Raw genomic sequence first — 144,179 nt, forward strand, 5'->3', positions numbered from 1 at the left:
GCGGAATGATATAGACTTCACATAATCGTGTTCATTGTAGTATGATGTTGTACACCAATTTATTTTCACAGTGGATACGCCGGAGCAAACCACTATAAGAGTCACGAACACGAGTACCGCGTTGTTGCATATCTAGTTATGATGAGTATGTCAGATATTGTATAACATACGAGTAAACAAGGATGATCGCACCGACCACCGCCACGGGCTATTGTCAGTGGATCGGTAGTAACCCCGAGCGATATATAGCGACTAAAACCACGTTGATATGACTCCCATTTTAATATAGATTATGGGGAAAACGTATAATGTTATTTTTGAAAACATCAAAACGGTAAACGGCGTCAGAATCGTTAAGTTTATTTTATTAAACTTCAGTCTAAACCTAATTATAAGTGCAATAAATACAAAACTACGAACAAATATGTAGCTGGACTTTTTTTTAAAATTACTTAAAGTTCTAAAAATTATCACTATTATCATTGCTGAACAATTCATTAAAAAGAGACAGGGCTGTGAGAGTGAAGTTGGAATTTTTAAATTGACACGAAAGTTTTGAATTCATTGAATTGTGTTTATCTTGGGAATCGCTCACGTGTGGGTATCTTCTATACATGTCTCCGTTATACGGGGAATGGAGAAGACTGTTGTCACTGTCAATGGTGAAATTTAACGATTTTCTAGCAGAATGGTGATCCGATCAAAACAAAACGAAACAATACCGTTTATTTAAGTGAAATAATGAAGTTCATTTGGTGGATATGTGGCCATTCCCACACTAGAACATCATGATGCAGCAACTTTCGATCCCACGTATCCCACGAATCCGGTCGCAGTGCGTGACAAGAATTTTGCGATGTAAGCGATGTCCACATTAGTGTCACTTGGTTATGTCTGTTGTGCACGGCAGTCAGAGGAACCATTCAAACGTTCAGGAAACATCCTTCTCGAGTGGGATAGCGTGCTTATTTAATGAATTGATATATAGAGGAGTTGCTGTCAAAGATATTGATAAAGATCGTACGCACGGTACATATGTCATGCTAATTGAGACACTTCTAGGGAGAATCGAACCGATTTACTAACAAAACAGAAGTTATTTTTTAGTTGTTGAAAGATTTTTCCGCTGAATTATGGTAACCATGTGAAAGCGACTTGACTAAATCGTTGGGGCGTGCTGCGAAATGATGTGTATATGACGTTTCTTGACAATATGGATCGGGAACATAGGCTTCCTGCAGCAATCATCGAAAGCGCCAGAGAGAGCCACTAGCAAAAATCGTTAGAGACCCGGAAAATGTCAAAAATTATGTCAGGATATAAAAAATCGTTTCACGTGGGGCTCACTTTCGATGCTAATGTGGACGTTAGATTATGACTGAAAATGGCCGAGTGCTCTGTTGCGTGTGTTTGAATCTGATGGATGCTGATATTACTGCTAAGTCCGCTGCCCCCCCCCCCCCCCGTGTAGGATAGCGAAGTAATGTTTTCTTGGGCTGTTTACCATTACTCGCGTAATTTACCATGGATGTAAAAAACTACTATATCGATCAAACTGCGTTCTATACTCACTCAAGCATCTGTTATTTCTCATGATCCATGCGCATGCGCTATAACGGCTCCCGATGCTAAGACTTTCTTTAGCCAATGCCGAGGTTGCTTGGCAGTTGTTTCTTCCAATCAAAAGCGAACATCAGTAAGCAGACCTGCCTCGATTGAAATAGTTTGAGTAAGTCGAAAAGTTATATAAGAAACCAATGAGAACAAATCACCCAAAAACATCGTAGTAGTACAGATCCCGAGCATCATAAAAATCGGTATCGAGACACTCTTAAGACAAATTGACAGCATCTATCTTCTGGGGTTTTATTACTGACTCGTTCTCACTTGAATCAACCCAACTCACCATGGCACATAAAGGTAAGTACAATTTGTTGAAATTGGCGGTGAGTTTATGCTTGTGTGTAAGAACTGCCTTTGCGAATCCGTATACTAATATCATCCACATGATCTAATCCAGAGTGCCTTCCGGCATGGATCACATTGAGTAATAAAGTCAATACGCAAACCAATCTGTGTAACACAGTAGCATTGCCGGTACTTGAGTTGAACCAGCCATCCAGACGCGTGCTCAGCGCGTGTTTCACAGTTGTTTTTTTTTCACTTTTATACAATCTACCTGAGCCACGCGTTTTTATTTCGCTAATATGACAAGGTGATTGTCGTCATAAAACTGCATTGTTTTTTTTTAACATCTTCAATATGTTTAGCACGCATATTATATATTCATTCACCCCCGCCGTTCATCGCTTTGTTTTATAATCACCGCTCTTTAATTGCAAGACTTCTCGCCGACAATTGTACAATACCACAAACACTGCATTATTGCCCTCTCTTAATGAATTATATAAATATTCTTATTTCGTTTGTTTAAATGCCTTCGGCGCATTACGGTGTCATCATTTTTATCGAAAATAAAAAGTAAAAAGTACTAATAGCACAGATGTAGAGCATGCTCGACAGATTTATTTATTAAATTATTTATGTGAAAGCAACGGTGTGCGTACGAGGCAAAGAGACTATAAACACGGTATCATTTGAACTCAAAATTGTACAGATTCTTCTTTTTGTTTCTATCCGTGTTTCAAGCATTGCATGTGAAAAGAAAATGAAATTTATCTTCACTTCTTTTGGAGACGTAACTGGCAGATGCAATTTTCTTTTGGAATTATATCTCTATTTCTAATAGACCATTGGGTTGCATGTAGATCGTAGCCTAGCAACTTACCTGATCTCAGTTCTATAACTGGAACAGATTTTCATGTTACAAGTCAAAGGAATTCTAATTATTGAACTCAATGATCAGTCAATTTTTTTGTCAGGGCGAAATATCTATTTTCTATAGTCAGACATTTTTTCTCGATAATAACATTGCGGCGAAGACGCGGCAAGATGATGCAATATTAAAAACTGTCGATATTATTTAATGGTACCAACTCTAACTCGGATTGAACACGGATCGAATTGTATTTGCGGGTTGCGTTTAATGACCCGTATTTCAGGTTTTGTTAGTGTTTGTTGTTGGGTAGGGTTACTAAAAATGAAAGGTATTGAATGCGGCAAACCTTGAAGCGCCGTAGTCGTCGTGTGGCGCGTTCGAATATCGCGTAAAAAGCGACGTATTTTACACGCGTTGTATACGTCGCGTGGGACGCACGTCGAACACGACGCGGTGCAACACTGTTGCTCTTTAAGTTCTTGTAAAACTTTTACTGGTAACTGCTGCCTACCAAAAATCGTAATATACTGTAGAAAAGAGCGGTAATTCCTTCGGCATACATGTAAGGTTGACATACTACGGAAAGCAATCAGTCATCTTGTTTTTTCATTTCATTAAAACAACATTTATCGGCATATTTAAGTTAAATATTTTCTATTTCACATATCGATGTTTTTAATGTTAGAGTCGATAATTGTAAGTGGCATACATTACACGACATGATGCCTCGAATCGACAGACAACCAGGACGCCGCGAACACACATTTGGCGGTCATGATGTGTGACAAAGTGCGCTATTAACCAACTGATGATTTCATACTCTATAATCTGTAATGTATTCATCAGTCTACTTACATATAATTTGTCTATTCTAGTTTGTAAGTTTGGCACTATAATATATTGAGTTAATAGTTACCACGATTGTTTCAATTTTATACAGAAATTCGTCTATTTTCTATGGTAGTTCGTCTTCTACGGCAGAAAGTGTAGTTTCTTCAGCAAATCGAACGGTATATTTTTTGATGAAAGCTGTGTATGTTCAAATGCAATTTCCCACCGTAATAATTCACCTATCGCAATTCAACCGATTTCTACTGCAGTTCGTATTTTACCTACTGCGAATTGTACATGTTCTATCGCAATTCCAACAGTATATTATCTACTGTTAGGTGTCATATCGAGTGGGTCGATTTATTATTTATTTTGGATAAGAATTTAATTAGCAAAAATACTTAAAACATATTTTCAATGTAATGTCTCCTGTGCCAGATCACTGTGGTACCTGCGTTAGTTCACATTCCCGTAGTGGACACCGCACCAGACCACGTTCCTGTTGTTGACCCTGCGCCAGATCACTCACTGTGGACCTCTGTACCAGATCACAATTTATAATGTGGACCCCTGCGCCAGATCGCCCACTGAATGCCCGCGTGAACGTTTGCGTCAGATAAATAACACAAACTCCAGGCAAAAGTATTGTGAATTTTTATTTATTTAGAAATACTGTGTGTTTTTTTTGTAATATAGATGTTCATTAATTATTTCATTACTTTGAAACATTTTGTGCAAGTAAAAATACACAGCTTGTTAACATGCAAATGAGGTTATTCAAGTTGGTGTAAAGAAACTAAATTTGACTTCAGAATTTGGAGATATTGATGTACCAAAGTCAGACAGAATTCAAGTATGATTCAATTAGACGGGCAATAAAAATGTTAATTAAGTATGAAGGAAAATGGTCTTAATCGAATGAATGATTTGGAGATGTCGATGATATAGAATATTTCCACTGACTCAAATGATGCCGACAGGGAAACAGAGCAGACAGATAGACAGATTTTCAGACAGTCATGGCTATACAGCGAAAACAACTCAAAGTGCTGTGCTCCGAGAGAGTGGCCGGGGTGATATAAATGGGTGATAGGATGTATTCGATAATTGACAGTATTGCTAATCATTAAAGAAAATATAGAAATGAAGAGAAAAACTTGTCAAACTGATTCACTATATTTCTTGTTTGATAGGACAAGGCGGTATCAACCAGCTAGGAGGAATTTTCGCCAATGGTCGACCATTGCCATTTCATACCAGACATCGTATCCTCGAGCTAGCTCACCTCGGCCTTCGTCCCTGTGACATATCGCGTCAACTTCTCGTCTCCCATGGCTGTGTGAGCAAAATACTCAGCCGATATTCTGAGACAGGGTCCATCTTACCAGGGGCCATCGGTGGAAGCAAACCACGCGTTTCCACGCCAGAAGTCATTGAGAGAATATCCGACTACAAGCACGAGAACTCTTCTATGTTTGCATGGGAGATACGTGAACGACTTCTGATCGAAGGTGTCTGCACCAAAGAGAATTTGCCGAGCGTGAGCTCTATTAATCGCATCCTCCGCAACACCACGATGCAGGTCGGAGATGCGAGCCAGGAAGATTCAGGAGACATCGAGAAAAACACCGACCATCAAGGCGAGAGGTCACACGATAAACCCGCATCGTTTACAATAGAGACCATACTTGGTAATGACATTGGCAAAAGAAAGAGGAAATTGTCGGAATCGGAGGTGAGCAGTAACAAACAAGAGAGAGGTGAGTCTGACTATTACTGGTCTGTTACACCATATACGTTAGAAAACATATAAATACTGTCCGTATGCCATCACCCCGACCCCACTTTGTAAGTGCAGGTTTGTTGTGTCATTGCAAAGTTAGAGTGACAAATAACGTCGTGTAACATTGACGTTGTGGAATGAAATAGGAGGTAGGACTGATTCCTATACAGTGAGGCCTCTAACAAGACTATTTTTGTAGAAATTCTGCGTGAGTCAAAGTGGAATCCCGAAATCAAGATGAGTCAGCTTGTTGACTGCTCGAGAGATCGGTATCAAGAATGATTGTACAGGTGACTTAAGGCACAAACAAAAATTGTGAAGCTCCTGATTTCCTTCGTATTTACTTATTTTTCGACTTCATTTTACCAAATCACAAATTGCATAACTAAGATGGTTTTTTTTTAAGATCAATATATCAGTGTATTATTTTCTGTTGCGTTAATGATGCGCCAGCGAATTAACCTGGCATCTAGTTGCATCACAACATGTTTTTGTGCGTCATTCTCTAATGTATGATGTACAGAGTTCTTGTTCGTAGCCAGAATATAGTAACCTTTGAGCAACAATTCCTAGTTTAAAGAAATCTGCACGGGTTTTTTAGATATAAAGTGGATAAACTTGAATAATCTTCATATATATAAATCAATATTGTGAGGATGATGATGATGAAGATGATGATGATGATGAAGATGATGAAGATGATGATGTCCCATTGATTACTGGGAAAAACTACTGACGACGTGTATCATATCACCCAGAAATTGGAGTAGGGTTAATACTTTGCCAGTAACTTGTAATAATTGAGTTATACACGCCGAGTTTAATTGCCCAGTAACGTGTTTACTTTACAACGCGTTGGCTGCATTCATTGCCGGTTTAATTGACGTGCTCCTTTTCATGATGCCTCTACACTATCGCTGCTTCAATCACTCACAATGGAAACAAAACAAAGGTGCTCACTGTAGCTGTCAAGTTGCATGCCAAGCTTTTCTTCTCTATTGAACTTGGTTCTTCTCCGTTGAAATACTTAACAAAAACCACACACACATGTCTCTGCGGAAAGACTGCTATCGGATTGGATGCATTACATTAGTGTTTGAAAACATAATTACATTGTTCGCTCATTGTGCTATATTGACATAAAGAATTGTAAAACGTTGACACGTGTGCAAGCTCACAGGACACATTGATCTACCTTCGCGTTCCTTATTTGTTTTTGTAATCAATATTATGATATTTATTATTATCAATGATTAGTGCCTTGCACTGTAGGTTATAGATATTATTGGAAATACATCTCTCGTGTACGGTCCACTTCGATTTTCCACATTATTCTAAAGAATCGCCTGTGTTAACCAACCCATGTGCTCTACATGAAAACTGTTGCTGACTTTTGTTGTCAAAGTTTAACTCAGATCACAAATAAATAACATCGATGTGTTTGATTGTTTCTTTATCAGTTCAAATGCAATGTTTATCAGCACACAGCTTTCAGTCTATGTTTTTTTATTTTACAGGGGACAAGAAAATGTGTAGAATGCACGTAGACAAAATAAATGACGTGAACATTGACACCAGTGCCCCGTTGCCAAAGGTGAGTCAATCCACAGTGCCTGTAATTGAATGTTCCACTGTATAAACTGTATTCTCTCCAATATCTTACATGAACTAGAGAATGAATTATACACGTGCAATGCATATTATACCGGATATGCATACCGAAGCGTTATAACCCTACTCATAATAACTGACAAAGTTGGTTATACATCGCATGACAATGTTCATTGGTGTATTATGTACACTCATGGCATGAAATAGTATTCTCCTGTGTGTCACAGTAACGTATTTTGGGAATTGATCAACTATTATAGCATCGTGTTTTAAATCCAGTATAGGAAAAGGTGACGCACCAGTCACGTGGCCATCAAACAATTTGAGATGTGGTGTATCTCTACCATAGCAATTAATAATTAAAATGTTCCAATACTGACTAAAAGATGTGACCATAGGCTGGCAACTATGTTACCATCGACATCTTTATAATGACTAATGGGTGTAAAATTCATTGAAAAGTTGATAAATTAGAGTTTCATTAACGTCGCATCGGGTGTCACGTTTGAAGGTTGAAATTTAGGATCCTAAACTAGTCACTGAGCTGACACAGAATATATCATAAATTGTATGGACCTCACACAATTAGTCAGATATTAGTACCCAGAGAATCTTTTTGAGTAATTTCAAGTCGCATGCACGAACCGAAGCAAAAGCAGGTCTTCATTCCAACGAACAACGTATACAACGTGAATAGTAATAAAATCACACCCCAAAACCAAAGCTGTTCATAGGTTGACCAACGATCTCGCTGTCAACAACTTACAGAATCAGTCACATCTTTCAGCACCCCGATCATTTAGAGAGACCCGCACCTGCCTCCCTTCTTCAAACCGTCAGTAATCTGCGAAATTGACGTAATGATATAATAGAAGAAAAATGCCATGAACAATATTCGCCTTTCTGTTGGCTTCATGGCGCTTACTTGTTAGGTGGGGTGTTAAGTGGATCTAGTGACCCGGGACAGCAGGGCGCACGCATTCGACGCCGTTCAAAAGTCAGGAAAATCGATAGTTGTTTGAAAAAAAAAGTGTCGATTAGCTTGGCCATTCCATGAAATGTTATACCTATGCTTGATTGGACATCGAATGTGACTACAACTTAAGTGTCTATGCGTTATTATGCACGGTCATATCAGCGTAAACTTAATAATGATTATGAAGCAGTTGTGTGATACCGAAGGTTACAACGCAGTTATAGGGATTGAAAACGTGTAGTCACAGACAGGGAGTGACAAGCTGCGATGACTCCCAATGGAAAGTCTTTATAGTGTATTCTAATTTAACATATATTGAGGAGTTAATTCAGCAATCGAGCACACGTCCCCTCCACTTCTGCAAATTTACACAGAGGCGTGCGTTAAAAGTTAAAGTCTACTTAGACACGCGCCTGAATCATTTATCTAGTCTTGTAATGCGTAGGTGGGTTATGATGACGTAATGCACTATGGGTAGTTACAGCCCTCTTGTTGTTCAATACAAACTCTATACCACCGAAAAAATCGATAGATCCATCTTTATTGTCACCTAATGATAGCAGAAAACACAAATACGGGTCTTGCGGACTTGTTGATTGGCAGGCAGCTCACGAGTTCTGTCCCTCCCCACCTGTTAGAGCGAGAGTCGTCCTGAATAAAAAAAAAACACGAATAAGAATATTATTGATTTGTTGGTCCATTCAAGAACATTTTCCTTTCAAGCAGATCTGCAGTGTATTATTGTGAGGGTCCCACCTTTGACGGTCGATTCGACGGATGATCACGTGAAAGGTTCACACATCGCCAACGTCCAGTCACGTGGTCATGGCAGGTTCTGCATAGAGTTTCTAGCATGTTGTCAACTGCTTTGTCGTCCATTGAGAAATATTGACATTAGACATTGCATTCTGCACCCCATGTCGTAACCTCATCTGTTTGTTCTGTCAATGACAAATTAGAAAATCCATAATGTCGTGTGAGCGAGTCCGCTTTGCACAGAAGTCAGGGCTTTGTGTTATCTCGTTAAGAACGGTTTAATGTAGTAACACTATTGTCGCTGGCGTTCGCTTTTTTCACATCGCTGATTGTATAATGAATGGGTATCTGGGATAAGAATGTTCAGACGTGTGATTGAAGCCATACTCTACACGGTTTATTAGGTTAATAGTGTGTACAATCAAGAATAAACTCGCATCACAGCCAGTGATATTTTGAAATTTGGTTAAATTATTCCAAGTATTTGAAAGTCAGAAGAAAAAAAACATAACACGTGACCCCGGAGAACTAGTAAATTATGAACCTTAATTTTATGTATATTGACTATTTGTTGATTTAAAAAGGAAAACACGTTCGTACTTATTTTAGGAAAAGCGTTGTCCATGCGTCATCGATTGAGGTTCCTTAGTTTAATGCCAAGACTTTGAAAAGTGGTTTATGGCTTATATATAAATAACATTACTGATTCTGTGAACGGTTACCACATCCAAATGAATGAATCGTACTTTCAAACTGACTAATGAATGAATCGTACTTTAAAACTGACAAATGAACGAATCGTAATTTCACACTGACTAATGAATGAATCGTACTTTAAAACTGACCAATGAACGAATCGTAATTTCACACTGACTAATGAATGAATCGTACTTTAAAACTGACAAATGAACGAATCGTAATTTCACACTGACTAATGAATGAATCGTACTTTCAAACTGACCAATGAACGAATCGTACTTTCAAACTGACTAATGAATGAATCGTACTTTAAAACTGACCAATAAACGATTCGTACTTTCAAACTGACAAATGAACGAATCGTACTTTTAAACTGACCAATGAACGAATCGTACTTTCAAAATGACCAATGAACGAATCGTACTTTTAAACTGACCAATGAACGAATCGTACGTTTCAACTGACCAATGAACGAATCGTACTTTCAAAATGACCAATGAACGAATCGTACTTTTAAACTGACAAATGAACGAATCGTAATATCAAACTGACAAATGAACGAATCGTACTTTCAAACTGACTAACGAATGAGTCGTACATTAAAACTGACCAATGAACGAATCATAATTTCAAACTGACCAATGAACAAATCGTACTTTTAAAATGACCAATGAACGAATCGTAATTTCAAACTGACCAATGAAGGAATCGTACTTTTAAGCTGAGAAATGAACGAATCGCACTTTCAAACTGACCAATGAACGAATCGTACTTTTAAAATGACCAATGAACAAATCGTAATTTCAAACTGACCAATGAACGAATCGTACTTTTAAAATGACCAACGAACGAATCGTAATTTCAAACTGACCAATGAACGAATCGTACTTTTAAAATGACCAACGAACGAATCGTAATTTCAAACTGACCAATGAACGAATCGTAATTTCAAACTGACAAATGAACAAATCGCACTTTCAAACTGACCAATGAACGAATCGCACTTTCAAATTGACCAATGAACGAATCGTACTTTCAAACTGACCAATGAACGAATCGTACTTTTAAACTGACAATGAACAAATCGTACTTTTAAACTGACCAATGAACGAATCGTACTTTCAAAGTGACCAATGAACGAATCGTACTTTTAAACTGACAATGAACGAATAGTACTTTTAAACTGACAATGAACGAATCGTACTTTTAAACTGACCAATGAATGAATCATACTTTCAAACTGAACAATGAACGAATCGTATTTTCAAACTGACCAATGAACGATTCGTACTTTCAAACTGACCAATGAACGAATCGTACTTTTAAACTGACCAATGAACAAATCGTACCTTTAAACTGACCAATGAACGAATCGTACTTTTAAACTGACCAATGAATGAATCGTACTTTCAAACTGACCAATGAACGAATCGTACTGTTAAAATGACCAACGAACGAATCGTAATTTCAAACTGACCAATGAACGAATCGTAATTTCAAACTGACAAATGAACAAATCGCACTTTCAAACTGACCAATGAACGAATCGCACTTTCAAATTGACCAATGAACGAATCGTACTTTCAAACTGACCAATGAACGAATCATACTTTTAAACTGACAATGAACAAATCGTACTTTTAAACTGACCAATGAACGAATCGTACTTTCAAACTGACCAATGAACGAATCGTACTTTTAAACTGACAATGAACGAATCGTACTTTTAAACTGACAATGAACGAATCGTACTTTTAAACTGACCAATGAATGAATCATACTTTCAAACTGAACAATGAACGAATCGTATTTTCAAACTGACCAATGGACGATTCGTACTTTCAAACTGACCAATAAACGAATCGTACTTTTAAACTGACCAATGAATGAATCGTACTTTCAAACTGACCAATGAACGAATCGTACTTTTAAACTGACAAATGAACGAATCTTAATTTCAAACTGACCAATGAACGAATCGCACTTTCAAACTGACCAATGAACGAATCGTACTTTTAAAATGACCAATGAACAAATCGTAATTTCAAACTGACCAATGAACGAATCGTACTTTTAAAATGACCAACGAACGAATCGTAATTTCAAACTGACCAATGAACGAATCGTACTTTTAAAATGACCAACGAACGAATCGTAATTTCAAACTGACCAATGAACGAATCGTAATTTCAAACTGACAAATGAACAAATCGCACTTTCAAACTGACCAATGAACGAATCGCACTTTCAAATTGACCAATGAACGAATCGTACTTTCAAACTGACCAATGAACGAATCGTACTTTTAAACTGACAATGAACAAATCGTACTTTTAAACTGACCAATGAACGAATCGTACTTTCAAAGTGACCAATGAACGAATCGTACTTTTAAACTGACAATGAACGAATAGTACTTTTAAACTGACAATGAACGAATCGTACTTTTAAACTGACCAATGAATGAATCATACTTTCAAACTGAACAATGAACGAATCGTATTTTCAAACTGACCAATGAACGATTCGTACTTTCAAACTGACCAATGAACGAATCGTACTTTTAAACTGACCAATGAACAAATCGTACCTTTAAACTGACCAATGAACGAATCGTACTTTTAAACTGACCAATGAATGAATCGTACTTTCAAACTGACCAATGAACGAATCGTACTGTTAAAATGACCAACGAACGAATCGTAATTTCAAACTGACCAATGAACGAATCGTAATTTCAAACTGACAAATGAACAAATCGCACTTTCAAACTGACCAATGAACGAATCGCACTTTCAAATTGACCAATGAACGAATCGTACTTTCAAACTGACCAATGAACGAATCATACTTTTAAACTGACAATGAACAAATCGTACTTTTAAACTGACCAATGAACGAATCGTACTTTCAAACTGACCAATGAACGAATCGTACTTTTAAACTGACAATGAACGAATCGTACTTTTAAACTGACAATGAACGAATCGTACTTTTAAACTGACCAATGAATGAATCATACTTTCAAACTGAACAATGAACGAATCGTATTTTCAAACTGACCAATGGACGATTCGTACTTTCAAACTGACCAATAAACGAATCGTACTTTTAAACTGACCAATGAATGAATCGTACTTTCAAACTGACCAATGAACGAATCGTACTTTTAAACTGACAAATGAACGAATCTTAATTTCAAACTGACCAATGAATGAATTGTACTTTCAAATTGACCAATGAACGAATTGTATTATATTTTCACAATGTAGCATCCTAAAATGTTGATTTTGCATATATATATATGAATGCCTGATAATATTACGTGTACTAGTATCCAACCTAGGCGTCAGTGGAGTGCGGGTATTGTCCGTCTGTGACGGTGCACAATAAATGGAACAAGGGAGTACCAGTAGTACCCCTAGATGGATTAACAATGAAAACACACACTGTATATTATTTAGAAGTAATCGACGCAGGAAATTCCCATAATCACGCGATCTCAAATGACGAGTTTACGGCCAATCGGTGGTCGCATTTAATAATTACTAACATCGCTTCTAGGCGTTGGCGGAGTTGAGTATAATGAGTGGACCGTCGTATTTTACTAGTAGCCAAACACTACGTGTTTTGTCACTTATTACATGGTTTTATCTTCCAGATACCGATTTCGATCATCAATCTCCCGACGACAAAGCCGAGGCAAGAGGATGTATACTCAAGACAGAAGACCAGTTTTTTCCCTTACTTTACTAGTGAAACACGTCACAGCACTTATTTACACGAGCGTGCCGCCATCAGTCAAGCGCATCTTCGAGTTCTTGCCCAAGCTTTTCCACAGCCCGCTTACCTTTACTCACATCCGCATTTTGGGCTGTCTGTTCTGCCGCAACATTTCGATGCCAGAGTCGCTGCCTTCATAGTACATCGCCCGCCCAGCATCGCCACGTTACCCATAATGCCCAGTCCCAACATGCAGAAAAGTACATGATGTAGAATTGATGGTGTAATCCGGCGATGTACTTGTAAAAATACACACTCTCTAGATAGCCTCGTCCCCGGTTCCGTTCCTGGCGTCATATCCATAGTACTAGTACTACTTTGTAAAAATTGCATCTTTCGAAACTTTTATATCTGTCATAGGTACGTTATGTGGCTAATTCATGTCTGTGGGACGAGATTGTCAGTGCCGTAAGGAAACCAACATCATATCGCAGTTCGTAACTGTGCGATATTTTGACATGATAGGTGTCACGTGTATATTTTTATTGTGGCTAGTTGTTTTAGTATAGTATGTTTTCCTAAATATTTTCCAATAAATGAGTACAACAAATATTATACATTTTTTTATTTATTACTATATGCGCATTATATTCCATCAGAGATACATTACTTGGGGTTTGCAACTCGCATAGTACTGTATGGTGACATCATGTCAAGATCCCATTCAAGTCTCTTCTCGTAGATAGCGAGACTGAGGCTACGACCTTCTGACATGACATATATCAATGTTCAAGGTTTGTAATAAAAAATATAACTTTTCTTGTCACTATCATAGTGAAAAATGTAATACATCGAAAATGTACAGAAAATATAGTTCTCGTAATCCGTCATATCGTGGGCAGCTATTTTGATCCACCTGGACATCCCAGTATCCTAGTTACCTCGGGCATGCGCATTTGCATTTTTCTGAGTTGGAACGCTTATGCGAGAGCGAGATTGTGATGGGATTTTAGTATCATGTCACTGTTGTTGCAAACCCCAAGTAAGTACCCCTGATTCCATATATGGCAAACCCTTGAAAAGTGTTTATGTTGTTATATTTAAATGTCATTCTTCAATATTTACTTAATGTTGAACTCTCGCGTTATAAACCAGATCACGCGGGAGTTCAATACGCCAACCACAGTGACAATCGACACATCGTAGTATATTAATTAGATTACTAAAAATTATACCTAATATATGCATCTAGCCTACGTCTACGATTCCTCGCGTGCAGCATTTAATCTGGCCAATGAACGGATAGTATTTTACTTTGCGTGGTTCTGATTCGACAGGTATGCTTCTTTTAGAATTAATGAAAACCCCACTGTCGATATAACGTTGTGTGGTACGTGTGAAGTTATTCTGCAAATAACTATATGTATTATATTTATATTACAGTAACCATGAATTTATGATTTCTTATAAATCGAATTGCGGTCGAATTTCTCGCAAACAAACAAACAAACAATTAATTGTTAGACGTTCCAAAACCAAGGGAGCATCATGTAGAAGTATATATAATATCGCTTTATTTGTAAAACTATGAACCGAAGGCGAAATAAACCCGAAACGTTCAAATCGGGAAATTGATTTTTTTCTTAGTAGTAACATTTTATCTTATTTTTGTCTGGCACAATCAGACAAGTCTAAGAAACACCGTGGATGCACAGTAATCTAAAATGTCAAATCATTACCATTGTCGCGTGGGACCTCTATCGAACACGACGACGGTTGGGATTCACCATGTAAACATATATGACAGTGATCCACGTTTCATACATTCCGTATAAAGTATATGTAATCAGCACAACGCACCCACTCATCAACAGCCACGCATGCAGAATCTTACCTTGTCCCATGAGCCTTTGTGTCAGGAAGTTGGTCAAAGTGAGATTTATTTTGGACGATGCTCCAGGTTGTGCACCAACATTTCGCTTTGCATTGTGGGATGTTGACTGACAGTTATGTCAGTTTATTTATTCCGTAATTGTATTTTTTGTAGATTAGTCACATATTTTATTCAATTATCACAATAAATATACTATTGTATATCCGAATCGATTTCTGTTATTCTGTGTCATTATTCTAACACAAATGTTACACGACCTCTCAATAGCAACAACGATTGTCATGACAACGCAGTTCAACGAAACAAATCTCAACAAGCTTGGGCCAATAAATGTTATATACATCCTCAAACCCGTAAACAAATAATCCATTGTATAGGAACTTTCTGTGTCAATTATCTTGGATATGCCGATCTTACTGTCCTAGTAAAGTCATTTTATAAACAAAATACGTGATTTGTCCTTTAATCCCACTTCTAAAAATCAGTATATCGCTTTATTTTGAAAAGAAAAACGATTTAAAAACACTAATAGTCCAGTCTATTATTACCGACCACTCACTCTCGAATTAAATATGAATATTCTTTTAAATATGCGTCAACTGCCTACAAAGTGGTGATAATACCCGAAGAATGGTCGGGATATCATCACAATTGTATTACTAGTATATCATTAATAACTCCATTCTAAATTGCTACTCTATCGGTAATACAGATATGATCGATACATCCATCGTCTGGTCTCTGTTCAGATAGAGGGCGCTGTAAGCGGGTGGTACTGTTCCTCGTTGAGTTGGTTGGCCGAGCTCGATTGCTGGCTGGAGGGATAGATCGGAGTGCGCATGCGTGGTGTTACCAGATTTCTTTCGGTTCTTGTCACGTACAAAAAAGACGACTACTGTAATGATCACCATGCCAATAAACCCACCACAAATAATTGCGACAATCTCAGCAGTGGCAAGATTATACTCTTTAACGGCAATATTAGTATTATCACAATCGTTATCATCATCATCATCATCATCATCATCATTATCATGGTTATCATCATAATCATAATCTTCACCTGCAATTAAAATATCAATCAAAGTATATTTCTCATGACAGTTCATGGAGGGCACAATAACTACTGTATATTTTGATTTAGTGTGATTATTGGGGATCTAATATTATTATTTGATTGTTTCGACAATCGCATCACTTTTTATAAGAAAATTCTTTTCTTTATCAGTAGTATCGGCATTACATGTCTTCGTCGATTCAACCAAATTCCAGTATTGGTTATTTGTTTACTGGTATTTAAGGTCAACTAAATAACACTCAGTGATTGTGGACCGTGCATAATCTACTAGTATTTTATCTGTCGAGGTACCAGACAAACCTACCTGAACAATTGAATTCGTCGTTGTTATTCCCGCAATTATTATCTCCATTGCACTGCAGACTCGGTGGTATACAGCGTCCATTCATGCAGTTGTACGCATGCGTAACATTGCAAGAATCTGTGAGAGGAAAATGGAACCATGGTGACGTAAAGTAACATTTAAATGTACATAACGGAAATGTATATACTTAAAGCGTCACAGACGTCGCGCCGCGTCACGTTCGACACGGGTCCTACGCGAAATAAAAAACAACGCGTGTATAATACATTTCACATTTTCACACTTGCTTCTATGCTATCGATAAAGAGCCATTGCTCGAAACGTCTAGCTATTTTAATAGTTATTTAGGACTACGATTACCAAATATTATCTTCAATATATAATACATTGTTCGTTTACCGGGAATACGAACGCACGCTGCGTGACGGCTATGACGCTTTGGAATTACTGAAACATTGTTCAATAATTTGAAAACTTAGTGAGCAACACTACTAGACAACTGTTGTTCTTGACACTTGTTTTGATTGACGTTACAATATACGCATCGATCACCGTAACGTGAGTAAATTGTTACTATATATCAAACTTTTCTTCAAAATACATTATACCTCACCCCCTAGACAGCTACACACACGTGTTCACATTCTATAAACATAAATAACTCGGCATATACGTACACGTTGTTCCATTGCTGAATGTTGTAAACACTGCAGAGAACCCCACATTCACCCGATTGCTATTGGTAACTAAACGCAACGTCAGAATGTTATCGCTGCTTTCGTAGTCCAGCCTTTCGAAATTGCGTCCGCATATTTGCTGCATAAGTTGCCCGTTGATAGAACCACCATCGTATACGTTGATGAAGTCAACACATTTGCCACGGTCATCGTATTCGAAATTCACGTCGTCGAACTAAATGGGGAAAATAAACCAGTATATCAATAAACTTCTTATCTATACAATCTGCTATGACAGTAGTGTGACAGATTATTTTGATGGTTATAAACAATCTCTGTGTTAGCGCATATACCTTCTCTAAGGTCTATGGTTAGCGTGATTTGATGATACTGTTTGGCATATTAGTATTTGCTGTCAGGTCAACAGATTTTATCTGAACGACAGTTTCAAATGAGTAATTTACCACGTGCAAAATTATTTGTACAACTTTCCACCATTACTTGACATCATATATAATTCGGAAAGTAATCCCCGAGGTCACAGTTGATAGATACGAACCAATCCCAGAAGTGACATCATGTGTCATGAATCATGAATAATGTTAACGGAAGTGACTCTGATTGGCTAAATGTTCGAATAAGATGAGTCATTGTCATGTGATTGGCTAGTGTAACTTTAGAGGGCGGGGTTTATATGTTAGAATCTTCAAGAACTGATGTATTATATGCGTTTTCAAAGAGTTGAATAAAGTTTGAGCGTGCGGCCATCGTTCCTATAGCCCAGATCAAGAACCCCATTTAGAAAAGAAGGAGAATATAGACCAATATAACAGTAACAATAGTATGTGGAAAAACGTCATGCTTTAACAAATTTTGAATGAAAAGAGCTAAGTTTTGTTAATTTTAGACATTGTTACTTTTTTAGTAACCTGTTTTAGGACACTTTTTTCTTTAAATATTTGTTGTGCCAAGTTTTATGCATCCATAAAACGGCGTCACTAAAACAACAGTATACCCTTGATTTTAAAAATAATTCGAGAGAACAGTTAGTATCATGTCAGTTGTGATACAAACATGTCATGGAAAGACACAGTGATAAACAGGTTTTAAAACTAGCAAGGCTGCCATATTTCCACCATCTTCGGAAAAAATAGGTTGGTCACCCCAATATCGAAGTATTTTGAATAGGATTTATTTATCACCCACCGAAGACGATGGATGTCGACAGAATATGTAGTGATTTGTAAGTTACGCTGTTATCATTAGATCAATAGAGAAACTCAAGTGAAAAATCTCCGCTTATCTGATTGTGAACAAACAAGTGTGTATTAGGAAAATTGGGATTCAACGTCCAACACATCCAACTCGTGTGTGTTAATTTAAAACTTACTTCTATTGAGATTCGTTGCCATGGTTCCGGGGACCACAGTGTCAAAATGCAATCAACATTATTGGTATACTTGCTGGACAACTGAGAATAAATCCTGCCACCTACTGATGACGTCACGACTTTGTCGCATTCTTGGAGCATGTACACTGCCAAAGAGACGATAAAATAATACATATTGATATCTGTATACACACATGTTATACACACATGTATCGTCACGTGACATGATTGCATCATACCGGGACTATTACGACAAACGGAAGAAATTGAACGCGACTGGTTTAACATTTCATGGGGATATTTAAAAAAAAATATTTGCCACAGGAAACGAGAAACAATACGAACAAGGTTTATGTTTGACGTGCGTGTTGTCGCTTAGTGCCATGCAAACAAGATTTAAACTTCAAGTCAACACGTAGACTGAACACCGTTGCCACGGGAAACATAAAGTTCTCGTGTAATTCATTAAAAACAAAAAAATCAGTTCGTTTATACAGCGATTAATATATCTAAGAGTTAAAGTAGAATACTTGTATGGTGTACTCCAAGAAGTATAATTATGCTTAACTGTTGTTTAATTCATTTTAGTGTATGAGGAGTTCACCGACATTTGTATTTCACCGAGGCTGAAACCAGGCACACACTTTTGACACGTAAATGTATCATTTCTAATGGAGCATTAGTATCTTGTATTCCTTATCCACGTGTCGAAATCGCCCATTGCTATCGATAGTGCTCATCTAGTAAAAGTGACCAGTGATGTCTCATAATTACGTTGTTTTGTAATTCTCTGAATACGAACAAAAACGAGATATACATATATATAACCGCTAAATGTAATCATTCATAATTATATCCGTTCGTGCATTGATTCCATCTTTTCCACTCACCAGTCACGTTTCCATTGTTATCATCAACTGTAACTACATATATTTTGGAAACATACAATTTTGTTAACTTGGAATTGACGACTATGAAAAGATGTTTGACAAAATTTACTCGTCTACGAAATAGTTATAATAAATGTACAGACATTGCTCGTAGCGATGGCATGACCGTGACACTTAGTAGCACGGTCATATGCAGCAGCGTCTGTCTGGGGTGACATGACTGTACCAGTTTGCAACACGGTCATCCCACATAGTCAAGTGACCACCGTGACATTCATAGAGAAACCTATTATTCCGCACATTTTCAAACCAAATCTTAACTTATACTGTACTTACGTGTCGCAGATGAGAACGACGATGACAGGGCTAGCAGTACTGTTCTAAACAACGCCAAATTTGATAGTGACATGACCAGCGTTACTCGCGTGTCAGAATGTGTATACCTGGGTTTTATGACGGTGTACTTGTACGGTCTCGGTTTTATAAATATAAAACAAACATTGCATTGTCCAATATATGTGCTAGTCGGTTTATTAATTGACACATACTCGAGAAATAACAACTTTCGACTTAAGTTAATTTCTTTTAAAACTTGCTTACAATCTTATTGTGTTTTTTTAAATAAAACAAAATGAAATGGCTACAAGAAACAGTGCAGTGATTGTGAAATTTAAGTGTAATCGCGAAAAAACAAACGACTTACGAAATTTTAGTTTTCATTAATATTCATGATAACTTTGCATATCATGTGACCAGGTGGATGGAACACGGTATGCACGCGATCAAACCTTTCCTGGGCAGTGAGTGGCCGTGATGTAGTATTCAGCTGTATGGACTCGTTGGACCCAGCGAACCGGACAACATACCCATCACCTATAGTAGTGGAGGCTTACTCAATGATACATCCATCTTACGACATCGCTAACAATTCAACAATAATTCCGATGAAAGGCAATTTATAGAAGTGATAAAATGATGTGAATCTGTGTGGATTTTAATTTTAGACATAACTACTCGCCCTCAACACCCAGCAGCGTATACGCATATTTGTTTGTTTCATCAACCACAACCATTGCGATTAAAATGGCTTTTACAGTGACAGCGTTAAACCGAATATCGTTTTGTAAATAGTTATAAATTATTTAATATTTATGTTGAGCCTTATAAATCTTGCTAAGCATTCCAAAGAGAGGATGTTTGTGTCTGTTTTCCTGATAGTTATACTACCCCTACGAGTAGATTAACGGGAGCCGCTATTTCCCGTTAATCTACAAGGAGGGGTAGTATAACTAAGTTATACCGCGAATTTGACGAGTTTTGCACGGCTTATTTTAAATCCTGTGGTCATGGCGGATGTTTACAGCGCTATTGTGTAAATCGCAATTCTAAACCAGGTGTAGTCAACCGCAATTATTAGCCGTGCTCATTGGCTATAACAGATGTGTTGAAAAACTCTAGCCAATCGGCATTTACTCAGCAGAGTTTGTTTTGTTTAACAATAGAACCCACCAACAGTGGACTTTATTGTACTACCATAACCAACACTGATTGGACCACGTAGAATTGCATAAAAAACATTCGATCACGTGAATTTGGTGCTCATTTGTGAAAACAGTGTAGCACGTTGTTGGGTGATTTGGAAAACTGGTTGTCCCAAATTGATGTTGACGACGCCGAGGACTTTAAACTGAGCGATATTCAGAAAGAATTCCGTTTTTTGCCTCCAGTTGACAGCAAACAAGTCACCGAATATCAGCAGTCACGCAGACAACCAGACAACTCACAGCGCTACAAAATGGGGCGTCAAAACATGGAATGAGTGGAAAGAGCAACGCAATGTTAAAGTTGAGTATGATAAATCTGATGAAGAAGTGTATCATTTGGTTCCGTCTCTGGATGAAAATTTAGTCCCGAAGGAATTTGATTTCTGGCTATGTAAATTTGCCATTGAAAATCGGAGACAAGATGGCCAACAGTATCCGCCAGACTCATTAAGACGAATGTTATGTGCCATTTACCGCGCTATCTGCGCGATGATTGTAACCGCCCTGACCTAAATTTCATGGACCAGGGCAACCACGACTTCCTAGGTTTCAGAAATGCGTTGGATGGTATCCGAAAAAAAACAAGCCGAGCCATTTTCGCTAAATGATGAAGAAAAGCTATGGGCACACGCGTTTGGTACAAATACCGCGTTAGGCACGAGTTATGCAACCTACTTTTACATGTGTAAAATATTTGGACTGCGTGCCGCTGATGAACATTCATCACTAACGGTAGACCAACTCGCCATGCACAGCGACGATATGGGGGAGTACATGGTATTCCAGGGAAAACCATCTAAAACTGACCAGGGAGGATTCTACCGCAAACCAAGGCAAACATTTTAAAAACTACGCGCAACCAGAAAACTCGCGCTGTATTGTAAACTTGTTTCGGACATATCTGTCATATATCCCAAACAGCGGGCCATTCTATAGAAGACCACTGAAGTCAAAGAATGGCGAATAAAGTTCTCTGCACAAAAGCTTGGTGTTCATACATTGCAGGGATACAGTAAGCAAATGACTGATCTCGCTGGGATAAAAGGTTATCATACTGGGCATTCAGGAAAGGTACATATTAGAATTTGCACTTTAGTAATGCAATGTTCGATTTCCCCGCTGACGAGAAAGTCGTAACTTTATGTCGAAAATAATCACTACTCGTTAAATACATGTTTTCATGCAAACTGTTTGGTGGAATACCATTTAAATATTATCTTCACTGGCACGATATGTCGGATTCATTTCGCGCGATAAAGATTTAATGCAAACTGCTTTGACGTGTTTTAAAAAAGCTGAACGATTGAACGTACTATAACAATATATTGATATTTTAAATTGCTATGAGGTGGACTGTTACAAGCTATTGTACTTTCATATTAATACATTGTATTTTTTTTAATTAAACAGGTTACACAGGCAACCACGCTGTTCCGGCAAAATTTCGACGAGCAGCTAATAGCAGAAAGAACGGGTCACTCCAGTCTTGCAATTAGAAGCTACGAGCTGACGAAAGCGGTGTCAGACGCATTGCAGCCACCCAAACCTAAAGAAGCGAAAACGTATGACATATCCACCACCCCAACAGACGAGGACAAATCTAATACCACTGTCATAATCGATTCTTCCCAAGTGTCCATGAATTTTGTAAAAGGAAATATGAAACTTGAAATACGTTTTTAAAATGTATCGTACAATTGTCAGTGCGTATTTAAATAATTAAATGAAAATTCCACCTTGTTCTTTGTTTTCATTCAGTGGCCACCTGTTATATTAATCAGCTTTCCACTCCTGTTGTGTTCATGAATATTTAAATTAGCACATTCATTATTAACAGTCCCGGCTTGTTAATCCATTGATAAAACAGTACCGTTAACAGAAATGCATAATTAATTAGGTTGAAACTGTCCGCTAACGAAAGTAAGAAACATAGAACAATGGGGACGAGACAAATAGTACAACATATTTTAAAAATCGTTTTTTGAGAATGTAGCGCTCCAAATTGTAAGTCTTTAGTCTGAGAAACAAAATCAAGTGCCTACGGACTTGCATCTATACCTTAATATATAAGAATTATATGGCATGGTTGTAAACTAAGTTCGTTTTATTGTTTACAAAAAAAAACACTCTAGCAAAACATCAAACTGTATGTTTTCAGAATGCATGAAACATCCAGATGGATGTTCACTGTGACATCAAACTTTTACCAACAGATATCTGTTAGTACAAACCACATAGTATTGTCGGTAATCACAGGTACTATATAACAATTATTCAACAATTATACTGACGCTAATATTGAAAATATATATAAAATATATTTTTAATATAAGTTTTATAAATAATAAAAAAAAAGTTACATAAAAACGTCACGAAGCACAATTTGCGTCTCGTGTATGAAAACACAAATCAAAAAGAGTAAACATTTTAAGGAAAAGCACTGTGGATGAAGCGCACTCCTCAACCAATACCCGATCTCGCTAAGTCAATGCAATGTATATACGTATGTTCTTTTTGGCACATGAGAGTGAGGGAAGTAGACAAATATTTGGAGCAGTTATAGCCTAAGCAAAACTGATTAAATAAAGTCAATCACGGCGGAAAACGGATGGGAATGATCACAGGATAATAACCTCTAGAAAGCCAACAGACAATAATATTGGTTCTTAGATGACAGTGATGATGATATTCAAAGTTGTAATTTAGGAACTTGGTGAAATTAGAGAGACACTTAGCAAATGGGCTGTGTCAAGGTTTAATGCATTCAACAAATACAACTAGGTCATAGTTCGAATATATTACGAAATATAATATAATGTTGTTTGTTTGGGGTTTGTTGGAGGGGGGTCACTCAAAATAATCTTTTGTAAAGGGGATGCCTAATTTTCATAGTAAAGTTTTATGGGTCACTAATTTTCCATCATTACGCAGTCATTCCTGCGACCCACTCCAGGCGATATATAATGGCAGGTCTCTGCGAAGAGCGAACGGGAATCAGGTTAGTTTTCTTCTGTCTTCTGCATATTATGCAAATATGGTAGTTTCTGATTGGTTTAATCTGGTTTTTATTCCAGAAATAGATTCGAGTTACGTGAGGGCACTTGCTGGAGATACAAGTTCCTGATTCATTCCATCATATAATTAATCGCAATTGGGCTATTTTCTATAATTTCTTTTTAATTTCCTATTTTTCTTCATTCTCGAAAAAAAAAAGTAAGAGTCAAACGTCTGCTGGAAATTATCTAGAAACAATACAGTGGTAAAGGCCATGTAATGGTCCCGAGTTACGCCCTTCGCGGTGCTTCTAACCCAACAGTGGTCTCTAACTGTGAGGTCTGATACCGTTCGGTCGGCGAGGGCGCCACTCACGTCTACATGTGATTTTTCTCTTGCAAATCTTACAAACTCTCTTCTAAAACTCTAAAGCGTGGCAGAGTAAACATGCGACCAGCCAACCGATGCACGATCACGTGATTATCAGGGATGTGTCTCACATTTCGAAATTGCCACTACTAAATACAATTAATATACAAACTACTCATAGAAGTCCTGTAATATACGTTTGTAATGTCTACCCTAAACATGCAAGATGTTGATTCTAAACAATACTGCAATCTTGTGTGAATCTAATATGCGTACGTGATGTCATTAATAACATATGACTCTCTAACAAATTTTGAGCTGACCCCTAGCTCAAGTGGAAAGATCTATAATTACCTGAATTACAATTGTCTTCCTTCAGTTATGTGCCCTTGGTCACGTCGATCTTAGAACCAGATATACCTCTGTTAGCTTCCTTAAATCAATTAACTAAAATTGATTGTAACTATGGTAAATGAAAAGTCCTCGCCATACATTGAAATGGCTCAATGGTTATAGCGGCGATAAATTAATTGAATATTGGCTTAATTTCGTATCATAGCTTTTATTTACCTGACAGTCATAAGTTGGCCAAAAGTGGGAGAAATAATTGAGACTTATTTCTGCTGGTTTCTGCTTTTGAGTGGGTTATTAACTTTTTCAAATCCTGGTGTCGAAATGATTTTTCATCACAAAATGTTATAAATAGATGTTTATTTCAGGATAAACACGTATTTTGTTGAATTCAAAGCATTTTTAGCATATTCGCGACGCTTGAATTTGTGGCTGAACAATTATTATAAGTTCAAAATTTCTTAAATTTTATCTCCTAAGTTTTTGATTTATACAGAAATAATTGAATTCTATGCACGTGTCACGTGGTACTGTAAAACATGTCTTTTTCGCGAATTTAGCGAGAGAACTGATTCGCTAATTCAAGATGTCACTAATGACTTTATTATCAATTCAAAGAAATCAATAATGACAAGAGAGATTTGCTAAATCAACATTTCGCTATTACGTCATTTTACCACAATTCGCTAAAATTGCATGCCGCTTTTTCAACATGTTTTACAGTATATTAGGGCAAACCACTGCTCATTGATTGGTTTAGACGGACTGTGGCACAACACAACACAATATGTATTGGTATACGTACAATATAGGCACATGAATATTTTGTTTTACGTAATTCTGGAACGAGTAATATTTCAAAACCCGAGTTTTGTGAAGAACGTTTTTTAATTTATGGAGTCATACTCTGTTCAGCATGTCTAGCGCCCCCAACTTGCCATCGCCGATCATTGGGGTCACGGGTTACAGCTGATAGCTCCGGGTTCCGTATTTTTTTAGTTTGTTATGAAATGACTGTGTTGTGACCATTGAACAGCTGCTTGGAAACATTATAACTGAACATCAACGATGTATTATTTTCTATGAATACGTTCATATTTACGATATACGAATGCGTCTGATTAACGGTATCCAGGTGAGTGTCGTGGTTTCATGGTTTCCGCTAGAACCATAAAATTCATTGCGGTTCAGTTTTTGAGCTAAGCTGCTTTAGATTTTTGAGAATTTAGAGAATAATTCGTGATTAAATAGTAATGTGTCGGGTTTTCTTAAATGCTGAAACATGGAGGATTACATTATGTGCCACCATAGTCGCAGTAATGCTCCAGTCAATGTCAACCCCACCCTCCCCACCTCGGGGTTTAGTGGGGGATTTGGAAATTATTGTTGTAAAATTTGACAAATGCCCCACCTCCTGGGGCAAGAAGGATAGGCAAATCCCCACCCAAAACAAACCTCCTACATTTCCCCCACCGATTGTCACTGTCCGCCATGCATGCATGCTATCAGCAGAGTACTCAATGAACGTATACGCATGCGCAGCTGGCGATGACGGGACACGAAACACAGCTATTACCCCACCTCTACAGGCACAGTTTGGTAGTAGACCCCGTCTAATGCCCCACATTTGTCCTGTATCGCCCGTGGTAGGAGGGGTCCGGGTTGACATTCACTGGAGTATAACCACAGAGAAAAGATGGTGATGGTAGATTGTACACTATGTCTCTATTAAAAAAAATAGTACAGTATAAAAACCTGTACATACTAACTTGTTGACAGTGGAAGCTTAGTCGGAATGCTATAATGGTATTCAACTTCAGATTAAAATCAACCGGCATGAAGATTAATTGAAATCCGAACTTGATTGTCTGTTACATCTACAACTTATTCCCTGATTTTGTGATTCAAAATTTAACTGGGCTATTCTTATATCAATTAGGTATTATAATTTGTGGACCGAAAAAATTAAGAAAAATGATTTAATAATTATAAAAGTTTTAGATGCATTTAATGAACCACAGTCCCATGCAACAGTTTATAACACATTAAATACATTGCTTTTCATGCAAAATTTGAACACAAGCTTTGTGACAACACTCTGAAAGCTTGCTTTATGAAAACTGTACTGAGACAATGAATGATGACAACAAGTGGATACCACAAAAATAATCTGTATGCATATAATAATCTTTGCTCTGGAACAAAACAAAATCCTTGGTTGTCAAGAAAAGAAAATGTATTGATTTTTTAATCACAACTTACATTAGGGACAACATCAAAAGTTCAATGTAGGATAAAAAACTTGATTCCTTTAGCCCCCCCCCCCCAACTGAAACTTAATTGATAAATATTGATCATGGCGTCAGACTACATTCACCATTAAATACAAATTGATAATCGAGCAGTAGTATGGCAGCAGTTGGTTGTCGGGTAGGTGTAAAAAGACAAATGCGCATGCTCTAATTCCATGCCCTGAAATGGACCTCATTTGACGCACATATTTACACTCGGACCAAACCATTTTCTCGTCTTGGATGTTTTTTTTTCATTTTCTGTTATTTTTGTCCATGATTGGATAGAAAAAAAACGAACTACAAATACTCCAAGATTTTTTTGACTTCATTAAAAATTAAAATCATTTTTGTAGGATGGAAACTTTTTGAAGTCAAACCCCCCACCCCCAAACTAAAGCAAATAAGTTTTTTATCCGACATCTATCTTTTGACGTCATCCCTTATTATAGTGACTACCATCCAAGTAACCAAGGTAAACAAGTCCTTTACTCATTACAGCTTTTCATCCACATAATCGTTATCTCCGCTGACAAGAAATGCTCCAGATACGAGTCAAGAATTGCACGGGGGATCATTTCAGAGGTAACATTTTACTCATAAAAATGCATGTAATTGTATGATGAACTCAATACTAATTCATCTTATTAAAGAAACTCATGCGTAAATGACTTTCATAGCTAATGAAAGAATTTTCTTTGTATTTAAATGTAGTGTCTTCTCAGGAAAACACTTTATAAATTTTTATAAAAAATGTTTCTCTTTTGATATGAGCCTTTGGGATGTATGCCGTTTATAAAATGGATTTGAGATTTACAATTAAAAAATACAAAATAGAGAATAATTATTATCAAGTTTAATGGAATTTAAGGAAACATTTTCAATTTAATGTGATTGGTCAGATTATTTTTAAATTGCCATTTAAAATTCATGAAATATTTATATATTTTCATATATATTTCATGATGGCATGAATTTATTTATATGAAAATATATAAATATTTCATGAATTTTAAATGGCAATTTAAAAATAATCTGACCAATCACACCCGTCCATATAGAATTCCACTGTGGCCATGCAGTTACAAATGTAATCTCTTCTTTTAAACTTGCCTGCTTTCCCAAACATAGATCTGTTTTGCAATTTAATGTTTTGTGCCAAATGATAATGGTATAATTTGTATTTGTATTCTTATAACTTTATTTCAGGAAATGAATCACTGTCATTTCAAATTTGATGTAATCTTGTCTTTTGCATTCCTCGAAGTAACTCAACCAATAATTTTTAAGGGTCCGCACAAAAAATGAGTAATGGGCACCACCAAATGATTTCTACTGCCAGTAGAAAGATCTTTTTTTTTTAGATTTAAATGTGTCAGGACAAGTTCAATATAAATATTTATTTATGTTCATAAAACAAGTTCTTGCCATCATGAAACCAAGTGTAGTATCCCTGAATTTGTTTTATTTGTATGATTTGTGTTTTTTACTGAAAATTGTCAAAATGTTTGTTTTGATCTAATCATATCTGAATCTAATTTAATCTACTTGAAATGTAATTTGATTCGATTTAAATTATTTCAATCTAATTTCTAATCATTCAATTGCCCTTAACAATAAAATAGGAATGTACTTATTAAATAAGTACATGCAATAAAAGGAGTCTTTCTTGTATAATTTCAATTCTATAGTCACATCATATTATAATATAATCTAATTAGATCCAATTTGTGGTGCTGCTTCTGTTTTTATTTCCATCTAAATCTAGTTTTTATCTTTCAGCACTTTTTACAGCACTATACTGATAGCCATATAGCTGTCCCTGTATCATGTCCATTTGAACCAGCCAGGGATATGTATTTAGAGAGTGAGAGACACAAAACACATGAAAGTCACAGTAAATGGGCGTGTCAGTACTGTGGTAAAGCATTTATATCTGAGACTACATTGGATCAACATTTTGATAACAGACATGACGATAAAACATATATGGTGAGCATAATTACATAAGCCCCTGTCACAGCTAATGGCTGACTGAATTGTATACCTACACAACAGACACTCCCAACAGACACTGCCAACTATATTTTGTAAATGTTTTTTTTTTTTTAAATTAAAATATTATTACTGTTTATCAGTCACTTTGTAGCAAAGTGATCCAATGAAATAAATCATATTAATGCATAATTTGCTTAATTACTATATTTATTGTTTGATCAAAGTTCTTCCGAATACTGTATAAAAGGGGTTAATTATTCACTGGGTTTTAATTTTGTTTATTTCGCTGACTGGAAAATCCGCTAAATTAAAATCCAGTGAATATGCAAAATTAGCATAGAACACATTATCTAAATGTTTATTTGTGAACTTAAAACCCACTGAATATGCCTGAAATGGCAAATCAGCGAAATTTAAACCCAGTGAAAATTCGTTATTTTACAGTAAGTGGCTTTGTTGAATCTGAACTTGTGTCTACCAAGACTGATATAACTACTGCTATGCTAATTGGTGATTGATATAATTTAATTGTTATAAATAAATATGTTCTTTCATATGTAACATTATCATTATGTGGCACTTGTATCTGCTTATACTGTAGGGTAATAATGCTGTATGTTTGTCAGATTATTGCGACTTCTTGAGATGTGACGTCGTGTCTGGATCAAAGCAGTCAAGTTACTGGGATCAGGCTCTCTGCAAAGAATCTGAAATGAAAATATTAAAAGATAAATGTGAGGTAAGACAATTTTTCAAAGCTAGTGATATATCTCTCCATGTACCGGTATTACATACCACAGTATTGATTTAATTGTTAAACACTATCTATTTACAAGAATTATTAGCTGCATTTAAGACTCCAGTATGTTGTGTACTGTATTTGATTCACGTATGGATTAATCAAAGCACTCAATTCATCCCCAAAGTTTACTTGGACAATAAGAATTATGATCTGAATTTGTGCAAACATTTTCAGCACAATTTCTCATTTGATTGTTTGTTCAAATTTTTTTTGCTAATGTATTAGTGTTCCATGAGTGTGGATTAGTGCAGCTGACAGAAATACGAAACACTGGCGATTCCAGCGAATTCTCAAATATTTCCTGCAATTTATGCATATTCATAGCATGTCACATGACATCTCTCAAACATGTCATCATGTTTTGAATTACAATATTACAATGTTTTGTTTTTATCTATTTCAGAATATGGTAAAAACCTGTGGGCCAATGACACTAATTGGAACAGCCAGGTATGATTTCCAAAGTAAGTATAGCTCTTCTGTCTAATCTACATAATGCTGTGTTGTTAATTAACTATAATAAAAGACAGATCAAAATTGCATATCACATAGTTGCTACCAGTAGGTTGTCAGAAATGCCAGGTTTCTATGCAGCTGATAGCTGTGAGCCCAGTGAGTTAGAGGAGTTAGCTTAAACATAGATGCAATATTAATAATGCAATTCAGCAAAGCATATTGTCTCTTGATATTAACCTGGTATTTATAACATGTCAAGAATCACACCTAATGAAAAGTTTTTTGGAAAATGTATACTAGAATTGTTCTATTTAGTACATAAATGACAGAGGTATGTCTATTTTAATGATACAATAAGTGCAATTATTGGTTTGACAAATAAAGTGTATTACATACATGATATTGAGGAGTGTTCATTAAATCTGTGAAATATGTTAAAGTGGGGGAGTCATCATCTGCGCATGCGTCAGATGGTCATAGCGTGTCATTGTTTATAAACAAGCGTCAACCCATGACCCTTTGCGTTTTTAGCGTGTGTTGTTATCGTAGCTTGGGACTCAATTCCCGCGCGTGCGCAGATGACGACTCTCCTGCTTTAACTGTATTTATAATTCACAACAGGGACAGTAAAAGAATCACTATGTTCATTTCTCACATGTGACAAATATTGGGAAGTACCACTAAAAGAGGTAAGTAAACAAAACTAAGTAAATAAGTGTATAATTTAGAATTTTAAATATATATCCTTAGATATTTATATAAATTTATACTTATAGTGAGAATCACAGAAATTGTTCCCTGGAACTAGTCTAGTGAGTGATAGTGTCTTTCACTATTGGTCTTGAATACATTGCTTATTAACTTGCAAATTTAAATGTTTTTTTTTCTTTCATCAGGGTTCAGCATTTGGTATGACAGCTTATATCATAGCTGTTGTAATTTTATTTATGGGTCTTATTATCTATTATTACATTGTATACTCACATTTCTAGTAAGTATTCAGCTTTTTCCCCTGTACTTGTCTTATAAATAATCAGTTTTCTTGTTTCCTGTTTTGTTTTTGTATCACATTACCACATAAACAATGTTGCTATAAAAAATCTTTTCCGATTGACTATTTGGTAATTTTTTTGTTTTAAATCCACTCCCCCTTCCCCTCCCCTAAGATTTTGAATGGCAAGTTCCTTTAAAATGTGGTTGTCGTAAAAGAGATAATTATGAATGATGGTATACAGAGGTCAAATTATCACAATACTATAAATTCTTCCAGTATCCAATAACGCCCTCTATAGTTCAAAGAGAGAGACTTTTCCTTCACAAAATATTTTTGGTGTACAAAAATTACAACTAAAATTGATAGTAAATGTATTTGACCTAGGCTGCTTTCAAAGCTGCCTTAACCATTTTCAAGATGTACTAGATATACTATTATTATTTTCATACTTTGTTACTGAACATTTGGTTCCATAGTAAATAAAAAGCATTAATGATCCTCTTTCACATTCACTATTATCATATTATAATTCATTATTATCATATTATAATCAGTGAAGTCTATGATAAGTCTATATTGAAGATACAGTACAGACAGAACATGAGTTCTTTAATATTGTTGTTCAAGTATGAAATTCACCTTTTTATACACTATTGTAAAAAAATGGATGAAATTTGAACACTAAAAATTAATTAATTTATATTCATTTTTAAGACTTTATTTATAAAATAAGTGTTTAAAAAAGTATCCCTGTGTACACAACTTTTGACTAGACATCGAAAAAATTAATTTAATATGTGTTTTAGGGATGTTTTAAAAACAGTACCGTACATGGCAACTCTGGTATAGAGAGGGTGACTCTGCAAATTAGCAAATATCTATTTCTGGGCACAATAGAAATGAACTTGAAATATATGTGATTTATGCAAATATTATGTTTGGATTGATACATCCAGAAAACAAACTTATCCTGACACTGTTTTCACTTTTAAGAAACATGTTTTGAACAACAAAAATTAGCAGAAAATGTTCACCCAAATCTATTTTTCTTGATTTTGACCTAAAATGCTTTATGTAGACAAAATTCAAGTCCATTCCATAATCAAAAAATTACCCACATAATAAGCATGGTTAATAAGCATTTCATCTTTGGTTTTGTATGCAGATGACCATGTTGTAACCCTGCACAATATAATCTGTGACATCACTGCATTGGGTCATATAATCTGTGACATCACTGCATGGGGTCATATAACATGTGGCATCATTGCATGGGGTCATATAATCTGTGACATCAATGCATGAGGTCATATAATCTGTGACATCACTGCATGGGATCATATAATCTGTGACATCACTGCATATGGTACGTCATATAACCTGTGACTTCAGTGCATGGTGTCATATAAATCTTTGACATCACTGCATGGGGTCATATAACATGTGGCATCATTGCATGGGGTCATATAATCTGTGACATCAGTGCATGGGGTCATATAAATCTTTGACATCACTGCATGGGGTCATATAACATGTGGCATCATTGCATGGGGTCATATAATCTGTGACATCAGTGCATGGGGTCATATAACCTTTGACATCATTGCATGGGATCATATAATCTGTGACATCACTGCATATGGTATGTCATATAACCTGTGACTTCAGTGCATGGTGTCATATAAATCTTTGACATCACTGCATGGGGTCATATAACATGTGGCATCATTGCATGGGGTCATATAATCTGTGACATCAGTGCATGGGGTCATATAACCTGTGACATCATTGCATAGGGTCATATAACCTGTGACATCACTGCATAAGGTCATATAACCTGTGACATCATTGCATGGTGTCATATAAATCTGTGACATCACTGCATGGGGTCATATAACATGTGACATCATTGCATGGGGTCATATAATCTGTGACATCAGTGCATGGTGTCATATAAATCTGTGACATCATTGGATGAGGTCATATAACTAAACTGTGACATCAGTGCATGGTGTCATATAAATCAGTGACATTACTGCATGGTGTCATATAAATCAGTGACATTACTGCATGGTGTCATATAAATCAGTGACATTACTGCATGGGGTCATATAAATCAGTGACATTACTGCATGGTGTCATATAAATCAGTGACATTACTGCATGGGGTCATATAACCTTTGACATCATTGCATATGGTACATCATATAATCTGTGACATCAGTGCATAGGGTATGTCATATAATCTGTGACATCAGTGCATAGGGTATGTCATATAATCTGTGACATCACTGCATAGGGTACGTCATATAATCTGTGACATCATTGGATGAGGTCATATAACTAAACTGTGACATCAGTGCATAGGGTATGTCATATAATCTGTGACATCACTGCATAGGGTATGTCATATAATCTGTGACATCAGTGCATGGTGTCATATAAATCTGTGACATCATTGGATGAGGTCATATTTTCTGTGATGTCAGTGCATAAGGCCATACAGTCTGTTGTCTATCAGCCTGGATATATTTGTGACTTATTACTCTAAATTTATGGGTAGATGATTATGAGTTTTGGACATCACGCAGTCATCAAATTTCAAAATGGCTTCTCCTGACAACACAATGCATAATTTATTCATGAATGTAGTTCTGGAAAAACTTGACATTTATTTTCAATGTTTGAAATGGACATTAATTTTAGATAAATAAATTAATATTTCCTTTCTAGTATATCATGTGTGACCTAATTTCACAGTGTCATAGACCAGTTTGATTGACATATGGCAAACATATTAGCCATAAGGCATTTATAGGTATCTTTCTGAGAAATAATATGTTGCTGGATTGTTATTTTTTAAGGAACTTTTTTACAATTCATTTTATGTTATTCTATAAGAGACATTGAGATTGATACAGTACATGTAGTATTATTTGGGGAACATTTATATTATTTGATTTGTTTATGTAATTATGATGACTTTTTTAGCCTGCGAAATACTTTGATATATCAGTGCATTGTTTCAGGACTTTTGTACTCACTTCTGCAGAGCAAAGAATATATATTGCATCCTTAGTTTGTATTCATCCATTCATTTGTTATTTAATCTAGGTTTCAATGGGCAAGACTTTAATAGTTACACTATGTTTTATTATTTATTTCCAGTAGTGACCATTCCTTTTTAGATGACAGCGATGGTCTATTGAAGTTACGACAATCCAATTACTACCACGAACCATACAATCAACAAATACGCAAAAGACAATTTGAAAGGTAGCAGTAAGGCCCTGGTTGGTTAATGCAGTATGTAAAGTATTGTCGATCATAAGCAATGAACAGTTCAGGAAATACAATGTAATAATCAAGTGTTTTTTAAAAATAAATAATCAGCTGACTTAATGATTGGGAAATTTTGATAAAATATTCTGTCCAGTTCTTATATCTTTGTGTACTGTGTTAATATTCAAAGATCGACATGGTATATAAACAGGCGTGGGCAGAGTCTATTATTCAAATGAAGTCGTCCTCACCACAGCAACAACGGTGTCTAAATTAAATACACTTATACCATACATGTAAGTGAATCCCTACCATAATAGTGAAGTAAGAAGGGTTCACTTAGTGCTTATTGTACTAGTATTGTATTTTATGCCATAATACTTATGCTAACCCTGAAGCCAAAACGTGTATTTCTATTATATATTTATTTGTAATTCTATAGGCCATCATACTGTGATATCATTTGTTTACATTTTTGCCAACCAACCAGCAAGCAAATGTCTGATAGCAAATGTTGGTCACTGATCAGCCTACGCTGATGATCTGCTGTGACAATGTAACTCATAATTCTTTTATGAACAGAAAGATGTTTATTTAATAACAGGAACAGTAGACAATGCCATTATTTTATATCGTGTATGAATGACAGGATCTTGCCAACCAGTCACCGTTCATACGCACGAAGCGTAAACAAGTGCAATGGCTTGTATAAAGTTCATGGTTTTATAAAAATGATGATCAGGAAGCTGAATAAAAAAACTAGGAAGTTAAATTGTATTCTTTCAAATAATTATTTAGAAAAGTAAATGGCTAATGAGTTGTTATAAACAATAGTAGATGCGTGTGTGCATGCATTGGCTTGCAATAATTAATGAGGTGAGGGCAAAAATACAGATATATACCAACTTCCGTGGACTTACAGACCTTTCAAGGATGTTTTTCATAGTCCTCGGAAAATATAATTTATATTACCGATAACTCAACTCAATCTGTTTTGTGTACCTTAGGGTTAGTAAAGGCGTAAAGTTTGGTGCACTTTATATTAATATAACTCTACCATACCTACCCCCATAACTAAACCTAAGCTGTGCAGTCATTTCTATGTTAAGTCACAGGATGTATGATGTTATTTCTATTTCACATTTTTACTTAATTAAACTTAAATTAAAATGCAATTCTATATAGAATTGCACTGTAATTGAGCTCAATTAAACTCCAATTAAATCGCAACCTTATAGAGAGTCGCGCTTTAATCTAAATATAACTATATCCAACTAATTCAACTACCGGTATATTGAAAAGTTAATCGAATGAAGTCCTTGGAACATATAGCAATACAAGTAAGTGTGTGTGTATGCCTCTGTATGGGGCAAGCTTGTCCCTTTGTGTGTGTGTGAATGTGTGTACTTGGATTGCTATATGTTGCAAGGAAAAAAATACAGATATATAGCTACTTCCGAGGACATACACACCTTCCGAGGACCTTTTTCATAGTCCTCGGAAAACATAATTTATATTAATAGTTAATTCGATTATTAATACGTTTTGCGTAGCTTAGGTTTAGTATCGGGGGGAAGGTATGGTTCACGTTATATTAATATTAATATAATTATACCATACCTTACCCCGATACTAAACCTAAGCTTCGCAAACATTTCTATGTTCAGTCACGGGATATTCAACTCTTGTTTAATTAACCTTAATTAAAATGCAATTCTCCATTGTATTGCATTGTAATTGAGTTTAATTAAACTCCAATTAAAACGCAACCCTATATAGGAACGTGTTTTAATCGAGTTCATATCGCAACTATATTAAAAGTTAATTCAACTATATTAAAAGTTAATCCAATGAAGTCCTCGGAACATATAGCAATACAAGTATGTGTGTGTATCACTGTGTGCAAGGAGGAGGTGTAGGTGCCTGCATTTATTCAGTTGTTATTTGTCTTTTCATATCATCATATATTATTAACACAAATTGCGAGAATCTTTGATTCAACTACATTTGCTCTTTTTTAAAATTACTTTATGAAGATTATTGAGTACCAAAAACTGTACCTAGTTCCTGATATGATGTCATGAATAGAAATAATAAATTGCAACTCTTAGAACTTAAATTCAAATATTTTTAGTTTTCCTGTGTTGCATACTAATTTGTTCAGATTTGTTTGGGCTAAATACAAGATCTCATGAATAGGACCTACCAGTACTTACGACAATGAAAGCCCTTTAAACTTAGAGTAACTGAAAGTTGTGATATTCACAATTTATTCCAATCAAAAGTTAACATATTTCACCATTTGTCCGGTTAGTTATCTTTACTCCACTGAATCCTGTCATGCATTGTTAGAATTCTTTTTTGAATGCTCACAACTAACCTAAGAAGTATAATAATAACCTTTGATATTTGAAGTTCACTACAATTCAATGGCAATATGAGTTAAAGACAAATGCTATAAACAAATCAAGAGTCTTGTGTGCATCGCAGACCAAACCTAATGGGAAATGCTTCACATTCAATTTAGGTTTCATGATAAAATCATCATTGAATAGTTGATTAGAAAATCTTGTGTGAGATTTGCTGACTTGATGAAAACTCAATCAAAGAAATACAAGAGGTTTTGAACCAAATATCTGGTTGCATTTATTATTATATGATGCATACTGATTGTTTATTTCTGCAAAAAAGAAAATGCAATTTGATTAGTTTTGTTTACATGTGATTGAAGCACTTCAGTTAATGCACACATCATGTTTGGTGTGGGGCCCATGCAATGTATACAACATAAGTATAGTACATTATTTATTTATGTGAAATTTGAACAGACACTGTGCAAAGACACTCTAATAATATGTAAAACAATGTGAAAAACTGTCAGTGCTATATGAAAAATATAAATAAAACATTGACAAATGAATACACAACATTCAGACTTTATGACTTTGAAATAAAGAAAATGAAATTGAGTTTCTGGTTAATTATTTTTTTTGTTTTCTACCAAAATAGAGCTGTGATGCTCACTTTTTCAATACATGTGATGACCAGAAACATGAAATGTTGCAACAAAACTGGGTTTGAAGGGCGGTGGTCGTCGTGCAGCACATGTTCATATTTCATTGAAACAAACCATGTATTTTCCATGCGTTGTGTCGATGTAAGGTAGAACCCTACCCATAATTTTTGGAAAAGTTGGTCATAAATCGCATGACAATGTTCATTGGTTTATTATGTAAAATCATTGAGCTATTGTCCCATGGCACCATGAAATAGCATTGTTTTGTATGTTACAGTTACGTTTTTTAAGAATCTTGTCAAACTATTTTTTAACAGTTCCATAGGACACAATGGTGAAGAAAAATTTTTGACATTTTTAAAACTCAGATTTTAAAAATAATTTAGGACAACAAAAGTATCCCCCTTCATTAACAATATATATTTTTATCCTCCTATGTCACCACCATATCCTTGTCATGGAAACCTAAAAGCGTTATGATAGTGCCAATGGCCAATATACACAAAAATACAACCATCATTTTTTTAAAAATTAGGCTGGTGATCCCCAATATCCTTATATTGCCTAAAAGTTCAATTAATTGTAAAATGAATAAATTCTTGGTATTTTCATTTATGAGTTGGCTTCTACCGTAAGGACAGATAAAGTAAATAGAATTGTCTCAGTTTTGATTTTGGTTGTCATGATATCGTTCTATGGTGATTTCTCAATCGCCCTCTATTGAAATGCATGTTTAAACTTTTGTTTAAGTGTGTCTTCTGAAAAAGGTAACCGCCGAATATCCTTTCAGTCGGACATTTATATAAAACATTTTATGTGTTTGACAAGTGTTAGTACATACTAAATTTTACGAATATTTACTTGTATTTTTTTGACAAATTGTGTTTAGTATTTTTTATACATGATGGCCCAAAACAGAACCTCTCCTTATACTCTGGTATGATAACTTGTGCAAAAATATTTAATTTTCGAATAAACAAAGACAATGGTATGTACCAGTGATGTGTATATGTGAAATGACCAAAAGCGACATGCCTGCACGTGCCGCAATGGATACTTAACGACATTTACATGTTGTTTAGTGATTATCGCCCATGTTGCTATGCTATTTACTGGACCTCTTTAATATTCATTTTGGACGTTCTTAATAATTGTTGAGGGTGTATAGATAATAACTTTCGGTATTTCGTGTGTATGGTGTTTATGAATTTATTACTATGGAAACCTTATTATTGAGCTGTTCTCTCAGTTGCGGCGAAGTGTATAATATTTGTAAGATGTGAATCGATGCTATTTGGGTGATATCAAAAGCCCCTTTCAAAAAGTGTAAAGGCCCCGTGTTGAAATGAAAGCGTCCATACCCTATTGTTTACCGTTGATGTCAATATACGCCATTGCGGCACAGAGTGACTGCTTTGAATTTGTGACCAGTACGGTAGTTCCGCGTTTCCGTGCCCAGTTTTCCCGTCTTTATAACCGTGGTGATTGAGTTGGTACATTTACTCCAATCGGATACTTTTCAAGTATGTCCATGTTAAGCTCGTGACCGTCTTCTGAACTGTATAAAATGAGCTCGAATCAAGTGTTTCCAAATGATCAATGATCAACCGAGCCCGGAACGCCGGATTCTTGTTTTGTGTGCGCGATGTAGTGTGCGCCGACTGTGACCTCAACCAACGGTGTTACGATAAGAATGGAAACAGGGCGTTGGTGAGTTAGTGGAACTTATTTTTGACGTCGATATCGACACTGTTATTTGGACAAAATAATGTGTTTTCGTAAAAATTTCAAAATGTAATATGTGTGCGATCGTGAGCTGAAGATTCGGAGAGACCCGAGACGAAGATGGCGTTCAAAATCAGTGCTAAAGATAAAAACGGTAGAACCGAAGGAAAGACTCCCGACGAACGAGACGAGCGTTCGTGTATTGAGGCTCTGTTGGACTGCAGTGATAGAACGGAGTCATTTTTTGAAACTGTGAGCTGCGATGACTGGGCGGAGGCGGCTGTTGGCTGGAAACCTACAGTCCCCAATCCAAAATTCATTCATACACGTGACCCGCCTTCGAAAAAACGAAAAGACGATGACCATCATCGGTCGCCTTATGAGGACACTCCGTTTAAGAACCGACCAGATACACATTACAGGTACACAACGAAAACCAAAATACAACCCAAATCTTTAAAACAAATTAGTGAAATATCCGTTCCTAAAAAACCTGCCGATGTAGGACTGCAAGATCACATCAACAGAGTTAAGGAACATTTGGAGATTGCTCTTCGCACCAAAGAACAGTATGATGACACCGGCATGAAAAAACAACTCAACGATAAATTTGTACATGAATTTTTAGAAAATTTGACTGAGCAGCTTCACACAGATACAAACGGTGCTGATGGCGGAGACCAGTTTACTGGACCTTACAGAATAAAACTGGATGCTACTGCAACAAGTGACAGTGATGATAAACTCAATCAGCAAGCTGGAGCACAACAAAAACCTGATTACAAAGGTGAAACAAAAATGCAAGGTAACAAGAAAGGAATGGAACCACCTAAAAATGGTTTGGAATTAATTGTGGAAAACACACGAACAGAGTCTATCCATCAACTTTGTAACAAGCATAAAGGTGGAAAGTCTGAAAAAGAAATGAATCTGTTGGATAGGATCAATAAAAAATTAGATGAGACTTTAGCTGAACAAGATCAATACACTGTTAGTCTGAAAAAGAAATCTAGTTTTCATTCTCATGCAGCTGAAAGATTGACTTCTCGGAGTTACGAGAAGTTTCCCGCATTTACTATCCTTCCTGTTGAACAAACAGATCTGCGTCCACTGAGAAAACTTACGCCATCCCAACGGAGAGCATTGGATGATCATGTTATTGCAGCAAAAATGGCACAAGAGCATGAGTTAGAAGGAAGGGCGCAAATAACCAGTGCACCTCTCTTAACTCATTCATCTTCTGTGTCATCTTTCACAAGTGAACGATCACAGTCTGATTCGCCAAACAAGAACTTTATGACAAAGGGAATTAATGGAAAATCGCTCAAAGTACCACCAGTTATAAAATCAAGTCCATATGCTCAGCAATCAAAAGATAGTAAAAAGAAAGTTAATGTTCGACCAAGGAAAGTAGCTAGTATTGCTTCTCCATACAACTCTGAAGGCTTGACTCCAAGATCACTAGGAGAGCATGCATTATTTCAAAGCACTGATAATGATCTTAATAAAGCAACTGCACCTATTGCTGCTGAGCTTTTACCTGGCGTTGATGGGAGAAAGATGACTTTACCGTTAGTAACACAAAGACTACTATGACAATCTATATCATTTTATACCAGTACAGATAGACAGTACACAGATAGAAAATATCATACACAGATGATGACATCTTCTATGCTAATGTACCGGTAACTATTGTTTTCATTGCAGTCGGTAGAAATAATTTGGGGTTGGGGGCTGAAGAATTTCATTAAGTAAATATTATAGTTTTTTAATACAGGTATGTCATATAATGACAATTTTCTAAAATTCTGTCATGTAACATGTGAGAAAATTTTGTTTTGTTTTTATCGGACAAACTGTTTTAATACAATTTTAATAATGATGATCTGATAATCGGAAAATGACCACATCTCTAATATCCAGGCAAAAATTTTAATATTTTTCAATTGATAGAAGCTGCTAGAATTATTCTGTTCAAGTTGACACGCTTATCTTGCCAATGATGTTTTTTCACTCTCTACTTTTACATTTATAAGTACAGTAAAACATACTGGGTTTGATGTTGGATGGATATTTACCAACTTTAAAATTCATAGGTTTGTGAAGCAAACAATACATAAAACTTTGCATCAGACTCGGCACATAAGTCTTGTATCTTATTCGTAATAATGTGAAATAATTTTTTAATATTGATTGGTTTCCAGACTAGCCTTTCATTGCAAACTCGGATATATTCAACTCAGTATAGAGGTTAAACCACATGGTAATTGATCAATACAATCTCATGAAAGCGTTCTAAATTTTCCGTATGTTCCCGGTAGTTGTGAAAAGAAAAATGTGAGGATAATTCAGTTCTCACTTTAGTTATATATTAACTAAATCATGGGAAATTGGTGAGCGTTACTTTTGAATTTTTGTAGTGTACCGTACATATACATCTATTTAAATTATATAATTTATAAATCATAATTTATTATATTCATGAATATTTCATGTTTTTTTATTTCTCTATACTGTATACTTCACATGGTGTAGCATAGCGGCATGAAAGAAATTTGTATTGATTAATCTTGAATGAAACAAACTCTCGATATTGTCATTGTGCTTTCACCCTAATCTATACCATTTCTGCATGCTATGATTTAAATAGGTTTCTAAGGGACAGAATTTCAATTAATAATTGACTGAATTAATCTGGAATTATGATCATTTTACTATTTTTTTCTCTATTTTCTGATGTAAACCAAAATCTTGTTTCTGAAACATAATTTTATATACATTAACATGTTATTTTTTTGGTCCAAAAATTTGACATGAAACCGTATGAGCAAAAAGTTAGTTTCTTAAAATAAAATATGGTGACCCCCCCCCCCCCTTGGCGACGTTATAAATTGTATATCACTGGACCAAATAATTTTTACTGTCATCGCCATATTGTTCTGAACAGCAACATTGTGAGCTAAGTTGCTAGAGAATATGAAAAAGTAGCGTTTTGTGTGAATTGAAGTTGGCGATGTAATGGCTAGCTAGTAAGTTTGGGTAATATTATAGACTACTAGTAAATCAGTACACCTCTTCAGAAACTTAATGTGCTGAACATTAGGAACTATTTATTAATAATAGAGTTTCTTTATTTTATGCCAATTTACTCTTCAATGAAGAGAATAAAGTAAAAGAGAAAATGTTTTTTTTTTATTTCTCAGCTCACAATAACATGTTTCTCTGATTGAAACGTTTGAAGTTGTATGGTCTTGTATAATTTGTTGAAATATAATTTGATTTTGTATCTAAAGTGGATAACTGGTTTCTTCTTTTCACCAAACATTATTCTAAAAATCTAGAGAAATAGTTATTTTTCAGACTACATTTACATTTGCTATATAATACCATATTTGAATGCCTATCCATAAATGTTAGTGTGTGTATGGTCAAATAACATCTGTTATAAGTAACTTAAGTTTACGGCATATGGGTGTTAATTTGTATTCGGAGTCCAACAAAATATAGATAACAATACACTAGTACAGTGCTAGTGACCCTAAAAACCTTGTAATATGTTGATTGTTGGCGGCAATGCATGGTCCATAAAGCCTTGGAATACATGTACACCTCAGTGATGGCCAGCCAATACTGAAAACCAAGCTGTTGATATTGCATGACTAATGAGCCGAGATTTGAATACAAATCAGCTGTGACTATTTCATAATAGATTTGGAAAATAACACTAAACAGAGACTTTGTATGGGGAGGATTACTTTACCTGTATTAAAACTCAGTCCTGCATACAATCAATTGTAAAGATACCAATTTGGAAACTGCTTCAGTCTCTCCTTCTAAAGAACATGTTTATTTTCATTTTGATTTACAGCCAAACCTCCAAAGTTCAGCCAAACCTTCATGTATACAACTTTTTTTTAAATTCACCCTTTTAAACAAATTGTCACAGGCAGTTTATTATTGTACAAGTTTGACCATTGACAACTTGGGAGTGGGTTGGGTACATTGCATATTGTTAAAGCAGAGCAGCTGTGCAAAATGACTGTTTTCCCACTTGAAAATTTAAAGATATATAATTTTGTTTTGTCTGTCAATTTGTGTTTAACTGTTTTTTGAGATTGTTTTTTTGTTTTTTAAACAAAGAAACTAACAGATAAACTTTACACCCCTACCAGATTTTTAATTTTTGGTCAAAAAACTATTTTCAATTGTTTTTATATATATGTACCCTGATGGACCTCTATTAGATTTGAACATTTAGTGATTTTGAAAACTACTGCTCCAATTCTTTTGATACTTGGTATGTGTGTACCTTGGGTGAACCTCTATTACCGATATTTTTAATTCTTTAGTTATTTTTAGCAAATATTTTTGTCATATTTTGGTCAAAAATGCAATTTGACTTCTACTTGATTATTGCTAGTTTGATTGAATTGATATTTGGTACATGTTTATATGTACAAGTATCTATTAAATTGGTTGATTTTTGCTGGAATGCTCACTCTGCTGAAACAGCAATTTTGACCCTAAGGTAGTTTGTTGTATCCAGGGTGTAAAAGGATGCATGTACTGTTTATCAAATTGCTTTCACTAAGGGTAAAATAGTTTTAGCCATGTCTTTACATTGTTCTTAACAAATTATCAATTCTTTCACCTGGCAAATGGAGAGAATGTAAGATAATGTTTTGTGTGTTTTGGAATTATTGGAATTAATCCAGGCCAACATTTGTCTGATTTAAGTACCAAATTGAAATTCATCCTACTATAAAACCAGTTTTTAATTTATCTTTTTGAAGGTTATATGTTTGGAAAGAGTTCCTAATTGGGGTGGGGTGAGGGCTTAAAGACAATTTTTTAAAATGATGAAAGAACAATTCAGAGTTTGTATATCGTCTTAGCCATTAGTGGTGAAAGTGACCAATCTAAATGTACTTGATTTGAAACAGGCAAAGAGTTAGCAGATAGATGCTCAGTCTCATTTCAATTAAACTCATTTCACTGTCACCTCCAAGTCAAGTGTTTTGGGTGAAGTTCATTGTATTTGATTTTCTGTTGAGGTATTTATTTAATTATTATCTGGAGATGGCCTCTATACAGTTCAATAGCATGAAAATACATCATTGACCATTGCATACTTTACTATGAATGCATGGAGTTTGGATAAAAGCCTATTGATAAGCGTCTGGAGTCAGGTTAATCGCTATTGTGCACAACATCACATTCAATTTTTTGGCAATGCCAAATTAACCAGGGAGTTGAATTAAATAACCAGCAACAACACAAGAAACACTGGAAAACCAAGTGCATTTTGTTATATACCTACAACCTGTCGCTTGTTCATTGTTGGCACAGTTTCAATACAGTTATGTAGGACGACTGTTTTGTATACACATCTGTACCTCTGTTGAGTGTTGCTATTATAAGGGATCCTATAAGATTTCCACCTGTACATAGTACACAGACAGACAATGCTTGCTGTGACTATTGCTGCAAAGTACATGCATGAAGCACTCAAATCGCTTCGTTTCCATGGCAGCAAAGTGACTGTAAACAAAGTCTACAGTTCTCACTATATTAGATTATGAGATTTAAAAATAAAATCCTTGTATCTGGTTTTCAGTATTGTTTGCAGATATAGTGTTTACAGTGCTTCATACAAAACTACAGGGTATACATGCTTTCTGTTCTGCCAAAGTTTGAGGCAATGTTAATTGTATTGTTCAATTTTTTTTTTTTCAACTATGCACTACCGTATTTTGTTGGCTGTATGCAACTTTGCCTGTAATCTATGTACTTTCTCCAAGGTTTCAAGATCAGCTGGCAGACCTCAGAAAGTGAAATAGGGTACACATTACGTATCCACAGGATAATATTTTGCTATTCAGAGCATTGCACAGCATGAGCTGGTGTCACATCAAATAAACATAAAATTTGATGTTGCACCATACATGTATCTAACCTTATCTCACATTGTCAAGTGAGAAAGCTCATAAACACATTATACCCCTGTGTTATTAACAAGAAAGGTATTGTGTACTTTTTCATATTGAAAAGAACTACTAAAAGTTTAGTTTAACAGTCTCTTTGCTACTGAGTTTTTTTTATGCTGTAAATCGTTGTTAGGTCTTAAAACATAACAGCCTTGTCGCAATTGCCACCTATCCATCTTGACTCGAGAGTCAGGAAGCTTGGTAACTACTTTTGTCGGCTTCCTGCGGAAGCAAAGAAATGGAGGCCATTTGTTCAGTAGAAAAGAATTTGTAATGAGGTTCTTCATGCAAGTTGTAAAATATATCAAAAATACATAACTTGGTGCTTACAGGACTATTCTCACAAATTATTGGAGTGTAGCCTTGTGATTGCCTTATTATCCATCATGGAAACGCAACCTGCTATGCTACATTGATATTTCAAGGTTATACCATTATAAACGCAGTCAGCCATACTGTTGTATAATGTCTTTTATGTGTATCTACAAATGTAAGCAACTTACACCTATGTGTCAGACACTGTTCATTTTACTTCATTTGTGTACATTTTATTAATGTATACATTGATTATAGAATGGCAGGCAAAACTGTCTGTATACATGTATATAGACATGCACATAGACTCAGTCTTGTTTATTTGTTGGTGTTATTTAAATAAAATATCATGCAAAGTAAACAATGCCATGGTAGTAACCTGACTTTCACCATTCATACTCACATATTTTATTTTATTAAAAAACACCAAAAAATAAACAAGTGACTATGCAATAGGTATATTGCTACACTTCATAACCGCGTTGTTTCTAGTGACAATCACACTTATGGTCAGCTTCTTGTATATGTCACATGTCAAGATGCTGATAATAGATGTGGCTGTTGAAAAATCATGGCTATGATATTTATATTATGTCAATCCGGCCAAATGTGAAATGAATACACATACTCCTTTCCCCATATTGTTGTCAGTGGTAGGGTTTGCATAAACATAAAAGACTCTATTCAGTACATTGACGTGCATATTACATGACAATGAATTTATTCTTCTAACGTTTTCATCTGTATAGCCATCCCAACCAAATCCCTCATAGAGCAGGGATTATAGGTAATGACTTATACCATTACGATAGTCATGGTCAACTTTTTCAATAGTTGAGAAAGAACTCTCTTTCACCCTAAAATTCCTAACCTTGACAACTGGCCAAGCTCTGAGTTCAGAAATACCTAACAATGAAAATTAGCAATCTACATGTGCACAAACTGAAAATGGCAATTACTAAATCAGCTTGTAACAAAAGCTGTGGCTGATTACAAATCTCTGTAAACACAGGGCCAGAACATTGAGTGGTATGGGTAAGATAAATGAATGTGCTCCTTAGCACAGGGTAAACGTTCTAAAACGTTGGCCTGTGCTAAGAAAACATGCATGAACTCTCAGCATTGGCTAAAAACTAGCTAAGTCTGACCCGGTTCAGGCACTCAGCACAGGCTATTGTAAACAACGTGTGTGTGAACGCTTAGCTTGGGCTAAGCACCTGTAACATCATTGTATACAATTTTTACTGGAAAGATTTAATATTATATTCATAACTATACATGAGTAATCATAGTTAAAATGACTGAAGATTTGTCCACTCCATGTGAACGCAATTAGATCTAGTCGATATGCAAACATATGAGATATGCTTAAAGGGGCACTTCCAGTTAAGCCTAATCTCGCAACAAATTTACGTTCTGTTTTTTAAATTACAATGGATAACAAAAGATAGATTAACTTTGTAAATAACATAAACAATAGTGTCCCACGATTCTTTGGTGCAATTCCCGGGCTTGGATGATTCCCCTTTAAATGTTGCCCATACTTGGTGTAACATGACTATTATCACCTGGCCCAATTGGTTACAAGTCACTATACATTAAGTATTTAAGCGTAGAGTACTAATGAAAAGAATAATGCAAATTACATAAAAATACATTTAATTATCAAGAAACACAATACATCCATAATAATAACTATACCGATACTTTCATTTTGTTGCATCTTGTATAAAATGCACCAACAATGAATTTAGATGTAGCCCAAAGGTATTGAATATGATTAAATTTCTGAATATATTGTTGAAATTATGAAAGCCAGAACCGAGCTTAATGACAGTACATCATAAAAAGTACAATGGAACAAAAAAGGACACTCATCCTCATTAATTTGACTATCACAGAATATACATATTTGAAAATTAAACACTTCATATTTGGAAACGACTTGTTGCAATTCACAAAGGTAGTACACCAAACCTAAACAGTGCCAGGAGTGACCTTTCTGACCCAGAGAGATTCAAATAAATGTATTTTTCTTTATAAATCTAAGGTAAGTACCAAACTTTGGTTTATTTATTACACCAGCTTTCAATACAATGTATATGTTATCATAGTAATATTGTGGCAATCATTGGAATGATCACGTGCATGGTTTAACAGGGATTATGGTATCCTGGCATTTACAATTATTCTCAATAAATATGTCAACATATCTTTCTTGATCAGATAATATGGTTAGTTGAATACTGGAGGTTGGAGATGAAGCATTGACTGGTTGCCATGGCTACCAAGAACATCCAGTCAGAATGAATTACTGCTTTATCCATTTAGTTTACTAATTTGCTGCAACACTTATACATAAGGTTTTAAATTGACCATGTGTCTTGTGTTCACCTACCCGGTAATCTGCAATAATTCCAAGATCTATAATTATAGACATTTGTTGTCAAAATCCATATACACTGATGAAATTAACACAAGTAAACACTGGTATGTAATGTCTTATTAGACACCCCATACATGTAGATATAGAAATTAATATCTGAGTAACATGTACATTTTGTTATCATTAAAAAAAATATGAAAAAGTGACAAAAAAAATTCAGCTCATATGACCCTTTAATTCTTTATCATGTAAAACGATTTAAAATTGGGCCTTAATTTGTATACAAATAAATTAATTGTGGTACATTAATGTAATTTATTTTAATTTATTTCAATTAAAATGAATGTGATTACAAACCACTATACAAACTCTTTCCAACACTTTGGTGTTAGCTCTGGTTGTGACCCTTGAACTGTTCAAAGGTTGACATACTTTGTGTTAATAGGGTGTGTAACCAGAGAGATGCACAAGTGAACATGGCTAGCCTTCTTTGGCTGAATGTCTGTTGCCGTGTCACACAGAGGACCTTTATCTTTAAAATATTTCTATTAACATACAAGACTGTCAAATGTATGCATTTGATAAATATAAAATATGTAACAACAAATTCAGTAGTATTTTCAGTCTATAATCGGAGATTAAATGCATATGTACAATATTAAAAGAATTTAAAAAAGATTTAATAGATTGTTTGCTTTTCTTTGAAATAAATGCAGAGGGTTTATAAATGGGAGAATGCATAGCCACAAAGTATTGTATGCTAAATGACTGACGGCATGTCCTGAAGTGAAAATGGGTGTTACAAATATGTTAATTATATAATCTGGGTCAAAAGAAGTCACTGCTGCAAGTTTTTAAATAGATTGAGAATTGAGCTATTAGCAGTTGCTTTTCATGCAGTGATGAATTATTTTCAATTGCTTGAGAAAATAATGAAGTGTTGTTAAAGTGAAGTGGTCAGGAGGGAAAGGGTGCGTATGTGCATGAATGAATCAGAACACTGTAATTGTGTCAACTATTGTCCGTGATTTACTTTGATGTGTTGGACAGCAAGTACATGTCATGAATTGTAATTTACTCTTGGTAAAAATCAAGAATTGATTTACCAATGAATATAGCAGTACATGCACAATAAAATGTGTCCTATACTCAGTGGATTATAGCAGTGCATGTACTATAAAATGGGTGTCTTACAGTCACAGTGAATTACAGCAGTACATGCACTATAAAATGGGTGTCTTATAAGTGGTGTTACAGATATTGGCACTCAGGACAGAGTCGGCATGCGCGAAAACAAGTGTGTGCGAACAGTTGGGGCCGAGTCGACATGTGTCAAAAAAATACTCGTGTTCGGCCCCAATACATAGCCGATCAAGATCAAAACTCGGCACGTGATGGTCTGATGTAATGAATGCAGAATATTTTCACTGACACATATCTATTTCCTCTTGCAATGCTACATCATCGTGAAAAATAACTGTTTTTTGTGCATGATAACACATAATAAATACCATAACAGCAAATGAGTAGATTTGAATATAGCAATTATTATTATCAACATATGCGCATTGCCTGCCATGTTTGGCCCAAATAACAGATCTACGAATGTACGAGTCAGTTACAAGTGACTAAAGTGAATGCAACTGCTGTAATCCCTCTGCAAACTTAATTAAAAATGTTGACAGGTGCCAAAAACCTATAACTAGAACATAGCAATAGTCAGTGGATTATAGCGACATTATTTGCTATTTTACTATAGTCTCAATTCCTAGTACGTTAATCACATTTGTTTGTTTATATAATCTAGAAATATGATGACATGGCATAAATACAATATACATGTATATACAAGGTAGATTTGATTTGTCTTAAAAAACGTGTCAAGTAGCTGCTTTTTGAGATATCACACCAATAAAAGACCCTCTTCTCTCTTAGTGGTCAGATACAAAATAGAAATATGGCTACTGGTATTCTTTTTAAAAACTAGTTTCTCAAAGCCCCCCCCCCCCCATTTAAATGGCCCATCCCTTGTTTGTGATATCCTGCCAGGATGTTCGCTTGTCACAATTGTAATTTAAATTCTAATTCTAACATAGCATGCACAGTTTGCTTCTACTCAATGCATGGTAACCAAGCACATTGCTTACCGAGGATGGGAATCTGGTCTCTATTATAATATTTATCTTTAATCTTTTAATACTACCCTGATTATTTGTGATTACATTTAATTCATGTCAGCTGCATGCATTATTTGCTTGTTGGTTGGTTGGTTGGTTGGTAGATCAACAGATGTTACGCCTGTCAGTTTCTAGTACCCACAATGCAAATCCAACTTCCACTTAATGTCTTTGCATAGTGTCAATTTCAAGTCCTACTACAAACACCAAGTGGATTAGACTTCAAAATCTGTTTCATGATAGCTATATTCATTCAGTATATAAAGCACCATCTCTCTAACTGACTAAAGTCAAAGTCAGGCATTATTTTTAATTTGATTTCCCACATAGAATTCAAAATACATGGGAAAAAAAGGCTGACAGAAAGTTGGAGTAAAAGGTTATTGATCTATTTGACCAATCTAAAAATACAAGTACTCATAAATGTAAACAGGCGTATATTTCTTACACTTAAACTATTCAATTGCTGCAGATACTAAATAGTTTGAACAATCAACTCTTTATGTGTGACTGTATACTTCAATATAATGTAAAACAGTTCAATTTTTGATGCTGGAAATTATACACTTTCAGCATTTGTGGAGACAACATTCCATGATTTTTACTGACTCACTAATATTTGTTGCTTTGGAAATCAAACTTGTTTACAGTACATCCATTTATCTTTTTGTTTGTTTGTATAGTAGGGATAGAATAATGCACTGACAATAAATTTTGTTAGTATTCAATTTCTAAAAAAAATAAATATACAAAAATGTACTAGATTAACACTATGGAGTATAAATAAAAACACACTTTTCTGTGTACTTAACATGTTAAGAGGTCAAATGTAACCTATTTCACGTATTCATGAAGACTGCTCTTTAATCTCCTCAAGCCATACACATATTGTATCTGCTCCATTAAGGTAGAGATGCAGTTTATTTGTGAATTTCAATCAAAAATAGTTTTTTTTCGTTTTTTATATAGATTTTTATCTAAAGAACATTCTGTGGAAATTTGACCAATCATTTCTTAATGGAACACCGTTAAAATTGCTGTTTATTTTCTGGTTAAAAATAAAAAAAACACTCGAGGTCACGACTCGGTTAGCCTTGCTCAACTGGTTCGTAACCAGTCTTGTGATTGGTTGTTGACAAATGCTGAACAGGCCACGCCTCCAACGGTGTCATGCGTTCGGACTAACCGTTAGGAATTCCTAAATGGAGTCAATTTGTGTAGTTTTCTTGATTTATTCTGCAGATATCGGTAAAATGTAGGCAAGGCTTTGGCGAAATTCGAAGGAGCAACTAATATTCTTCAACCTGGTATTTTTTTTAGATTTTATTTTTTATTTTTTTCGTCTGTTTTTTCGAGTTTAAGAAATGTGAGCTGGCTGGAGCCTTCATCCCTTGTCTATTTCTTACACTAGATACCAGCCGATACCCCCACCCCCCGCTCATAGAGACTGCGTACTACAGTTGATAGTTGATTATAGTTCCTGGGCTCCCTGTGGGATTACGCGATTATTCATTATTGTGCGTTCGCTTCCTGAAGTTGGTTCTCAATACTACATAAAAATCATCGAGGATAAATAATTTAATATCCCACTTTGTACTCTTCACGGTAAACCATAGGCTCTGAAATACTCGTAGATTTTTTATTGAAAATACATCGAAGATAGAGAAGCCATGATGTTTTGATCGTGATAAAAGGTCACCTTCCTAGGACCGCCCCCTGTTTAATAATTCATGAGATGACGTCATATTTACTGGGCATTGACACGTGTTTTTACCGACCCCATCAAAACACTGATATGAATGACGTGTTTCTGATTTATATATTCAAGAGCAGTGGTTCTGGTCCAACGATTTTACATAAAATGTCTATGTCTATACGTTAACTTTCAATTTCAATAGTCTAGAAAGTATAACAAAGTATGACAAAGCAGTAATTCCCGGTTTAACGCGCAAATATGCAAATTAGCCTTTTTCTCGTCTTCTATTTTTGGTGAATTCTTGGATTTTAAATTAAAATAGCTGATGGACGCTTTGGCCATTTGCCTCGAAATTTTCACACATTATTGACAAGGTGTTCCCCCTTCAAAATGCGTCCGGACAGTTTATTACGGCAAGTGGAACAAAAATAACAAGTCCGCAATTAACATGGATATATAAATTATGCACAAAATAGAAAAGAGTGAACTTTGAGGTCATGCTGTGCGACTTTGAAAGCCGTTAGAGAGATGAGTGGACGCATTTGAATTAGTAGTCTACCAAGGTATCCAGTGATGTAATTTTTTTAAAACCACTTTTGTCCAAAAAAGCATATTTTTGACCCAAAATCAAAAACGCATTCTGGATATATAATAAAGACAAGTTTTACAAAGTTTGTATAATAAGCTTTCAGAAAATATATAACATGTTGGATATATAATACCATCTTCATTGTCTAATTACTCAATTAAAAAGCAAGCCAAATAAACTGCATCTCTACCTTAAGCCATTAACAGCATCGATATGAGTTATGTGTGAGGATACACAACACACATAAAATACAGATGAATAAATTACATTTCTGCATGACAATTTGGCTGATTTTGACCCACAGACGTATACACCTTAGTTGCTTAACTAATAGAGAAAATATGGTATATATAAATTATTGTTCGAGTTGAATTAATAACTGCTGGATTCCTGTAGTTAACATCTCAGTGTGAGAAGAACATGGCTGCAATCAGCATGATATGTGACAGTACAGTTACTAATAGCTTTGGGCTGTCACCAGTGTTCATTGATGTGAAAAGGGTGATATGACTGAATGGAGATATTTCATGGCTGAAAATTACACATACATTATATATTCTTATAATTATACATTGTGGCATAATCCCAGTCAATTGAAACTAATGATATGGCTATAAATCCATTGCAATTTTAAATTAATAAGATTCAGGTATAATTGAAGTTTATTTTATATCTACTTGGATGTTTAATTATCGCGACTTTAGATTTATACCAAATTTTTTAATTTATGTGATACTAGGACAAGTATTTTTTGTGGATTGGGGCAGTAGTGTTAGTCGCATAGCCACTCTACCTCCTTCACTTAAAGTATGCTACTTTTAATAAAAAAAATCCTTAAAAAAATTGTGTGTTGCCTACCCCCCCAAAAAACCCCAAAAACAATAGACAATTCTGATTCCCAAAATTACAGCGCATGTGCATTGGACTTGCACATATTGCTTGACAACAGTCAACAAACCGAATGGCAAGACAGACATGTTCTAAACATGTAGTCGTAAGTACACCACTCGTAGTACTCACAAAATTTCCCTCAAATAAAAATGTCAAATAACTCATATGAGCCTCTAAAAATGTGCACACCTTTCTTCCTAAGCAGTACAGCTACTGGTATATCTCTCCAACACTATACCTATAAATAGACTTCTCCAATGATTGAAATTTTATATATAATACCTAGATAGGAAATGGACATTTGTCCTCTGGGCCTTGATAGATAAACTAACAAAGAAGTACCATGGTTTCTAACCAATTACGGATATTAAAAAACTTATCAGCTCAAACTGTCATATTTTTATATTGTCTGTTTCATTGTGATTAAAATTTCACATAGTGCCTAGTTGGATTAATCCAAGCAACACATATTAAAAAAACAACATACCAGGTAATTTAGGCCTAAATTCAGGATTAAAGATTCATAATTTATAAACACACTGTTACGAGACTGGTTTGAATGCAAACAGCAACATGGTACAGCAACATTTATAACAGAATTTCCCACTGAAATATTCCAGTATTTCATAAAATATTATCACCCATAATATAACAATTATATTAACCCAAAATTTGGACAATTTAGTGATCCAAAATACAACATATTTTTGCATTCTAGGAACCTTAGAATATGCTATACTACAAAATACATGCAACTAGCAAAGTGTCTCGTCGTTCAGATGGTGATTTCAGATCACCGTACACAATCATATACATTTTGATGCTTGCATCTGCAATATTACTGCATGTACCTCTATCCCAAAGAACACTAAATAGTAAAGAAAATGCCAATCTGGAATACAACATCAAATTGCATTGAAATAAAAACTCAAATGATATCACGCAATATATACTCCTGATATCTTCTATAATGGATGTTGCCACTCTAGGAAAATAATTAGTGTACCGAGAACAGAATGGGAAATGCATTCACAACAACATGGTATTAAGCACATTATTGCAGCAGTTAATAACAGTCGCTATTCACTCATGGTCAATATGTTTTCAGGACTCCAGTCAATTAAGCAGGAGTCATGGCTGCTGCACGAAAACCTGCAATGTCGTCATTCCAATCCAGTGCGTCAATGCAAATTGAAAAGGAGCACAAATACAGCGTCAAATTTGATTAGCATCCTTGCAAGATATCATGTTCCGTGCAGCATATTAGATGCGTTACCATGGTAATTTCTAATGTACAGTGCTTATTGATTGGTTACCTTTCATTTACGTGCAATTGAACACAATGACATGTTCCCAAAACATTTTATTTTAGTCACCGACTTATGCTTGATACAAGTATCAAATGACAGCACAACACAGTTTCATTATTGGCTGGATACACACAGCTTCATGACTGGGTGGAAGCATACAGTCTTGGATATCATCACTAGCTGCTCCAGACATTAATGCTTTGCTCGCCATTATTCCTCTCACCGATATTGTGGTCAGATATGTTTCTATAGTTTGTTTTAATCAAATGAAAATAACTTTAAAATATAATATTCAACAACTGTAAAAAAATGTTCAACAAAATTAATATGCAAGTTTATTCTGTGAAAACGTTGACTATTCAACAAAATAACACGAACAACATATGAACAGGGGTCGTCAGTTTATGTTACTTTCATGAAAAATTCCTTAAAAAGATGTATTTTAAAGTAGAAGGATGTCACCTGCAAAAGCAATAATACAATAATAACACATGCTAAATTGCAAAGGCTCATGGGTAAAGCGCATTTGTAAACAACAGCACGGTATGACGTCTATCACATGAATGGTTGTTATTCAAACGTCAGTACAGTCGCAGTACATTTTATTAAATGGTTCTCATAGAGGTATGTCTACACTACCAAAAAAGAAAATCCAGTGCTTTGTTTTGAACTAATGGTAAGTGTTTAAAATAATCGAAAAAAAGACGTTGCCAAGTTACAGAACATTAGTGTAACAGATGTAATTTCATCCTGTGGCATGGAGAAATAGGTCGAAGAACTGAAGTGAAATACATCTTGTCTAATAAAAGTATCATTTTCGGTTCATTAAATTCCGACTTAAACTCATGAATCCATTCAGGAAATTAAGCCACCTTCAAAATATCGTAGTTTGATAGGTATGTGGAAATGAGACGTTTGGGACAGCCTATTTTGATGTGTCTGGTGAGCAAACAGTTCTCTGAATGAGAAGAATGAATCAGGAAATTACAAATTTATTTGCCAATTAAAAATTCATGGCAATGTGCTAGTAGAGTTGCAGCAAACATGTATGGGTGTGTGTATCTAAACATAGAGGTTAGTTATTTAAAAAAAAAATAAGGAAGAGAAATTCAATTTTTTTACCATTAAATTGCATGGTGATGTTAATTGAAGATGTGCTTCTAATACGGCAGATATGGTAAATAAATTTGGTCATAAACCTGGGAAATGACATGCATGATTAGTTCTTTAATTTACTAGTACATGTACTTCCAATTCCAACACATTTGAAATGTTCACTGCACAACAAATGTACCGGTATTTCAAAGGATACTACAAGTATCAAAATAAAATGTTAAAAAATAAAACTAAAATATAGAATCATCACCAAATTAACAAATCAGGTCCACCCGAGGTACCTACATACTAAATATCAAAGCAATTGAGCTGATAGTTTTCATGAACAAATTGAAAAATGGCATTTTTTACCAAAAATGGCAAAAATATATGGCAAAAATATTTGCCAAAAATAGAGAATTGAAGATATCCTCACAAAATGAATAAATCGGACAAAGTATCCAAGTATCAAAGCAATTGAGCTGGTAGTTTTTGAGTAGTTTCAAATGCAATTTTTGAAACGAATTGCACAAAAAACTTTTTCTGTGCTTGGTACTCTTAACCATGTCTTTTTTGCTACAACTTTTTTTTTTAAATGTTGGTTCACTTCAATTGTGTTTAATTTAATGTATTTTTGCAGTTATGTGACCATGTCAATTTTCGCTTCATTTCATTTCATTTTTGCTTGATCTCATGGCTGTAAGGGAAATTATAAACCCAAAGCAAGTGTTCATTTTCATAATATTGCAACTGATATGTAAATTTTATATATTTTTGTACTTATGTTTATCCAAATTAAAATCAGGTAATATAGATAAGTACATGCACACCTTGCATCTCAATCGTACACTAGCTGCATAATACATGACCTCACAAGAACAATTCATTCTCCTGAAAGTAGATTACTGTGAATTCACATCTTGATAAAAGTTGACCACACCCCTTGAAACTGACTAAGTGGTGGCAGAGATTAGCAGCTAGTATCACAGATACAGATGGTCTTGACTACCGTTCAATGACATTTTGTGCCAGGCAAGTGTACAGTACTAACTCTAATCTCACACTGTCAAAAAGTAAACATGACCCAAAGCAATAGAAACACATAGTCACACAGTATCTTAGAAACCTATCGATAACAATTCATGTTCACAGTCAACACAAACTGAAGTCTATTCAGTACTGCCATTTGCTTAAATACTAAATAAATAAATTGATATGATACCACCATCTCCATGTAGTTAGTAAGCAAAATTCACTCATAGTGCTATGTCATTGCCCGTACCTGTTGACGTGTCTAAGCACTTGAATCATAAAATATGAAAAGATGTGTCAACGGAGATTACCATTTAATCTCTCTCCTTGGCCATAAAATCTAAGGAGTAAGGTTTGAGTGGAATAGTGTAGACTGTTTAATTTTCGCTGCTAAATATTTTCACAACTTCAGAATTTCATTGCATTCATGACGACAAAATTTGCAAATGTCACTCACTCACGATATTAAAAAAAATTTGTCTCCTGTGATATTATACAACAATTCCAGAAAGAGCATTTTTATATTTAATTTTTATTTAAATGTACTTTAATTGTTAACTCACCAGGGAAATGCAACACAATAAAAGACAAACTTGCACACATTTTTAAAGTTCATACAACAAAATTCTGTATGAGTGAAGTACATGGAAAGATAGATAAAATTATCAGCATATTTTATGCACAATGGACAGAAATTGCTGCAGAGATCCTGTTGAGGAAGAGAGAGCTAAGCGACTGTTTTTTATTCCTCACATAGTGTTCCATTATCTATGTCAATAATGTCCACTGTTCCACTATATGCAACCAAGGTATTTTGGAACAGAGGACATTATAAGAAAAAGAATGAGCATGTCTGTTTTAGGGACAAAAACAAGTCTGTGGGTCTCTCGCTTCTAACAAGATCTCGATGGCCACTTACATGTCTATTAAGCTTTAAACGCAAGAAAGAATTCCAAGCAATCTCAAACACAATGCAAGTCATTTACAATTACACTCACTATATTGTTGGACAAACTCACAACACACTCTTTTCACTACATTGCTCAAAACGCACAGTTATATTGCATGAACATGCATGTGAAAAAAAAAAAATGTTCTTCTCGCGATTCATTTCAAACCACACAAGTTACCTACATTTAATTGATTAAGCACAGCATTCTGAAATTATTTCATGCCTTGACATTTCTCAGTATTCAACAAATGTTGTCAGTTTATAACAAATTTAACATTACAATGACATAGAGTCTATACCTTGCAAAATGACGAAAGCTAGCTTTGTGGACAACCACAGCCAGTGTAGAGTCTCATGAAATATAGGTGGTAAAATAATACAAACATAAATGGCTACTTAGTGTCTGATGATAGGAGCTGTAATATGAGTTTGTGACGAGCTGTTTAGTTTGATACTATGCAGTGTATATAAACAAAATTTGACTGTACAATGCATGAGGACTAGAAATATACCACTGGAAGAATGGTTTCACTCATCACTGGTGGTGCATATCACACATCACTGCAAATTTAAAGTATCCAGCCACAAATCGACAGAAATTTAAAAACTTTCTGTTACTGAACCAAAAATAAATACATATACATATAAGATAATAGGATAATTATGATTGAATATTCTCATCTTAACATCTTCACCGCCTGGCAACCATCAACGGTGAAAACAAAGGCTGAAAACTCACAGAAAACTGTACTTTGGGCTCCTGAACACTGTAACAAGACTACCCCTACATGTGCAAGGGTACATTTTTTTTGTAATTTGGTTGTTCAGAATTACCTCAAACTGAGTTATGTCACTTTCTCGACTTCTGCTGTTTTCACATAGACTGGCGTTCCAGGCCCATAGAAATGTATGGAACAGTGGCCCGTGTCCAAGCAATATACAACATAGCAGGATTTTCATAATTGCCCCATCATGCACCACTGCAAACACAAACCAACTAAGTATACCTGGTATCTATTCTATCAAGAACTTATGAGAGTGAAACAAGCATGATGTAGCCACGTCATAACAAACGATAAAATGAAATACACGTCATGAAAGTGAGAGTGGGTTTGTCAATCGGTCAAACGGTTCTGACATCACGGAAATGAGTCTGAGTGTGTGAATCGGTCAAACTGTTCTGTACATCAGTGGATATTCCTAAATCTGTAAATAGTGTTTGTGTTTCCATATTACTTGACTGGATAGGCATAAGTGGGAAGTCATTATGGTTACATTGAAACGTCTGTGTTTGCATGTCACTCAATTCAACTGCATCTGTTAGGTGATTGACGATGCTTGTTTGTGTTTCAATATCAGTGGATTGAGTAAGCACATTAAAGTTGACTTGTACTTGTCTATCCATACTGTCATCCGGTAGAATCAAGTCATCCAGTATTATGTTGGGGTCTGTCTGTGTTATTGTGTTACTGTCTACATCTACAGTAGTTGCTGTCTGTGTTTGCATATTTACGAATTCAAAAAGGTCACTTCCCGTCTGCGTAAAGCAGTCAGCCCCATTTGTAAATGGCATGTTTGTCTGTGCGTACGAGTTGAGGAATTCAACATCCTCAACTTCTGATGAGAAGTCCACACCAACAGACTGATCTCCATCAGATATCAACTTTTCAATGTCAAACTCGACAGTTTCTGTCTGTATGCTATTTGTATTTGCAAATTGACAAATCTGTTCATCAGTCAGTGTTTGTACATCACAGTTCTGTACATCATTTGTCAATACTTCATTGAGGTAGCTTTCCTGGGTTTGTGTTGCGCTGCTTTCTATCTGAAAACAACTCTGCGTCTGTGTTGCAGTATTCTCACAATCCCTCATCAAATCATGAAGCAATTTCAAAGACTGCGTTTGACTATTGGACAGTTCACCAAAATTATTTTCCATCAGTGCATCAGTCTGGGTTAGTGTACTTGCTACACTTGCCATCACATCCGGCTCCAGGCTACTATTGTGATTGTGATTCTGGAAGAATGATGATATGTCGAAATCTGTTGCACCTTGCTGATCAACCATATGAAGCGTTTGCGTTTCACTATTCATAGTTGGTGGTAGTTCCAAATCCAATGTCTGTACTGTGCTAATAACTGCATTAGTATTCAATTCACTACCCATGGGTATTGCTGTCAGACCTGTTTGAGTCTCCATACACATCACATCGTTGTTACTGGCAACCATACCAGTACATGTATAAGCATCAACACTCAAAGCAAGAGACTGATTTGTTTGTGTATCTGTATCCACTGACATCATAGCTTGCTTGATGATAAAATCACCCGGTGTTTGAGTCTCAATATGATGTACATCATCTAATACATCAGTATTCATTGCACTATTCTGGAAATTCTCCTTCACAATCGCCTTCTTTTTCTTTTTTACACCTGACTGTATTGTTGCAACTCTTTTCACAGAAGCTGTATTTTTGATATTATTTCGTGGTGGATCTTTCTTACTAGCTTTGACTTTAGCGCTGTAATTATCAGAAGCTGGATTAGCTGTAGTAATATCTTCTTGTGGTAAGGTTACAGCTGGTACAGTCTGTAATGGTAATGCTGACACTGGGATGGGCATGATCACTAGAGGGACTAATTGCACAGTTTGTTTGGGAAGTATCTGTATTGGCTTGTTGCACTTACGATTGACTTGACTTTTTTCATCATGTGCTTGTTTCTTGTTTGCAGGTTTGTTAGGTGATGTCGATTTCCTAAAACAAATTAAAGTCAAGTATATGAGAGTCCAGAAAATTGATGAAAGATTTAGAATAATGTCGTTTAATATCTAACAACCCGCAGGAATCTATCGGTAAACTATCAACTCTCTGGGAAGCATAAAGCTTGAGCAGCTCAAGGCATACCAGAGCTAAACACAATCACCACCATGAATCCATAAATATTCCTTGGTGGACTGACTAAAAATGATGCCAGTGAGTCCGGGATCTAAGTCATTTTTAGGTCAACAAATGGTGACCTAGATATTTTTTTTAACTGACATTTCTTAAATTGAATCACCATGGTGACAAAAATTGTTGAATTAATTAATTTTCTACCCAAGAGTAAATGGAAACATGATATGGGATGTTTGACAGTTCAACCTATAGGTATATGGCAGCCAAGAATGTATATACTCAAAGACGAGTTCACATGGAAACTGGCGATTAGTCTGAAATCCAACTTGAGTGCTATATAAAACATGCCCATTATTAATGTATGAAAAAATAAAAACACTGACATTAATGTGAAATAAGGACATATAAACAGCTGGTAAAATACAAAAAATATATACAGAGTCAACAACAACAATCAATTTTGTTTGACATTTGATGGCACTATTCTAAAACTGTCAGTAGTTTATGTTTTTATATAATACACTCTCATAAATTCAAACAAAGTTATTAATTAAACTAGTGAGTTAGTGTTTTTAATTCATAACATTTTACCTCTATAAAGAATCTGCAGTACAGGAAAAAAAAACAATAGAAAGATTGTTATAACTGGACACTTGGTGGCAGTATAACATAATGGCAACAGGGATAACTGTGGCTCACCTTGCACTTGTAGTAGGAGGTTGTCTAGCAGGGGTTACCATAGCAGTAACTCTAATAAACTCAGCAGGGAGTAAATGACCTTGTCGCTTTGCATGGACTTGTAAAGCTTCTCTGGTAGTGTAGGGGCATCCACATGTACACTTGAAAATCTGACCACAGTTCCTTTCGTGTCGATTCAAGTCTGATTTAGTGCCAAACTTTTTCTTGCACCTCTTACATTCCAGCTTCTTCACACCATGCATCTTTATATAGTGCTGTTGTAGCAAAAGATTATACACTGTAGTTTTTGAAGGAACAATGACACATACATACACAACATGAGAAACACTGAGGTTAACATCAAATACATCCCTGGAGATTGTGGATATGAGTGACATTATTCACAAAACAAAGGTGTGTTCATTGCTACGTTCACGCAGCAGCATTTTATCAGGGCCCTGCGGCTTGAGCCAGCAAAAAATGGCCTTGTATATGCATTTGCCTCGAGCTGGCTTAAGCTAAGTTTGGCTCCAATAAACCCTCAGGGTTGAACTCTGATAGAGTTGAGCCCTGAAATGGCTCTGACCGTGTATACACATTGGGACCCAACTATTGGAGCCAAAATCACGCACTCAGTCGTCTTCTTTAAGTAACTTGTCATTTTAATTATGGCGGAGACAACATTGTTTGTAATTTCACGCAATTTCTAGCTTGACAAAGAGGTACGCGCCCTAATATCTGTTTGGCAGAGTAAAGAAATACCGGTAGTGTGATAGATTGATAGCTCAACGGGAAACAGAAAAATGGAGTACAAAATTATGTGACAAAAAATTGAAAGGACAGCTGAAAAGATTCAATGGAAATTGAAGAAACTTTTTAAGACAGAAGATAAAAATTGTAGAAGCTGTCATGGTATGGCGACATGTTCCTACTGGGTTTAGGTTGACAACTGTTACACAGAGGTCATTTTCTGAATCATATTCACAAAACATAATTTCAGAAAAACCATACTTACCAATTTTACCTGATTTAACCTCATGAATGGTCGTTTAGTTGCGATGCATCTAGAACAACCATCAATTGGACAGTAATAATGTTTTGTTATATTTTTCTTCTGATCTTTAGAAGCTGTGAACAAAGTCTTTTCATCTGCATTCTGTAAAGTTTGAGAAGACGTACATTGTGATTTCTATAACATGTACTAAGCCAAATAGTACACTTCAATATGTGAAAGTGAGAAACAAAATACACACACTAAAAACAGAGCCATTAATTAAAAATAATGTAATAACTAAAGAAAAGATCAGTTTGCTTTAATTGCAGAGCACAAAAACAATATCTGGGCAACACTTTACCCAGTGGCACTAAAATTCCTCTAACACTAGGCATGAAATAATTTAATATTTGGACATTTCATTCTTATTTTTGCTTTGTTTATATCAAAACTATGAGCAATAGCAATCATTTCCAAAACAGTGAAGCAAAGTTTTGATGCCTCAACAGAATAAAATCAATAGATAAGCCATAGGCAAATATCTCTGACAAGAGTGGAAATCTTCCACATCACGACAAAATAGGTCATTATTAAACAGAGTAAACATGCTTGAAGTGTTGAAGTGTCGAAGTGTCTGAAAAAGGGCAGTCTAAACTAGGAGATAAAATTCTGTTTTATATGGTACACATTACAACATAGTAGTATTTTGGATATTATTTTTGAGTACCAAACCCGATCCACTAACATTATCTAATAAGAGAGCCTTTCACAAAACATATGTGCATGTATACAGCGTGGGAACAATTTGATCCCATACAGATGATTCCACACTTCCAGTGGCCTGGAATGGGAGAATAAAAAGTCTCTGATGGCTACAATCCTAGAGGGCATATATGTAGTTTAAAGTTGAAAAAAACAACAGAATTGTTAGTAATTGGAATTCTTTACCGGAGTACGTTATCTTGTCACCTACGTTAGACTTGTTCAAATTCAGGCTAGATAAGCCCTGATAGATGCTAAATATTTATTAGACTGCTAACAAACACTAATATTTTACCATTACATTGTTCAGACCAACAATAGGTATTAGCCTAAATATTGTATTAGTTATTAATATTGAATTTGAAATCTTTGTTTACCAAATACTTACTTTGTAAACTTGGTGAGTCTTGATCAGATGCATTCTTAATGCTGCTGGTTTTTTAACTATTTTACCACAACCAGTTACTGGACAAAGTACATCGGTGGGTGTCTCTCTGCAGAGGTCTGACACGGACGGACACACAATTTGCACTTCGCCCTTTTCATTCTGTCGCTCCATGGACATTGCGCTGTTTTTCTCTTCAGGCGAATCTTTCTCCTTCTTTTGCTCAGTCACATTGTGGTCGAAGGTTGCAGAAAACATTCCAATGCTCAAGTTTGTCTTAATCCATAGAATCAGACATCTTCAAAAACTGTACAGTTTCGTTCAACAACTTCGCATAACGGTTTAACGACGACACAATTTTGCCATGAATTCTCCAAATACCTAATTTAACTGACAAGTCATTGTCGTATGTACAGACGCGTTCTCCTGCCGTGGCATGACAAGAATTTGTGTGAAAACACTGAGAAATAATAATATTTACGCTACTCCGTATACCATATTCGTGACCAAAACGCGCATGCGCCATTTTAACCTCTAACCACTACAAAGATCTTACGCCATACAATATTGAAAGTATCAGTTACTACTTAAAATAAAGTAAATTTGAAAAGGATATCAACCACAATAAATAAATTATTACTTTATATAAGTAGCATTAACAGACAGACATTTTCTATTGATAACTGAAATTTTCAGTCTTATATGGACAATGTGTGGAACGAGGACAAGGTCGGGAGTTGACCTCAAACAGCTGGCAAACAGAAACATTTCAAACACGTGTGACAGCGGTTTGTATATTCACTGGATGGACGACGTAATGGGATGCAACGATGACAACATTTCCAGCACCTAAAAGTAAACTTCTTGTTGAGAAATGCGCGTTTAGTTTTGATAAAAGCCGGCACAAGAATCACGTAAACGATCACTACTTTAACTCAGCAGTAAGTAACCGCCAGCCCCTAGTGACCCACTCCCTCATATACATTCTATTTTATTCCTTTAATTTCATGGCAAACATTGCTTGATTCTTTGGTGCTTTTAGTCAGTATGCTCTAGCAATATGCTCTACTATATAGCAGTATGCTCTACTCTAGTGCTATGCTCTACTATATAGTGCTATGCTCTACAATATAGTGTTATGATCTACAATATAGTGTTATGCTCTACAATATAGTGCTATGCTCTACAATATAGTGCTATGCTCTACAATATAGTGTTATGCTCTACAATATAGTGTTATGCTCTACAATATAGTGCTATGCTCTACAATATAGTGCTATGCTCTACAATATAGTGTTATGATCTACAATATAGTGTTATGCTCTACAATATAGTGCTATGCTCTAGTATATAGCAGTATGTTCTACTCTAGGGGTATGCTCTACTCTAGTGCTATGCTCTACTATATAGTGCTATGCTCTACAATATAGTGTTATGATCTACAATATAATGTTATGCTCTACAATATAATGCTATGCTCTACAATATAGTGTTATGCTCTACAATATAGTGCTATGCTCTACAATATAGTGTTATGATCTACAATATAGTGCTATGCTCTACAATATAGTGTTATGATCTACAATATAGTGTTATGCTCTACAATATAGTGTTATGATCTACAATATAGTGCTATGCTCTACAATATAGTGTTATGCTCTACAATATAGTGCTATGCTCTACAATATAGTGCTATGCTCTACAATAGTGTTATGATCTACAATATAGTGTTATGCTCTACAATATAGTGCTATGCTCTACAATATAGTGTTATGCTCTACAATATAGTGTTATGATCTACAATATAGTGCTATGCTCTACAATATAGTGTTATGATCTACAATATAGTGCTATGCTCTACAATATAGTGTTATGATCTACAATATAGTGCTATGCTCTACAATATAGTGTTATGCTCTACAATATAGTGCTATGCTCTACAATATAGTGCTATGCTCTACAATAGTGTTATGATCTACAATATAGTGTTATGCTCTACAATATAGTGCTATGCTCTACAATATAGTGTTATGCTCTACAATATAGTGTTATGATCTACAATATAGTGTTATGATCTACAATATAGTGCTATGCTCTACAATATAGTGTTATGCTCTACAATATAGTGCTATGCTCTACAATATAGTGCTATGCTCTACAATAGTGTTATGATCTACAATATAGTGCTATGCTCTACAATTTAGTGTTATGCTCTACAATATAGTGCTATGCTCTACAATATAGTGCTATGCTCTACAATATAGTGTTATGATCTACAATATAGTGTTATGATCTACAATATAGTGTTATGCTCTACAATATAGTGCTATGCTCTAGTATATAGCAGTATGCTCTACTCTAGCGGTATGCTCTACTCTAGTGCTATGCTCTACTATATAGTGCTATGCTCTACAATATAGTGTTATGATCTACAATATAATGTTATGCTCTACAATATAGTGCTATGCTCTACAATATAGTGTTATGCTCTACAATATAGTGCTATGCTCTACAATATAGTGTTATGATCTACAATATAGTGTTATGATCTACAATATAGTGCTATGCTCTACAATATAGTGTTATGATCTACAATATAGTGTTATGCTCTACAATATAGTGTTATGCTCTACAATATAGTGCTATGCTCTACAATATAGTGTTATGATCTACAATATAGTGCTATGATCTACAATATAGTGCTATGCTCTACAATATAGTGTTATGCTCTACAATATAGTGCTATGCTCTACAATATAGTGCTATGCTCTACAATATAGTGTTATGCTCTACAATATAGTGTTATGCTCTACAATATAGTGCTATGCTCTACAATATAGTGTTATGATCTACAATATAGTGTTATGCTCTACTCTAGTGCTATGCTCTACTATATAGTGCTATGCTCTACAATATAGTGTTATGATCTACAATATAGTGCTATGCTCTACAATATAGTGTTATAATCTACAATATAGTTCTATGCTCTACAATATAGTGTTATGATCTACAATATAGTTCTATGCTCTACTATATAGTGCTATGCTCTACAATAGTGTTATGATCTACAATATAGTGTTATGCTCTACAATATAGTGTTATGCTCTACAATATAGTGCTATGCTCTACAATATAGTGTTATGATCTACAATATAGTGTTATGATCTACAATATAGTTCTATGCTCTACTATATAGTGCTATGCTCTACAATATAGTGCTATGCTCTACAATATAGTGTTATGATCTACAATATAGTGTTATGATCTACAATATAGTGCTATGCTCTACAATATAGTATTACGGTCTGCAATATAGTGCTACGCTCTACTATATAGTGCTATGCTCTACAACATAATGCTATGCTCTACAATATAGTATTATGCTCTACTATATAGTGCTATGCTCTACAATATAGTGCTATGCTCTACAATATAGTGCTATGCTCTACTATATAGTGCTATGCTCTACAATATACTGCTACGCTCTACTATATAGTGCTATGCTCTACTATATAGTGCTATGCTCTACAATATAGTGCTATGCTCTACTATATAGTGCTATGCTCTACAATATAGTGCTATGCTCTACTATATAGTGCTATGCTCTACAATATAGTGCTATGCTCTACTATATAGTGCTATGCTCTACAATATAGTGCTATGCTCTACTATATAGTGCTATGCTCTGCAATATTGTGCTATGCTCTACAATATAGTGCTATGCTCTACTATATAGTACTATGGCCTACTATATAGTGCTATGGTCTACTATATAGTGCTATGCTCTACAATATACTGTTATGTTCCACAGTATAGTGATGTGCTCTACTATATAGTGCTATGCTCTACAATATAGTGTTATACTGTACTATATAGTGCTATGCTCTACTATATAGTATTATGGTCTACAATATAGTGCTATGCTCTACTATATAGTATTATGGTCTACTATATAGAGCTATGCTCTACAATATAGTATTACGGTCTACAATATAGTGCTACACTCTACTATATAGTGCTATGCTCTACAATATAGTGCTATGCTCTACAACATAATGCTATGCTCTACAATATAGTATTATGCTCTACTATATAGTGCTATGCCCTACTATATAGTGCTATGGTCTACTATATAGTGTTATGCTCTACCATATAGTACTATGCTCTACTATATAGTGCTATGCTCTACAATATAGTGCTATGCCCTACTATATAGTGTTATACTCAAGTGATAGGACTAGTCAACAAATAAGAGTATGCTTTAGTAGAAAGTGGATTGTAACATTGGTTCTGATTGGCTGCAACTCAAACAATAACTGAACATGGTTTTTGTAGATGACTGATTAATTGATTGATTCTATAAGTAATTGATTGAGATGTAGTAAGAGGCAATATAGCAGTGTACTGATCACCAGAATTCAAATTGAAAGAAGTCTGCATCAGATTTTAACTTTTTTTTTATCTTCTGACTACAGGTCGAGATTTTCATTCCAAAATGTAAGAAGCATCTTCCAGAGGAAATACTAAAATGTAGTCCAGTGGAAGATAATGTGTATCTTGTAAAAGATCTACCAATAGTAGAATTTATCAATTATGAATTTATTAATCAATTTGTCAAAAAAGGTAAGTTTATACCATATTTGTTGTATTCAGTTTTCATGAATGAAAACAAATACATTCATTCCTATGTAACAATATACCCTAGATATTACTCTATATGCTAATCATTATCATTATACAGTACTCTCATTCGCCTGCAGTCCCAAAATGAATGTGGCTATGATTGGTTGAATTATTAATGAGCCAAGTAACTTTCTTGTGCATTTGAAATGAGTTGGAATTATACGAGACAGTGAATGGTGAACTGATATTTAAATAATTATTGTTCTCTGCTTCTTACAGAGAGATCTGTCACTGAGCTGAACTAGAGGTCAATATGAATGTTTTGTGAATTGAAAAATAAAAAAACAAAATATTTAACAACTGTGGGTTGTGTTAAAACATAAACAGGCATTCCTTATGAAACAGAACAGTTGCATCCCAGATTCACTCCATTACTACACTTACATAAATTAAAGAAGTGTTTCTTTGGTACAAAAAAGTGATATTTTAATAATACAGTGTTTTCCAAATGCGATTTTTTGTTTATATGTGTGTTTCTACTAGAGCTAATACAGTATTCTAAATGTGGTCAAGTAATTTATTCAGATTTTTATTAATTTTGATTTTTGTTTTATTTCAGGCAAATTCTATGCTTTATCACAGGGAACATGTATTGACAATGGAAATGTAGTGGCTGTGTTACCCACAGGTATGGCTGCCCCAGTTTTGTAGAGTGCCCTCTGTAGTCATTCACTGTGACAATAAAGTGTATTTAACATAGAGGGCGCTATCTTCACATTTGCTGTTTGACAAATTGAATAACCTCTGCACTCTGTTGGATCCTACCCGATAGTATCGTGTTTTTTTTTATGGTTCGCCATAATATTGTCATTCCAGAGAATTGACAGTTGGTAACAAATTTCAAGTTGGACAAAGCACAAACAATAACACTGACAATTATTTCCCAGCACTTGGATTTAGCATATGTATAAAACCTGGCTGATGACAGTGATGCATTAATTATCACTATTGACTTTGAATCTTTAAGGTACCTTGGTTTTATCTGTTGACAAAGATACATATGAAGAACTTGGTTTAGTTGGGCAACCATCACAATTCAATACATTTAAAAAGCCTCGCAAGTTTGGTAAGTAATTTACTGGGAAAAGATTTATTTTCAATGATTTAATTTTAATTATTTCTGGGTATTCAATTCAATTCAATGACACTTTGTTTTAAAGATACCAGTCACTATAATTCACTGTCATAAAGATACTAGTCACTGTAACTCACTGTCTTAAAGATACCAGTCACTGTAACTCACTGTCTTAAAGATATCAGTCACTATAACTCACTCTCTTAAAGATACCAGTCACTGTAACGCACTGTCTTAAGATACCAGTCACTGTAACTCACTGTCTTAAAGATACTAGTCACTGTAACTCACTGTCTTAAAGATACCAGTCACTGTAACTCACTGTCTTAAAGATATCAGTCACTATAACTCACTCTCTTAAAGATACCAGTCACTGTAACGCACTGTCTTAAGATACCAGTCACTGTAACTCACTGTCTTAAAGATACCAGTCACTGTAACTCACTGTCTTAAAGATACCAGTCACTGTAACTCACTGTCTTAAAGATACCAGTCACTGTAACTCACTGTCTTAAAGATACCAGTCACTGTAACTCACTGTCATGAAGATACTAGTCACTGTAACTCACTATCTTAAAGATACCAGTCACTGTAACTCACTGTCATGAAGATACTAGTCACTGTAACTCAGTCTTAAAGATACCAGTCACTGTAACTCACTGTCTTAAAGATACCAGTCACTGTAACTCACTGTCATGAAGATACTAGTCACTGTAACTCACTGTCTTAAAGATACCAGTCACTGTAACTCACTGTCTTAAAGATACCAGTCACTGTAACTCACTGTCTTAAAGATATCAGTCACTATAACTCACTGTCTGAAAGATACCAGTCACTGTAACTCACTGTCTTAAAGATACCAGTCACTGTAACTCACTGTCTTAAAGATACCAGTCACTGTAACTCACTGTCATGAAGATACTAGTCACTGTAACTTACTGTTATGAAGATACTAGTCACTGTAACTCACTGTCATAAAGATACCACTCACTGTAACTCACTGTCATAAAGATACTAGTCACTGTAACTCACTGTCTTAAAGATATCAGTCACTGTAACTCACTGTCATAAAGATATCAGTCACTGTAACTCACTGTCATAAAGATACTAGTCATTGTATCTCACTGTCATAAAGATACTAGTCACTGTATCTCACTGTCATGAAGATACCAGTCACTGTATCTCACTGTCTTAAAGATACCAGTCACTGTAACTCACTGTCTTAAAGATACCAGTCACTGTAACTCACTGTCTTAAAGATACCAGTCACTGTATCTCACTGTCTTAAAAATACCAGTCACTATAACTCACTGTCTTAAAGATACCAGTCACTGTATCTCACTGTCTTAAAGATACCAGTCACTATAACTCACTGTCTTAAAGATACCAGTCACTATAACTCACTGTCATAAAGATACCAGTCACTATAACTCACTGTCTTAAAGATACCAGTCACTATAACTCACTGTCATAAAGATACCAGTCACTGTAACTCACTGTCATAAAGATACCAGTCACTATAACTCACTGTCTTAAAGATACCAGTCACTGTATCTCACTGTCTTAAAGATACCAGTCACTGTAACTCACTGTCTTAAAGATACCAGTCACTGTAACTCACTGTCTTAAAGATACCAATCACTGTAACTCACTGTCTTAAAGATACCAGTCACTGTAACTCACTGTCTTGTGACTCTCCTTTGCTTGAGTTCTAACAGTTTGTGTACAATTTCATCACATTTGATTTATATGATTTATACATATTAGTTCACATAGTTGATCGCCTTCATAATTTAAACTTTAGGTCATTTTAGTAGTCTTTGCTTTGAAATAAAAGGCTGTTAGAATTTCCTTTCTTTGCTAGCTAGCTATTAGTAAAATATTTATATTAATTTTAAAAATTCAACTTTTGAATGTCTCTCTCTAGTGACAGCATAGAATTGAGACACTCTGGTTTGTGTGTGAAAATAGTATTTGAAACATTTTTACATTGTCCGTATCATCAGAGATGAAACAAAATGTATATGAGAGGGAATTGTCTGTCCTCATTGTGGTTCTTGTCATCACATTTTCTTGTGGTTACTATAACTCAAACAGGTTTTATCCAATTTCTTTCAAACTTGTATATTATACATGTATCAACCAGTTTGGGATCTCATCCCAATTCAATTTATGTTTATGTATATTTTTCAAGATATTCATTAAATTTCACTTAAAATTCTCTTCGTCTTACAATAATTCAAACTACTTTTATCTGATCATCTTCAAATTTGAGAAGCTAATCAATCACTATGAAATGTCAACCAAGTCCAATTTTGGTGTAACTAGCAAAGCAATTTTTAAGATATGGAATCAAATTTGATTGAAATGAAACATTTTTAGATGTAGAAATAATTGAACGGAATAAAGACATTTCTGTTCATGCAACCAGATGTTAGTAATATGCTCTTTAAGATTTACCAATTAGGTAAATGTATGAATATTAATTAATTTTTTATGTAATTATGATGATCCCCATTCGGACATAGTTTGCAAAAGAGGACTTATGTTTTAACCTCTGTGCGTGTGTGAGTCTCCCTGTATCTTTGACATGCTTGGTCCAATCACATTCAAACTTCACAAATAGAACATATACATTTGTACATGTATCATGGGCAACCTTACGCAAATACATTCGTTTCATTGTGCCAAAAAATCATCAAAATCAGGCATTTCTTCCATTCTGGAAGCTGATCATGGCCTTATATAGATGGATCTTGTTTAAACTTTGTAAATACATCAGACATTATCATAAATAGGTAGGACTTTGATGCACATAATTATATTTATCATATAGGATTCAAAATGGCTGACTGGTGGTCATTTTGTTTTAACAAAACAGTCATGTTCAAACTTCAAATATACATCATGTCACACATATACATGTACATCTTGTCACAAATTGAACAAATTAGACACCAATGTTTTTGTAAGATATTTACATCAATCAAGTACATTCAGTAGACTGCTTTTCCACTGTTGTTTCAACCCAAAAACTTGTTTGTATCAAAATTAATTATGACAATGCATATTTATATTGAAACAAACTATGATAAAGAGAATAATAATACATAACAAAGGGCAAGGTCACCAGAGTTCAACTATGTTTTCAAAATGTATCGCTGACATGTTTTTTTTTTTCTCTTCAAATTATACATGTTAGGATACATGTTCATATCAATTAGTTTCACAATCAGATCAAAGATGGTTGACTGCCTTAAATATTACTTTCTGACCATACTACTATATCTCTGTACATGAGCCTGGACAAATGAAATTCAGTTTGGATACAAAAAATGCTAAAATAGCATATCCTGTTTAATTACTGATCATATATTTTGGAAGAGTCATTTAATACATCTAATTTTTGTTGATACTAGACCAGCCAATTATTTACTCTCAATTACTAACTATACTTTGGTCTATACTACCTTATTTTTGGCATGAATAACATTTCCCCTAATTCCAACAGGGACTATTTCATTAACAATGACTTGTTTTTTTTTTTATTTATCAGCACTCTGTGTAAATCAGTGTAATCACATATACAGTACATTCACCATAATCCAAACAATCACATCAACAATGATGTATAACATACATTAATTTTGATCATATCAAATTCAACACGGAATAAAAATTATGATTTATTTTCAACAAATACACTGACATAATGTGTGTGTAATCAAATAGAAGATATTGCAGTAATAAAACATGTGCAATACTTGTTACCTTCTACTAATGGGAAATGTTATATAAGATGATGATGTCTCATTAGGATTCAAAATGAAACAGATCCCGTGATATGTCGGTGATTTCCATGTACCGGTACTGTCTTATGCCTGCGAAAAAAGGAAATTGTGTACAATCTGGAAATAGAATAAGGCAAACACACACAACCAAAAACTCTAGTAAAAGACAGCCTATGCCAAAGATGTAATGACTATTTGATCAAAGATTAGGAACACTTTCTATTGTCTTGTCAGAAATATAATATTAAACAAAAAAATATTTTTTAATAAAATCCAAATTTCACCAAAGATAAAAGACAGTAAAAATCTATTCACATATTTACTTTCAAGTAGAGATACAAACATTATTTTAAATTTAGCTGATTATATATGTACAACAGAGAGGCTCTTGAACTAATATTATTCATTTATTCACATAAATTCTATCACATTTCATAAAATATCACTTCTTGTTATAACACAATGTAAAATTATTTACAAGGAATCAATAAAGTTATCATTATATTTAAGGTAGAGATGCAGTTTACCTGACAGGTATTTTAATTAGTTAATTAGGAAACCAGGATGACCTCCCTTGTCCACAAAACTATATATTTTCGGAAAGCTTATTGTATGAATTTAAACATTTTGTAAGTATTTTTTTTGTATGGACACTGTAGTTTGAAATATGCACAAAAATGTGCACTGTCTACAAGTTGTCAATTTTGCAGGGCAGCAGCTTAAATTTTACTATTTCAAGTTTATGCATAAATCAACACCCAGGCTAGTTGTCTGTACGATTGTTGTAACACTGTTCAACCAAAAACAATGCCCCTACGGCGTTTTGAAGATAAACACATTGTCAATCATTTGTGAAAATTTCAAAACAAAAGGTCAAAGCGTCTAGAAGCTATTTTTAAAGTTCTGGGATGTGCACTAAAAAGAAGCTGAGATAATTGCTAATTTGTATAACAATTCACTCAGTAAGAAGTTTGCTAATGCTCATATTTAAAATGGCTGTAACAGTTCCAAATTTAAATGTATTATCGTTTTGTAAAAAGTTAAATATAGTGCATAATATGGAGATCCCGTCATTTCTTTTTTTGATCATGTTTCTTTTTTATTATTTATGTACGGCCTTGCTAATTTATCTTGCTAAGCATTCAAAAGAGAGAATGTTTGCACCTGTTATCTATATTTTTAAATCGTCTTTTGAGTATGTTCCACTATTCACAATTCTACAAAATTTTAACAGTCTATAGCCAAGACTGTTTGGATAATAAAATGCGAAAAAAAAATTGTCTACCTTAATGCATTTTTAAATAAAATTATACAATTGAAAGTTTTCAAAAGTGGTTTTAATATTATTGTTTTCAAAGTGATGTTCATAACAACTGAGTATGACTGAGTGTAATTGAATTTAAGAAATGCATAGAAATGATGGCTAATAAAATAAAATAAACTGATCATGAAAACCAATATCCACTCATCAATTTTCCTTGAAATATTCTAATCAGTGTTTCTTGTGTCTTCGCATTCAACCATTGGAAATGTGCCTATCAAAAGTCCTACTACATGTGTATCTAATGGGAGGGCTTGCTCAAATTTCAAATTAGCTTAATATGTTTTTGTGATTAAATAATAATTCATTTTGTCCACATAATAAACCGTCCTCAGAACATCGTCTGTACCGGTATTATGATTCAGTGGGTTTAAATGAAAAATTGGAAAAACAAAGTGTATATACAGCCTATGATACTACCCTGCATCCATTGTGAAAATAGTGTTGTCAAGGGGAACGGACTGTTGAGATTGAAACTACTATATTTGCCAAAGTACAAACAAACAATGCTATTCATTGTTTTCAAAGGACATTGCACGGTTTTCATGTTCAGTTAATTTTGGCACCTGCTGTGAAATAATGTGGATTTGATGAAAAAGAATATCATATGAATACTTATGATTAACTTGAATTAGTGGGAAATTCAGACAATTATTTTTTTTATGAACTATACAAACTTAACATGAATTTCCATGAAAAAAGTATGCCAATTATTGTTTTCAAACAGTCTATCTTCAACAAAATATATCGTATTAAGTGAAAAAGCTCTAATGATTATGACTTGTGTCTAAATCAATAAGTATGCACACTTTTAAAGCAAAATTATTAAAAATATTATTTATAGACACGTATGGAGGTTGAATTAATTTTCTTAAGGATCACCAACTCGTACATAATATCTGTCCAGAATATGTTTTGTTGGAACAAATTTATTTGAGTTGATCGAAATCAAATTAGTTTGAATAACGAAAATTAAAAGTGTTTTATAAACACAATGCTAATTATTATTTTTGTCTCCAAACAAAGGTGAATTGGCAAAAAATTGTGCTTAATGGGTGGTCACATTAGAGGGTGGCTTTTATACACAGATTGCTTAAATGTTACGCCTTGGGATTGCGTAAAAAATGGTCACTAATGGAAGGTGGTTTTTATATAGAGGTGGTCACTAACACAGCTTTGACTATAATGTCATAATTTTCAGCTCATATTATACGAGTTGAATGCAATTTAACTAAAACTATACATACAGTGTGTGTGTCAGAATTGCCTATTTCTGGTTTTGACGTATGGAACCCATCTATTAACTAATGAAGTGTTGAATTCCTTACAGAGCTCATGTACCAATTATACTACAACTCTCAACTGACTTGATCTACTGTGTTATGTGTAATCATTTTTAACACATGTATTTTATAGCTTTCAAATAAATCATAAAATGTCTGGCATTAATAAACTCGTGCTTAAAAGCTATCGACTGTGCTCAATCTTGATACTGTGTTATGTATTGAGAACATTTGATATGCAATGGATTCTGTAAATTACTACAGAGCAGTTCGCTGCATTAATAACGAGAGAGATTAATCATAATATTGAATTGCATTTGATTACAATTTCTGCATCGCCTGTTAATTTAATAACTGCCAAGTAGTGGCACATTCAGCATACAAATGAGTGTTAATAACAGTTATAACAAACATCAGATCAGATTTTTTTTTTGATCATATTTTTTTGGTGCCTGCTGTTAAAATTGCAAACATATCACAACGATATACAAGATATATTATTATATGAAATAATATTACTGCACGAAAGGTTATAATTATTATTGAGATTATAAAATATGCAACTCATACAGTACACCATGCATTGACCTCCGTTGCACGACGGTCGATACTCCAGCTGTACTGTCTTTGTTTTTGAGGTATTCTTGTAATAACATTTTAGACATTTTATCCTGTATACACTTTAATGAATGAAAATCTACATTACACAACATATGGATTTTATTGTACACCATATCTATACACAATTGTACAATGATTGATTTAGAAGGCCAATTTAAAAGAAATTTATGAGTAATCAATTCATTTGAAAAAAATGTAATTTAATTTTGAATTGATGGATGGATTTTAATAGCAAAGGATAATCCATTATTCAAAGACAGACAACAAACTTGTTAGGTTATTGTTTCCTCGTTATTTTATATAGATCCTGTCACACGCTTGAATGGCATATCAATTAAAGGCATCTTGCCTAATGGGGCCTTCACAACTGATCCCTTTGAAACAGTCTTCTGGCACACATCACACGACCTACAAAAACTGGTAACATCTTGATGTAGCCCAGGCCAATAAAAGCTAGTCACAATCCGGTCTTCTGTCTTCTTTATCCCCATGTGTCCACCAAATATTGAATCATGTGCAATCTCCATAACACGAGTCCTCAACAGTTTCGGCACAACCACTTGACGTCCCGTCTTGCCTCCTGGAACTGAACGATCCCAATACACACGATATAGCAAGCCTCCATATACCTGGAACTCGGTTGTATGGTGCCCTCTCACTTCTAGTTCTCTCTTATTATAATATTTCTTCAACGATGTGTCTGCTTGCTGCATCTCGATTAATTTGTCTTTTGTTACATGTGCTCCAGTCTTTACATCACACACTTTGAGCGGCTTCACCTTACCAGATTTCTTCGCTTGCACTCTGGTTGCTACTGCTCCACTCACATTCCACACTGGATCCGGGTCATCTGGTGGTCTTGCTCCGGGAACATTCCCAACAATTAACTCATAGATTGGGTCCTGCACACATAATGCTTCAACCGTGCCTCTCAAATATGGCGTATAAATTTCCACCATGGCGACTGGAACCCTTCTTACAGTACGATCAACCATCAATATATGACCCATCTTTTTTGTATACTGGTCATCTGGTACCAAGCTCTTCTTGACTATAATGCCATTACACCCAGTGTCTCTCAACATGGTCACAACTGTGTCACCAACCTTCCCTTGACCCACAGGCAAAGTCCTGTCCTCCACAACACCACTCCGTTCCATACATGCACCATTCACAACCTTTAACTGCTCCCCCGATGCTAACAACAAATGGTCCTTCTCAATCATTTTAGGCACATCACTATTAATTTGAACAGCACAGCTAGCACTGATATTAGACTCCTCTTTAACCACTGCAGCTGCACCAGTAGTAATGCTGGGTTTGACACTCTTTCTTTCTTGACCCTTGTGTTGTCTACTACAGCAGAACTTAGCCACATGTCCTATGTCACCACTGTTTACCTTTGTCATGGTTGACATCAGTAACGCGGGATGGACATTGTGCTGCTCGATGACCAACACCCTGACATACAAAACACCGGATACTACTACCCTGTCCCACATCAGTATTTCTAATGGCAGTCTTATTATCATTACGCCTCACCTGGTCCTTCGTGGATAACTGTCGATCATGTGCCACTAGGTACTGCTTTTCTATTACTGTCAACTCATCTAAATCTTTGGGTGCTCTTTCTTTAAGATAAACTGCAAGATCTCTTGTACAGGCACCAATAAACTGCTCCTTCACCATCAAGTCGGTAACACCATCATATGTTGCTGCAGTGCCTGACAACTCAACCCATTTAGCAAAATAATTCTTAAGCCGCACAATTAACTGATCAGGACTCTCGGAACTTTCAGGTTTAATTTCACGGAATCGCTTCCTGTACCCATCCTCTGTGAAATTGTATCTTGTCAACAGCGCCACCTTCACACGATCATAGTCAACTGCATCAGTGTCGGACATCCTAAAATATACTTCCAGTGCTCTACCAGTCAACAGCGCACTCAATTTTGTGGTCCATCCATCTCTATGCCAACTCGCATTTGTTGCAAACCTCTCAAACCACAATAAATAACTATCAAGTTCGTCCTTACCATCAACAAATGCAGGCAACTTTGGTGACTGTGCATCACTGACCACATTTTGTTGACCACCAAAATCAGCCTGTTGAAACCCCGGCATTGCTGCTTGCAGCTCTAATTTGCTCAACTCAAATTCTCTTTTCTTTTCTTCCGCTTCAATCGTAACTTTTCCCTTCTTTCCTCAATCTCCCTTTCCTTTTCTCGCTGTTCAGCTTCCGCTTCCAGCCGTAACTTTTCCTTTCTTTCCTCAATCTCCATTTTCCTCACCTCTACTTCTATTTCCATTTTTGCCTTTCTCTCTTCCCTCGCCACTTGTCTGTCAGCCCGTTGAGAACTCAGTTGCTCCAAAATATATTTCCTTTTGTCTTCTCCAGTCATTTCCAGTTCATCCGCCCATTCCATCAACTCTTGTTTTGACATATCTTTCATCTCGCTGGCCATGTTGTCTTCTATGTGTCTTCACTGTTCCCGGACGAGCCCCCAGATGTCACACGCAACGTAATAATACCGTAATTGATATAGTACAGGTGTGATGGTTCAAATACCAAAATGGCAACAGTAACAGAAAGACTTCCCTGGCGGCGATGATAAAATACGAACACGGAGCCAACAGATGAGGTTTCAACTGGTACTGGTATTATTATACTCTGCAAACATCAAGTACACTAGCGCGGTAAAACTCCACTACTCCAATAACTAGATACTTAAACTCCAATACAATTCAACAAGATCTCCGATCTGAACTCAGTGCTGAACAACTCCCCTATATATACCCACACTGTCTATAAATAGACCATTACATCAGCATACATAATGAGTCTGGCACTTATTACAAATTTCTAGAATGTTCCATCCAGACACAGTACGGTTCTAGAACTTTCTCAGTGACACGGAAGTGGTAAATAAGTCGTATGCGACAGATCCTATGGAGTGGGATTGCATAATATATTTTATTGATCAATCTAAATGTATACCAAAGTCTAAAGATGATTTTTAACCTTTTCACTACCAGACTTTCTTGCCCAAATGTTTCTGCACTTTTTTTCTATTCTTCAATATTTCTGGAAACAAAACAGACAAAATTTAAATCAATTTTCAGTTTTTAATCCAAAAACATGGCTATTTTTGTCCCAATCTTCTGAAGGAAAGTGCAGACAATTTGTGATAAAAAGAAAGAACTAGTGGTGAAAAGCTTAAAGCTGGATCTGCTGGACCTGCTATTATCTAAGATCTGCTGGATCTGCTATTATCTAAGATCTGCTGGATCTGCTATTATCTAAGATCTGCTGGATCTGCTATTATCTATGATTAGCTGGATCTGCTATTATCAAAGATCTGCTGGACCTGCTATTATCTAAGATCTGCTGGATCTGCTATTATCTATGATTAGCTGGGTCTGCTATTATCAAAGATCTGCTGGATCTGCTACTATCAAAGATGTGCTGGATCTGCTATTATCTAAGATCTGCTGGATCTGCTATTAACTAAGATCTACTGGATCTGCTATTATCTAAGATCTGCTGGATCTGCTATTATCTAAGATCTACTGGATCTGCTATTATCTAAGATCTGCTGGATCTGCTATTATCTAAGATCTGCTGGATCTGCTATTACCTATGATTAGCTGGGTCTGCTATCATCTAAGATCTGCTATTATCTATGATTAGCTGGGTCTGCTATTATCTAAGATCTGCTGGATCTGCTATTATCTATAATTAGCTGGATCTGCTATTATCTAAGATCTGCTGGATCTGTTATTATCAAAGTCTGAAAATGCACATATATATGGTCTTAAAATGCACTTCCATCATAATAAGTTCAATTTTCCATTTTAAGCAAATATTTTTGCCTTTTAATTTTTGTAAAAAAAAATGTATTTTCTAACTATATTTACATGAGAAATTAACCAGTTGTGGTTTAGGAAATTTATGCACAATTGCCATATGAATTAACATTATCACTATTTCTGTTTTATTTCATTAGTGATTAAAATTGATCTGTTGTCATCAACCTTCTATCCTGGTAAGAAGAATTTTGAGAGAGTGGTATGGTGTCTACGTGAAAGAATAGACCTGAAATTTGATTTTCTAATGTGCTGGAATCCACATTCTGGTGAGGTTTTACCACATAGTGATATCTTCAATTCTCTATTTAAAAAAAATAGTTTTGTAATTTTTGGTAAAAAATACTATTTTCGACTTGATACTTTATAAGTAACCGGTAGGTATCTTGGGCAAACCTCTAAGATTTGTTCATTTCATGTCGATATCATTAATTCTCTACTTTTAAGAAATATTTTGTCATTTTTTGTAAATGGTGTTTCTGACTTCTTCTTGAAAACTACTAGGCCAATTGGGTGGCCCACTATCAGATTGGTTTCTTTTGTGACAATATTTTCAATTCTCTATTTTTGGTGAATATTTTTGATAAAAAATGCTATTTTTGACTTCTTAGAAGCTACAAGCTCAATTGCTTTGATACTTGCTATAAAGGGTCCATGAGATTTGTAACAAGATAACAATTGTAATTGCCATGGTAACAACCAAATAAACTACCATGGCTGTGATATGACAAGAACACCATGGCAAATAGTTGATATCTCATCATTCCGAACATTATCAACTTTGTTTTGAAGAAGACACTCTACAAAAAAGCAGAGTTATTTTGACCATTAGGTTGCTTGTTTTGAATAGTTTTTAACACAATTTAACAAGCAGACTGAATTAATCTTGGTTTTATTTCTGTTGCTGCTGTTGGAATGCTTGGCTCACCACTAATTACAGTAATTGACTCAATCTATCTAATTATTCTTTTTCACAGATTGCAGTGAATCAACCAAGAGCCTATCATCCTACTTCTCAGACCATAGCTGCATCAAAGTGGCTGTAAGTCAGTTTAAACACCACTTGAATGACTTTTCATTACCAGTCATCACTAGTGACAGTCTGTATAGCAAAACTGCGGATGACGGTAGTTGTCACAATTGTGACTATGTCAGTTTCTATGAATGGCTAGGTTCAATGTCATGCCAGATCAATTGGTAAGTAAGTCAAGATTCACTATGTGCATATTATTTCATTGCTTGAATTGATTGACATTACCTGATTCATGTACATGTATCATGTTGTATGTTTCACCTGATTCATGTATCCTGTTGTATATTACACCTGATTAATGTATCATGTTGTATAGTACACATGATGCATGTATTATGTTGTATATTACACCTGATGCATGTATTATGTTGTATACTACACCTGATTCATGTATCATGTTGTATATTACACCTGATGCATGTATCATGTTGTATATTACACCTGATGCATGTATTATGTTGTATATTACATCTGATGCATGTATCATGTTGTATATTACACCTGATGCATGTATTATGTTGTATATTACACCTGATGCATGTATCATGTTGTATATTACATCTGATGCATGTATCATGTTGTATATTACATCTGATGCATGTATTATGTTGTATATATTACACCTGATGCATGTATCATGTTGTATATTACACCTGATTCATGTTGTATATTACACCTGATGCATGTATCATGTTGTATATTACACCTGATGCATGTATTATGTTGTATATTACACCTGATGCATGTATCATGTTGTATATTACATCTGATGCATGTATCATGTTGTATATTACATCTGATGCATGTATTATGTTGTATATTACACCTGATGCATGTATTATGTTGTATATTACACCTGATGCATGTATCATGTTGTATATTACATCTGATGCATGTATCATGTTGTATATTACACCTGATGCATGTATCATGTTGTATATTACACCTGATGCATGTATCATGTTGTATATTACATCTGATGCATGTATTATGTTGTATATTACACCTGATGCATGTATCATGTTGTATATTACACCTGATTCATATATCATATTGTATATTACACCTGATTCATGTATCATGCTGTATATTACGCCAGATTCATGTATAATGTTGTATATTATGCTCAATTCATGTATAATGTTGTATATTATGCTCAATTCATGTATAATGTTGTATATTACACCTGATGCATGTATCATGTTGTATATTACACCCGATGCATGTATCATGTTGTATATTACATCTGATGCGTGTATCATGTTGTATATTACATCTGATGCATGTATTATGTTGTATATTACATCTGATGCATGTATCATATTGTATATTACACCTGATGCATGTATCATGTTGTATATTACACCTGATGCATGTATCATGTTGTATATTACATCTGATGCATGTATCATGTTGTATATTACACCTGATGCATGTATCATGTTGTATATTACACCTGATGCATGTATTATGTTGTATATTACACCTGATGCATGTATCATGTTGTATATTACACCTGATGCATGTATTATGTTGTATATTACACCTGATGCATGTATCATGTTGTATATTACACCGGATGCATGTATCATGTTGTATATTACACCTGATGCATGTATCATATTGTATATTACACCTGATGCATGTATTATGTTGTATATTACACCTGATGCATGTATCATGTTGTATATTACATCTGTTGCATGTATCATGCTGTATATTACACCTGATTCATATATCATGTTGTATATTACACCTGATTAATGTATCATGTTGTATATTACACCTGATTCATATTGTATATTACACCTGATTCATGTATCATGTTGTATATTACGCCAGATTCATGTATAATGTTGTATATTATGCTTGATTCATGTATCATGTTGTATATTACACCTGATGCATGTATCATGTTGTATATTACACCTGATGCATGTATCATGTTGTATATTACATCTGATGCATGTATCATGTTGTATATTACATCTGATGCATGTATTATGTTGTATATTACATCTGATGCATGTATCATGTTGTATATTACACCTGATGCATGTATTATGTTGTATATTACACCTGATGCATGTATCATGTTGTATATTACATCTGATGCATGTATCATGTTGTATATTACATCTGATGCATGTATTATGTTGTATATATTACACCTGATGCATGTATCATGTTGTATATTACACCTGATTCATGTTGTATATTACACCTGATGCATGTATCATGTTGTATATTACACCTGATGCATGTATTATGTTGTATATTACACCTGATGCATGTATCATGTTGTATATTACATCTGATGCATGTATCATGTTGTATATTACATCTGATGCATGTATTATGTTGTATATTACACCTGATGCATGTATTATGTTGTATATTACACCTGATGCATGTATCATGTTGTATATTACATCTGATGCATGTATCATGTTGTATATTACACCTGATGCATGTATCATGTTGTATATTACACCTGATGCATGTATCATGTTGTATATTACATCTGATGCATGTATTATGTTGTATATTACACCTGATGCATGTATCATGTTGTATATTACACCTGATTCATATATCATATTGTATATTACACCTGATTCATGTATCATGCTGTATATTACGCCAGATTCATGTATAATGTTGTATATTATGCTCAATTCATGTATAATGTTGTATATTATGCTCAATTCATGTATAATGTTGTATATTACACCTGATGCATGTATCATGTTGTATATTACACCCGATGCATGTATCATGTTGTATATTACATCTGATGCGTGTATCATGTTGTATATTACATCTGATGCATGTATTATGTTGTATATTACATCTGATGCATGTATCATATTGTATATTACACCTGATGCATGTATCATGTTGTATATTACACCTGATGCATGTATCATGTTGTATATTACATCTGATGCATGTATCATGTTGTATATTACACCTGATGCATGTATCATGTTGTATATTACACCTGATGCATGTATTATGTTGTATATTACACCTGATGCATGTATCATGTTGTATATTACACCTGATGCATGTATTATGTTGTATATTACACCTGATGCATGTATCATGTTGTATATTACACCGGATGCATGTATCATGTTGTATATTACACCTGATGCATGTATCATATTGTATATTACACCTGATGCATGTATTATGTTGTATATTACACCTGATGCATGTATCATGTTGTATATTACATCTGTTGCATGTATCATGCTGTATATTACACCTGATTCATATATAATGTTGTATATTACACCTGATTAATGTATCATGTTGTATATTACACCTGATTCATATTGTATATTACACCTGATTCATGTATCATGTTGTATATTACGCCAGATTCATGTATAATGTTGTATATTATGCTTGATTCATGTATCATGTTGTATATTACACCTGATGCATGTATCATGTTGTATATTACACCTGATGCATGTATCATGTTGTATATTACATCTGATGCATGTATTATGTTGTATATTACACCTGATGCATGTATCATGTTGTATATTACACCTGATGCAAGTATTATGTTGTATATTACACCTGATGCATGTATTATGTTGTATACTATGCCTCATTCATGTATCATGTTGTATATTACACCTGATGCATGTATCATGTTGTATATTACACCTGATGCATGTATCATGTTGTATATTACATCTGATGCATGTATTATGTTGTATATTACACCTGATGCATGTATCATGTTGTATATTACATCTGATGCATGTATTATGTTGTATATTACACCTGATGCATGTATTATGTTGTATATTACACCTGATGCATGTATTATGTTGTATATTACATCTGATGCACGTATCATGTTGTATATTACACCTGATTCATGTATCATGTTGTATATTACACCTGACTCATATATCATATTGTATATTACGCCAGATTCATGTATAATGTTGTATATTATGCTCGATTCATGTATCATGTTGTATATTATGCTTGATTCATACATTGTTTACATATGATTTTTATGGACTCTGACAAACACTGACATTTTCTTCCAGTTTAATTCCAATGCTGTACTCAACTTATTACATTTTGCAGCTCTGAAGGCAAACCGGATTCATTTATATCAACGTATATGTGTCCAGAACCTCATATTAATGTAAAACATGGTATTTGCTACAAATGGTATGGCATGATAACAACTCAGCGAGTGGAAAAACTAATTGATGCAGTCAGGTTAGTATTTAACAAGCATTGCATGTAAGGTGCTTGTCACTGCACTTGATATATTAAAACTGCAACACATTATTAGTTTCAGAAACCTGCTAATTGGTGATGCAGCTTTAGGTTTGTTGCTAAACAAAAAAATTTTTAATTATTAATATTAATTTAAACTATTAATATTATTAATATCATTAAAGTTGTAAAATTTAGGTTGGAGAGACATTGAAAATTAACAAAATTTAAATATTGGCTTGGTTTAATTATCCCATTATCAATTAGCTTCATCAAATACAGTCAATCAACGCTTTAATTATCAGCCAAAATGAATTGTGCAATGTGTTTAGAGAGAAACAGTTTAGATAATCAGTATAAATATGAGTTTGCATGAAGACTTTTCAATGTGCTAAGAAATATCGAATGTAGATAACTCTAAGGGACTTGAGAAATATTGAATTTAGATAACTCTAAGGGACCTGAGAAATATTGAATTTAGATAACTCTAAGGCACCTGAGAAATTTTGAATTTAGATAAATCTAAGGCACCTGAGAAATTTTGACTGTAGATAACTCTAAGGGATGTAAACACTGCCTCCTGTGTCTCTTTGAGCAAATTGCTGCAACCATGTTCAGCCTTAATAATTGACTATTATATCATCCACAGATTGTATCTTTCAAAAGATGACAACGAGGTTTGCTGGGCGAGTGTAACTGTGCATGGATTTATGGACTCTCCTGTGTCATGGAATGCTAGAGAACATGGATTTTATGTTTCTGGAGAAAATCTCTACACGTTTATCATCTTTCCGGATGACATATATTGGTTGTTTATGACAGTTGGATCTCACGATGTGTGCCTTTCTTAACAGTCAGCTGGCAATGATGCAGCACAACAGACTATGGCAACATACACCCTCTTTAACCGTTGTCCCCAGAGGAAAGTACACTACAAGTTTTTGGTCAGTTAACAGTAGCAATAACATTGATAGCAGCTACTGTCTTATTTTTCAATGAAAATACTTTTGTCATGGAAACTTTTTTCTTACCAGGTTTGATCAAGAGCACATCTGTCAGCTCTCATCACTGAGTGAAAAATAAATGGGAATTTCATTCGATGAAAAATAAAATAAAATATTTACTTTCATCAGGTATTATGTCATTTGTTACAATAAACAAGATAAAAACATTAACGTGTATTTAGTTAATATTACGGATGAATGGTGTAGTGAAATGTTGCAATAAAACCTTATGAACTTGACACTTGCAGTGTATTCATGCTGTATTTTCACTTGTGATGCAGTGTATCCATGCTGTATTTTCATTTGTGATGCAGTGTATCCATGCTGTATTTTCATTTGTGATGCAGTGTATCCATGCTGTATTTTCACTTGTGATGCAGTGTATCCATGCTGTATTTTCACTTGTGATGCAGTGTATCCATGCTGTATTTTCACTTGTGATGCAGTGCATTCATGCTGTATTTTCACTTGTGATGCAGTGCATTCATGCTGTATTTTCACTTGTGATGCAGTGTATCCATGCTGTATTTTCACTTCTGATGCAGTGTATCCATGCTGTATTTTCACTTGTGATGCAGTGCATTCATGCTGTATTTTCACTTGTGATGCAGTGCATTCATGCTGTATTTTCACTTGTGATGCAGTGTATCCATGCTGTATTTTCACTTCTGATGCAGTGTATCCATGCTGTATTTTCACTTGTGATGCAGTGTATCCATGCTGTATTTTCACTTGTGATGCAGTGTGTCCATGCTGTATTTTCACTTGTGATGCAGTGTATCCATGCTGTATTTTCAATTGTGATACAGTGCATTCAGGCTGTATTTTCATTTGTGATGCAGTGCATTCATGCTGTATTTTCACTTGTGATGCAGTGTATCCATGCTGTATTTTCAATTGTGATACAGTGCATTCAGGCTGTATTTTCATTTGTGATGCAGTGCATTCATGCTGTATTTTCACTTGTGATGCAGTGTATTCATGCTGTATTTTCACTTGTGATGCAGTGCATTCATGCTGTATTTTCACTTGTGATGCAGTGTATCCATGCTGTATTTTCACTTGTGATGCAGTGTATCCATGCTATATTTTCACTTGTGATGCAGTGCATTCAGGCTGTATTTTCATTTGTGATGCAGTGTATACATGCTGTATTTTCACTTCTGATGCAGTGCATTCATGCTGTATTTTCATTTGTGATGCAGTGCATTCAGGCTGTATTTTCATTTGTGATGCAGTGTATCCATGCTGTATTTTCACTTCTGATGCAGTGTATTCATGCTGTATTTTCATTTGTGATGCAGTGCATTCATGCTGTATTTTCACTTGTGATGCAGTGCATTCATGCTGTATTTTCACTTGTGATGCAGTGCATTCATGCTGTATTTTCACTTGTGATGCAGTGTATCCATGCTGTATTTTCACTTGTGATGCAGTGTATCCATGCTGTATTTTCATTTGTGATGCAGTGTATCCATGCTGTATTTTCACTTCTGATGCAGTGTATCCATGCTGTATTTTCACTTCTGATGCAGTGCATTCATGCTGTATTTTCATTTGTGATGCAGTGCATTCAGGCTGTATTTTCATTTGTGATGCAGTGTATCCATGCTGTATTTTCACTTCTGATGCAGTGCATTCATGCTGTATTTTCAATTGTGATACAGTGCATTCAGGCTGTATTTTCACTTGTGATGCAGTGCATTCATGCTGTATTTTCACTTGTGATGCAGTGTGTCCATGCTGTATTTTCATTTGTGATGCAGTGTATCCATGCTGTATTTTCACTTGTGATGCAGTGTATTCATGCTGTATTTTCATTTGTGATGCAGTGTATCCATGCTGTATTTTCACTTGTGATGCAGTGTATCCATGCTGTATTTTCAATTGTGATGCAGTGTATCTATGCTGTATTTTCACTTGTGATGCAGCGTATTCATGCTGTATTTTCACTTGTGATGCAGCGTATTCATGCTGTATTTTCACTTGTGATGCAGTGCATTCATGCTGTATTTTCACTTCTGATGCAATGCATTCATGCTGTATTTTCACTTCTGATGCAGTGCATTCATGCTGTATTTTCACTTCTGATGCAGTGTGTCCATGCTGTATTTTCACTTCTGATGCAGTGCATTCATGCTGTATTTTCACTTCTGGTGCAGTGCATTCATGCTGTATTTTCACTTCTGATGCAGTGCATTCATGCTGTATTTTCATTTATGATGCAGTGCATTCATGCTGTATTTTCACTTGTGATGCAGTGTATCCATGCTGTATTTTCACTTAGGATGCAGCGTATTCATGCTGTATTTTCACTTGTGATGCAGTGCATTCATGCTGTATTTTCACTTGTGATGCAGTGCATTCATGCTGTATTTTCACTTCTGATGCAGTGCATTCATGCTGTATTTTCACTTCTGATGCAGTGTATCCATGCTGTATTTTCACTTGTGATGCAGTGCATTCATGCTGTATTTTCACTTCTGATGCAGTGCATTCATGCTGTATTTTCACTTCTGATGCAGTGCATTCATGCTGTATTTTCACTTCTGATGCAGTGCATTCATGCTGTATTTTCACTTCTGATGCAGTGTATCCATGCTGTATTTTCACTTCTGATGCAGTGCATTCATGCTGTATTTTCACTTGTGATGCAGTGCATTCATGCTGTATTTTCACTTCTGATGCAGTGCATTCATGCTGTATTTTCACTTCTGATGCAGTGCATTCATGCTGTATTTTCACTTCTGATGCAGTGTATCCATGCTGTATTTTCACTTCTGATGCAGTGCATTCATGCTGTATTTTCACTTATGATGCAGTGTATCCATGCTGTATTTTCACTTGTGATACAGTGCATTCATGCTATATTTTCACTTCTGATGCAGTGCATTCATGCTGTATTTTCACTTTTGATGCAGTGTATCCATGCTGTATTTTCATTTGTGATGCAGTGTATCCATGCTGTATTTTCATTTGTGATGCAGTGTATCCATGCTGTATTTTCACTTGTGATGCAGTGTATCCATGCTGTATTTTCACTTGTGATGCAGTGTATCCATGCTGTATTTTCACTTGTGATGCAGTGCATTCATGCTGTATTTTCACTTGTGATGCAGTGCATTCATGCTGTATTTTCACTTGTGATGCAGTGTATCCATGCTGTATTTTCACTTCTGATGCAGTGTATCCATGCTGTATTTTCACTTGTGATGCAGTGCATTCATGCTGTATTTTCACTTGTGATGCAGTGCATTCATGCTGTATTTTCACTTGTGATGCAGTGTATCCATGCTGTATTTTCACTTCTGATGCAGTGTATCCATGCTGTATTTTCACTTGTGATGCAGTGTATCCATGCTGTATTTTCACTTGTGATGCAGTGTATCCATGCTGTATTTGCATTTGTGATGCAGTGTATCCATGCTGTATTTTCACTTGTGATGCAGTGCATTCAGGCTGTATTTTCACTTGTGATGCAGTGTGTCCATGCTGTATTTTCACTTGTGATGCAGTGTATCCATGCTGTATTTTCAATTGTGATACAATGCATTCAGGCTGTATTTTCATTTGTGATGCAGTGCATTCATGCTGTATTTTCACTTGTGATGCAGTGTATCCATGCTGTATTTTCAATTGTGATACAGTGTATCCATGCTGTATTTTCACTTGTGATACAGTGCATTCATGCTATATTTTCACTTCTGATGCAGTGCATTCATGCTGTATTTTCACTTTTGATGCAGTGTATCCATGCTGTATTTTCATTTGTGATGCAGTGTATCCATGCTGTATTTTCATTTGTGATGCAGTGTATCCATGCTGTATTTTCACTTGTGATGCAGTGTATCCATGCTGTATTTTCACTTGTGATGCAGTGTATCCATGCTGTATTTTCACTTGTGATGCAGTGCATTCATGCTGTATTTTCACTTGTGATGCAGTGCATTCATGCTGTATTTTCACTTGTGATGCAGTGTATCCATGCTGTATTTTCACTTCTGATGCAGTGTATCCATGCTGTATTTTCACTTGTGATGCAGTGCATTCATGCTGTATTTTCACTTGTGATGCAGTGCATTCAAGCTGTATTTTCACTTCTGATGCAGTGTATCCATGCTGTATTTTCACTTCTGATGCAGTGTATCCATGCTGTATTTTCACTTGTGATACAGTGCATTCATGCTATATTTTCACTTCTGATGCAGTGCATTCATGCTGTATTTTCACTTTTGATGCAGTGTATCCATGCTGTATTTTCATTTATGATGCAGTGCATTCATACTCTTGAAAATATCTTATCACAGCAAGGCCATATGGTTGTTATATCTGTAAGATTACTTTTGATTATTCATTCAAGTACGTTTTCAATCATACATGCATGTAATGTCAAATGTATTTGTTGTTGAAGATGACCATACAAAATGCAAGCCAAATTCTCCTCACCACTGTACCTTGGTGGATTCTATTAATGTTTATATCCTCTTTATAAATTGGATATCAGGTCATCTTGTATAATCATTGCCATATGCTAGGACAACTTTGGTTGGGTGTTTTAGACGCTTCCAATCAGATATATTTTACCAACGTCAAATGAACAACCTCCCGATAGACTAGCGCACATGTTCTTATGTACGTTTGCAAAACGAATGTGAATAGCAGTGTGAACACCCAAGACATCGAATACTGAGACAACATATGGGGGCAAGCATATAATAATAAACATGACCATGTATATGAATCAAATTGTATTCTAAAAAGTTATCTAAAGAACAGCTACATCAAATTTTTAAAATTCATGGGTAAGCAAAAATAAAGGCTGAATTATAAAACAAGAACTGTTAAAATTTTATACAAAAATATGTCAGAAATAAGTCTACTGCACAGTATATTGTACATATTAAATGACAGGCATTTCACTCCGGTTCTTTCATTAAGCTGTCTACAACCCTCAAAGATCACATGTTGAATAATAATTTTTTTAAATTATCATCTCCAAATATTTTATGTCATAATGACATTATTAAACAATCATTGTAATCATTAATTCCTGCTATTCATGATATTAAGATTCGGATTATGCAGCTAACTGATGCAGGAACCAATTGTCGCGCAAACCAGGATGGCTCATGCATCTATCGTTTCTCACTCAGATTCAGGATAATACAAACTTTTGTTCATGCTGCAAGCCAGTTTCACTCAATTCCAGCATATAGCATGAACGGTACTGCATGCACTCAAATATATACTAAGAATAACATTATGACAATTCACTTCAAAACTGTTCTTTAGGAATACTGCTTGCTTGGATAACACCAGTTTCGAATGCATGATGGTCCAGTACGTGCACAATAATGCCTTGCAAACATCAAGTAGAATGTAAAGCAAAAAATACTGTACAAATCTATACAAAGTTTCAAAATGCAAGCCTTGTCAAACATTACTGGCCAGCGGTAATATTTGAAGTAGACTTTTTGAATAGTAAAATACAATTCCCCTGGTTCCTTACACTTCACATAAGATTAACAGTTGTAAGTGAATACAATTCAGAAATCTAATTTAGCAGTGCTGCAGGAAAAAACAAGTACACAAGTGTTGATGCGTATTTGTAGAGCAGCGAAATACAGCATGTCAGATTGATGATACAGGTAAGGATGTCAGTGATTTCCTTCAGATATAATCATACAATTTTTTGCCAGTGAATGTATATTCCCAAGATGAGATGGCAGAGGTAATTTTGCTAACCCTGCTGGACCAAGTTGCCTGATGCCTTCAATCACACTTGTGCCGGCAAATTTGACAGTACAGTGAAATACATTTGTGTCACCATCCGCCATACCAGGAACATATTCATTCGCATGAAATCCAGTTACTAACTACAACAGAAGAAAGAAAATGGTATAAATACATCGTTTTTCACAATCTACATAAAAGCATTAACCAGAATCAGAAGAGCAAAATTGTACAATAATGATAGCTAATACAATAATTGACAAGTAGTGGCAGCAATCTCTGTGGTATTTCAGCATGGAACTCAACTGGAGCTACAGTTACATACATGTACTCCCTTCTTTCACCTTGTAATATCAGGAATCATTATCATGCCATTTCTTATTACCATTGTACATCCCTACAACAGCTAATGAGTACCGGTAGTACTTGATATGCATTACATGAATCTTACCTTATATGTCAGTTTTTGTACCACAGGTTGCTTATTTTGACCAAATGTTTCTTGTGTTTGGGATAACCGTGCCCGTTTCTCTTTTGTATTTTCACAAATCAAACGATCATCAGAGATATCAGGAGGTGATTCTGCTAAATAAATCAATGGGAAAACAAATGAGACAGTCTCCTTGCATTGCAGATACATGTAACATTATTAATACAAGACAGCAAAGCATATATTATAGCAAGTACCGACAGCTTTCAGTGATATATTTAATGGATTTTTTTCAGTACACTTTATTCCATATATCATGTAGTATCAGTGACATAAAGCCATGTAATACCCTCTGAGTGGCAAATATGATTGTTCTTTGCAAGCAATTTGAAATTGTGATATCACCAACTAATCACCTCTTAAAAGGCAAAAACATGGCTTGTTGTGAAAACTGTTTGAAATATGATCAATCTGAATTTTCTCATGCATTCACCAATACATATTTTATTTTCAAATCGCATTTGAGGATTTCGCTGTTTCTAACAGGATCTCCACTGAACTGCCAGTACCCCCTGCTTGCTAATTGCCATTAAAATACATGAAGACTGCTGATAGAACTAGCCTACAATTTAGTTAAAATGCTGCCAATTTGTAAATACATTGATGATTCCAAAAATTAGTTATTTCTTCAATTGGGCTTGTTCACGGACCGGCATTGCTTTATGCAAATAGGATGCAATAAGATGTGCATACACAAATAACGATTTTAATATTAGAAACAGCTGGAGATGCATATATGTGATAAATTGGATATCAACAATTTTGACCATGTAATATTGAATTTATTAAACTAATGTAGTAGTTCCATATGTTGCAATAAAATACATTTTATATACAATATGTTTAGCATAGTACAGTGAACTATACTTATTTAATAAATACTACATTACATAGCAACTCATTTGATATCTGCAATTTCCTTCTCATGCTTACAAGAAATGTTTTATTTTTATAGTGTAAACACCAACTCTAAACATGTGTTTTTGCTTCCATGCACAATAATGAGGAAGTGCGACACAAAGCCATACAGTCATGGTAGCACATAATCATAATCTAATGTGGGTCCCATAAGACACATGTAAACTACATGTGTGTTCACATGAAACTCAAACACGCACAGTAACTGTGGCAAATCTACTGGAAAAAAAAAATGTGCATCTCTATCATTTTAAATCAACCGTTAGTATTACAATAAAAATATCTGTGTCATGTTTGATTGATCTCCATATAAACAGAATACTATAGAATACACCTGACTCACCTTTACGTTTGCGAAAACAAGAAAGAGGACTCTCATCAACTTGATTATACCTATACCGACTCATTACACCCTGGCTGTGTTGATGTAAAACCATATCAGCCAGTGATCGTAGATGTCTCCCTGTCAACTCTAATTCTTTGATTTTTGTACAATGAAGTGAGAGAACCAACGCCTGTGAAATAAGTAATGGCTGAAAGTTAGAAAAAATAACAAAACAAAAACATTGTGGTCCTATCAAAATCTTGTTATATGTCTACTTACTAAAAGTGAGTAAATGCTTTTAATACTATTGATGAATATTGATATTTGTGGTATGTAATAAAAATGTGTGATGTTTACTCATTTGAAACAAAGGTTATTCTTGCTCGAAAATTACACGGAATAAAAACAAGCAGCCTGTCGGCTGAGATAGCGCCGCTGTTAGCAATGCACATTTCAATTAAAGAACAGAAAATATCATTTGAAAATGAACAATATGTATAGTATCAAAGCAATGGGACTTGCTGTTTTCAACAAGAATGACAAAAATAATCATCAAAATTAGATAATTGAAGATATCACCATGAAATTAACAAATCTGAAAGAGGTCCACATGTAGTACCTACATGTATATATGTTGTCGGAGTAATTTCTGAATCATTTATCTGTGAAGCATTGTAATTGAAACATGCAATATTTGTTAATCGCTTTATTCATTTCGTTTTATACAAGTTCAATAATACTGTATTCTGACTTATACATTGTTGCAAAATACGGATTCTGAAGTGAGACGACGACATGAATGCGAACGTGGTAGAAACCACCGCAGTGTGTTCTTTTGTTTCAATTTTTATATTCATCCAATTAGAAGTTTTCCCACTAATTTTCTTACACGATCAAGAGTTTATCGATGTATATCAAGGGCATACTGCCAATTCTGTATCATTCTTACAATTTGTGTTATATCGTTGATATCGAGTTGTAAGTCTCCGGATTTCCAGCGGGTTTTCCGTTAGTGAATAAATTCTGAGTTTTCATTAAGTCGTTCTTCTGTGGTGATTGGTGCTGATTGTGTAGCAGATAATTTTGCATACTATATTTCGTTACATTTCCATATCCGCAACGTATCGCGCCCCACATATGTAATATCAAAGCAAGAAGTCAAAAATATCACTTTTTACTAAAAATGACAAAAATATTCACCAAAATTAGAGAATTAAAGATATCTTTACAAAATGAACAAATCTGAAAAAGGTCCACATGTAGTACCTATACAAAAAAATGTATATGTAATATCAAAGCAATTGGACATGAGTTTTTTAACAAGAAGTAGAAAATATCACTTTTTACCAAAAATGACAAAAATATTCACCAAAATTAGAGAATTGAAGATATCGTCATGAAATGAACAAACCTAAGAGAGGTCTGCCCAAAGTACTAGTACATATACACCAAGTATCAAAGCATTCAGGCTTGTAGGAGAAGTCGAAAAAGTAAAACATTGACACGAACGACGGACAATCACTTATATGATAAGCTTCCGCTCAACAAAGTCGACAGCGGAGCTAATAAAAAAGTTGATACATGCCTAGAGAAAATATAACAGAGCAAAGAGATGTTCACATGTGTGAATAATTTATTGGGCTTCAAAAAAATCACAGAACAGACAAAATTGAATTGCAACAGTCGACATTGGAGCTAATAAAACAGGCGAATAACACAGCTCATGTCCCTTGAAAATTAAAACTATTTATTATGATATGGACAATAGTGAATATGCTATTGATGAATGGATTTTCAATATAAAGCAGTTGAGGGCATTTTTTGCATCAGGCCGTCATATTAAAACATCAATCTTGTGTATTGCCTAAAAATCTGTCTAGTGCTTCTTTGGCAATGAGAATGCCACATTGACTGCTTTTATATGCATTAAATTCCCTGGTTCCAAGACTGAAGTACGTTTTGAGAAATGTGGAAACACATGTTCTGTATTCACCTAGAGGGCAATAATAACTCAAGAGTTCTTAAATCGTATTCCATTTGAAATCAGAGGAGCTTAGTAAGAACCGTTGTGTGATGAGAAATAAAAGCGGATTTGACATTAAAAATTTAAGGTTAGCCTATCATGTCAGCTAATATAGATCTGAATTCGGAGATGCACAATGTGAAAGCATTCTGATCCACAGTAATTAAGTAAATAAACAGAATGAATTAAAGAAAAGAAACAGATTTGATTGTACATTTGTGGTTTACAGTCTGTTTTATCCAAGAGCAGTACATGTACAATGTACATACCAATTTAAATCTGATGAGAGGTATCAGAAAGTTGCCTAATTTATGCAAAGTGCATAATTAATAGGCACGATTTTACCCTTAAACTAATTACATCTGTGGATTACCTCAAAGCGCCTATGTACCTAGTTTCATTCAAATCTGTTAAGGTAGTTTAAACCAAATTCACATTTTGCTCTACTGGGCATGTTTCTGCACATAACACATGTATGCAATTCATTATAGGAGAAAAGGCTTCCCACTGTATATAAATCAAAACTACATGCAATCAAATAGCAAAACTCAGGCTGACATATAAAACCTCATTCATATGCTTATTAATATTGCCTTCAGCCAATAAGTAAGACATGAAACAAATACACCTTTGCTTTAAGATTAATAAATTTTCTATGAGAATACACCTACATGTACAACAGATTTGATTGAAGCCTCAAGGGATTTTAGAATAAATAAGTTACATAGGATATATGCGAAGTATGCTCATGCTTTAAAAAAAAAAAACATGTTTTATTTAAAACACAATCAAGCTAATCTTCAGTGAAGTATGTCCTTGAAGGCAACAATGAAAAAATCAATTTATTTGACGATCAGAAAAAGAAAACTCTTTGTATTATAAGCAACAAAATCAATAATAATCTTTTTCTATTGCATGCCGTGAGATATTAATTTCAAGTATACCACAGGTGGTAATATTAAGAGTTTGCATAATAGATGATAAGATAATATTTTTAAAAGACTTGTAGAGACGTGTATACAAATGTCCCAGAGGCTCACCAGAGATGAGAGATAAATATGCAGTAAAAATTAAGGTATTTATATCTTCTGCTTGGAGAGTGGCTGAGCTGAAACTTTCTATTAGCAACAATTATAAATTACTAATGAGTTGTTTTGCTTCTTGTAAGTAGCCGTCAGTGTTCAACATCAAATGAACTATGCTGTAAGACATTTTGAAATAGTACATGCATAAGTGTGAATATGAATCAATGCATGTACTCGTTGCATTCATGCTCTAGCCTACATTAAAATTACCAGTAATTAATGTATCTGCTCTATTACATACAGTTCCATGACAGAGGTGCGTCTTTGGTCTAAATGGTCTATTTAATTGATCCAGTATACAATAAATGCAATTTTTGGTTTATGTACAGTTTTACAGTACTCAATCCATTGCTTTTTTAGATCATCCCTCTCTGGAAACAGACCACATTTTACTGCTTACCCGCTCATTCAAACACTGACCTGACTGACAGACAACTTGTCACATAATGGCAATGTACATGTACTGTTCTCAATGTTATGATCAAAATGATTGTTTAAATGGTGACGTTTGCAGATACAGCAAATATTAATTATTGTTTGAGTGTATTTCTGGAAAGTTAATTATTAAATTTCAAAAACACAGCTTCAAATTGTGTGACACATTGTATCATGATTTGGATAGTCATGATACTTGAAATGATTTGGTTTTATTCTATGCAAAAATGATGATGTTACAGTCATGTCGGTGTTAAGAACTGGCTTCAAAAGTCATAATTATAGCTGCACTATATGTCTAAAAGATTCTTGCAAAAAATAAAGAACAAGCAGCCTGTCGGCTGAGATAGCTCGGTTGTTAGCAATGCACATTTCAATTAAGAACTGAAGATATCATTAGAAAATGAACAAGTCATTGTTAATGACACAGTCCCCGTCCAAAATGTTGTGATCTGACATATCAATTTGATGCTGATGAAGTCATTGAGATTAGATTGAAACCATTAATAGGAGATGGATTTGTAAAAAAATTATGATTTAGTGCTTCTACATGACAATTGGACATTGGGCAGTCATATTGAATCAAATTACATGGTATACTGTCTTTGTACAAAATTTAAAGAGAAAGGTTCATTGCATTCAAAAGAAAGTAGCATGGGTACATGTACCATGAAAAACAAAATGGCCGCCAGTCAGATATATTTGTTCGAATCACGAAAAAAATATGACGTGTACCTATAACCATATATGTATGATCAACATATCAACTTTGATCTAAATTGGCCTAGTCATCTCTGTGAAACAGCTCTGGACATGTAAAAAATTACGATTTAACACTTTTACAGGAAATTTGGGCATCTGTTAGTCATATTGAATCGAATCACAAAACTAATGTTGGTACAAATGTATCCTTTGGTATACTATCTTTGTACAAAATTTAAATAGAAACGTTCATTGCATTTAAGATAAAGTAGCATGGGTACCATGGAAAACAAGATGGCCGCCAGTCAGCCATATTTGTTTGAATCACGGAAAAAAAAAATGACGTGCACCTACAACCCAATATGTATGATCATCATACCAACTTTGATCCAAATCGGCCCAGTCATCTCCGAGAAACTGCTGCGGACACGTTTAGGTTTCAAACATAGCAAATTTTACATCCAAAATGGCCGTCAGTTGGCCATTTTTCTCTGATCAAGTCACTTGACGCGCATATGTAAGACATTATGTATTGTCTTCATGTAAAGTTTGAATGAAATCCGTAAATGGGTGTCCGAGATATAGCTCCGGATGTACGTACGTACGAAACAAACCCAAATTAATAGTCCCCGTTTTCGAGCAAGCCAGTGAATGAACTTCAAAAACAGTTTATCCCTAACATATTTTTGTGTTCAGACATAATTTTCTTCACTAGCTTGCGGATTAGTTAACAAAACTCTTGTTTAACCCTTATCTGGTTAAAGAAAATGCTGCATGATGAGTTACCAGGTAATCATGTTCACAGTATCGGTTATGTCTTCTCAATTTGACCAACATTCTATAGTCAGTTCCATGCAAGTTTCAGTGAAATCTTATGCAATGTCACACCATTTTGTCATGTTGACAAAAACAATTTACAATTGGCAATACACTTCAGGTAGGGTACACATGTAGGGTTATCAAAAGCTGTATATCTTTGCTGAACTAGATACATCTTGAATTATCGATAACAAGTCATTGTCAATGAAAAGCATAGTCAGATTATGTTTAAATATTGGGATAGTATTTAGCCTTTTTACTACAAATGTGCATGAAATAGGTATAAAGACTAAGTTTGAATGAAATTGATCAATGCATGCCCCAGAAACTGTTAATGACATGTTCAAATGTTGATTTTTGGGACAATTAATGGCTGTCATTTGAAGGTCAACAAAATAAAACAAAGTGATATCTTGCCTTTGTACTAAATTTAACCCAAATCTGTACAATCATCTCTGTAAAATAAGCAGACATGCATCAGTCACCCACTATGACTGATTTCAATGCAATGTTTGAATGAAATCGGTCAAGGCATGTCCAAGAAACTGTTGATGACGTGTTTGAATTTTGTGATTTTATTCATTTTTGACGAAAATGGCCGCCATTCAGCTAAATTTTGATGAAAACGAAAATTAACTGAAAACAACATTTAACACATTATATCTTGCCTTTGTACAAAATTTAATTCAAATGTACAATCACTGTAAAATAAGCAGAACACTCGTAACAAAAACAAAATGGCCACCAGTCCGCCATTTTGAATCAAATCACGAAAAAATATGATGTGCATCAATAACCCACCATGCTTGATGTCAATGCCAAGTTTGAATGAAATTGGTCAAGGCATGTCTGAGAAACAGTTGATGACATGTCCAAACGTTGATTTTTGGTGTTTTTTAGGACAAACATGTCTGCCAGTCAGTCAAAGAAATCAAAAATAAATCGATGTGCACATTTTTCCAATTATGACCGTCTTCGTACCAGATTTAAAGAAAATCTGTCCAGACGTCTCTGAAAAACGATGACGGAAATTCCACACTCGGTTAGTTAACAAGACACATCTTTTAGTAAATAGAAGAAATGAATTAGGAAATGTGGTTGCTTACCTGCAACAAATATTGCTTATATGATTTTTTAATGGTAGATGTGAAGACATTTAATGAATCAGAAGGATGCATTATGTAGACTACATTATTAAGTGAAAACTCTGATCCAACTCCTTCTTTTAAACATATCCTCAACCAAATCCAGTCCTCTTTTTTCATCATGTGTAAATCCTAGAAAGAATAGAAACAAATCTGAAACTTGTAATAGAAGATGTATACAGTCTTTGCTATATTTGAAATGCAATTTTTATGTATCCCTAATATAATAATATTGTGTTATAGCAAAAAGGGATATTTTATGAAATTTATGTGAAAAATGAATAATATTAGTTCAAGAGCCCCTCTGTTGTACATATATAATCAGCTAAATTTAAAATAATGTTTGTATCTCTACTTGAAAGTAAATATGTGAATAGATTTTTACTGTCTTTTATCTTTGGTGAAATTTGGATTTTACTACCGGTAATTTAAAAGAATATTTTTCGTTCAATATCATATTTCTGACAAGCCAATAGAAAGTGTTCCTCATCTTTGATTAAATTGTCATTACATCTTTGGCATAGGCTGTCTCTTTTACTAGAGTTTTTGGTTGTGTGTGTCTATCTTTTTCTATTTCCAGATTGTGGTTGCTAATTCTAAATTTTGTATACCATTTCCTTTTCTCCCAGTCTAGCTTATTCAAATTTGTAATTTGTTTTAATTTTGCATAGGTTTTCAGTTTACTTTTTTCATTTGAAATAATTTCCCTCCATAAATTCACATACATGTATTTACTTTCCAAAGAGATTTTTAAGATGTTATTGATTTGACTTTTTGTTTTCTACTAAGAGGTTTTACTTGAATGAAATTTAGTGAGTTTTCTTCTAAAATCGATTGTATTGTATTTAACCATTTATAATTCATATTATTGGGTAGTTTTTGTTCTAGGTACTGTAAAATGACTAATTTTCACTTGGTTTAAATTTTGCTGATTTGCCATTTCAGGCATATTCAGTAGGTTTTAAATGCACTGTTTTATCTTTTAGATAATGTTTTCTATGCTAAATTTTACATATTCAATGGCTTTTAATTTAGCGCATTTTCCAGTCAGTGAAATAAGCAAAATTAAAACCCAGTGAATAATTAACCCCTTTACAGTATGCCTGTTTTGTTAGATTATCATCTGGGAGTCAGTATTTAATGGCCTGTATCTTTACACAAAGAAAAAGTGGATATTGACCCACCTCAGCTCTAGATGCCATGTTACAGGATGTTTTATTCACTTGCAAAATTTATTTACAAAATTTAATATTAATTTTTTCAATTGTTGTTTCGTCCCATTTAATATTGTCATTAAAATCCAATGCCCATATTTCTGATCCATAAAGTAAATCGGTTTGATATAAATGTTAAATAATTTATTTTTAATTCAATGTCTGTATTTCCAAATATAACTTATTGATAATGTGAATTGATTTGGTTGCTTTACTTGCCAAGTGTGACATTGCATCATTGAAACTCCCATTTGATTTAAAAACAATTCCTAGATTGTTCGAATTTCATGTAAATAAACAATGTATTTTACACGCGTTGTATACGTCGCTATGAGTCCCATATTGAACAGGATGCGGAACGACGACTGCCACCCTTTAACTATTGTATTATTTAGTGAAGGGGAATCTGTTTTAACATTGTCCAAATTGTCTTTTAAATCATTAATAAGGATATTAAAAAGCGTGGGGCTCATGACACTCTTCTGCTGATATTAAATGGCTCGGATATATAATTATTTGTGTTAAAACTAGCTTTAATGTTTGAGTATATGTTTCTAATAATTTGAGTAGAATATGATAACATGTGTGTATGAAACAAAAAACACAAATTAAATTCACTGTATGCTAGATCATAAAGTTATTTTGATTATAGACACACCTCTGTCTTTTATGTCAATGCATGTGTTACTATTGAAAGCAAATATGGTAATAATATTCATTATTAATTTCAATCAATAGTATGGCTGCTGCATGTACAAATGAGATAAATGATTGATACATAACTTTACACCCCTCCACAAAACACTTCAGGATTGCAACATTTCTTTTTCCTTTTAAATATTTTTGTGCAAGGTGTCTCTCCTGTGTTAATTGCAAGTGTGCAAACTAGTTTCCCAAGCATAAAACTGAGTGTTTGGAAGGTAGGGCAGACTGTACTCTGATTTACAATGTAAACTGCTGAGTAAGCAGTCGGCTCTCAGAATCAAACCCAGATCCTCACTGCTGCAAAGTGAACATGCTGAACAGATAACATTAAGTGTATTAAAACAAGTGCTGAATTTCACATGGCAAAATGACGATATAATAGAATATAGCATATTAAAACAAAACATCTAGAACTAAAACAAACATTTTATATGTAAGTTAATCAGAAGGGACACAAGTTAAAAGCTTCAAAAAATGTGAAATATTAAATATTATGACATACCAATGTTTTATAAATGTTTGACAATGATCACTAAAGCACTGGAATTCTGCTAGGGATAAATAGTTGTAACCATGGTGACTAATAACTGCTTTGTTTATGTAATTACAAACTTGAATTATTAAAGGTCACAATATTTTTCATTTTCATATAGTTAATTAAAATTTATACTTTAAACAATTTAAAAATGTTTTTTGTTGTTGTTTTACTTACTTTTATGTGGATGAACAAATTAATTGTAACATTTCTTGTAGCCAAATTTAAAAGTACTGTAAAACCATTTATTTTCAGACATTTAATTTCACAATTTTAGTATTTTTTATCAATTTCACTGGGTTTTAAGTTCACAAATTTGCCAGGGAAACAATGAGTTATATTGTTATTTTACATGTTCACGTGGATCTTATTTAGTGGATTTTATTCATCACTGAAAATAGCAAAACTAAAATGCTGAGAAAAATTACTGCATTTACCGGTACAGTATTTTAACACTGTCTAGCTGACATTTAAGATGACCAAATGTTTTCATGGAAGCTATGGCACAATGAAGTAATGAATTACAATGAAACATATGCAAATTAACTAAGTAAAGATGTCTTGTTGAAACTCATTAAGATATTGAATCTCTGCAAAACATGTCATTAAAATGCATTGGATATAGATAATGTGATCAGTTACTGAATGTACATCCAATTTTACAAAGCCTATACTAATCTCAAAGTTCATTTCAGATAAAAACAGTCACCATCTACAGAGATTTATTATGAAATTTGTTATGGCCTTATGTAAAACATACTTGCAATCATAGTCTCATACTATAATAAAAGAAGTCATTCTCAGCATCATGTGGAATTTATTACGGTTTTATGCATACCATGTTTTAATTTATTTTGCAGTCTACATACCAATACTTGCAGTGTAAAAGCTTTATCCATTAGTTTGTCCACCCCAATTTCTGGCAAATATGTTTATACTTATTTATAATATACTTAGATATTTATTTTATAGATTGGCGTTTTTATTTTATCAAATTTATGCAATTAGTTTCAATTTCTTTCTTTCAATTTCTCTAATTGATATGAGGACAGCTGCTTGAGCTGACTTGTGTTTCAGTAAAGGTCAGATGGAATCAGAGCTAATGTATTAGGTGTTCATACCAGTATACTCTCTAAGCCGATATAATGTGCCACTGACACACAAACATTTGCTGTGATGCAACAGAAAATCATATATTCATACATGTATAGTGAGTTTGAAAAAAAGTGTTATTAAAGTTATGGAATATGTAATTTGGTAAAACAAAACAATATAGCCCACAGTATGTCAGCAATTTGGAACAAGACTATACACTGGCAAAGAAAATTTAAAGTGGTCAAGGCCTAAACCAACATCAGATATTAATGAGTGTACAATCAGGGGGCATTACTGGTGACACTTTCATAGTAAAAAGTGAACAATCACATTATACCTTCATCTAATTTAGTTCTTGTCAACCATAATTTAGTCCAACCATACACCCTAGAGTCTATAAATCAAGGTACAAGACAGGAGGTTTGAATAAGTTACTTACTAAAAAGTACTTACTAAAATAAATACATGTACTCAATATTAAGTAGGGATAATCTCATTGCCAGGCTGCACGACGATAGTCTTTAAGAAGTACATGTAGTAGTGAAATACTTAATTTTACTTTTTTTTCGAAAAAATGAATGCTTACTGTATTCATGACGAGATTGGTTACATTGTTTTGTCAAAGAACTTATCACAACAGAGATAAACAGCGGATTAGTAGAAAGCACAACATTTGTCACCAAAGACACAATTCATTGCCTTGCTAAACAACAATGGTCTAACACTCCCCGTAGCAAGGTGCCTAAAGAAGTGTTTTGAAATAAGACAGCAGCCCCAGTGACAATTTTCTTTCAGTTAAGTTGGAATTCAGTTTTCTATCTTTTTATAGTATTATAGTCTTAATATTTTTATTTTTTTGTAATGTATTAGCTTAGTTTTTTTAACCTTTTATTCTTTCTTAAATATTTGTAACCATTGCCAATCCCTCCGGGGAATGTGTTAAATTACCTACAACATAGAACTATGAAATACAGTGTTAACAGGTTTCTCAACGTCAGATATTACTACAACTACTATGGCAATTCATTATTAGCGCAAACCCAGTCAATCAAATAAATAGTACTCAGTGAGCACTCATCACATTTCTTCCCTTTTTTTCAGTGACTGTAGATGCGGTATAAGACAACAGGATTCTTTTATAAATTTACACATTCTAGAGGTTTTACTTCTCCAATGTAAAAACCAACTCCACATTCTAGTAAAACACAAACTTAGACCTGTTCAACAGAAACAAACCAGAAAAGTTGCACAAAATCGTTTCGACCTACATGTTTCTAATGTTTTATTCTACAATTTTTGATGAAAACATTTTCCATAGCCCTTTTAATTTCTTCACAACACTGATTCAAAGTCTCAATAAAAGATTTATTTACTTAATGATCACTTGACTAATTGAAGCTTACGCCTGATACAACATTGATTTTTATTTAGGGTAAAGTCTGGGCTTTCATAAAATATATACATGTAGGTTGAAATGGTTTGGAACGACTCTTCTGGGAATATAATTAATATGTATTTTACTTTCTGGAAAACTATACTACATTGTACATCTTTAAAAGCTTATTTCACTTCACAGATTAAATAATATACAATGTACAGCAAAAAGACATCTGGAATTCAAAGTGCACACACAACACAGACAACAGGGAATACTTTCTACCAAAGTACACATCACCAAGGCTTTTAATGAAGATGAAGATATCATTTTAACCACAAAAAAGAAAACATGATAAAATAGAATCTTCTTTTACTAAGTACAATGTTGACACAAGAAGAGCAACTCTCTAACCACTAATGTATCAAACAACAGAAAATAAAGAATACTTGTTAAAGGAGTTGAGGCGAACACAAATTTTGCATCTACTTTGCTTGTTCAGAATAAGGCAATAGATAATGGGAGAGACATTTCCATAGAATATAATGGTCAAATATTACCACACTGAAAACTATGAGTAATAATAACAAGCAGCCTATCGGCTGAGATAGCTCCGCTGTTAGCAATGCACATTTCAATTAAAGAACAGAAAGTATCATTAAAAAATAAACAATATGATTGTATAGTATCAAAACAATCAGACTTGCAGTTTTCAACAAGATCTGGAAAATATCACTTTTTACCAAAAATTACAAAAATATTCACCAAAATTAGAGAATTAAAGATATCATTACAAAATGAACAAATCTGAGAGAGGTCCACATGTAGTACCTATATATGTAATATCAAAGCAATTGGACTTGCGGTTTTTAACAAGAAGTTGAAAATATCACTTTTTACCAAAAATGACAAAAATATTCACCAAAATTAGAGAATTGAAGATATCATCATGAAATGAACAAATCTGAGAGAGGTCTACCCAAGGTACATATACACTAAGTATCAAAGCCTTCAGGCTTGTAGTTTTCAAGAAGAAGTTGAAAAAGTAAAACATTGACACAGGCGACGGACGACGACGGACAATCACTCATATGATAAGCTCCGCTCGACAAAGTCGACAGCGGAGCTAACAAAGCTGACGACAGAATAGCGTAACAATGTCTTGAACATGCTGACTGTTTACATGCTTGGGAAATCAATTTAAATTTTCTTCTGACAGATCACTGCCAAAAATCCTCTTTTGTTCATAAAGCAAGTGGTGACCAAAATTATAATTACCCGGTATATACAAACAAACAAATAAATAAATAAACATCAAGATGGCAACAATTACTTAAACTGGATTTCAAATACATATTTGAATATGTATTTAAAATTATATCCAATTACGCCTTTGAAACATTATTTAAAAAATACAACAAAAAAATAAATCTATAAATGCATAAATGAGTATTAGTAACTATAAGTAAATGAATGGGGAGAGAAATAGAAAATGCCACGAACCCAGAATTCACCATACATGTACATATTCAATGACTTGATACATGAATACATGTATGTCAGTGGTCAATTACTTGACCCCGAGTCAAATTTGATCACAATTGTTTGTGTGGAATGGGTACTCGTGTTCTGAGAGCAAACTACTTAAATTGGATTTGCATGCGTAATGTGTGTGTGTGTGTTTGATGACATTGTCCATAAAAACACAGTTCAGTACATTCTCAAAAATGTCGTCACAATCTCACAAACATTGTCAGAACTGATCACAAACACTAGTACCGGTAACATCTTTTCCTCAACACGCTATTGAAATATCCTTCATCTTTCTTTGACAAGCGATTCTTTCATTGTTTTCTTTAATTAAGGTTGTTACAAACACTTCCTCTGAGCAAGATTAGTAGCCTAAAATTCAGCCATTCAGTGCACTCGAGAATGTTCTGGTGAGAAGCTGCATGTGCCCCCCCCCCCCCATATGAAAGTGGCATGCTCCACTCCCTGCATGCAAAACCAGTAATTTAAAAAAAAAATTATTGGAAAAACTGTAAACTCACACGCTAATCAATTCAGCAGTTTCTTGAGATAATTTGCAGTTATTGTCTCGATCTTACTAGTGTACAGTGTCTGTAATACTAGTGTAGATTACAGTAGAATATTTCAAATTGATACATGAACTTGAAAAATGTCTTTTTAATACTATATATTTCTGTTTGCAAAGTAGATATTGAAAGTTGCCATAGCAATAAAAAGTTTACATGGTTAATGAGCAAACTTTTAGCAGCATTTCTAGGAATCAGTAGGTAACTGACAGAATGTATGTATAGCTGTACACAGGAATACTTACATGTCTGAAATAGAAGGAAAGTTGTTTTCGTAAGGTAAATTCAAAATCAGGTGGAACAATAGGTGCATCTTTCTTCATACCTGTAACAAATAAAAGACTTTTAAATAATTTGGTCTGGTCCTGAATTGATTTATTGTCCATTTTGCATTTTTTTCAATATTTTGCATAAAAATTGTGAATGACATGAACTAAGCGATTTTTCTTTGGATAAATTAGGTATTGCCCTGTCTCTCAAAGCTACATATAAAACATGATGTACTAACTGCACAATTATTGTTATTATTAATATAATGGTCTTACATCATGCCATTTTGATTTAGATTTATCTCATTACCTGCTTATTGTCAGAGCCAAACTTCTGAGAATCAGATGATACAAAATACTTGTGTTGTGGGATTGGGTGATTAAATCTAGCTTAGCTTGATTTCAAGACTGTTCATATATTAGTAACATAAATAATAATTAATAAGTTCAAAATATTCCATTTACATTTGTTTTGTTAAATTCAAAAGATCACCTATCTAGCATTTCACTTCGTGAAGATCACTAGACACAATGTATTATTCTCCCAGACCCTTAATATACTTCACATCTTACCTTCTGCCCCAGTTAACCTGTAGACTTGCCAATTTCTGTTGTTTTGGTGCCAATGGTTATCTATTGAAATACAAACAAAATGTATACTGTAAACCATTTTAATTTCACAAGCGACATTTTCATGAGTCAGGTTTTCACTTTATGTCACCAAATAGCAAAAAATGCTGTTTACAGATATCATGGTAGCTATATTGGCAACACATAAAAAAAAAACACATGTGCGTTTTAGGTCTCTACATCCCCAAGACAAAAAAGTGAACAAATATTACTATCACAGAACAACAAAATTAATATTATAAATTTACTTGTTAAATCACAAAGCAGTATTTTCAGGATACAAACAGTGTGGCAGCACCAAAGAAGTGCTTTGTTTTACTACCACAATGGTCTGACACCCAATAGGGGTTTATTTCCACTGTGCCATTGCTAAATTTTTATATAAAATTGATACATTCAGATTGCTGAAAAATAAAAACTCATGGAGGTTCCATTACTTTTAATGCAATAGGAATTTTGTACAGTGAATTATTGTGTGTGTTTCAATGAGTATGTTAACTATTATAATTGCTCTACAAAATAATTAGGCAAATAATATGCAAATTTTATGTAAATTAGAAACTAAAGTTTTACCCCGACAGTGGTCTAAATTAAGGTGATTGTGATGTGATTTTGTTACAGTTTAGTCAGAAAAACTGGAAATTTCTATAGTCAAAATATGTAACATTTTAATGATTCAATATATAGCAAATGTTATTTTGGGCTTCTGTTACGCTTCTAATATTTTAATGAGGCATTATACATGTAGCACAATTACTTCTTCATACAGCACAGGTTTTCAGCAGGTTAAAATATTATTATATACATTGTTTTTTAACTGTTGATAGGTATGGCAGGATTGGATGGTCATAAGCAGGGCTAACATGACATGGTCACTGACAGTTATTGTGCCCTTGCCATCAGGTTTACTTGGACAAAACTACGCCTGAAACAATGCTGCAGTTTATACAAGCAACATCATAGCCATATAGACGAGCCTATGTTGTAGTTTTTTTTACTTTTTTTTGAATATTCATTTTTGTAGCCATAGCAACTGAGTTTAAAGTGCCTGTGCAATGCCTACTCACAGGCTTTCCATTTTAGATCTGTGCCGAACTGAAATTGGCAATTATTGATTTTTTTGCTGAAAATGATTACTCTTATCCAAGTAAATTTGAGATATTTCCCGTGCTGTAGCCACACCCATCTATCCTGAAACGGTCCACTGTTTCCGTATTTCCGACTCTCGCCGAAAGTGCGCCACCAAATGCTAAAATATGAGAGGAAGCCATACCCCTGGGCCGAACTTTTATATCACTGTGTCATTCAACATACTTTTAAACGATATACCGGATTCGGCTGATACCCCGCCCATTCTAAACCCCGCCCATGGGCGATGTTTCAAATAGTGGGCGATGTTTTGGTCCACACATTGCCTGACTGAACCAACAAACATTTTTACAGACCCCAATTTTCCCGTCCGACATCTTGTATCGAGCGCGCTATTTCAAATATGACGCTAAAATAATTTACTGTGAAGTCGAAAAGCATTAAAACTTCAATAAAACCAATGCTGTATACGAATTGTTGTTGCGTAGTCATAACTCGTTAAAATACATTTCACTTGAATAAAGTCTACGCTTGAAAAGAATGTTATTTACGAAGTTTAAAATATCCAAGCCTTCCTGGTTCGAGCCTCTTGGTTGTTATCAGTAATGTTTAATCTTTGTCTGTATCGCATTCCAGACAAAAAGTCGATAAACAAGAAATAGGCAAACTAAAATGTCTCCCGCGTTTTACATACGACATGATTATTAAAAAACAGAGTTAAGCGGTCGTGTACGTTCTATAAAGCTAACCTTGTACACATAATCTTGTACTGACGTGTTTTTTGTCCAAAAAAGAAGGTTCCCTTTCAGTTAACTCTTCGCGTTCATCGTTTTTGTGAGAGTTGAAAGATTTTTTGAACACATGACAAGTAACTATATTGATTTGCGTCAAGCTGGATGGCCTGAATTTAAATATCAGTGCGTGAACTCTGGAGGTCATTGCCCAATGCCGCACGTGGTTATTATAGTTCAGTCGAAATGTACGTGAATATTGCGATCGAAGTGCGCTGTCCAGAGTGTACTAGTATTATATTATAGTAAAATTTAATTTGACGCATGGTATGGTTTATATTACATGTTCAATTCATTTAAAATTAAAAAAAAATCACCATTGGAACATCGATGAATCACAAGTATTTAAAATATTTTCTCGACTTTCCGTGGATACCAGACTACTATCATTTTTAATGATTTAAATGCGCCCATGTTTATGTTTGCGTAATTATTACGAATGCAACGCATTATCAAGTCGGTAATATTGAAATATTCACAGACCCAATACCCCGGGTCAGCAATAGTAAAAATTAACTTGAGTTTGCGTAATTATCATGAAAGCAGTACATTACAAAGTTGAAATATTCAGAGCTGGTACAAAATTGTAAACATAATTTGCGTAATCGCGCAGCAAGTTTCGCGAAGTACTTGAAGTTCAATTGCGTATCAAAATGATGTCGCTGATCACTCAGTTGTCGCAGCGTGTGTTGTGCCATGTCCATGATGCACCCAGTTTCGACTTTGACTTGCTTTTCCTTCTTAGTGCATGTTCTTGTTCACGTAAAATGCGACCTCTCACCAATGTATTAAAACACTTTGAATTTATACTTTGCATGATTATATTTGGTCAACGCGAAACATTATTTTTTCTAGACCATTTTTATCAACGCAGGGGTATTTTTCCCCAGACAAGATGGGCCTCGTAATATCTGCCAAAAGATCTTTTGGTCCACATTTTTGTTAAAAAAAATCAAATTCTCCATCAGATCGCCCAGGGCGGGGTATCAGCCGAATCCGGTACATTTTTTGATCGGCGTTTCTTTTTTTTTTGTCTGTTTTATTTTATTTTTGAGAGAACGAATTTTTAGAAGTTGTTTTCACAACAAACATTTATGATGGTTAAACGTTGTGTTGTGGGCGGTTGCAGTAATGCGTATAGTCATAGTGTAAGTACACATTTCCAATCGATCCGAAGGTGCGAAATCGGTGGACGAAAGCCGTGAAATTAATGAGAAAAGGTAGGGGTGGACTTCCTCCTTACAGCGTCATACATGTATGTAGTGTCCACTTCACCTCAGTTTCGAAAACCTGTGACAAAACAACTAGGTTTTAACGAGAAACGCCGACAACTTAAACCTGGCGCAAAACAAAACGTTTTCGAAAAAATATTTTCTAGCCAAACTAGCCCATTATCACTGAGGCGGATTTCGGAAAGGAGAGAGATGTCGGGTAAGGGTTTCAAATGAGTTGATTTCTTTTGCAATCCTGATTATCGCTTTATAGAGACCACCCGTGTTATGTAAAAGGTAGCAGTAATTTTGATAATGACACGAAAACGAAGCGTAGGACAAACAAGAAATTCCGCAGCCCTCAGGCTGTTTTCATTTTCGCAGGCTAAAAGTGTCTGAATTGTTCGGTGATTGGTGTTGAATGTCGAATCCACACCTTTGTTGCCTTTACTTGCAGCTTGATCTGCATAATAATTTATGGAATAAGAATCCGGGCTTGGGCTGTCAATGTATTTTTCTGAATTTGTCTGTACGTGAGTGGCTCTCAATTATTTTTGTTATCCAATTAAACGCCGCCATTCACGCACTTGTCCCCGTCATGACCCGACGCGTTCACCCATTACAACAAATTTATTTCCACGCGGCAGTCATTTATTTAGTAACTGTGTTTTGTCGTTTTTTTAATTATTTCTCTATTTCACACTATATAATTTAATGTTTAGAATATCAAAATATGTCCTCTTTTTATTTTAATTTTGAATGTGTTTTTTTTTACTCAGACGACCGATGAAATAAAACAGTGTAGTGACGTGCCTAGTAACCTGCTAAATAACAAGACGATTCAGGCGTCAAATTTGATTTTGTCCAGTGCCGGAGTCCAGCGACAGTGTACAAACATGCGCCGGTGACTGTGACGACCACTGTGACTAGCTACACCAGACCGAACATATTTCGCATCTGACTCAACCCCATGCAACAAACTAGATACTATGTAACAAGTACGAACAAGTACACAAGTGGCAATTTAGTCAAAGATAAGAAAACAGCACAAGAAATTTGCCTTATTTATATGTATCGGCAATGCAAGCTACTCGGCAACTTCCCCTTCTGACGTCACAGGAGGAATTTCTGTATGCAAATGAGAAGCTAATGAGGAGCCTCGTTTTAAAATACACAAAAATATAGTTGCTGTAGACTGAGTTTAAAACGCATTTTTTCACTTAAAAAAATAATTTATGCTTAGAAACATAAAAATTAATAATTATTTATGTATCAATGGATAATTTTAAATCCCAATACAACAAGTCAATTTCAATGACAAGTCCCCATCCAGTTTTTAGTGCCAAATTATTTACACTCATGTGACAAACATGATACAAAGTGGAGCCAGTTTATTTGTGTAATTCCTTCCTTTATTCTGCCAATGACATTCATAATGCATTTCTAGCACGAAAATGATCATCAGCTATCTTGAATCAGATTCTGAAACAGATGCATGTGCAAAAAGGTTTGAATAAAATATGTTCATGCACAATCCAGTTATAGAATGGTAGAAATGCTTGCTTTTGATGAATTTTTAGCACTAAAATGACTGCTATTTGGCCATATTGAATTGGATCATGAAACAAATGCATGTGCTTATGTATTACATGATGTGTGATACATGGTGAATTTTGAATGTGATTGGTCACAGCTGAATTTTTAATTCCTACTTCACCCTGTTCCTAATTTGCACACAGCATTTTTGATAGCATTCATGGCAATCAAAATAAAAACATTACTGAAAATAATCAATAGCAAAGAAAATTATTATGTTGTCGCAGGATTAATTTTTTGGGGGTAAATAATGAATAGGAACAATCCTGTACATTGTCAGACATTATGTCAACAAGAGGAATGTGCTTCTGCAATCTGATTGTAGCAGACAAAATATTTTCGGGATAACAGAAAACTACAGCATTGTGTCAGGCGTAGTTTGCGTCAAAGTGAATCCGTCAACAAAGGCGCAATAGTATGCATACATACATATGTATACAACAAAATAACAAAGCAAAAAAAAACTTACAAATTAGATCAAGTTCAGCTACATCATCTAAAGTTATGTTCTTGCGCTAGAAAAATATCAACAGTAAGAAGTGAGAGAAGTTATCTATGCATAATTGACATTGACTTAATTAACAAGATTAATTATAACAACAACTATAATCAGCATTAAGACAAGGGTTACCATATTCATACAAGTGACATTCTCACAAAGATTTAATACAAAACAAACATGCAACTCTTTTTCATCGTCTACAAGTGTGAACAAGTTTATTCAATCTACATGTAAAACATTGGGATATAATTTCATTGTTGGTTTATAATTGAATGGCAGCATTTTTTAATTTCGTGACAAGTGAGTAAATATGTCAAACTGAGAAAATTATCTGTGACACTTGCAGACCCATATAAACACAATCAGTTGATTGCACACGAGATCTCAAAATATTTGAATGCATTCTTGACAGAAAAAATAAAGCCATAATTAAGGGTAAATTTTGCAACTCAGCAAGTTAAACCGGCAGTCATCAAACGCGTTTACGATACAGGATGACAAAATACCCTGAGCTTCTTTTGAGAATCGTATATGAGAACAAAACTGACAGCCAGCCAGCTAGCACTAATTTAACAATAATGTAATGTACTTGTGATTTAAAGTGCAAGCGTCAGTAGAACATGCTTGTGGAAATAGTTTGATATAAATGTATTCATTGCGCGATTCACATACCTTGCAATATTCTGTTATACGGCTGACAATGACTGCTTTGGTGGCTCGGTTGAAATCCAAGTGCAGTCCCTCCTCACCAATAACAACAAATCCCCATTCTGGTAAGACGATTTCAAAATCCGCTTTTCGAAAACGATTCAACACTTTCCGCAGAAGGAACAAAACATCCATAACACAAACGTTTAACGACCAAAGATAGTCGGATACGCCAGTACCATTTCGACCACTTCAATAAAATGTAACCGAGTGTAAAATAAATAAAAATAACAATAAAAACAGTAGCCGATAGTTTACCGGAAGCAACGCTAATGAAAATGTCGAATTTTCGAAAAAAAAGTTGAAGATGGCGCTCATCATTCTTACAACCAATAAGAAACAGAGCTACACTCACGTGATATAAAATTACCCACAAAGCATCTCTCTAAAATTACTTCCGGGTTTGTGAACTTTACGTTGATGACCTTTTGTCATGTGTAATTTCAGTTGTAACTGCTCAGTCTTTCCAAATTCCCAATTATTACCGGAGTTACGTATTTGGTGTACTCATTGTTCATTATATTTGATATATATATCTAGGTAAAGTACAGTCTTCCAGTATATATCTATCTATCTATGTGTCTCATCATCACGATCACATGGTTATATTTTGCTATGCCTCTAATATCTCGGGGAGGGGTACAAATAAGTTCGGGGAGCACGTATACCGTAGCCGTTAGCTCTGAGTACAGTCCTGTAGGTTGGCTTATTTTTTAGCTCCGTGGTTGGTCTCCTTCCGACATGGGGCGGAATGATCAGCGGAAGGAGGCCAACCTACACTTACAGGACTGTACCCAGGGCTAGTATAGTATAGTATAGTATATTTTATTTGACACTAAATAATATATTTTGTTACATTATCTGTGGTCAAAAGACATTAAATATAATAAAACACAAGTACACACACGAGACAAAAGAAAATACATAAATAACTAAAGTCTAAGTAAAATTACTTATAATAAAATAGTATGCTGTCAATAAATTTGCTAGCACTATTGGCAATGAACCCATCTCTCGAACTTAAAATTTCTGTAAACATTTGTTGTTTTGATAGTTTAAGGATACTTTCATTATAAATGCTAACTACATTCAGAAATTCAGTACGAGCATTTGTTATTCCAGTATGGTTACAGTCTAAAAGTGCATGGATTTCATTGCCAATAGCCCCATTGTTACAAAGTTGGCACTTTCTTTCCTCTGGAGGTATCCCTTGATATCTAAGTTTTTCAATTGGTAGGGTATGTGCAGATATCCTAAATTTGGTGAAGCTGGTTCTATGTATACCATAAGATCATGGACTATGTACTAACGTCCATGGTAACACGTACAGTCAGCTGGCATCAGTGTCGCTGGGTGTAACATGATAAGCATAATTTCCTTCTGAAATAGATAAGGGCGCCACATAACTGCTATTTTTATTAATTTAAAAGTCACTAAGATGTATTCAAGAACTAACTGTAAACAAAACGTTCTGGCACAGTCCCTCTATCATAGATATATACATGTAGTAGGCCCTATGCATGGACGTACATTTTTCCATTTTTAACTTACAACATTTAACTTTATTGTATCACAAACAATATCTCAATTAAGGATACGTTTATCAATAAAGATTATTATTATTATTATTATTACATTCATGCCCTATGTATAGCGCTGTGTTGATCGGACGAACTAATGGACAATGTGGTCGGACGATCGTCCGTCCGTATTATGATACTAAGCCTCCGACACAGTCCATGTATGCAGGGTTAAGATAAATTGATATTCTCTAAGACTGAGCTACGTCATGATCCCCAAACGTTGTCAGGACCAATTACAAACTATGCCACCCTCCCACGCTAATGAAAGCATTTCGTCTTTTCCTGACCCCCTGTTGCGACCTGTCTTTACAGTACATCTCAGAAGTATTGGAGAAGCAAGTTGTGACTAATTCACCAACCACTTTGGTTTTGACTAAAGTATTTACATTTATTATTTGACACAACACTGATGTTAGAAAGTACAGCAGTAAGGTCAATAAAACAATAAAAAAAATTAACTGTTAAAGATAATTAATAAGTTGACACAAATTGCCCTTTATTCTGTCACCATTGATTGCTAATAATATCTAAAAACAGTATTTTCAATAATTTTGTAAGGTTTTACAGTGCTGAAAAGTATGCAAAATTGTTTTGTTAGATTTTTTCTCTTCCTGATTTTTATATTTTAGCAAATATTTTTGGCATTTTTGAAAAAAAACACAGCTTTTTTCGACTTATTCCTAAAAACTATCAGCTCAATTGCTCCTGTACTTGTATGTAGAGTCCATAGGTTGACTGAGTTGACTTCCATGAGATTGATAACAAGATAACAATTGTAATTACCATGTCATGAAATAAAGTGTTATAGTTGTGATATGGCTAGAACATTGTGGGAAAACAAATAACCATGTCAAATAATAATATCTCAAGCTATACATGTAGAACATTTTGTTTTGATTGTGTTATAATATGTCATGGATTCAATACATGTACTTGTTTTCAGACTGCATAATGCATGGTGATCTGTCTCCTCATTTGCACAGTGAAGAGTGTAATATTATTATACAACAATTACACAACTGTCACAAAGAGGTATGAGAGTTACACTCTGAGAGAATTCATAAATTTTATTCTATTTTACAAGATAAGTTAGACCAGACTTTTTTTATTCCTTGTTTCTCGAGTTTTTATAAGGCAATTTTTTTAGATTTGTGTGATTCTCAAAGAATTGTAAGTGAGATCATTGATCGGAGAGAAGAAATGAAATAAAATTTTATTCCTTGTATAACCTTGTTTCTCATCTGTGCGAGACTTCGGTACTTTGATCATGATACTTCCACGAAAATGCAACTTAAGTTTGTTTCTCGGCGAGCGGAAAAAAATGAAGATAAAAATAAGTTTTTTTTAGCAATTTCTTGCACTTACAAGTCGACGGGCTTCAGAAATTTCACTGAAATAAAATTTTATTTTTATTTCATTTTCGGCTCCTGTTCATTCGGCGGGTTTGCGAAACAAGGGATAATAAAAGTCTGGCCTTAGTAATTTGTTTCACTATTAAAGACATAGTATTTATAAATGCAATAGTTAGTTTGATGAAGGAAGGCAAAACAGAGTAAACCACAGAGATGCAATCCTTCAGTTTCTCCTAATGGTACCAGTAGTCATTATAGATGCATACATGTATATTGCAAACTCTGATAGTGTCAAATTATTTTCAGAATCCTTGGAAGAAGTTTATTGGTGCCTGTAATGAGTTAGATGCATCAATGGTTAGATGTCTTAGGAGAGAGGTAAGACTGAAACTGTAATGAGTTAGATACATGTGGTATGTTTGCTTTGAGATGTCAAATCAGAAGCTTATTTTAGAATAAAATAATTAATGCCCTCCTTTTTAAAAAAAGCCAGGCTACAGTTCCGGACTTTGAATGTCACTGTTCGTTAGTGAATGAATCTCGGCCAATGGATTGGCCTTCCATTGGGTCTGTGGCACACTCACCCAGGGTAGTGGTCGACCCTTTTGATGTTCAGCCTAAGGTAGGATTTGAACTTGGCGACAACCACTATGCTACCAGTGACCGGTTGCTTAATGCCCTCCTAATAAGTACGGTGCCACCTACATTTTGAGACGATTTGTTCATATATGCAAACAATGTTATGTTTCAGCTTTACCTCAAAACTATTTTCCTAATTATATTCCAAAATGGCTTAAAATTATGATTTGTGCACAGGGATGACTGTTTATGAATCAAAGTGTGAATATATCTTGATGCATGCAAATGACAAGCATAGACATGACAAAATTAGGAAAAACATGATGTAATCTGAAACCTGATATCCTATATTTTAGATATACTGGCTAATTTTCAGTTTAATACATGTAGTTTAATGAAGGATATTGTTATTACCCTTATATCTAAGGAATAAAAAGACATATTCATTGTGAGTCTATCATGATTATCTGTTTACCACGTCACCAACATATCTTACCGCTACACCAAAATTATTTGATGTTTGGAAAGCATGCTTCAAAAAAGTCATTTTACTAGAATATAGGAGACTAAAAATATAACTAAGCTGTAAATTACGGTTTTTATCACTAATATAAGTTTTTTTTATTATTAGATTTAAAATTTACAAAACCATTCGTTTTTATACAATGCAAGTTTGACATGTTTGACATGTTCGCAAAATAGATAAATTGATGATATTTTAATGACTCATTCATTGTACAAGCACCTAATGTGGTAATGATATAGGTTGTGTTACTTCTAAGATGTAGGGGAATTATTGAAATCATTTTCTGTGATATTATTAAATGGCAACGTGTTGCACTTTTCTGAAAAATATGCACACAGACCTTTCCAATGATATCACGTCAACTCATTACTACCCACAGTTGGTACTAGATCTGCAAAAAAAATGGACTAAAAATTTGACAATCATTTTTCATTTCAGAGGGAGGGCCGTCGTGCTGCAAATAAATTGAAATCAGATGCAATGAAAGCTAAAATCAGTAGACTACATGAAATGCGAGGACAAGAGAAATCATGAGACTTATTCCTTCAGATCAACGAACTTCTACATGTATCAACTTCTATGAAACACCTGGACTGTTAAAATTAAGTTGTTGGCATGGAAGAGGGTACATATGTGTGCGTTGTTATATACAAGTTATGCAGCTGGGCTGAACAGAAACTATGTTCATGAACACTTCAGTCAGAATATGTGTGTAATTTCTTCGCTGAAATTATTAGGCATACCATGTATGTTGTTTGAATGATATGTGATCAGTTTTTGCTTGATTATATGTACTGGTATATATGCTATTCTGACTGTCACTATTAATGTTCTTTGTTTTGTAGACACTTTAGATGGACATTTTGTACATTGAACAATAAATGTAAATATGTAATTATCAAACCATATTAATCTTGATGCTTTTTTTGTCTGGTCTGTAATGTGAATGAATGTAAGATTTGGTTAATAGTGGAGATTAATAGTGCTTGTCATTGTGAATAGTTAAACTTAATTAAAACGCAATTCTATGTTGTATTGCATTGTAATTGAGTTTAATTAAACTCCAATTAAAACGCAATCCTATATAGGAATGCGTTATAATCAAGTTCATATCGCAACTATATTAAAAGTTAATTCAACTATATTAAAAGTTAATTCAACTATATTAAAAGTTAATCCAATGTGTGGCATTACAACTACGGTAAGACCTGTATATGTGTGTGCATGTGTGCAATAACTTCAGTATACAACCATATACTTCATTTTACACAACCTTCATCAAACTTGTATATCATCCATTTGATTTTGGTAATTCTTGTATGTATATGTACAAGTATAGATATAATATCCATAAACACTGACAGTAAATTTTATTTATAACAAGACATGAATGTCACAGTCCCCGTCATTTAATTATAAAATACTCATGTTAAAATAATACATGGAACATCTGCAAACAATTGAATTAATACATACTCTACTTTTTTTGACCCAGGTTCAAAATCTCTGAGTACACAAGTGCAACCAAACTATGTCTCATACATGCTCAAGAAACTGCATTCATAAATCTGAGTAAACCTTAATGTACCTTTAATAACAACTTGCCTTCTTTGTTAATTCAGGTCTTTGTATATTACCAGGACCTGGATTTGTTTCATTATCACCACTATAATTCCCATCAAAATGTAGCACTGACACCCCTCAACATTTTCCACTGAGATTGGTAATGGTACAACCCATCTGTCACTGATTCAGATCAAGGTCATGACATCCCTAAAAACCTGAGCATTACAATCGAAGCTAATTATTTATTTTGGTCAGTGCAGTAATGAAAGGTAAATTTGGATGAAAATCTTGAAAAAGACCCACTTAGGATGTTCAGATCTGGAAAAAAATTTACGTGCATACTCGGCAGAGACTTGTTCATCAACCTGCCAAGTTTTATCAATATCTGCTGCAGAATTTTTAGAAAGTCCCCTTTTCAGGCTACACCTGAACAGGGACTACGGTAATACATATTGCAATCCGTCCTGGTTACTTAATTGTTTGACAGTTAGTGAAAATAAATACAGCATTCAACAATCCAAAACAGTGCTTTTATTAATGATCACTGGCAGTGTAGTTGTTGTCAGATTGGACTTGTAGGTAGACAACAGTTCAATTCATACCTGGGCTTTGAAAACCAAGAAGGCATTGACTGGTGATCGTTGTGCCTTCTAAAACACATGCCTGACGTTCAGAACTTTGTCATTGAGCAAAAGAAAATTGTACATTGATATAGGTATCTTGAAAAATACTTAGCCATGAGGAATTATCAATAGGCCTTCCTCATAAAACGTTACAGAAGGAAGATTTTTTTTACACTATTTTTCAACATAGTCCCCTCTAAGTTCAATGCACTTTGACCATCAATGTCCCCTGCTGAAAAGTTTTATCTTGATTTTTATAGACAGCATGGATGACGCCATCAGCAGTCTCAAAACGGTGACCACGTAAGTGGGACTTCAGTTTAGGAAACAGAAGTCCGACGGTGCAAAGTCAGGTGAGTAGGAAGGATGAGGTAACAGTTCAAAGCCACATTCGGTTGGTGCTGGCACTGCCACCTGTCCGTGAGCAACATCACACTAGCTCGAAGCTTTCCTCTCATTTTCTCCTTGATTGCTGCTCTTAACTGTCGCAGTTCTGAAGCATAGTACTCTCCATTGATTGTTTGACCTTTTTGCAATCGCATGTAGTCAATCATGATGACCCTCTTGCTATCCCAGAACACAGAGGCCATCACTTTACCAACTGATGCCACTCGCTTGAACTTCTTGGGCGGCTGTGAACCCTTGTGTGTCCATTGTTTGCTCTGCTCTTCTGATTCTGGATCAAAGTAGTGAAACCATGTCTCAAATCTCTTGAGGAAGTTGCCAGGATTTGACTGGAAACGAGAGGAAAGCGTCCTTGAAACTTACAACCTATTCAACTTCTGATGTAGAGTCAACATTCAGAGCACCCACCTTACAGGCAGCTTGCTTGTCTCCAGGATGTTCGACACAACATTTTGAACTGCGCCATAAGTGTTGCCTAGTGAATGCCCAATATGTCTGATAGTGACACATCTGTCATTCATTACCATGCGATGGATGGCCTCAACCTGATTGTCCGTGGTGGCAGATTTTGGTCGTCCAGACCTTGGGTCATCTTTCGTGCTCTCCTTGCCTCACTTAAAGTTAGCAACCCACTTCTTTACAGTAGAATAAGAAGGCGATTTCTTTGAGAGTCATCCCCTTTTTATAGAGATACTTGATCACAGCACGAGCTTCTGTCTGGTCCATTTTTTTGTGATTTTCGTATCCCCTGCTGATTTGAAATGGGCACCACTCGCTAATTAATGAATACAGTACCTGAATTTACACTATTATTTGCATATTTGTTTTCATCTTCTAATTGTGACCAAAATGACTACGAATAGACCCAGGAAAGTATATATTTTTGGAATCGCCAGACTTCAAGCTTTTCAAAGGTGTGTTTGCCATGCCCGTATCTGCATTCTACGTAGCTGTGGAATCATAGCCCTATGTTGCCGACCGCATTATTTACGTGACTGACTCTGGCCGGCCCATCTATGTTCGACGTACAACTACAAAATTAAATTAAAGCCGCAAGCGGCGTCACCGGGGCCCAAGCTGATCTATCATGACAAGATTCTGTTTCATAATAAATGAGGTCACATGTTAGACAATCAGGTAGCTTGTATTATCAGTAACATGAGGTCGAAATGAAGTTGGTACCATGTATTTACCTGATTTGGTTATCGAAATATGGTTTTCAGGATATATAATGAGCCATGTTCTTATGCACAATAATGAGATTACATAATCATATATAGCCATTTCTAATGTCAGTTACATCTTTCATTCAATGTCTTCATAATGACACTAGTTACATATCCTGCTCTGCGACAGTGTTTTAGATATGACTGCTTTGCATATTAATGAGTTCACATGACCATATATGGTCATCTGTTATTTTAATCAAATCTCTTGTTCACTGTAGTCATAATAACACAGGATTCATCTTCCTAACTGCAACAGTGTTTAAGATATAATGGTTATGCATATTAATGAGTTCACATGACCATCTATGGTCATCTGTTATTTTAATCAAATCTCTTGTTCACTGTTGTCATGATAACACAGGAATCATCTTCCTTACTACAACAGTGTTTGAGATATAATGGTTATGCATATTAATGAGTTCACATGACCATATATGGTAATCTGTTATTTTAATGAAATCAATTGTTTAATGTTGTCATAATAACACAGGTTTCATCTTCCTAACTCCAACAGTGCTTGAGATATATCAGTTATGCATATTAATGAGTTTAGAAGCCCCCACCCCTCAGGCGCCCAGCGACAAAACCCAGCCACGTGCCATTTGGTTAAAAGAATGCATCTGAAGAGTAGAATGCACATATACAATTTTAGCCAAATCTGACCAATACAACACATGTAATTGCACAAGATTTGTTTTCATAAAATCCAAGATGGCGGCCAAACCATGTGATGATCAAAATAATATTATTTTTCTCATATGGAGCTAAGGCCAGGCATGGTAAATATAAAAACATCTAGTAGATTGGTTGAATCGTCTCTGAGAAACAAATGCCCACACTTTTGGTCAATTTTGCTTAAAATCCAAGATGGCGGCCAAACCATGTGACTGATCTGAAATCTTTTTAGGTTTCTGAAAGGGTTTGATATACAGATGCCATGAAGCAAAATTGAAAATAATCCCTCAAGTGTTGCCAGAGTAAAAAACTACTTCCTGTTTAGAAGAAATCCAAAATGGTGGCCAAACCACGTGACTAATCGTAATATTTTTTTCAAACATAAATGGGATTGATATATAGAAGCTAAATACTACATATGAGAGCATTCTGCTAGGTGGTTCTGAAGAAGAAGATTTTTTAGTGTTTTTTGCCGTTTTTAGGAAAAACAAAATGGCGGGAAAAGTCACATGACCGCTAAAGTTTTTATTGCTGATATCTATTACACATGAGTAGTACTATATACCATAAAAAAATCTAGACGCCTAGACCCTCAGAAAGTGGTCAAACAACCACTTCCGGTTTTATTTCAATCCAATATGGCTGCCAAACTAATCGACCAATCAAAATTCTGAAAGCATGCTGCACTAGTTCACATTAGGGACTATCAGTATAGAGCATTTTCAGACTATTCAGTTAAGCAGTTTTCTCAAATGGCTTGACGAAAAAAGTTACGGAAGAAAGAAGAAAGAAAGATTAAAGCCGCAAGCGGCGTCACCGGGGCCCAAGCTGATAAGATTCTGTTTCATAATTAATGAGGTTACATGTTAGACAATCAGGTAGCTCTTATTATCAGTAACATGAGGTTGAAATGAAGTTGGTACCATGTATTTACCTGCTTTGGTTATCGAAATATGGTTTTCAGGATATATAATGAGCCATGTTCTTATGCACAATAATGAGATTACATAATCATATATAGCCATTTCTAATGTCAGTTACATCTTTCATTCAATGTCTTCATAATGACACTAGTTACATGTCCTGCTCTGCGACAGTGTTTTAGATATGACTGCTTTGCATATTAATGAGTTCACATGACCATATATGGTCATCTGTTATTTTTAATCAAATCTCTTGTTCACTGTTGTCATAATAACACAGGATTCATCTTCCTAACTGCAACAGTGTTTAAGATATAATGGTTATGCATATTAATGAGTTCACATGACCATATATGGTCATCTGTTATTTTAATCAAATCTCTTGTTCACTGCTGTCATAGTAACACAGGATTCATCTTCCTAACTGCAACAGTGTTTAAGATATAATGGTTATGCATATTAATGAGTTCACATGACCATATATGGTCATCTGTTATTTTAATCAAATCTCAGGTTCACTGCTGTCATGATAACACGTGAATCATCTTCCTAATTACAACAGTGTTTAAGATATAATGGTTATGCATATTAATGAGTTCACATGACCATATATGGCCATCTGTTATTTTAATCAAATCTCTTGTTCACTGTTGTCATAATAACACAGGATTCATCATCCTAACTACAACAGTGCTTGAGTTATAACAGTTATGCATATTAATGAGGTTAGAAGCCCCCACCCCATGGGCGTGTAGCCACATGACCTAGCCATATGCCATTCAGGGGAAAGAATGTATCTAAAGAGTAGAATACACATACAAAATTTTATTCCAATCGGACTAATACAAAACATGTAGTTGCATAATTTCAATTTTCACAAAATGCAAGATGGCGGCCAAACCACGTGACTTATCGAAAATATATTATTTTTTTCATATGCAGTTGAGGCCAGGCATGGTAAATATAAAAACATCTAGTAGATTCGTTGACTCACCTCTGAGAAACAAATGCCCAAACTTTTAATCAATTTTGCTTAAAATCCAAGATGGCGGCCAAACCATGTGACTGATGTGAAATTTTTTTTAGGTTTCTGAAAGGGTTAGTTAGGGACATGCCATGACGCAATATTTGAGATAATCGCTCAAGTGCGGCATGAGTAAAAAACTACTTCCTGTTGAGAACAAACCCAAAATGGCGGCCAAACCACGTGACCAATCATAATGAATTTCTCAAATCTAAATCTGCTCCATATGTAGAAGTTAAGTACTGAATATGAGAACATTTTACTTGGCGGTTCTGAAGAAGAAGATTTTAAAGTGTTTTTTGCCGTTTTTAGGAAAAACAAAATGGCGGGAAAAGTCACATGACCGCTAAAGTTTTTATTTCTGATATTTATTACACATGAGTTGTACTATATACCATAAAAAAATCTAGACGCCTAGACCCTCAGAAAGTGGTCAAACAGCCACTTCCGGTTTTATTTCAATCCAATATGGCTGCCAAACTAATTGGCCAATCAAAATTCTGAAAGCATGTTGCACCAGTTCACATTAGGGACTATCAGTATAGAGCATTATCAGACCATTCCGTTCAGCGGTTTTCTCAAACGGCTTGACGAAAAAAGTTACGGAAGAAAGAAAGAAAGAAGAAAGAAGAATTAAAGCCGCAAGCGGCGTCACCGGGGCCCAAGCTGATAAGATTCTGTTTCATAATTAATGAGGTCACATGTTAGACAATCAGCTGCAGGTAGATTGTATTATCAGTAACATGAGGTCGAAATGAAGTTGGTACCATGTATTTACCTGGTTTGGTTATTGAAATATGGTTTTCAGGATATATAATGAGCCATGTTCTTATGCACAATAATGAGATTACATAATCATATATAGCCATTTCTAATGTCAGTTACATCTTTCATTCAATGTCTTCATAATGACACGAGTTACAAATGTACATGTCCTGCTCTGCGATAGTGTTTCAGATATGACTGCTATGTATATTAATGAGTTCACATGACCATATATGGTCATCTGTTATGTTTAAACAAATCTCTTGTTCACTGTTGTCATAATAACACAGGATTCATCTTCCTAACTGCGACAGTGTTTTAGATATGACTGCTATGCATATTAATGAGTTCACATGACCATATATGGTTATCTGTTATTTTAATCAAATCTCTTGTTCACTGTTGTCATAATGACACAGGATTTATCTTCCTAACTGCGACAGTGTTTAAGATATAATGGTTATGCATATTAATGAGTTCACATGACCATATATGGTTATCTGCTATTTTAATCAGATCTCTTGTTCACTTGTTGTCATAATGACACAGGATTCATCTTCCTAACTGCAACAGTGTTTGAGATATAACGATTACGCATATTAATGAGCTCACATGACTATATATGGTCATCTGTTATTTTAATTAAATCTTTTGTTCAATGTTGTCATAATAACACAGGATTCCACTTCCAAACTGCAACAGTGTTTGAGATATGACAGTTATGCATATTAATGAGCTCACATGACCATATATGGTCATTTGTTATTTTAATCGAATCTCTTGTTCAACGTTGTCATAATAACACAGGATTCATCATCCTAACTACAACAGTGCTTGAGTTATAACAGTTATGCATATTAATAAGGTTAGAAGCCCCCACCCCATGGGTGCCCAGCCACGTGGCCTAACAGTGTGCTATTGGGGCAAAATGATCCATCTAATGACACAAATGCACATACAAAATTTGAAAGAAATCAGACTAATACAAAACATGTAGTTGCATAATTTCTATTTTCACAAAATCCAAGATGGCGGCCAAACCACGTGACTGATCAAAATAATATTATTTTTCTCGTATGCAGCTAAGGCCAGGCATGGTAAATATAAAAACATCTAGTAGATTGGTTGAATCATCTCTGAGAAACAAATACCCAAACTTTTGGTCAATTTTGCTTAAAATCCAAAATGGCGGCCAAACCATGTGACTGATCTGAATTTTTTTTTAGGTTTCTGAAAGGGCTTGATACATAGATGCCATGAAGCAAAACTGAAAATATTCCCTCAAGTGTTGCCAGAGTAAAAAACTACTTCCTGTTTAGAAGAAATCCAAAATGGTGGCCAAACCACGTGACCAATCGTAAACATTTTTTCAAACATAAATGGTATTCATATATAGAAGCTAAATACTACATATGAGAGCATTCTGCTTGGTGGTTCTGAAGAAGAAGATTTTAAAGTGTTTTTTGCCGTTTTTAGGAAAAACAAAATGGCGGGAAAAGTCACATGACCGCTAAAGTTTTTATTGCTGATATTTATTACACATGAGTTGTACTATATACCATAAAAAAATCTAGAAGCCTAGACCCTCAGAAAGTGGTCAAACAGCCACTTCCGGTTTTATTTCAATCCAATATGGCTGCCAAACTAATTGGGCAATCAAAATTCTGAAAGCATGTTGCACTAGGTCACATTAGGGACTATAAGTATAGAGCTTTTTCAGACTATTCAGTTTAGCAGTTTTCTCAAACGGCTTGACGAAAGAAGTTGTGGAAGAAAGAAGAAGAAGAAGATTAAAGCCGCAAGCGGCGTCACCGGGGCCCAAGCTGATAAGATTCTATTTCATAATTAATGAGGTCACATGTTAGACAATCAGCTGCAGGTAGATTGTATTATCAGTAACATGAGGTCGAAATGAAGTTGGTACCATGTATTTACCTGGTTTGGTTATCGAAATATGGTTTTCAGGATATATAATGAGCCATGTTCTTATGCACAATAATGAGATTACATAATCATATATAGCCATTTCTAATGTCAGTTACATCTTTCATTCAATGTCTTCATAATGACACTACTTACATGTCCTGCTCTGCGATAGTGTTTCAGATATGACTGCTATGTATATTAATGAGTTCACATGACCATATATGGTCATCTGTTATTTTTAAACAAATCTCTTGTTCACTGTTGTCATAATAACACAAGATTCATCTTCCTAACTGCGACAGTGTTTTAGATATGACTGCTATGCATATTAATGAGTTCACATGACCATATATGGTTATCTGTTATTTTAATCAAATCTCTTGTTCACTGTTGTCATAATGACACAGGATTTATCTTCCTAACTGCGACTGTGTTTAAGATATAATGGTTATGCATATTAATGAGTTCACATGACCATATATGGTTATCTGTTATTTTAATCAGATCTCTTGTTCACTTGTTGTCATAATGACACAGGATTCATCTTCCTAACTGCAACAGTGTTTGAGATATAACGATTACGCATATTAATGAGCTCACATGACTATATATGGTCATCTGTTATTTTAATTAAATCTTTTGTTCAATGTTGTCATAATAACACAGGATTCCACTTCCAAACTGCAACAGTGTTTGAGATATGACAGTTATGCATATTAATGAGCTCACATGACCATATATGGTCATTTGTTATTTTAATCGAATCTCTTGTTCAACGTTGTCATAATAACACAGGATTCATCATCCTAACTACAACAGTGCTTGAGTTATAACAGTTATGCATATTAATAAGGTTAGAAGCCCTGACCCCATGGGTGCCCAGCCACGTGGCCTAACAGTGTGCTATTGGGGCAAAATGATCCATCTGATGACACAAATGCACATACAAAATTTGAAAGAAATCAGACTAATACAAAACATGTAGTTGCATAATTTCTATTTTCACAAAATCCAAGATGGCGGCCAAACCACGTGACTGATCAAAATAATATTATTTTTCTCGTATGCAGCTAAGGCCAGGCATGGTAAATATGAAAACATCTAGTAGATTGGTTGAATCGTCTCTGAGAAACAAATACCCAAACTTTTGGTCAATTTTGCTTAAAATCCAAAATGGCGGCCAAACCATGTGACTGATCTGAATTTTTTTTAGATTTCTGAAAGGGCTTGATGCATAGATGCCATGAAGCAAAACTGAAAATATTCCCTCAAGTGATGCCAGAGTAAAAAACTACTTCCTGTTTAGAAGAAATCCAAAATGGTGGCCAAACCACGTGACCAATCGTAAACATTTTTTCAAACATAAATGGTATTCATATATAGAAGCTAAATACTACATATGAGAGCATTCTGCTTGGTGGTTCTGAAGAAGAAGATTTTAAAGTGTTTTTTGCCGTTTTTAGGAAAAACAAAATGGCGGAAAAAGTCACATGACCGCTAAAGTTTTTATTGCTGATATTTATTACACATGAGTTGTACTATATACCATAAAAAAATCTAGAAGCCTAGACCCTCAGAAAGTGGTCAAACAGCCACTTCCGGTTTTATTTCAATCCAATATGGCTGCCAAACTAATTGGGCAATCAAAATTCTGAAAGCATGTTGCACTAGGTTACATTAGGGACTATAAGTATAGAGCTTTTTCAGACTATTCAGTTTAGCAGTTTTCTCAAACGGCTTGACGAAAGAAGTTGTGGAAGAAAGAAGAAGAAGAAGAAGAAGAAAGAAGAAGAAATTAAAGCCGCAAGCGGCGTCACCGGGGCCCAAGCTGACAAGATTCTGTTTCATAATTAATGTGGTCACATGTTAGACAGTCAGGTAGCTTGAATTATCAGTAACATGAGGTCAAAATGAAGGTGGTACCATGTATTTACCTGGTTTGGTTATCGAAATAGGGTTTTCAGGATATATAATGAGCCATGTTCTTATGCACAATAATGAGATTACATAATCATATATAGCCATTTCTAATGTCAGTTACATCTTTCATTCAATGTCTTCATAATGACACTTGTTATATGTCCTGTTTTAGATATGACTGCTTTGCATATTAATGAGTTCACATTACCATATATGGTCATCTGTTATTTTAATCAAATCTCTTGTTCACTGTTGTCATAATAACACAGGATTCATCTTCCTAACTGCAACAGTGTTTAAGATATAATGGTTATGCATATTAATGAGTTCACATGACCATATATGGTCATTTGTTATTTTATTCAAATCTCTTGTTTAACATCATCATAATAACACAGGTTTCATCTTCCTATCTGCAACAGGGCTTGAGATATAACAGTTATGCATATTAATGAGTTCACATGACCATATATGGTCATATGTTATTTTAATCAAATCTAAGGTTCACTGTTGTCATGATAACACAGGAATCATCTTCCTACCTGCAACAGTGCTTGAGATATAACAGTTATGCATATTAATGAGTTCACATGACCATATATGGTAATCTGTTATTTTAATGAAATTGCTTGTTCACTGTTGTCATGATAACACAGGAATCATCTTCCTAACTGCAACAGTGCTTGAGATATAGCAGCTATGCATATTAATGAGGTTAGAAGCCCCCACCCCATGGGCGAGTAGCCACATGACCTAGCCATATGCCATTCAGGGGAAAGAATGTATCTAAAGAGTAGAATACACATAAAAATTTTTATTCCAATCGGACTAATACAAAACATGTAGTTGCATAATTTCAATTTTCACAAAATGCAAGATGGCGGCCAAACCACGTGACTTATCGAAAATATATTATTTTTTTCATATGCAGTTGAGGCCAGGCATGGTAAATATAAAAACATCTAGTAGATTCGTTGAATCACCTCTGAGAAACAAATGCCCAAACTTTTGATCAATTTTGTTTAAAATCCAAGATGGCGGCGAAACCATGTGACTGATCTGAAATTTTTTTTTAGGTTTCTGAAAGAGTTAGATAGGAACATGCCATGACGCAATATTTGAGATTAACGCTCAAGTGTGGCATGAGTAAAAAACTACTTCCTGTTGAAAACAAATCCAAAATGGCAGCCAAACCACGTGACCAATCATAATGAATTTCTCAAATCTAAATCTGCTCCATATGTAGAAGCTAAGTACTGAATATGAGAACATTTTACTTGGCAGTTCTGAAGAAGAAGATTTTAAAGTGTTTTTTGCCGTTTTTAGGAAAAACAAAATGGCGGGAAAAGTCACATGACCGCTAAAGTTTTTATTTCTGATATTTATTACACATGAGTTGTACTATATACCATAAAAAAATCTAGACGCCTAGACCCTCAGAAAGTGGTCAAACAACCACTTCCGGTTTTATTTCAATCCAATATGGCTGCCAAACTAATTGGCCAATCAAAATTCTGAAAGCATGTTGCACCAGTTCACATTAGGGACTATCAGTATAGAGCATTATCAGACCATTCCGTTCAGCGGTTTTCTCAAACGGCTTGACGAAAAAAGTTACGGAAGAAAGAAGAAAGAAGATGAAGAAAAAACCGAACAATAAGAATAGGGGCCACGCCCTACAGGCTTGGGCCCCTAAAGAAGAAAGAAGAAGAAAAAACCGGACAATAAGAATAGGGGCCTCGCCCTTTGGGCTTGGGCCCCTAATTAAAGCCGCAAGCGGCGTCACCGGGGCCCAAGCTGACAAGATTCTGTTTCATAATTAATGTGGTCACATGTTAGACAATCAGGTAGCTTGAATTATCAGTAACATGAGGTCAAAATGAAGTTGGTACCATGTATTTACCTGGTTTGGTTATCGAAATATGGTTTTCAGGATATATAATGAGCCATGTTCTTAATAATGAGATTACATAATCATATATAGCCATTTCTAATGTCAGTTACATCTTTCATTCAATGTCTTCATAATGACACTTGTTACATGTCCTGCTCTGCGACAGTGTTTTAGATATGACTGCTTTGCATATTAATGAGTTCACATGACCATATATGGTCATCTGTTTTTTTTAATCAAATCTCTTGTTCACTGTTGTCATAATAACACAGGATTCATCTTCCTAACTGCAACAGTGTTTAAGATATAATGGTTATGCATATTAATGAGTTCACATGACCATATATGGTTATCTGTTATTTTAATAAAATCTCTTGTTCACTGTTGTCATAATAACACAGGATTCATCTTCCTAACTGCAACAGTGTTTAAGATATAATGGTTATGCATATTAATGAGTTCACATGACCATATATGGTCATCTGTTATTTTAATCAAATCTCTTGTTCACTGTTGTCATAATAACACAGGATTCATCTTCCTAACTGCGACAGTGTTTTAGATATTACTGCTATGCATATTAATGAGTTCACATGACCATATATGGTTATCTGTTATTTTAATCAAATCTCTTGTTCACTGTTGTTATAATGACACAGGATTTATCTTCTTAACTGCGACAGTGTTTAAGATATAATGGTTATGCATATTAATGAGTTCACATGACCATATATGGTTATCTGTTATTTTAATCAAATCTCTTGTTAACTGTTGTCATAATGACACAGGATTCATCTTCCTAACTCCAACAGTGCTTGAGATATATCAGTAATGCATATTAATGAGGTTAGAAGCCCCCACCCCTTAGGCGCCCATCGACAAAACCCAGCCACGTGCCATTCGGTTGAAAAAATGCATCTCAAGAGTAGAATGCACATATACAATTTTAGCCAAATCGGACCAATACAACACATGTAATTGCACAAGATCTGTTTTCATAAAATCCAAGATGGCGGCCAAACCATGTGACTGATCAAAATAATATTATTTTTCTCATATGGAGCTAAGGCCAGGCATGGTAAATATAAAAACATCTGGTAGATTGGTTGAATCACCTCTGAGAAACAAATGCCCAAACTTTTGGGCAATTTTGCTTAAAATCCAAGATGGCGGCCAAACCACGTGACTGATCTGAAATCTTTTTTAGGTTTCTGAAAGAGATAGATATACAGATGCCATGAAGCAAAATTGAAAATAATCCCTCAAGTGTTGCCATAGTAAAAAACTACTTCCTGTTTAGAAGAAATCCAAAATGGTGGCCAAACCACGTGACCAATCGTAAAAATTTTATCAAACCTAAATGGGATTCATATATAGAAGCTAAATACTACATATGAGAGCATTCTACTTGGTGGTTCTGAAGAAGAAGATTTTTAAGTGTTTTTTGCCGTTTTTACGAAAAACAAAATGGCGGGAAAAGTCACATGACCGCTAAAGTTTTTATTGCTGATATTTATTACACATGAGTTGTACTATATACCATAAAAAAATCTAGACGCCTAGACCCTCAGAAAGTGGTCAAACAGCCACTTCCGATTTTATTTCAATCCAATATGGCTGCCAAACTAATTGACCAATCGAAATTCTGAAAGCATGTTGCACCAGTTCACATTAGGGACTATCAGTATAGAGCATTATCAGACCATTCCGTTCAGCGGTTTTCTCAAACGACTTGACGAAAAAAGTTACGGAAGAAAGAAAGAAAGAAAGAAAGAAAAAACTGAACGATAATAATAGGGGCCTCGCCCTTTGGGCTTGGGCCCCTAATTAAAGCCGCAAGCGGCATCACCGGGGCCCAAGCTGATCTATCATGACAAGATTCTGTTTCATAATAAATGAGGTCACATGTTAGACAATCAGGTAGCTTGTATTATCAGTAACATGAGGTCAAAATGAAGTTGGTACCATGTATTTACCTGGTTTGGTTATCGAAATATGGTTTTCAGGATATATAATGAGCCATGTTCTTATGCACAATAATGAGATTACATAATCATATATAGCCATTTCTAATGTCAGTTACATCTTTCATTCAATGTCTTCATAATGACACTAGTTACATGTCCTGCTCTGCGACAGTGTTTCAGATATGACTGCTATGCATATTAATGAGTTTACATGACCATATATGGTCATCTGTTATTTTAATCAAATCTCTTGTTCATTGTTGTCATAATAACACAGGATTCATCTTCCTAACTGCAACAGTGTTTAAGATATAATGGTTATGCATATTAATGAGTTCACATGACCATATATGGTCATCTGTTATTTTAATCAAATCTCTTGTTCACTGTTGTCATAATAACACAGGATTCATCTTCCTAACTGCAACAGTGTTTAAGATATAATGGTTATGCATATTAATGAGTTCACGTGACCATATATGGTCATCTGTTATTTTAATCAAATCTCTTGTTCAACGTTGTCATGATAACACAGGAATCATCTTCCTAACTCCAACAGTGCTTGAGATATATCAGTTATGCATATTAATGAGGTTAGAAGCCCCCACCCCATGGGTGCCCAGCCACGTGGCCTAACAGTGTGCTATTGAGGCAAAATGATGCATCTGATGACACAAATGCACATACAAAATTTGAAAGAAATCAGACAAAACATGTAGTTGCATAATTTCTATTTTCACAAAATCCAAGATGGCGGCCAAACCACGTGACTGATAAAAATAATATTATTTTTCTCGTATGCAGCTAAGGCCAGGCATGGTAAATATGAAAACATCTAGTAGATTGGTTGAATCATCTCTGAGAAACAAATACCCAAACTTTTGGTAAATTTTGCTTAAAATCCAAAATGGCGGCCAAATCATGTGACTGATCTGAAATTTTTTTTAGGTTTCTGAAAGGGCTTGAAACACAGATGCCATGAAGCAAAATTGAAAATATTCCCTCAAGTGTTGCCAGAGTAAAAAACTACTTCCTGTTTAGAAGAAATCCAAAATGGTGGCCAAACCACGTGACCAATCGTAATATTTTTTTCAAACGTAAATGGGATTCATATATAGAAGCTAAATACAACATATGAGAGCATTCTGCTAGGTGGTTCTGAAGAAGAAGATTTTCAAGTGTTTTTTGCCGTTTTTAGGAAAAACAAAATGGCGGGAAAAGTCACGTGACCGCTAAAGTTTTTATTGCTGATATCTATTACACATGAGTTGTACTATATACCATAAAAAAATCTAGACGCCTAGACCCTCAGAAAGTGGTCAAACAGCCACTTCCGGTTTTATTTCAATCCAATATGGCTGCCAAACTAATTGACCAATCGAAATTCTGAAAGCATGTTGCACCAGTTCACATTAGGGACTATCAGTATAGAGCATTATCAGACCATTCCGTTCAGTGGTTTTCTCAAACGGCTTGACGAAAAAAGTTACGGAAGAAAGAAAGAAAGAAAGAAAGAAAAAACTGAACGATAATAATAGGGGCCTCGCCCTTTGGGCTTGGGCCCCTAATTAAAGCCGCAAGCGGCGTCACCGGGGCCCAAGCTGACAAGATTCTGTTTCATAATTAATGTGGTCACATGTTAGACAATCAGGTAGCTTGAATTATCAGTAACATGAGGTCAAAATGAAGTTGGTACCATGTATTTACCTGGTTTGGTTATCGAAATATGGTTTTCAGGATATATAATGAGCCATGTTCTTAATAATGAGATTACATAATCATATATAGCCATTTCTAATGTCAGTTACATCTTTCATTCAATGTCTTCGTAATGACACTTGTTACACGTCCTGCTCTGCGACAGTGTTTTAGATATGACTGCTTTGCATATTAATGAGTTCACATGACCATATATGGTCATCTGTTATTTTTAATCAAATCTCTTGTTCACTGTTGTCATAATAACACAGGATTCATCTTCCTAACTGCAACAGTGCTTAAGATATAATGGTTATGCATATTAATGAGTTGACATGACCATATATGGTCATCTGTTATTTTAATCAAATCTCTTGTTCACTGTTGTCATGATAACACAGGAATCATCTTCCTAACTACAACAGTGTTTGAGATATAATGGTTATGCATATTAATGAGTTCACATGACCATATATGGTAATCTGTTATTTTAATGAAATCAATTGTTTAATGTTGTCATAATAACACAGGTTTCATCTTCCTAACTCCAACAGTGCTTGAGATATATCAGTAATGCATATTAATGAGGTTAGAAGCCCCCACCCCTTAGGCGCCCATCGACAAAACCCAGCCACGTGCCATTCGGTTGAAAAAATGCATCTCAAGAGTAGAATGCACATATACAATTTTAGCCAAATCGGACCAATACAACACATGTAATTGCACAAGATCTGTTTTCATAAAATCCAAGATGGCGGCCAAACCATGTGACTGATCAAAATAATATTATTTTTCTCATATGGAGCTAAGGCCAGGCATGGTAAATATAAAAACATCTGGTAGATTGGTTGAATCACCTCTGAGAAACAAATGCCCAAACTTTTGGGCAATTTTGCTTAAAATCCAAGATGGCGGCCAAACCACGTGACTGATCTGAAATCTTTTTTAGGTTTCTGAAAGAGATAGATATACAGATGCCATGAAGCAAAATTGAAAATAATCCCTCAAGTGTTGCCATAGTAAAAAACTACTTCCTGTTTAGAAGAAATCCAAAATGGTGGCCAAACCACGTGACCAATCGTAAAAATTTTATCAAACCTAAATGGGATTCATATATAGAAGCTAAATACTACATATGAGAGCATTCTACTTGGTGGTTCTGAAGAAGAAGATTTTTAAGTGTTTTTTGCCGTTTTTACGAAAAACAAAATGGCGGGAAAAGTCACATGACCGCTAAAGTTTTTATTGCTGATATTTATTACACATGAGTTGTACTATATACCATAAAAAAATCTAGACGCCTAGACCCTCAGAAAGTGGTCAAACAGCCACTTCCGATTTTATTTCAATCCAATATGGCTGCCAAACTAATTGACCAATCGAAATTCTGAAAGCATGTTGCACCAGTTCACATTAGGGACTATCAGTATAGAGCATTATCAGACCATTCCGTTCAGCGGTTTTCTCAAACGACTTGACGAAAAAAGTTACGGAAGAAAGAAAGAAAGAAAGAAAGAAAAAACTGAACGATAATAATAGGGGCCTCGCCCTTTGGGCTTGGGCCCCTAAAAAACCGGACAATAAGAATAGGGGCCTCGCCCTTCGGGCTTGGGCCCCTAATTAAAGCCGCAAGCGGCGTCACCGGGGCCCAAGCTGATAAGATTCTGTTTCATAATTAATGAGATCACATGTTAGACAATCAGGTTGCTCTTATTATCAGTAACATGAGGTCGAAATAAAGTTGGTACAATGTATTTACCTGCTTTGGTTATCGAAATATGGTTTTCAGGATATAAAAAGAGCCATGTTCTTATGCACAATAATGAGATTACATAATCATATATAGCCATTTCTAATGTCAGTTACATCTTTCATTCAATGTCTTCATAATAACACTAGTTACATGTCCTGCTCTGCGACAGTGTTTCAGATATGACTGTTATGCATATTAATGAGTTCACATGACCATATATGGTCATCTGTTATTTTAATCAAATATCTTGTTCACTGTTGTCATAATAACACAGGATTCATCATCCTAACTACAACAGTGCTTAAGTTATAACAGTTATGCATATTGATGAGGTTAGAAACCCCCACCCCATGGGTGCCCAGCCACGTGGCCAAGCAGTGTGCTATTGTGGCAAAATGATGCATCTAATGACACAAATGCACATACAAAATTTGAAAGAAATCAGACTAATACAAAACATGTAGTTGCATAATGTCTATTTTCACAAAATCCAAGATGGCGGCCAAACCATGTGACTGATCAAAATAATATTATTTTTCTCATATGGAGCTAAGGGCAGGCATGGTAAATATAAAAACATCTAGTAGATTGGTTGAATCGTCTCTGAGAAACAAATACCCAAACTTTTTGTCAATTTTGCTTAAAATCCAAAATGGCGGCCAAACCATGTGACTGATCTGAATTTTCTTTTAGATTTCTGAAAGGGTTTGATACACAGATGCCATGAAGCAAAATTGAAAATAATCCCTCAAGTGTTGCCAGAGTAAAAAACTACTTCCTGTTTAGAAGAAATCCAAAATGGTGGCCAAACCACGTGACCAATCGTAAAAAAATGTTCAAACATAAATGGGATTCATATATAGAAGCTAAATACTACATATGAGAGCATTCTGCTAGGTGGTTCTGAAGAAGAAGATTTTTTAGTGTTTGTTGCTGTTTTTAGGAAAAACAAAATGGCGGGAAAAGTCACATGACCGCTAAAGTTTTTATTGCTGATATCTATTTCACATGAGTTGTACTATATACCATAAAAAAATCTAGACGCCTAGACCCTCAGAAAGTGGTCAAACAGCCACTTCCGGTTTTATTTCAATCCAATATGGCTGCCAAACTAATTGACCAATCGAAATTATGAAAGCATGTTGCACCAGTTCACATTAGGGACTATCAGTATAGAGCATTATCAGATCATTCTGTTCAGCGGTTTTCTCAAACGGCTTGACGAAAAAAGTTACGGAAGAAAGAAAGAAAGAAAGAAGAAAGAAAAAACCGGACAATAAGAATAGGGGCCACGCCTTACAGGCTTGGGCCCCTAAAAAACCGGACAATAAGAATAGGGGCCTCGCCCTTTGGGCTTGGGCCCCTAATTAAAGCCGCAAGCGGCGTCACCGGGGCCCAAGCTATCGGACGAATTTCATCATTAAAGTGGTCACCGAATTGCCATTAAGGTACTTTGAATGATTTGTACCTTGAGGTTGATGTGCCTTCTATTTACCTGGTTTGGTAATGAGATATGGTTTTTAGAATATATAAGGAGCCATGTGCTTATGCATATTATTGAGGTTACAATGTCATATATGGTATTCTTTTATATTAGTCTTTTGTTTGATTACTTCATTGTGGCACTGGTTTTGCAACAGTGTTTCAGATATGACAGTTATGCATATTAATGAGTTCACGTGACCATATATGGTCATCTTTTATTTTAGTGAGAGCTCTTGTTTACCATCATCTTAATAATGTAGAAAAGGAAGTTTGAACGAACAGTTACATTAGGTACACATGCAGTTAGTTGCATGTATTTACCTGGTCTGGTTATTAAGATATGGTTTTCAAAATATATAATTAGCCATGTGTTTATGGATAATAATGAGGTTTGTTTGATGCCTTCATTATGGTACAAGTTACATATCCCGTTCCGTAATAGTGTTACAGATATGACAGTTATGCATATTAATGAGCTCACAGGACCATATATGGTCATCTGTTATTTTAATCACATTTCTTGTTCAACATCATCATAATAAAACAAGTTTCATCTTCCTAACTGCAACAGTGTTTGAGATATAATGGTTATGCATATTAATGAGTTCACATGACCATATATGGTCATCTGTTATTTTAATCAAATCTCTTGTTCACTGTTGTCATAATAACACAGGATTCATCTTCCTAACTGCAACAGTGTTTAAGATATAATGGTTATGCATATTAATGAGCTCACATGACCATAAATGGTCATTTGTTATTTTAATCAAATCTCTTGTTCAACGTTGTCATAATAACACAGGATTCATCATCCTAACTACAACAGTGCTTGAGTTATAACAGTTATGCATATTAATGAGGTTGGAAGCCCCCACCCCATGGGTGCAAGACCACGTGGCCTAGCAGTGTGCTATTTAGGCAATATGATGTGTCTAAAGACGGAAATGCACATACAAAATTTGAAAGAAATCAGACTAACACAACACATGTAGTTGCATAATTTCTATTTTCACAAAATCCAAGATGGCGGCCAAACCATGTGACTGATCAAAATAATAATATTTTTCTCATATAGAGCTAAGGCCAGGCATGGCAAAATAAAAAGATCTAGTAGATTGGTTGAATCACCTCTGAGAAACAAATGCCCAAACTTTTGGTCAATTTTGCTTAAAATCCAAGATGGCGGCCAAACCATGTGACTGATCTGAAATCTTTTTGAGGTTTCTGAAAGAGATTGATACACAGATGCCAGGAAGCAATATTGAAAATAATCCCTCAAGTGTGGCATGAGTAAAAAACTACTTCCTGTTTAGAAGAAATCCAAAATGGTGGCCAAACCACGTGACTAATCGTAATAATTTTTTCAAACATAAATGGGATTCATATATAGAAGCTAAATGCTACATATGAGAGCATTCTGCTGGGTGGTTCTGAAGAAGAAGATTTTTTAGTGTTTTTTGCCGTTTTTAGGAAAAACAAAATGGCGGGAAAAGTCACATGACCGCTAAAGTTTTTATTGCTGATATCTATTACACATGAGTAGTACTATATACCATAAGAAAATCTAGACGCCTAGACCCTCAGAAAGTGGTCAAACAGCCACTTCCGGTTTTATTTCAATCCAATATGACTGCCAAACTAATCGACCAATCAAAATTCTGAAAGCATGTTGCACTAGTTCACATTAGGGACTATCAGTATAGAGCATTTTCAGACTATTCAGTTCAGCAGTTTTCTCAAACGGCTTGACGAAAAAAGTTACGGAAGAAAGAAGAAGAAAGAAAGAAGAAATTAAAGCCGCAAGCGGCGTCACCGGGGCCCAAGCTGACAAGATTCTGTTTCATAATTAATGAGGTCACATGTTAGACAATCAGGTAGCTTGAATTATCAGTAACATGAGGTCAAAATAAAGTTGGTACCATGTATTTACCTGGTTTGGTTATCAAAATATGGTTTTCAAGATATATAATGAGCCATGTTCTTATGCACAATAATTAGATTACATAATCATATATAGCCATTTCTAATGTCAGTTACATCTTTCATTCAATGTCTTCATAATGACACTAGTTGCATGTCCTGCTCTGCGACAGTGTTTCAGATATGACTGCTATGCATATTAATAAGTTCACATGACCATATATGGTCATCTGTTATTTTAATCAAATCTCTTGTTCACTGTTGTCATAATAACACAGGATTCATCTTCCTAACTGCAACAGTGTTTGAGATATAATGGTTATGCATATTAATGAGTTCACATGGCCATATATGGTCATGTGTTATTTTAATCAAATCTCTTGTTCACTGTTGTCATAATAACACAGCTTCATTTTCCTAACTGCAACAGAGTTTAAGATATAATGGTTATGCATATTAATGAGTTCACATGACCATATATGGTCATCTGTTATTTTAATCAAATCTCTTGTTCACTGTTGTCATAATAACACAGGATTCATCTTCCTAACTGCAACAGTGTTTGAGATATAATGGTTATGCATATTAATGAGTTCACATGACCATATATGGTCATGTGTTATTTTAATCAAATCTCTTGTTCACTGTTGTCATAATAACACAGGATTCATTTTCCTAACTGCAACAGTTTTTAAGATATAATGGTTATGCATATTAATGAGTTCACATGACCATATATGGTCATGTGTTATTTTAATCAAATCTCTTGTTCACTGTTGTCATAATAACACAGGATTCATTTTTCTAATTGCAACAGTGTTTAAGATATAATGGTTATGCATATTAATGAGTTCACATGACCATATATGGTCTTCTGTTATTTTAATCAAATCTCTTGTTCACTGTTGTCATAATAACACAGGATTCATCTTCCTAACTGCAACAGTGTTTGAGATATAATGGTTATGCATATTAATGAGTTCACATGACCATATATGGTCATCTGTTATTTTAATCAAATCTCTTGTTCACTGTTGTCATAATAACACAGGATTCATCTTCCTAACTGCAACAGTGTTTGAGATATAATGGTTATGCATATTAATGAGTTCACATGACCATATATGGTCATCTGTTATTTTAATCAAATCTCTTGTTCACTGTTGTCATAAGAACACAGGATTCATCTTCCTAACTGCAACAGTGTTTAAGATATAATGGTTATGCATATTAATGAGGTTAGAAGCCCCCACCCCTTAGGCGCCCAGCGACAAAACCCAGCCACGTGCTATTCAGTTGAAAGAATGCATCTCATGAGTAGAATGCACATATACAATTTTAGCAAAATCGGACCAATACAACACATGTAAATGCACAAGATTTGTTTTCATAAAATCCAAGATGGCGGCCAAACCATGTGACTGATCAAAATAATATTATTTTTCTCATATGAAGCTAAGGCTAGGCATGGTAAATATAAAAACATCTAGTACATTGGTTGAATCACCTCTGAGAAACAAATGTCCAAACTTTTAGTCAATTTTGCTTAAAATCCAAGATGGCGGCCAAACCATGTGACTGATCTGAAATCTTTTTTAGGTTTCTGAAAGAGATTGATATAGAGATGCCATACAGCAATATGGAAAATAATCTCTCAAGTGTGGCATGAGTAAAAAAACTACTTCCTGTTTAGAAGAAACCCGATATGGCGGCCAAACCACGTGACCAATCACAATAATTTTTGCAAACATAAATGGGATTCATATATAGAAGATGAATACTACATATGAGAGCATTCTGCTTGGTGGTTCTGAAGAAGAAGATTTTTAAGTTTTTTTTGCCGTTTTTAGGGAAAACAAAATGGCGGGAAAAGTCACATGACCGCTAAAGTTTTTATTGCTGATATCTATTACACATGAGTTGTACTATATGCCATAAAAAAATCGAGACGCCTAGACCCTCAGAAAGTGGTCAAACAGCCACTTCCGGTTTTATTTCAATCCAATATGGCTGCCAAACTAATTGACCAATCGAAATTCTGAAAGCATGTTGCACCAGTTCACATTAGGGACTATCAGTATAGAGCAATATCAGACCACTCCGTTCAGCGGTTTTCTCAAACGGCTTGACGAAAAAAGTTACGGAAGAAAGAAAGAAAGAAAGAAAGAAAAAACTGAACGATAATAATAGGGGCCTCGCCCTTTGGGCTTGGGCCCCTAAAAATTGGTACCATGTATTTACGTGGTTTGGTTATCGAAATAGGGTTTTCAGGATATATAATGAGCCATGTTCTTATGCACAATAATGAGATTACATAATCATATATAGCCATTTCTAATGTCAGTTACATCTTTCATTCAATGTCTTCATAATGACACTAGTTACATGTCCAGCTCTGCGACAGTGTTTCAGATATGACTGCTATTCATATTAATGAGTTCACATGACCATATATGGTCATCTGTTATTTTAATCAAATCTCTTGTTCACTGTTGTCATAATAACACAGGATTCATCTTCCCAACTCCAACAGTGTTTAAGATATAATGCTTATGCATATTAATGAGTTCACATGACCATATATGGTCATCTGTTATTTTAATCAAATCTCTTGTTCACTGTTGTCATAATAACACAGGATTCATCTTCCTAACTGCAACAGTGTTTAAGATATAATGGTTATGCATATTAATGAGGTTAGAAGCCCCCACCCCATGGGCGCGTAGCCACACGACCTAGCCATGTGACATTCAGGGAAAAGAATGCGACTTTTGAGTAGAATTGACATACACAATTTTAGCCAAATCTGACCAATACAACACATGTAATTGCACAAGTTTCATTTTCACAAAATCCAAGATGGTGGCCAAACCACGTGACTTATCGAAAATATATTATTTTTCTCACATGTAGCAATGTTCAGGCATGTTATATTCAAAACCAGCAGTTAATTGGTTGAATCACCTCTGAGAAACAAATGCCCAAACTTTTGGTCAATTTTGCCAAAAATCCAAGATGGCGGGCAAACCATGTGACTGATCTGAAATCTGTTTTAGATTTCTGAAAGAGTTTGATATACTGATGCCATGCAGCAATATTGAACGTAATCCCTCAAGTGTGGCATGAGTAAAAAACTACTTCCTGTTTAGAAGAAACCCAAAATGGCGGCCAAACCATGTGACCAATCATAACAATTTTTTCAAACGTAAATGGGCTTCATATATAGAAGCTTAATACTACATATGATAGCATTCTGCTTGGTGGTTCTGAAGAAGAAGATTTTTTAGTGTTTTTTGCCGTTTTTAGGAAAAACAAAATGGCGGGAAAAGTCACATGACCGCTAAAGTTTTTATTGCTGATATCTATTACACATGAGTTGTACTATATACCATAAAAAAATCTAGACGCCTAGACCCTCAGAAAGTGGTCAAACAGCCACTTCCGGTTTTATTTCATTTCAACATGGCTGCCAAACTAATTGACCAATCGAAATTCTGAAAGCATGTTGCACCAGTTCACATTAGGGACTATCAGTAGAGAGCATTTTCAGACTATTCAGTTCAGCAGTTTTCTCAAACGGCTTGACGAAAGAAGTTGTGGAAGAAAGAAGAAGAAAGAAGAAATTAAAGCCGCAAGCGGCGTCACCGGGGCCCAAGCTGACAAGATTCTGTTTCATAATTAATGTGGTCACATGTTAGACAATCAGGTAGCTTGAATTATCAGTAACATGAGGTCAAAATGAAGTTGGTACCATGTATTTACCTGGTTTGGTTATCGAAATATGGTTTTCAGGATATATAATGAGCCATGTTCTTAATAATGAGATTACATAATCATATATAGCCATTTCTAATGTCAGTTACATCTTTCATTCAATGTCTTCATAATGACACTTGTTACACGTCCTGCTCTGCGACAGTGTTTTAGATATGACTGCTTTGCATATTAATGAGTTCACATGACCATATATGGTCATCTGTTATTTTTAATCAAATCTCTTGTTCACTGTTGTCATAATAACACAGGATTCATCTTCCTAACTGCGACAGTGTTTTAGATATGACTGCTATGCATATTAATGAGTTCACATGACCATATATGGTTATCTGTTATTTTAATCAAATCTCTTGTTCACTGTTGTTATAATGACACAGGATTTATCTTCCTAACTGCGACAGTGTTTAAGATATAATGGTTATGCATATTAATGAGTTCACATGACCATATATGGTTATCTGTTATTTTAATCAAATCTCTTGTTAACTGTTGTCATAATGACACAGGATTCATCTTCCTAACTGCAAAAGTGTTTGAGATATAACGATTATGCATATTAATGAGCTCACGTGACTATATATGGTCATCTGTTATTTTAATCAAATCTTTTGTTCAATGTTGTCATAATAACACAGGATTCCACTTCCTAACTGCAACAGTGTTTGAGATATGACAGTTATGCATATTAATGAGCTCACATGACCATATATGGTCATTTGTTATTTTAATCGAATCTCTTGTTCAAGGTTGTCATAATAACACAGGATTCATCATCCTAACTACAACAGTGCTTGA

At 34.8% G+C, this 144,179-nt stretch overlaps 6 protein-coding genes across 7 annotated transcripts; 4 read left to right on the top strand and 2 right to left on the bottom strand.

The window, feature by feature from the left end:
* Positions 1–1,907: 1,907 nt before the first annotated feature.
* LOC100378536 (paired box protein Pax-2a-like) lies at positions 1,908–13,768 on the top strand. The gene is made up of 4 exons (XM_006821789.3): positions 1,908–1,920; positions 4,804–5,370; positions 6,911–6,987; positions 13,097–13,768. The coding sequence occupies exons 1-4, from the start codon at positions 1,908–1,910 to the stop codon at positions 13,424–13,426; spliced, it is 987 nt and encodes a 328-aa protein (XP_006821852.1). The 3' UTR covers positions 13,427–13,768.
* An 11,829-nt stretch (positions 13,769–25,597) lies between these two features.
* Positions 25,598–34,614, top strand: LOC144359968 (uncharacterized). The gene is made up of 8 exons (XM_085500872.1): positions 25,598–25,784; positions 27,442–27,525; positions 28,723–28,932; positions 29,540–29,677; positions 30,144–30,204; positions 30,818–30,885; positions 31,093–31,187; positions 34,359–34,614. The coding sequence occupies exons 1-8, from the start codon at positions 25,761–25,763 to the stop codon at positions 34,468–34,470; spliced, it is 792 nt and encodes a 263-aa protein (XP_085356998.1). The 5' UTR covers positions 25,598–25,760; the 3' UTR covers positions 34,471–34,614.
* Positions 34,615–57,210: 22,596 nt separating this feature from the next.
* LOC100378387 (uncharacterized) lies at positions 57,211–63,885 on the bottom strand. The gene is made up of 4 exons (XM_002738975.4): positions 63,366–63,885; positions 62,237–62,377; positions 61,243–61,496; positions 57,211–60,402 (listed from the first exon to the last, which is right to left on the bottom strand). Exons 1-4 carry the CDS (start codon positions 63,618–63,620, stop codon positions 58,770–58,772), a joined length of 2,283 nt encoding a protein of 760 aa, XP_002739021.2. The 5' UTR covers positions 63,621–63,885; the 3' UTR covers positions 57,211–58,769.
* Positions 63,886–64,116: 231 nt separating this feature from the next.
* On the top strand, positions 64,117–86,425 carry LOC146742755 (ribonuclease P protein subunit p40-like). The gene is made up of 8 exons (XM_085500873.1): positions 64,117–64,303; positions 67,838–67,985; positions 68,605–68,673; positions 69,013–69,111; positions 80,144–80,272; positions 80,981–81,200; positions 85,159–85,296; positions 85,946–86,425. The coding sequence occupies exons 1-8, from the start codon at positions 64,193–64,195 to the stop codon at positions 86,145–86,147; spliced, it is 1,116 nt and encodes a 371-aa protein (XP_085356999.1). The 5' UTR covers positions 64,117–64,192; the 3' UTR covers positions 86,148–86,425.
* A 5,415-nt stretch (positions 86,426–91,840) lies between these two features.
* Positions 91,841–114,071, bottom strand: LOC100378236 (centromere protein N-A-like). 2 transcript variants are annotated; one of them, XM_006821783.2, is made up of 8 exons: positions 113,756–114,071; positions 113,051–113,096; positions 107,838–107,897; positions 107,241–107,320; positions 99,937–100,107; positions 93,785–93,956; positions 92,485–92,615; positions 91,841–92,176 (listed from the first exon to the last, which is right to left on the bottom strand). In XM_006821783.2, exons 1-8 carry the CDS (start codon positions 113,924–113,926, stop codon positions 91,958–91,960), a joined length of 1,050 nt encoding a protein of 349 aa, XP_006821846.1. In that variant the 5' UTR covers positions 113,927–114,071; the 3' UTR covers positions 91,841–91,957. The 2 variants fall into 2 exon arrangements, with proteins under 2 accessions (XP_006821846.1, XP_085357000.1); XM_085500874.1 differs by having other exon boundaries at positions 92,485–92,618.
* A 123-nt stretch (positions 114,072–114,194) lies between these two features.
* On the top strand, positions 114,195–118,739 carry LOC102801375 (COX assembly mitochondrial protein 2 homolog). Its single transcript, XM_006821782.3, has 4 exons — positions 114,195–114,331; positions 116,318–116,406; positions 117,033–117,104; positions 118,270–118,739. The coding sequence occupies exons 2-4, from the start codon at positions 116,326–116,328 to the stop codon at positions 118,363–118,365; spliced, it is 249 nt and encodes an 82-aa protein (XP_006821845.1). The 5' UTR covers positions 114,195–114,331; positions 116,318–116,325; the 3' UTR covers positions 118,366–118,739.
* The last annotated feature ends 25,440 nt before the right edge of the window (positions 118,740–144,179 follow it).

Source organism: Saccoglossus kowalevskii, chromosome 6 (genome assembly GCF_978046115.1).
Source record: "Saccoglossus kowalevskii chromosome 6, keSacKowa6.1, whole genome shotgun sequence".
NCBI lineage: Eukaryota > Metazoa > Hemichordata > Enteropneusta > Harrimaniidae > Saccoglossus > Saccoglossus kowalevskii.

Bases quoted from the DNA above. Each gene is read 5' to 3' on its own strand.
- LOC100378536 (XM_006821789.3), top strand. The intron at 5,371-6,910 runs GTGAGTCTGACT...TTTATTTTACAG, and splicing joins CAGTAACAAACAAGAGAGAG to GGGACAAGAAAATGTGTAGA. The intron at 6,988-13,096 runs GTGAGTCAATCC...TTTATCTTCCAG, and splicing joins CCAGTGCCCCGTTGCCAAAG to ATACCGATTTCGATCATCAA.
- LOC144359968 (XM_085500872.1), top strand. From the start codon at position 25,761: ATGCGTCTGATTAACGGTATCCAG. The intron at 29,678-30,143 runs GTAAGACAATTT...TATCTATTTCAG, and splicing joins TATTAAAAGATAAATGTGAG to AATATGGTAAAAACCTGTGG. The intron at 30,205-30,817 runs GTAAGTATAGCT...AATTCACAACAG, and splicing joins AGCCAGGTATGATTTCCAAA to GGACAGTAAAAGAATCACTA.
- LOC100378387 (XM_002738975.4), bottom strand. From the start codon at position 63,620: ATGTTTTCTGCAACCTTCGACCACAATGTGACTGAGCAAAAGAAGGAG. The intron at 61,497-62,236 runs GTAAGTATGGTT...TTGCTACAACAG, and splicing joins GGTTAAATCAGGTAAAATTG to CACTATATAAAGATGCATGG. The intron at 60,403-61,242 runs GTGAGCCACAGT...AATTTGTTTTAG, and splicing joins CCTCCTACTACAAGTGCAAG to GAAATCGACATCACCTAACA.
- LOC146742755 (XM_085500873.1), top strand. From the start codon at position 64,193: ATGACAACATTTCCAGCACCTAAAAGTAAACTTCTTGTTGAGAAATGC. The intron at 64,304-67,837 runs GTAAGTAACCGC...TTCTGACTACAG, and splicing joins ATCACTACTTTAACTCAGCA to GTCGAGATTTTCATTCCAAA. The intron at 69,112-80,143 runs GTAAGTAATTTA...TTATTTCATTAG, and splicing joins TAAAAAGCCTCGCAAGTTTG to TGATTAAAATTGATCTGTTG.
- LOC100378236 (XM_085500874.1), bottom strand. From the start codon at position 113,926: ATGGATGTTTTGTTCCTTCTGCGGAAAGTGTTGAATCGTTTTCGAAAA. The intron at 113,097-113,755 runs GTATGTGAATCG...ATATTTTTCTAG, and splicing joins GTATAACAGAATATTGCAAG to CGCAAGAACATAACTTTAGA. The intron at 107,321-107,837 runs GTAAGATGTGAA...TATTTGTTACAG, and splicing joins CAGGTTAACTGGGGCAGAAG to GTATGAAGAAAGATGCACCT.
- LOC102801375 (XM_006821782.3), top strand. From the start codon at position 116,326: ATGCATGGTGATCTGTCTCCTCATTTGCACAGTGAAGAGTGTAATATT. The intron at 116,407-117,032 runs GTATGAGAGTTA...AATTATTTTCAG, and splicing joins TACACAACTGTCACAAAGAG to AATCCTTGGAAGAAGTTTAT. The intron at 117,105-118,269 runs GTAAGACTGAAA...TTTTCATTTCAG, and splicing joins TTAGATGTCTTAGGAGAGAG to AGGGAGGGCCGTCGTGCTGC.